The sequence below is a fragment of the Rhinoraja longicauda genome, chromosome 9, assembly GCF_053455715.1.
Source record: "Rhinoraja longicauda isolate Sanriku21f chromosome 9, sRhiLon1.1, whole genome shotgun sequence".
In the NCBI taxonomy this organism is placed as follows: domain Eukaryota; kingdom Metazoa; phylum Chordata; class Chondrichthyes; order Rajiformes; family Arhynchobatidae; genus Rhinoraja; species Rhinoraja longicauda.
Window position 1 is genome coordinate 21618451 of NC_135961.1, and position 144179 is coordinate 21762629.

At 41.8% G+C, this 144179-nt stretch overlaps 3 protein-coding genes across 5 annotated transcripts; all 3 read right to left on the reverse strand.

Moving 5' to 3' along the window:
• Nucleotides 1-46123: 46123 nt before the first annotated feature.
• On the reverse strand, nt 46124-59403 carry slc30a10 (solute carrier family 30 member 10). Its single transcript, XM_078405743.1, has 4 exons — nt 59004-59403; nt 57015-57077; nt 53802-54041; nt 46124-46352 (listed from the first exon to the last, which is right to left on the reverse strand). Exons 1-4 carry the CDS (start codon nt 59401-59403, stop codon nt 46138-46140), a joined length of 918 nt encoding a protein of 305 aa, XP_078261869.1. The 3' UTR covers nt 46124-46137.
• Nucleotides 59404-67250: 7847 nt separating this feature from the next.
• On the reverse strand, nt 67251-120714 carry eprs1 (glutamyl-prolyl-tRNA synthetase 1). Of its 2 annotated transcripts, XM_078404924.1 has the most exons (33): nt 120592-120714; nt 117062-117146; nt 110931-111030; nt 103040-103196; nt 101642-101781; nt 99704-99798; nt 97189-97315; nt 96221-96413; nt 95026-95197; nt 93845-94078; nt 93623-93707; nt 93420-93479; nt 93052-93072; nt 92044-92154; nt 91055-91191; nt 90725-90932; nt 90001-90113; nt 88387-88501; nt 86188-86544; nt 84880-85089; nt 84054-84307; nt 82730-82781; nt 79597-79806; nt 79309-79381; nt 78266-78345; nt 76056-76157; nt 74441-74596; nt 73822-74019; nt 73173-73346; nt 71545-71705; nt 69326-69404; nt 68547-68611; nt 67251-67594 (listed from the first exon to the last, which is right to left on the reverse strand). In XM_078404924.1, exons 1-33 carry the CDS (start codon nt 120632-120634, stop codon nt 67444-67446), a joined length of 4518 nt encoding a protein of 1505 aa, XP_078261050.1. In that variant the 5' UTR covers nt 120635-120714; the 3' UTR covers nt 67251-67443. The 2 variants fall into 2 exon arrangements, with proteins under 2 accessions (XP_078261050.1, XP_078261051.1); XM_078404925.1 differs by lacking the exon at nt 93052-93072.
• Nucleotides 120715-124211: 3497 nt separating this feature from the next.
• Nucleotides 124212-138259, reverse strand: bpnt1 (bisphosphate nucleotidase 1). 2 transcript variants are annotated; one of them, XM_078405808.1, is made up of 9 exons: nt 137640-137773; nt 133915-134003; nt 132335-132439; nt 131803-131910; nt 129193-129241; nt 128572-128663; nt 127626-127823; nt 126514-126619; nt 124212-124425 (listed from the first exon to the last, which is right to left on the reverse strand). In XM_078405808.1, the coding sequence occupies exons 2-9, from the start codon at nt 133972-133974 to the stop codon at nt 124277-124279; spliced, it is 867 nt and encodes a 288-aa protein (XP_078261934.1). In that variant the 5' UTR covers nt 133975-134003; nt 137640-137773; the 3' UTR covers nt 124212-124276. The 2 variants fall into 2 exon arrangements, with proteins under 2 accessions (XP_078261934.1, XP_078261933.1); XM_078405807.1 differs by lacking the exon at nt 133915-134003 and having other exon boundaries at nt 137640-138259.
• Nucleotides 138260-144179: the final 5920 nt, after the last annotated feature.

Genomic DNA, 144179 nt, shown 5'->3' on the forward strand with positions numbered 1-144179 from the left:
TCTGTGGTGAAATCCTGCTTTCCTTCCATTTAGGGCATCCCTTACTATACTGAAATGGGTTAAGTTTCTTGGAGGAAACACTGCCAAAGCCCTTTGACACCTTCTTCACTAAAATACGGTGTTTGTGCCTTGTAGTGTTGCAGCTATGATCCCATTACAACACCCTTCACCTCTTCATCTCAGTGGAAGGGAGACTTGGCCACACAGCTGAGTCAGAGCAATGACTGGAAGTCAGTGCTAGAACGAGATGGCAATAGGGCTCACCATCTTGAAGCCAGCAGTTGACAGGGAACAGTTTGCAGAAAGTCCCTCCAACATCATGGTCAGAGCTATGAAATGAGGTGCGACCTTGGTAGTAATATCTTGTCAGTGAGGGCAATGAGGGCCAAACTGAGGCAAAGCTGGCCCAGAAGCAATCAATCTCTCATTAGTGGACTGCTGCTTCTTGTTCTCCCTTTGAGCTAACTCCCAAATATTCATTTTGGGTTAGTTACCAGCACTTTGCTTTTTGTGGATCTTAAGACTTTGCCAAAACAGTTGTACCAACACCTGTTCAAGTGAAGGGCTAGGCCTCCATAGAGAAATCACTATGATTTCTCCTGCTCTAAAATGGTGGCCCCCAACTTCCAGGACATACCAGATCCGTTCAGGAAAGAGGCATGGATGAATTTCATCAGCTCAATCCACTGACAGCACCAAATATTTTAAATATCAATTGTAGAACACATGAAACAAAAAACTATGCTGGTCCATTAAAAAGTTGCACTCCGAAGTAATATGCGGTAATTTGTTCAACTACTTAATTCTTGAATTTATTAATAAAGATCAAATATAAACAAACAAGAACATTCTTCTATGGAACATTGAGATTAAATTGAGTTCCACGTCGTAATGGATCGAGCATGGTTTATGCCATAAGTAATCGACTCCATCAGGGATAGGTCCAACTGTTTACAAAAACTGCTCATTGGTGCTAATCCTCAGGGCCAGATAAATTCTAGTAGTCCCTTGTTCGTGCAATTTTAAAAGGACTCAATCATCTGGCAATATGTCTTACAAGATATTTTATTGGTTTTATAAAAGGAGGAATGTGCGATAATATAATCGACATGCTAAAAAACATTGCATCACTATTTGCTTCTGCAGCTAAATCATTTTTGTGAAATTCAGTTTGCAGCAACAGCTGGAGCACTATGAAAGTTGATATTACTGTGAGCACAGTGCCCCCTGCAGGTTGGCAGCCCAATCAATACAGTGAATTCAATGTTCATGGCATGTGAACATCCATATATCACGACATCCCAATGCACTCTACAGCCAGTGAGGTACCCTTGATATGCAGTCAATTCTTTAACGTGGAGAAACTGGCAGCAAACATACGCATTGAAAAATCTGACAAGCAATACTGTGAGAACAACCTTGTAAAATCATTCACCGATGCATGAACTAAAACACATTTGGAACGCAGCACGCACTTCACACACAGGGCCACGTTGCAAATTTCTGCCCCAAAATTCTTTGGGTGATGTTTAACAGGAAAATATTAGTCAAGACTGCAAGGAGAAATCCCTGGCTCTTCTTTGAATTGATGTGAACAGAGCATTTATTTGCATGCCAGTGAGGGAGGCCTCTGTTTAAACATCTCACTAAACTCAGTTTATAAACCCAGCGTGCTGGGATTTGAATTATCAGCCCTCTAATTCAGCAGCAAGAAGACTAGCAACCACAAAGTATGTTAAATAAAAATTATGTTTAACTACCTAATGATTTGTGCAGGGCAGGTCCTCTGTGACAGTGATGTCTCTTTATTACATGGAGTAATAGTCATAGAATTATATAGCAGAAAAACAGGGCCAGCTCGTTCATGCCAACCAAGGTCCTTCCTGAAATGGTCCCATTTGCCTGCATTTGACCCATATTCCTCTCAATCATTCCTATCCATGTACCTGCCCAAATGTTTTTTAACCATTACAATTGTACCTGTCTCTATCACTTCCTCTGGCAGTTTGTCCCATATATCCACCACCCTCCCTAGTTCACCATACTGAGTCAGTGAAAAGTGTCATCTGCAAACTTAGTAATCACGCCACTTACATTCTCACCCAAACCTTTAGTATCTATGACCAAAAACAGGTGTCCCAACACTGATCCCTGGAGCACACTACAGACCTCCAATATAAAAAAACAACCCTCTACTACCACTCTCAGACTAAGCCAATTTTGTATCCAATTGCCTAGCTCATCCTGGATTTCATGTGATCTAACCTGCTTTAGCAATGCCTTTGTCAATCTTCTTGACCACCTCCTCAATAAACTCAGTTAAATTAGTGAGACTTGATTTTTCATGCACAACCCTATGCTGACTATCCCTAATCCCTTGTTCACAAGTTCACAAGTTATGGGAATAGAATTAGGCCATTCGGCCCATCGAGTCTACACTTCCATTCAATCATGGCTGATCCCTGCCTCCTAATCCCATTCTCCTGCCTTCTCCCCATAACCTTTAACACCCGTTCTACTCAAGAACGTGGTGCTGAGGCTTTATCAGGTGCTGGTGACTTCACATTTGGAGTATTGTGAGCGTGTTTTGGGCCCCATATCCAAGGAAGGATGTGTTGGCATTGGAGAGGGCCCAAAACAGGTTACAAAAATGACTTTGAGAATCATTGGGTTAATGTGTGGGGAGCTTTTGAAGGCTCGGGGCACATACTCGCTGGAGTTTAGAAGGATGAGGGGGATGTAATTGAAACCTACCAGATAATGAAAAGCCTGGATAGAGTGGACATGGAAAGGATGTTTCTGGGAATGGGAGAGTCTAGAACCAGAGGGTACAGTCTCAGAATAAAAGGACATAACTTCCAAATGAAGATGAGGAGCAAATTCTTTAGCCAGACGATGGTGAGTCTATGGAATCCATTGCCACAGATGTCTGTGGAGGCCAAGGCATTGGATGTTTTTAAAGCAGAGATTGATAGATTCTTAATTAGTACGGATGTCAGAGGTAACGGGGAGAAGGCAGGAGAGGGGAAAATCGATCGGCCATGATTAAATGGCAGAGTAGCCTTGATGGGCTGAATGGCCAAATTCTGCTCCTATGACTTATGGTCTTATTGTCTTTCCAAATGTAGATAGATCCAGTCACTCAGAAGCCCCACCAGCAACTTTCCCACCACTGATGTTAGGCTCACCAGTCTGTCGTTCCCTGTTTTGTCCTTGCAGTCCTTCTTAAATAAAGACACAAACTGACCCATCGTCCTACCTTCCGGTACCACACCCTTGACTAAGGAAGGTACAAAAATCCCTGCTAGCGCCCCACCAATTTTTTGCTATGTTTCCCACATCGTCCTAGGATACACCTGGTAAGGATTCAGGGATTTATCCACATTTATGCACCACAAGACTGGCAACACCTCCTCTTTTGCAATATTGATGCATTTCAGGGCATTGTTGTTCTCCTTCCTTCTTGCTTCCGTAATCATCTCCATGGTAAGTATATACAAAAAGTATTCATTCAATACCTAGTCCATCTCCCATAGCTCCACACATCGACAACCCACACTGATACTTTCGGGAACATCTTTCTTTTATTACCTTTTTGATCTTAATATCGAAACTGTTCGCATTCCCATTCACGTTATCTGTCAAGGATATCTCATGTCTCCTTTTTGCCCTCTTGATTTCTTTCTTAAGTCTACTCCTACATTCCTCTAGGGACTCTTTCATAAATACCATATATGAGAGAAATGTTTTGGGGGTATATTTAGTTAAAATTTTGCTCCATAGGTTTATGTTCACGGTGATCATTCCTTTAAAACAGTAGAAATTGTGGCGTTGCCTATTTAGCTGTGACTTTGTAATATAAGAGGGCTATTGTGTTTTGTGTAAAATTGTGGGCATATTGTTTAGCTGTATAATGTCATCTCATTTCACCGCACACTCTCCCACTCTTCACCACGTTTATCCTTACTTCCGTGTTCCACCATGTACACAGCATGAAACACTGTATAACTCAGGGCTGGTTTTCTGAAGTGATTAAGTTATTTTAAAAAGCACCATGACTGAATTTCTCCCACTCCATCTGCTGTATCAAATCGCTACCAACGTCCCCAGTTACTTGCCTGGCTGTTTCTAATTACGACAATGTCATTGCACACACTGTTGGCAGCCATGCAGGGCAGTTACTTGAAGCTTGCAAATTGCAGGTTTCATTTCCGTTGTTAGATGGGTGTTTACACCTCTATAGTGCCTCCAGCTTTTTCTTCTAATGCTACTACTTAATTTGGGACCATCATTAAGGAAAGTGCAGCAAGTTTAGTTTAGTTTAGTTTAGTTTAGTTTAGTTTAGTTTAGTTTAGTTTAGTTTAGTTTAGTTTAGTTTAGTTTAGTTTAGTTTAGTTTAGTTTAGTTTAGTTTAGTTTAGTTTAGTTTAGTTTAGTTTAGTTTAGTTTAGTTTAGAGATAATAGTGTGGAAACAGGCCCTTCAGCACACCGAGTCTGCACCGAACAACGATCACCCATACAGTAGTCTTATCCTACACACTCGGGACAATTTAAGGCCCTGTCCCAGTTCAACGATTTTTTTAGGCTGTCGCCGCACGGTCGCCGGGGTGTCACGTGCATGGTCATGAGTAGTCTCCAAAGGGTCGTAGCGTTTTTCTGGTCGTTTTTGGGAAGGCTTGAATTTTTCTGGGATTTTGTGAAGGCTTGAATTTTTTCGGCGACTGTTGGTTTGACGCCAATGAGCGTAGCTTGACGTCTCCTGACATGGGCGCTGTCGTAGGTTGTCGCCAGGTGAAGTAGGTTGTCACCAGGTGATTAAGGTTGTTGCCGGTGCTGACTTCGGCGAATTCTAAGTGTGGACTTAATCTGATCATCCATCAGTGTAATGTGTCCATAAATGATGTTAAGTTTTGTATTTTTTTGCACTTGTATTCTGTTTCAAGTTTGAATTTTAAAGTTTGAAGTTTGAAGTTTATTGAAATTTATTGAAGTTTATTATAATTTTTTTGTATGCCCTTTTGTATGTTCTTATCAACCTTTTTAAAAAAAACTGTTTGTATATCAATAGGGCGGCACGGTAGCGCAGCGGTAGAGTTGCTGCTTTACAGCGAATGCAGCGCCGGAGACTCAGGTTCGATCCTGACTACGGGTGCTGCACTGTAAGGAGTTTGTACGTTCTCCCCGTGACCTGCGTGGGTTTTCTCCGAGACCTTCGGTTTCCTCCCACACTCCAAAGACGTACAGGTATGTAGGTTAATTGGCTGGGTAAATGTAAAAAATAAATAAAAAATTGTCCCTAGTGGGTGTAGGATAGTGTTAATGTACGGGGATCGCTGGGCGGCACGGACTTGGAGGGCCGAAAAGGCCTGTTTCCGGCTGTATATATATGATATGATATGATATGAAATAATGGAAATTCTTGACATTTTGATGGAAAATTGATGTATGAAGTTATTGTATTTCAGAGTAGTTTCTCATGGCATCACTTTCAAATAGTCATGATGCAGAATGATTGGAAACCCTACCATACACCCCCTTTTATAGGGAAAGTGGGTAAAATGTGAATTGTCTTCAGTTGTCTTCAGTCTTCAGGGTCACAGCTTGTCGTAGCTTGTCGCGGGTGGATGTAGGTTGACTTTCGTTGTCGTAGCTTGTCGCCTCTGTGGTGGTAGGTTGTCGTAGGTGCGGTCGTAGGTGGACGTTCTACTTGCGACGATGGGGTCGCCGGTTTTCGGTAGCTTGACATCAACTAGGTGGTAGGTTGTTGTAGCTTGTCATAGGGAGGGGCGTCCAGTCACCGGTTTTTTGGCGACCTGCTACGACTATGACAGTCGCCAACAGTCGCCTTAAGAAATGCCTAACTGGGACAGGGCCTTTACAGAAGCCACTTAACCTACAAACCTGCGCATCTTTGGAATGTGGGAGGAAACCGGAGCACCCACAGGGAGAACGTACAAACTCCATACAGGCAGTACAAGTAGTCAGGATCGAACCCTGGTCTTTGGCGCTGTAAGGCAGCAACACTACCACTGCGCTATTGTGCTACCCCAAAGGTTAATCGGTAGTCTAATTGTTTCACTGATCAAAAGCCATCCTTTAACTGCACCTTTGATGTCTTGATTGCAGATAATGTTGTTCCTCATTCAGCACATAGGATGCACTAATAATAGGGGGAGGTGGCAAGCTGATTCATTTAATTTGCATGACCTGGTAACTCCACTGAGGTTTTGCCCTATTAGCAACGGAGTGTTATAATTCCCATTCCACCAGCAGCACAACAGGATGGCAGTTATTTGAGGTGTAGTGAGACTCATCCCACAGTTAAATGAGTGAATCAAAATTGTTTATTGTTGTAATTGTCTCTCAGTAGTGAGTGTCTTCTGGTGAAAAGGTATCACCTTTTCAAATCAGACTTACATAATCTGTCATCCAAAGTTTTGGAAAGAAAATAAATAACTGCTCACAATCACACTCTGGTTGAAATATTTTTCATATTATTTTCATATTTCAGATACAGCGCGGAAACAGGCCTTTTCGGCCCACCAAGTCCGCACCGCCCAGTGATCCCCGCACACTAACACTATCCTACCTACACACACTAGGGACAACTTACATTTACCCAGTCAATTAACCTACATATCTGTACGTCTTTGGAGTGTGGGAGGAAACCGATACAGTTTAATATTATATGGTATTATATTAATATTATAAAATGATACGGTTAAATATTATTACAGATCAGAAACAGGTTCTTCAGCCCACCAAGAAGTATGTACTGACCATAAAGCATGCATTTTATCCTCCACACATTCTTGAGAATCCATAGAGAATTTTATAAATGCATGAAGGGAAAGATAGGAGCCAGAGAGAGAATAGGGCATCTCGGAAACTAAAGCAGTCATCTATGTGTGGAGGTGCAGGAAATGGGAAAAGTCCTCAATGAGTATTTAACTTCTGTTTATGCCATGGAGAAAGACATGGAAACTTGGGAACTTGGGACAGTTAATGGAGATGTCTTGAGGACAATCTGTATCATGATCAAGGGGATGATAAATGGCCTAAGGCGTATGATGGTAGATAAATCTCCCGGGCCTGATAAGATATATCCAAGCACACTGTGGGAAGCTAGAGAAGAAATTGTAGGACCCCTAGCTAAGATATATAAATCATCCTTGGACAGAGGTGAGGTGCCAGATGGTTGCAGGGTGGCTAATGTTGGGCCTCTGCTTAAGAGCAAGGAAAAGTGTGGGAACAATAGACCAATGAACTTAACATCTGCCGAACAGCCTAATGTATAAGTTACTGGAGAGGATTCTGAGGGATAAAATGCATATGCATTTGAATAAATAGGGCTGATTAGGAATAGTCGGCATGGGTGAAGTAAATGGGTTGAGGACAGAGTTTTATTCTACAGATCTGTGGGAGAATGAGAGAATAACCTTATACTGGAAGTAGTGATTGTGCTTATTCTCACTTTTTTCTCACTCTCGATCTGGTTATATTTCAACATAGAAGCCATCTTCTTGATCAAGGCCAAGTTTGTCAACATTATATTTCATGACACCAACTAGTCCAAAATAAGACCAAATGTTATTTGGTGCCTTCTGACTAACAGGGGGAGTCTCTGGGCAGAAGACCAAGATTTTGCAGCACACGTAATCTTGTCAGGACTGAGAAGGGAATATGAACATTTACAATCTAACAATACAGAAGGGAAAGGAATATTCAACCAAATTTTCCTCTTCTTAAGACACAGGCGAGGTCCCGAAGGACTCGGGAGTAGCGAACATAGTTCCTTTATACCTATTATTACTGTTATAACTATTATTCACTATTAACCACTATTATTTTTATTTATTAGTGAGAATCCAAGGAATCAAAGGCTGGTTTTAGGCTGGTGAGCCTCACTTCAGTGGTAGGGAAGCTATTGGAGAAGATTCTTCGGGGTAGGATTTCATTCCATTTGGAAGTGAAAGGGCTAATTGTGAAAGTCGTCATGGCTTTGTACACAGCAGGTTGTCTTACTAACTTGATTGAGTTTTCAAGGAGGTGATGAAGGTGAACAATGAGAGTAGGGTGGTGAATGTTGTCTACATGGATTTTAGTAAGGCAGTTGATAAAGTCCCCCATGGTAGGCTGATCCGGAGGATTAAGACACACAGGTTTAACAATGACTTGGTTGCATGGATTCAGAATTGGCGTACTGATAGAAGACAGAGGGTTGTGTTGGAAGGACAATATACAGGCTGGAGGTCCGTGGCCAATGGAGTGCCGCAGGGATCAGTGCATGGACCACTGTTGTTTGTGATATATATAAATGATTTGGATGTAAACGTAGATGGGTTGGTTTATAGGTTTGCAGAAGACACCAAGATTTCTCAGATCATGGACTGTGAAGAAGGATGACAGAGATATAGCAGTTTGAGTTTAATCTGGCAAAATGTGTGGTGTTACACTTTGGAAGGTCAAATGAAAGGGGAAAATATACAATTACTAGTATGACCCTAAACAGCATTGATGTACAGAGGGATCTTGAGGTCCAAGTCCATAATTCCCTGTAGATGGCAGCACAATAGATAGAATGGTAAATATGGTATATGGTATGCTTGCTTTCATAGATTGGGGCATTGATTATGTATCAGGAACTCATAATGCAACTCTACAGACCTTTGGTTCAGCTGCATACAATTCATTACATTGCGCACTCCATTAAAGGAAGGGTGTGGAGGCTTTGGAAAAGGTGCAAAGGAAGTTTACCAGAATGATACCTCCATTTGAAGGCCTTAGCTACAGGGAGAGAGACAGACTTGGATTGTTGTCTCTGGATTGCCAGAGGTTGCAGGAAGACCTGATAGAAGTGCTGTATATAAAATTATGAGGTGTAAATAGGGTAGATAGTCGGAACCTTTTTCCCAGGATGGAAAAATTAAATACTAGACGGCATAGCTTTAAGGTGCGAGGGGAAATGTTTAAAGGAGATGTGCAGGGCAACTTTTTTACACAGAGGTTGCTGGGTGCCGAGAACACGTTGCCAGGATTGGTGGTTGAGGCAGATATGATAGTGGCATTTACGAGACTTTTGGATAGGCATATGGATATGCTGGAAATAGAGGGATATGGACTATGCGCAGGTGGATAAGAGATGGTTCTTGGTTCTTGGTCCTCCAAAATATTCCAAATGGAATTTAAACTGGAGGTGGCGATGGACTTAAGCGAGAAGGGCTTCTTGGAGAAGAGCTGCCTTAAATTTAGTTGCGTCTGGTTGAATAACTATAGTAGGGTGAAGACTATTCCATGCTTTAATTGTGCGAGGGAAGAATGAATTGCTATACACATCTGTCTTGATAGCCGGTATCTCAAATTGAATCGAATGCCCCCGTCTACTCCTGATAGGTTTGGCTTTGGTGTAGATGTGGTCATCTATGTCGAGTTGACCATTTAACATTTTGTAAAAACAGGTCAAACAGTGGGCTTTACGTCTGTCGTGGAGAGTGTTCCACCCCAAGAAGTTCGGTAACATTCGCTTCTCTCTCATAGGTATTTGTAACAAAACGAGCTGCCTGTCTTTGGACACGTTCGATGGAAGAAATGTTTTTAATTGTGTATGGGTCCCATGCTGCAACTGCGTAGTCCAAATGTGGTCTAACAAGGGTGAAGTATAACTTTTTCTTGATAGAAGTTGAACAATGATAAAAGTTGCATCTCAAAAAATTTAGGATACCTGTTGCTTTCACTGTTGCATGATGAGTCTGACCATTCCAACGTAGATCGTTCTGTAATTTGATGCCAAGATACTTGGTCTGTTTGGATTCTTCAATGGTGGCACCAAGGATATTATATGATGTTTTGCCTGGTTTTCTCCTCCTGGTGACATGCATGCTTTCACATTTGGAAGGATTGAACTGCATCCCCCATTGTTGTGACCACTCAACCATAGTATTGAGATCTTTTTGGAGAGCATCTTTATCATCAGCTGACTTAATTTGACGGTACAGCAAACAATCATCAGCGAATAGTCTGGTCGTGCTTGTGACTTTTTCATGGATGTCATTAATGTAAAGCAAAAACAGATGAGGGCTCAGTACTGTGCCCTGAGGTGTACCACTTAACACTGGATGCCAATCAGAGCTTTTTCCTTTCACACACACACGCTGAAGACGTTTTGTCAGAAAACTGGAAATCCATTGTTTCGTGTTGGAACGAACACTGTAGAAGTCAAGCTTCCGAAGGGAGACATCAAATGCTTTAGAAAAGTCTAGTACTACTAAATCCGTGACGACATTGCTCTCAAGGTTCCTGGCCAGGTCATTTGTTGTCAGGATAAGCTGAGACTCGCATGATCTATGCCTCCTAAATGCATGTTGGTTGTCAGCAAGTATGCTATGTTTGCTAAGGTGTCTCATCAGATTACTATCGATTATATGCTCCAGTAGTTTGCAGCAAGTGCTTGTTAATGAAACAGGACGATAATTAGCCAGGTTGGTGGTTGAACCCTTCTTAAAGAGAGGAGTGATGTTAGCCTTCCTCCAATCCAGCGGAACGTCACCTGAGTCAAGCGACTGTTGGAAAATGAACTGCAAACAGGAGCCAGTTCTTCGGCCGTAATCTTAAGGGCTTGATTCTGTATTTGGTCAGGTCCAATAGCTTTTGTTGTATTGATTTTGAACAGTAACTTCTTTACACCTTTTAGCTCAATTTTAATAGCAGGCATATCAGCATATGGGCTAGGCGGTAGATCTGGGAATGATGAAGGCTCCGTATCTTCCGGGTGAAAACGTGTTGAAATTGGTTTGCTAGAGCTTCTGCCTTCGCCTGGTCCTCAGTGATCAGACAGTTGTTCACTTTAAGCATCTGGTGTTGTCTGTCCGTCTAGATTTCACATATCTCCAAAACGCCTTGGGTTGCTCCCCCACAAGAATGGAAGAAACATGCTGTCTATGAGTACTCCTAATAACGCGATCAACTTGCTTTCGTACTCTAGTAAAATTGTCCCAATCCAGTTTTGTACCCCTTTTTTGAGCACAGATATAAAACTTCTCTTTCTTACTGCAGAGACGTTTCAGTTTTGCCGAAAACCAAGGAGGGCCCTTAAAGAGCTTTTGAGGAACATGATTTACAACAATGTCATTTAAAGAGTCTCTCAGCCACACCCAGTTGTCTTTTGCGGTTCTTTTATCTGGATGCAGGTTAAAGAAATCTTTCCTCAGTTTTTCTGCCAAGTCTTTAAATTCCTCGCTGTTCACTTTTCTCCAGAGGGAAAGTTTACGCAGTGGTTTTGAAGGAACTTTAATCTTTGTGTGTAGTTTTGCTTGAATAATAAAATGATCACTGATTCCAGCAAACCTCCGAAGTTAAGTCTGGATGCGAAGTCAGCAATAAATCTAAAGTGTTTTCAGTGCCACTTGCATCATCACGTCTGGTAGGGAAAGTGGCTTTTTGGGACAGGTGATTTTCCAGAATAAGGTCAGCCAGGGCTTCCTGAAGAGCCCCTTTTGGTTCCCTTTATGTGCCGTCAGACCAATCTACACCTGGGACATTGAAATCCCCCCCCCGGATGATAAGTGAAGAGCGTGTCGAGGCGCTAATTTTGGAGATGTTTGATTTAAGATCTAAAAGAGGCACAGATTTCGTGACAGGCGGTCGGTAAAAGCTTCTGATCTGTAAGACTGACCCTGGAGCGTAGCTTGACACCAGATTTGCTCAGAGTCGTTGTCTAAGTCGGTTCTTTCAAAACAAGGAATGGTATTGTTTACTTCGATTAATACACCACCTCCATGCGAGTTTCTGTCCTTTCTAAAAATTTAGAGATAAGGAGGGAAAATCTCAGCAGATTTGATTGTTGGGTCTAGCCAAGATTCAGACCCGATAAGGATATCAGGTTTTTCAATTTCAATAAATGAATTTATAGCAGCAGAATTTCCTTTTATAGTATGGCAATTTATAACAGCGATTTTGATACCATATTTATTGCTGATAGTTTTGCAACCCATTTCCACGAAACACATTGATTTATGTTTTCTGGGCACTGAGTTTTGGGAAAATTTTCAAGGTTAAAAACAGCTAAAGAGCTTTAAAAAAGTCCCAATAAAAGATAAAACTAAATAAGACTCAGAAGAGAAACAACCACCGCCACCAGTCCATTTCCTTGCCTTGTGGTCTTGAAGACAGCTGAATACAGCTAAAAACAGCTAAAAACAGCTAAAAACAGCTAAAAACAGCTAAAAACAGCTAATATTTTTAGTGAAAGGAAGGGAAGGGGTGTGAAGGCCAGGCCAGGCGAGGCTGCTGCCGCGGGCCTTGAAAAGCCTCAGCCTTGAAAAGACTCGGCCTCGAAAAGACTGCCTCGAAAAGCCGTGGACCGGTAACCGGAGTCCAACGCCCGCTGGTGTCGGGGCCTTGGGCTGGGTTGTACATTCTCGTGGCTCACCTGGAGGCATTGGCTGGAAGCCTGGGGCTCGCCTGGAGGCATCGGCTGGAAGCCTAGAGCTCACCTGGATGCATCAGCTGAAAGCCTGGGGCTCGTAGAGCAGCAAGCTGGGTGGTGTGAGGAAAGACTGCCCCGGTGAGAGGCTGTCGGCGCGGCCACTGATCACGGAAGAATGAGACAGCTCCTGTCCCGATCTGCTGTTCGTCGGGAGTGTCCCGGCCTGCTGTTCACTGGGAGTGCCCCGACCTGCTGTTCGTCTAAGCATCCTGTTTGACACAGACATTGCGGGCCAAAGGGCCCGTTCTTGTGTTGTACTGTTCTATGCTCTATATTCAATGCTCTGTCCTACCTATTGCTCAATGTTGTAGGGTACAGGCAAAAGATTTCAACAACTGCAATGCCTCCCACGCACATCCAACCTGCCCCTATCCTTCAGTGGAGTAGACTAGAACCATCATTGCCAAAACATCTATATGCAAAATGGCATTGAGAGATTCAGTTGAACAGTGTCCACCATCCATTGAACTATCTCTAGGCAAGAGTTAACACCTTCAAAAAACAGCGTGAAGTATGCCAAAGTACACTTATCTGATGACTAACCGGCACAGCTGCAAGAAAGTTTCGAAGTCTACAATTATTCAGAAAAGTTTGAAAGGGCAAAGTAAACCAATAGTGGGCTATAAAACTAATAAAACTTTTCAACACACTGAACTTGATATTAAATGTACTGCTCTCACATACATGAGCTTGGGTAGACATATATTCAAACCCCTGGTGGCTATGATTGCAGTATAAAAGCCAAAATATAGAAAAGGAAAAAGTGGCACTGAGGATAGATGGTCAATAAAGCCTGATTATTGATGATATTATATTAGGGAAACTAAGACCTGATTTTTCAGGTGATACAGATAGTTTTAAGTAAGAAAAAATGTTCGTAATAGTCAGAGATTGGGTGACAAAGAATTGCATTCCTAAAGTTAGATACAGGCGCATGTCTTTGTGACAAACATGCAGTAATTAAATCTCAGTTGTATCTTAACTGTCGGTTTCACGTTAACAATGCTAACTTATTGAGCCAAAAAAGAACATCAATATAATTAAAGAGATTATCTATTAATGAGATCAACTGTATGATTGGAATTGCTTCATTACGTCGAGCAGTAGTAATTTTTTCCTTATGTTTGTGCAACGGTGAGTGTTGTAAATGTTTAATGTTCAAATAAAATTCCTTTGTAAAAACCCACCCAGAGTTATTCTTGCTGTTCCATTGAATTTGTAAAGTGGAAAAAGAAGAGCAAGCAAAAGCTTTGACACAACTGTTGCTCCTCAATTACTGATTCATTCCCCAAAAAGTCAAGAGGACTCCAAGGCAATAAAATTGCTAAAACTGTAATAATAGTTTCAGCTTATTTATGGACTTACCTTTGTACTAAGTCCCCAGCCAGAATCATTAGTGCTTGCCAACAAATCCATGTTATGAAGGAAACTAGCAACAGAAGAGTTAAGGTGAACTATGAGCAAAGGGCAGTACCTCTACATCTGCAGAAAATCTCGTTATTGCTCAGCTTCGACCAAATGCTTCTTTTTCCCAATTGGAAATGAAGTTTGTCCATTTTCAAATAAATGTAAAACATTCAAATGTGGAAAATTTGTAATGTGTGTAGTTCATGTTGAGTTTGCTCTTTAACCTTCATCCTGCAGCAGTTTTACACAATGCTTGCAGCTTCCGTACTGCTGGAAAGCTGGTGGAGTAAACAAGCCTGAAGAGCTGTAAATAATTTGATTCATTTATTGTGTAAAACTGAAACCTCTGTTTATGAACAGTGCCACACTGTCTACAGCATCAGGAACCCATTAAGAACACAACAAACGCCGGCAACTCACAGTTTTCTGGCACATCTTGAGTGCATGGAGGCTTCTCTAAGGACATTCCACTGAGAAAGAAAACTCAGATGAGATGGGGAAATGGGTAGGTTAAATCTGCAGGGCTGAAGTCAAATTGAAGAGATTTATGGAATTTTTATCGACAAGAGTTGTGGGCTTCAAGGGGATCTCCAAGGAACAGGAGTAAAATAGCTGATCACATTAAGGCGGGGTGCAGCAGAATCAGAGAGGGATGTGTGACTATTGAGTGGGGATTCTAAACTCAATTGACAAGGAGCCAGTTGAGCAAACCTCATGAGGTTTGACACTGTAGATGGAAAACTGACGTCTCTCCTGATTATGGCATCTAGAACTACAAGTCACAGTCTCAAAATAAGGATACAGTCATTTAGGGCATAGATGGGAATAAATTTCTTCACATCGAGGAGAGTGAATCTTTGGAATTCTCAGCGTAAGCGGGCTGTCACGCTCTGTCATGCTCAGTCAAGACAGCGATTAATACTTTTTCTAGAATTTAAGGGAATCAAGAGATATGGGGAAGGTACAAGAAAGTGGTGCAGAGGTTTAGGTTTAGTTTAGGTAAAGAATCAATCATGATATTAATTGGTAGACCATGCACTGTGGGCTATAAGGCTTATGTACTATCTCAAGGAGAATATACAATTGAAATGTAGGGTATTTCTGTAAGCCAGTGAGTGGGGAGATGTAATTTTGCATCAAATTTATGGCAAATAAGATAGGTGTTAAAAAAGAGTGCCTACGTTTAAGGTGAGATGGAATGGTTTTATAGGGAATCTGAGGGGAACATTTTTTGCACAGAGAATGGTTGGCATGTGGAACACCGCCAGAGGAGGCTGGGGAGGCAGATACATTCATTGCATTTTAGAGGCAGGCAGTAGAATAGGCAATACATAGAAGGGTAGAGCAATGGAACAGCAATGGCACAACAGGTGCTTCTGCCTCGGAGCTCCAACAACCCAGGCTTGATCTTGACTTCTATCTGTGTGGTGTTTGCATGTTCTCCCTCTGACTACATGTGATTCTCCTGAGTGCTCTGGTTTCCTCCCACACATCCCAAAGACTTGGCAAACCTATAAATTGCTGCTCATGTGTAGGCGAGCAGTAGAATCAGGGGTTCATTGATAGGAAAGTGGGGGGAAAAAAATGGGATCAGCGAGGGATGAGTAGAAATATGTGGTTGATGGTTGACACAGATCTGGCGAGCTGTGAGGGGAGATTCAGAAGGTATGAGTAGCACAACAGCAGTAATAGTTGAGAGAAGTTTCTGTGCCATATCTCTGCATGACTATCTCTCTTTGGCTCTGAAAGATGGGAAGCTCAACCAAGGGCTCGTGGAAGAAATAGCCGTGGGGGAAAAAGGGAGGAATAGGAAAGGACATTGACAACAGCAACGGAGAAGTAGGAAGGTATGGGATGGGACAACAGGAGCAGTGAGGGGAGATTCAGAAGGTATGGGATGGGACATCAGGAGCAGTGAGGGGAGACAGAAGGTATGAATAGCACGACAGCTGCAATAATTGAGATAAGACACCCACATAAGTAGTGGAGGAGGACGACTATAGAGGGTACGATGCCACCAACAATGTATGTATACTCACAGTGGAGAAGGAGTATTTGGGAATGTAATGATGACTTTAAGTCCATGTAAGTAAATGGCAGAAGGAATGCTATCCTCTTGTTTGCCGAAAGAAAGATCTTATGATGATGTCAAAAAGAACAGTAAACCTGGAGTTTGGATTTTTTTTAAAATCATAATTCAGGGCGGCATGGTGCGCAGCGGTAGAGTTGCTGCCTTGCAGTGCTTGCAGCGCCGGAGACCCGGGTTCGATTCAGACTACCCATGCTGTCTGTCCAGAGTTTGTACGTTCTCCCCGTGATTGCGTGGATTTTCTCTGAGATCTTCGGTTTCCTCCCACACTCCAAAGAAGTACAGGTTTGTAGGTTACTTGGCTTGGTAAATGTAAAAATTGTTGCGCGAGAGTGTATGTTAGTGTTAATATGCAGGGAACGCTGGTCGGCGCGGACCTGGTGGGCCAAAGGGCCTGTTTCCGCGCTGTATCTCTAAACTAAACTAAACCCAGTAAGACCAAGATTTTGACAAGGAAAGGAAAAGTAGAAGTTGAGAATGACCAAGCAGGAAACATAAACACAGATTGTAAAAGATTCTGTCGAAAGATAAACTCACCCACTGAAGACAGGTAGGTGTGGGCAAGAAACCATCCAGCACCTCAGCGATTAAAAACGGCCCTTATATTTTGAATAAAAATTCACGTTACACAGACTGTAAAAGATTCTAGTAAAAGATTAAAAGGAAAAGATAACTAAAGGTTACTGAGGGAATCTTTCAGACCAAGGCACAAGATATTATATTGTGGAATAAAGAAGTAACAGATAAATGAAGTAAATATTATGTGCCTGTCTTCTTGAAGAAGATGCGAGAAACATGCCAGGAAAATAGATAGAGAACAACATATCTGCTATGAATGAGAAACCAAAATAATTTTGTACTAGTGAAAAGAAGAATTGAAAAATGAATGGGATTGAAAGCTGATCAACCCCTGGGAGTGCTCATGGTTTTGACAGAGATGGTTACGGAGACAGTGCATGAGGACAGTAGAGATCCCAGGTGCAAGGTTCTGAAACAACAACCGAACACTGATAAAGGTCCATGCATCACGCAGCATCTGTGAAGGCAAAAAGTGTATGTTGATGTTTTGGGTCAAGACCCCACTTAATAGATTGAGCGGAGAGAGGAAAGATTGCCGATATACAGAAGTACAAGGGAAGGGGTGGGATAGAGGCAGGTAGTTGGCATGTAGAACCAGATGAGTTTGGGGGGTGCAGCGTAGAATTTATGGGTGAGTAGAGCCAAGTGGGGGAGGGTCAAAGGTATGGGGAGGATAACAAGTGGAGAAGAAGCCTGTGTGTGTAGGTGCCCGTATGAGAGAGAACACCAGGGATACAGGATATGGGGAAATTGATCATTCAAACTATGGAATTGTAAACTACCCAAGCAGAACACCAGACATTATTCTTCCCTCCTGTGCTTCGCCCACCAGGGAAAAGTCCGAGGTCAGATAGACCAGTGTGGGAGAGGGAAGGAGAGTTTAAATGACTTTTATTCAGAATCTCAAGACAGAGATGGAATGGACAGAGCACATGTATTCTGTAAAACTAATTGTATTGTTCCAAAACCCCAAGTTGGGTGGTGGCAAATATTTTATCCAATTGTACCATGGATTTTTCTGTCAGTATTTCACTGACTAAGGCTGCTCAAGGGGAGATTTATTTATTTGTTTCAGCCATGGAAGCTTAAGAAGGACAGATTCTACCTGTTCAGCAGTCCAAACAGATCAGATCTCAGATATCCAATTCATATTATATTCACACACATGTCATGCTCCATTGAGTTTATGTCACCTCTTCTGCAAATCACATCATCATTTTTTTAAAAATCTGTTCCGTCCTTTGGTGATTGGGGAAAAGGCTAGTAATATTTATTGCATAAACCTATAGTTGTTGAAACATATTGGATGTCTCTGAGTCCCTCTGCAACAATAGGAAAAGCATGCTGGTCCCTAATGCCCTGGAAATGAAGCAATCCTATTCAAAAATAACAGGGCAGATTGCACTGGTTCTGTGGTGGGACAACTATCCTTTCTCCACCACATTCACTCCATCCACCATCCCACCCACTCATCCCCAACTCCCTGGGCCCACCCCAAGACAGCGGCAGACCTAGAATGTTGTTACACCTAAGTGTGCACTGGAATATCTAGGCACATTTGCTGGAAAAACACTGCATATACCGGATATCTTGAGCAAAGAACTGGACATTGTGAATGCTATGCATAGGCAGGGACGTTTTTACAGCATTATGGGCCCCCGGGCAAAGCAGTGTACTGGGGCCCCTACCGTTACTCTCCCCCACCCCCCTTTCCCTAACAGCCCCCCCCCCCCGTCGTGCCGGCGAAAAGCACTTACCGAAAAGCACTTAGCGATGGACTTAGGGTGCTACATTGTTGCGAAAAGCACTTACCGATCGCTGTGAGAAGCACTTAGGGACCGAAAATGTTGCGAAAAAAGCACTTATTGAACCTACATTTTTAAAGTAGTATTTATTTATTGCAAGTCACTTAACATACACAGATCAGCATGGGGCCCCTATGCTCGTGGGGCCCCGGGCAAGTGCCCATCAGGCCCATGCGTTAAGACAGCCCTGTGCATAGGTGCTAGCTGTTACAGCCCATTTCAAACATTCCACCAGGATTCACACACCCTAGCATCATAGGTATTTGCAGCTCATCCATTGTAGACAGGTGTGTGCAAGAAAGTATCCTGCACTATTTAGGGCAGCTCGGCAGCACAGCGTCAGAGAACTGGTTTGATCCTGATCTCGGGTGCTGTCTGTATGGAGTTTGTTCATTCTCCCTGTCACTGCGTGAGTTTCCTCTGGATGCTCCGGTTTCCTCCCACATCCCAAAGATGTGTAGGTTTGTAGGCCTATCTAGAAAAAATGCCTTTAGTGAGTAAGGAGTGGATGAGAAAGTGGGATAACATAGACAGGTGTGAATGGGTGATTGATGGTCGACATGGACTTGGTGGGCCGGAGGGTCTGTTTCCATTCTGTGTATCTAAACTAAACTAAGCTTAACCTCGATGATCAAAAACATCCCTTACATTTGGAATAAAAATTCACATTACAAAGAAAAATTGGTATCATTGAAACAGGGCCAACGATGTTATGCTGATGTACATTTTTCCTTGAATTCCTCCCAGCTTAAGAGAAAGGTTGAAGACTAAATCTATCAGCGCTGACATAATCGTGTATGTGAAGTAAACTTTAGTTGATGGGATGGTTGTCATCTCCATGACAATGCAGCTCCAAAACAATCCAGCAAGGCCAAGCTCCTGATTCCACATCTAAACTAGTCCCATTTGCCCGTGTTTGGCCTATATCCCTCTAATCTTTTCCTATCCTTGTATCTGTCCAAACGTCTTTTAAATCCTGTTACAGTGCCTGACTCAATGACCTCCTCTGACAGCTCGTTCCATATACCTACCACCTCTGAGTGAAAAAGTTGCCTCTCAGGTTCTTATTAAAACTTGGCCCTTCGTTTAGTTTTTTGTTTACTGACTGCATTTTCTTTGAGAAATTACCCAGTTTTATTGAGAGTAGCTGCTGTGTTTTTTTTCTGTTTCCACTTCTCTTTAAATAAACTGGTCTCTGACTGAATCGATGTTGTTTGCCTCGCAGAAAGACTGCTGTGAGTCATTCACTCTATTCAGTCTCCGAGTCACTGCAGTGTTGTCAATAAATACTCTGTTATTTTATATTAAGTTGCAGCAACTATAAATGGAGCAGTAGAACTCTGAACTAACAATCCCTGAAACACCCCAATGAGAATGTTCTTTCACATACATCATAATTAAGCATACAATTGGGTATAAAAACAGGAACCCGCACACAGCCTCAACACGCAGTTATTGGCATCAAATGATGCTCTTGTGTATTCTGTGTAAAAGTGGCTACAGGTAATCAGGTGTGAAGTGCCTCATGGGGAGGGAAGCTGGTAAATTTACAAACTCAATTTCCTGACCTCCCACTCTTCTACTTTCTGCCAATCCTCTCTGAATATTCACAAATAGAGCCTCCTGGCTTGAATATCAAATGCGATATTCAGAAAAACATTCCTTCCTAGATAATTTACTAATACTAAAGAGATGAATCGAACATTATTTGAAAACAGTTTACCCATATAAATATCATAATTTTAAAATTTTATTTTAGAACATAGAACATAGACCGATGCAGCAGAGGACCAGTCGTTTCAGTCCACAATGTCTGTTCTTAACATGCTGCCAAGATAAGCTAATCTCATCTGCCTGCACATGATCAATATCCCTCCATTCCCTGTATATCAACCTGCCTATCAAAAATACTTTAAATGCCACTATCATATCTACCTCCACCACTACCACTGACAACTTGTTCCAGACACCCACCATCCTCTGTGTAAAAGACTCGCCCCACATATCTTCTTTAAAGGTTGCCTCTCTCACCTTAAAGCTATAGCCTCCAGTCTTTGATAGTTCCACCCTAGGTAAAAGGCTCTGACTGTCCACCCTATCTATGACTCTCATAATTTTATTTACTTCTATCAGATCTCCCCTCAACTTCCAAATTTGTTCATCCTCCCCTTGTTGTGAGTCTGTGGAATTCTCTGCCACAGAAGGCAGCGGAGGCCAATTCACTGGGTGTTTTCAAGAGATAGTTAGATTTAGCTCTGAGGGTGGAGGGGCTGTCAATGGAAGTGTCTTGAGATCAGTCAGTGTTACCGTCGAAGTACTGAAGGTACTATCGTGCATGAAGGTAAGCAAATCTCCAGAGCCTGATCAGACATATCCGAGGACATTGTGGGAAACTAAAGAGCAAATTGGAGGAGCCCTGGTTGAAATTTACGAGTCATCCTTAAATACAGGCGAGGTGCCGGAAGACTGGAGGGTGGCAAATATTTGTGCCTCTTTTCAAGAAGGGCTGCAGGGAAAATGCTGGGAACTAAAGGCCGATGAGCTTAACATCTACTGTATAGTTGGAAGGTTACTAGAGAGTATTCTGAGGGATCGGTTATACAGGCATTTGGAGGGGCAAGGGCTGATTAGGGACAGTCAGCATGGTTTTGTACGTGGGAGGTCATGTCTCACAAATATGATTGAGTTTTTTGGAAAGGTCGATGAGGGCAGAGCTGTAGATGTTGCATACATGGATTGCAGTAAGGCATTCGACAAGGTTCCTCATGGGTGGGTGCTCTGGAAAGTTAGATCTCATGGGATCTAAGGAGAGAGAACTGAATGGATAGCAAATTGGCTTCATGGAAGGAAGTAGAGGGTGATGGTGGAAGGTTGTTTCTCGGCCTGGATGCCTGTGACTAGTGGTGTGTCTCAGGGTTCAGTGCTGGGCCCGTTATTGTTTATCATCTACATCAATGATTTGGATGAGAACATACAGGGCAAGATTAGCAAGTTTGCTGATGATACAAAAGGGGTCATTTTGCAGATAGTGAAGACGGTTGTGAAAGATTGCAGCAGGCTCTTGTTTGATTGGCCAGGTGTGCTGAGGAATGGTTGATGGAATTTAATACAGAGAAATCTAAGGTGTTGCATTTTGGGACGTCTAACAAGGGCAGGACCTACATAGTGAATGGTAGGCCTCTGGGGAGTGTTGTAGAGCAGAGGGATCTAGGAGTGCAGGTGCATGGTTCCTTGAAGGTCGAGTCATAGGTATATAAGGTGGTCAAAAAGACTTCTGGCACTTTGGAGTATAGAAGTTGGGAGGTCATGTTGCAGCTGTATTTGACGTTGGTGAGACAGAATTTAGAGTATTCTGTTCAGTTCTGGGAATCATGTTATAGGAAAGATATTGTCAAACTTGAAAGGGTTCAGAGAAGATTTACGATGATGTTGCCAGGACTAGAGGGTGTGAGCTATAGGGAGAGGTTGAGTAGGCTGGGTCTCTATTCCTTGGAGCGCAGGAGGATGAAGGGTGATCTTATAGAGGTGCCTAAAATCATGGGAGGAAGAGATCGGGTAGATGCACAGAATCTCTTACCCAGAGTGGGGGAATCGAGGACCAGAGGACATAGGTTCAAGGTGAAGGGGAAAAGATTTAATAGGAATCTGAGGGGTAACTTTTTCACACAAAGGGTGGGAGGTGTATGGAACAAGCTGCCAGAGGAGGTAGTTGAGGCTGGGACTATCCCAACGTTTAAGAAACGTTTAAGGTACATGGATAGGACTCGTTTGGAGGGATATGGACAAAACGCAGGCAGGTGGAACTAATGTAGCTGGGACATGTTGACCAGTGTAGGCAAGTTGGTCCAAAGGGCCAGTTTCCACACTGTGTCACTCTACGACTCTATGAATGGAACGGACGGCTTAAGATGTCTCATCTGTGAAATTTACAAGTGGGAGTCAATGGATCAGTGAGAACTGTGAAGCAGCAGAACTTGTTAATACAGATAATTTTCTATTTTTCATAAGTGGGTCTCCAAAATGTAAGGTCCTTTCCAAGATAATATCTGAATGAAATTCAACATAGTATATTCCACTTTAATAGCTTCATGCCATTTTGCAAAAGACCTAATTTGTTAACAAAAAACATCCACTTCATTTCCGATTGTCAATTCATAACATTTCTGCTTTCTATTAAACTTTTTGCATTATTTCATCAGCATTAATTTATCATTTGAAAACAAGTAAATATTTATACTTGGGCTATCAAATTAGATAATGCATGTTTCTCTTCCTCTTTCTGTGTCCAACAGTCTTTTTTTTTGTATTATGGTCTTATCATAGATTGGCCAACTAGGAAATGGGAGCCATATGTTGACATGGATTGGCAATTGGTTTCATAAAACTGAAAGCAAAGAGTGGGAATAAACTGGTAACTCTCATGTTGGCAGGCCATGACTTGTGGGAAATGGCGGGGATTAGTGCTTGGCTGCAGCTATTCACGATTTACTGTATAAGGATCCAAATGACACATTTATAGGCTATCTGATGATACAGAACTAGGTAGGATTATGAACAGGGAACAGATTGTAAACCAAGATTCTAGGAAGCTGCTGCCTCACAGTGCCAGAGACCTGCGTTCAATAGACAATAGACAATAGACAATAGACAATAGACAATAGGTGCAGGAGTAGGCCATTCAGCCCTTCGAGCCAGCACCGCCATTCAATGCGATCATGGCTGATCACTCTCAATCAGTACCCCGTTCCTGCCTTCTCCCCATACCCCCTCACTCCGCTATCCTTAAGAGCTCTATCCAGCTCTCTCTTGAAAGCATCCAACGAACTGGCCTCCACTGCCTCCTGACCTGGGGTGCTGTCTGTGTGGAGTTTGTATGCTCTCCCTGTGACCATGTGGGATTTCTCCGGGTGCTCCGGTTTCCTTCCACATCCCAAAGACGTACGAGCTTGTAGCATACCCACTCTGTAAATTGCTCCTAGTGTGTAGGGATTGGATGTAAAGGTGAGATAACATAGAACTGGTGCGAACGAGCGATTTACGATCAGCATTGGCTCAGTGACCTGTTTCCATGCTGTATTTTTAAACTGAACTAAATGAACTCAGTGAATGGATAAAAAAAATAACAGATGGAATATAATGTGGTAAAATATGAGGTCACTGTTTCCGTTCCCAAAACAGAAACGCAAGGTTTTTGTAAAATTGTGACAGAATAGCATTGTTCAAGGGGAACTGGGTGTGCTTATCTGCAGATACAATATACTCCTACAATGGGACATTTTATGTTAGCCTTTTGTTACAATAAAGATTGAGTCTGAAGAACGGTCTTGAGCCGAAACGTCACCCATTCCTTCTCTCCAGAGATGCTGCCTGTCCCGCTGAGTTACTCCAGCTTTTTGTGTCTATCTTTGGTTTAAACCAGCATCTGCAGTTCCTTCCTACACATTGAGTACAGGAGGCAATTATGTAAGTTCTTGGTGAGACCACACCTAGAGTATTGAGTGTAGTTTTGGTGTCTGAAAAAGGGATATTATTGCCACAGAAGGACAGCAATAAAGATTCATTGGTTCCAGTGATAGCAGGTTTTGTTGTATGAAGGGAGATTGAGAAGGTTATACCAATATTCTCTAGAGTTTAACAAAATTAGACCATGAGTGTTTAGTTGTCATTTGCACCCGAGATGAACTGGGACAATGAAATTTTAGCTAGCTGCAGCTTTACAGCCACATTCTATGCAGCAACAACACCAATAAACATAGAATAAATTGTCAGTTATTGTAAGCAAGCTAGACCATGACAATGCAACAAAAACAAGTAGGTAGATCAACTGTGGTAGTGCAAAATCTATAGTGGTTTGATACGGAGGTCGGGTTGTAGTTAGGGTGGGCAAGGTAGTTCCAGATCCAGATAATGGAAGAAGGGAACTGTTTTTAAATCCTGAGATATTGGTTCCTAGGCTTCTGTACCTTCTTCCTAATGATAGCAGTGAGAAGAGAGCTTTGTGTGGGGTTTTGAGAGTGTAGGTGTGATATCTTGAGCTCAGGCACAGAGTAACAAGTTAACTCACTGCTGACTGGAACATGATTGCACAGCTGTACTGTAGTTTATTCAATCATTTACAATCCTCCAAGCAAAGGTGGCGCTATTACAACTCCACCCTAATTAAAAAATATATTTCCTGGTGGACATTTTGTTTTGAATATAACCAACGGTATGAAATTATTACAATCTTGTCTGATAGTTTACTTTTATATAACCTGAATAAAATGAGGGCATCATGCCTATATGTTGCATATACAATGATATGTGCATTTCAGGAAATAATTTCACAAATTTAACCTAACCACTGGGTTTCTCCTTCTTTCTGGATATCTTCCCTGACCAAAGGTTTCTGACTGTTTAGAACCACTTGGACTCATTTTTAATCGAGTCAAGCTTTCCTTTTGACCTACATTCATAGATTCCACTTGTGACACGAGTAACACTCTGCCTTGAAGAACGGACAAGACTAATCTAGATGTGAGCCCAAACAGCTATAGCATACTTTGCCGTCATCTTGCTGCCCTTCCATGGATAACGATTCTCTGACGTCTTTGCCGACTTATCCGTCTTTAGTTTGCTGGACTGCAGCTTGTTCAACTCTTCCGCTGGTTGTCTAGAAGTTGTCCTGACTTCTCTAGAACCCCTTTCTGCCATATCCATTGACAAAGCAATTTTACAAGCTATTTCAAAAGTCAGGTCATACACCGTCATCAGCTTACTTCGGATCCGCTCACTTCTCAGTCAACACACGAAACGGTCTCTTAACGCACGGTCTTGGAAATTTCTAAAATTACAATGAATTGATAACCTCTTGAGTGTCATGATAAAATTACTAATATCCTCCTCTGGAAGTTGGCATCTCGTTCCAAAACAATAGCTTTCAGCTATTTCTAAGGGCTTAGGGTCATAATGTTTTGTTAACTTCTTTAGAATATCCTTCAAAGGCGTGTCCTTTGGTTTGGCTGGAGCTAATAAATTCTTTACTGTATCATAAGCATCAGGACCCATTTCAGTGAGAAAAATTGCTCTTTTCCTAGTTTTTGCTTCATTCAACCGTCATGATTCTGCATCAGAAACTTCTACTTCAGTGATGCTATTTGCAGCAAAAAAATCTCTAAACGTTCGATGTACGCACTGAAATCACCGGGATAGCATTTCTTTTAATTCAGTTATAAGCTGCCCATTACTTTCCTTACCTAAGTTACTTTGTTACTTGCTTATTTTATTTCTCAGTCTCTATCTCATTCTCAGCATCTCCTGCCTTTTTTCCACTCTCTCATCTGCCTGTAAGCTCCATAATAATCTAGCCACTTCCCGCAATTCATTTTTGCACTTTTGCAAAATCTGACGCCTATGTATTGAATACTCGCAAGTGTGACAATTTAAACATAATGGAGGGTGAGAGGAACAAATAATTAAGTTTTCACGTCCACTATCAGTCATTTTCTTCTGCAGACTATCCTTCCACTCTTCCCACACGCCACCTTCCACACGTCAACACTGAACAACATCTGAACTGCAGCAGTGTTAAGCACTGGTGAATGGATCAATAGAAACAGGCCAAGATTCATTAGAAACCAACTGGTGCAAAGAAAAACTGTGAGGTCACTGCAGTGGCATGTATGTAAGAAGTCTTATTCACAATGTTACCATGCTGCATTCATGCTCCAGCAGATTTGAATGCCTGCCCAGTTCACCTTTGACTTTTATTCTCTTCCAGAACTGGATAATTAACTTGAGCCCCGCTCGAGCCCTGCTGGCCCTGCACCAAACCATGGACATTTTATGCTCTAATTACAGACACTCAGCAATACAGGCTCTCTTAACTGATGCGTATTGTACTTAACAGAAACCTACTATTCGTCAGAAATAGAAAGAGCAACAAATAGCCACTATTAAATATAAAGGCCCCAGGCCAAGGTACAGCAACCAACCACAGCAGCCATATAAATCAAGAGACTGCAGACAAAGATTAGATTATCATTCTGCTGCCATATTTTTTATATATATATATAAAACATTCATAGCTTTCTGCTTTACTGTTTAGTAGTTCCTGCATAATGTCATCACTTCCATTGGTAGCAGCAGATTACTTTTTGCTTCAGTACTCCAGAGTGATGTACAGATTAAATTATCACCTGGGAAATAACATTATGTGAAGCCTTTTCTGCCATTTTAGCCATTTCTCCGCACAACTGTATTCGTGCCTTGGAGAAGGTGTGGTGCTAATGCATTTTTACCATTTATCAGATTTCATTTGGAAAATATAAAGCCACACTTTGATATCATGGCCCCTTCAAATGGAAGATTATCAAATTCGTCACTTGCCAGACTTTGTCCCACATTCACCTCTTTTCTAGGTTTCTCCTCTCCTACTATGATCAGTCTGAAGAAAGAGCCTGACCCAAAATATCAAATATACATGCCCTCCTGACCCATTGAGTTACTCCAGCACTTTGTGTACTTTTGTGTATTAACCAGCATCTGCTGTTCTTTGTTTCTACTACTCAAACAATGATACTCTCTTACTTAGTAATCCTTTAATTCCTTGAGTCTGGAACTAGGCCTGGAGTCCAGGTGAGTTGACAGCCCCATCCTACTGACAGCTGGGGGAGAGGCGAGGATCGGCAGTCATAGGTCATGGCCGCAGTGCAGGTAGGGGTCAGCGATGCCGGTGGTGGCAGTAGGTCTGGCCTGGAAGCAGCCGGGGTGGCGGTGTGGGCCTGTGTTAGCAGCCCAGCCTGGCAGTGAAGATAGGTCAGTAGGACTGGTCGGGAAGCGGCAACTTCGGTGGTCTACTGTGGGGACTCTCCATCTGCTATAACCAAATTCAATTACAAAGAGGTCCGTATGGCGGCAGGCAGTATATAGGAATGTTCAGTGAATTTTTGTAACTTTCTCAGCTCCAGCCACATGGTTACACGTGAGCTGCCCAGGTGAGGTTTGCTACATGGTTTGCTACCAGTTGTGTACAAAACAAAGCACTGCATCGTACATGTGACAATAAAGTGTCATTGATAAAGTATCATTGAATCATTGTAATACCGATAGTTTACTGTATGTTATTTTGAGAAGACACAAAGTGCTGTAGCAACTCAGCGGATCAGGCAGCATTTGTGGAGAACATGGATAGGTGACATTTTGGAAGGGTCCCAACCTCAGAGATGCTACGGTCCACTGAGTTACTGCAGCAATTAGTGCCTTTTTTGGTAAACAAGCATCCTTGTATTTGTATGTTATTTTGAGTCTAACCAACGTGTATACATATAATTGAGACAATCAACAAATTAATCAGAACATGACTGGTATAGGTTCTGTCAAGCACTACCAAGCAGAAAGAAACAAGGATAATTTCAGAGAAACTGTAACGATTCCACATTTTACAACATTATCCATCTCCATCACAACTTTCTGCTATTGTTCACAAGCCAAACCATGACCACATACCAAAGCCCAGTAGTTTTTCCAACTTGTATGTTGCCAGCATGCTACTCTGAATTAATGAAAATAAATGTGATCTGACAGTAAAATTACACCAGATGATTATGGATGAGTCTGTGGAGATATGCATTAGATAATATTCCACAATCAGAGTGTTGGTTGACATGTGTGTAGGAAGGTATTGCAGATGCTGGTTTAAACGAAGATAGACACAAAATACTGGAGTAACTCAGCGGGACAGGCAGCATCTCTGGAAAGAAGGAATGGGTGACGTTTCGGGTCGAGACTGAAGAAGGGTCTTGACCCGGAACATCACCCATTCCTTCTCTCCAGAGATGCTGCCTGACCCTGACCCGCTGAGTTACTTCAGCATTTTGTGTCTATCTTTTGTTGGTTGACATCCCTTGTCTTAAAAGGTACAAATAAAAAATACATTTGCAAATCTTTTTTCTAAGCTAGCACATATGGACACAACTGGGAAACTGTCTAACTTTCCTAATATTAACCAGCCGTAAATGACTATTCATTTAGATTCAACACAGTGGCACAACTGGTAAAGCTACTGCCTCACAGCGCCAGAGCTCCGTCCAATGTTGACCTGGGATTCTGTTAGTGTGGGGTTTGCACGTTCTCCCTGTGACTGCATGGTTTACCTCTGGGTGCTTCGTTTCCTCCCACATATCGAAGATATGTGAATTTGTAGTTAATTGGCCTCTGTAAATTGCCTCTTGCATGTAGGGAGTGGATGCAAAAGTGGAATAACATAGAACTAGTGTGAATGGGTCGACGTGGGCTCGATGTGCTGAAGGGCCTGTTTCCCTGCTGTGTCTCTAAACAATTGCTCCCATTGTTGAAGGAATAATCACTATCAACTGTTTGTGCTTTCATTAGTTCACAATGCTACAATGTTAACAAAGTTGAAAGCTTCGGTTAGATTGGGGGAATGTTTGTTGATTTTATCTAGATGGGAATTGATAGTGTGAATGTACAGTGTCTTTTACCCAGGCTAGGGGAACCGTACAAGAACCAGAGGACAAAGCTTTAACATAAGAGAGGAAAGTCTTATTAGGTTTCCAAATACACAGGACAAGATGTTAGAAATCCAAAGTGCCAAATGTCAATTTGCTCCCGGTGGCAATGGGAGGCTTATGCACTCACCTATGCTCCTCCGATGTTGAGAAAGGCTAGGCAGACACGTCATTGGGGTTATCAAGTGGGCACCTACTTTCATCGACGTTTCGCTGATTGGACCCACGACGTCTCCAGTAGGCTCAGCAGTGCATTCTGGCGTCCCAGAACCACCCCCCTCTACATCTGCCTAGCCGGCTTATTTGGGAGACCAGATTGGGTCTTTCCTCTTCAGCCAGAGCCACTGGCTACTCCGCTCTGCCACCTGTGATGTTTCCTTGATAGCCTGGCGTAGGGCTTGTCCGCTGATCCCCAGGTCCTTCATCAATCTTACGGTAGATGTTGCCACAAATCCTCGACATCCAACTTCTACCGGGCAGATCTTTGCTCTCCAGCCCCGCTGTTCTGCCTCCGCTGCAAGGTCTGTGTAGCGCAGTTTCTTTCTTTCAAAGGCTTCCTGCACAGCATCCTCCCAAGGGACTGTGAGCTCCACAAAATACACCATGCACTGAGAGTTGGACCAGAGGACAAGATCAGGCCTCAAGTTGGTGATGGCTATCTCTGGTGGAACTGTAAGCCGCTGGTCCACATCCACCAGCATCTGCCAGTCCCGGGCTGCCTCCAGCTGTCCAAACCTTGTCCTTGGTAGAATTTTCCGTTGCTTTTGTTCCCCCTCCCGAACAAAGGCAATTGGCATAACTGGGTTGGTTGTTCTGGGCGGCAGGGCATTGTTGGTTTTCTTTTGCTTTCCAGAGTCGCTGCCAGGCATTTGAGCACTTGATTATGTCTCCAGGTGTACCGTCCTTGGGAGAGGCTTACTTTACACCCAGTGAGGATGTGCTTAAGCGTGGCTGGTGTTGAACACAGGGGGCATGATGGATCTTCGCCCAGCCATTGGTTGAGATTTTTTTGGCTAGGAAGGACATCATAGGTTGCCCGAATGAGGAAGCTTATCCTGCTCGCCTCCATCTCCCACATGTCCTTCCAGCTGATCTTCCGCTTTTCCACACTCTCCCATCTCATCCACTGGCCCTGTTTAATTGGATTGGTGACTTTTCGGGTTGAGACCCAAATAAAGGGTCTGAAGAAGCTTCCCAATCTGAAATGTCAACTATCCATGTTTTCCAGAGATGCTGTTTAACCCGCTGAGTTACTCCAGCACTTTATGTCTTTTTTTGTAAACCAGTATTTGCAGTTTCTTGTTTCTAAAGTTTAGTGGGATATGGGCCAAATGTGGGCAAATGGGACTAGCTTAGATGGGGTCATCTTGGTGGGCAAGGACGTGTTGAGCCAATGGCCTATTTCCATGCTGTATGACACTATGATTCTATAAGTAAGGAAATGGCTAGAGGTCATGGTCCCAAAAAAAACATTTGCTGTGACCATGGAATGGGAAATGAAAAAAGTGTTGTACTCTTCTATAATTCTATAAGAACTATGATTGAATCATAATCACTGCTAATCATTAGCAGTATTTCAGGAAATCATGGTGATTCCATCACAAACATAAAGACACAAGTGTGACTTTTGCAGCTATAAAACCCTGGTTCAAGCCACACAATTACCTCAACTCATATTTACAAAAAGTATTGTAACATTATTATGTTTAATTTAGTATATCCTGTCTTTTCAATTAGTTTAGTTTCTACTTGGATGGTAATGCCAAACATCTGTTATTCGTGTTTAGAGCAAAATGCAGCAGAGCGTAACAATGCCGAGTGTAGATGAACTTATGGAAGTCATATCCCATTGAGTGAAGCATTACACAGACACTGCAGAATTTAATTCTGCTACATAGAACAAAACCATTTTGTCAGCTCTCCTCATTTTGTTATGACTCTGTCTATTTGCTGCGGTACAACTCCATGATGTTAGCAGAACGGGTTTAAGACCAAAGTTACCATTATACTTTGCTGAGCAGATGGCCAACATAGAGAAGCAGTTTCTCATTTAAGAACCCACAAATGAAAACTACAAATAAATCTTTACAGGTAGCGGTTCCTGAAGGACATTGGGTTCACATTAGAAACCAGACCTTTCTCTTAAGGCCTAAGTAGCATCTGCCAACATTTATGTATTTGTTTTTTTCAATCTTCCCGTGTTCACAAACACAATAGAAGATTTATCTGGCAATCTTAGTGCCTGGAACCCACTAACAATTGTACTCAATGCTTTTATGGACATCTTAGAAGTTAAAAACTAGATATTCTAATTTTTAGAATTTCTAATATTACAAAAGGATTGCTCAAGTTAAAAAAATAAAATATATTAATTAAATTAAGCGGTCGGGCCCTAAAAAAGATGAAGTAGTTTATAGGTTGACAATCCATTATGGATACCAATAACAAGGATCAATATACGTACTGATTATACTAACAATGAGCTAACAACTTAAAATTGATCACAGTACCAGATAATCCACACCAGGAATCACGGTTGTGTTAATTAATCATTGCAGAGTAAAAGCTCATTTGTATATTAAAAGAGGTCCGATATTTTCTATGATGTTTACAGCTCATTTCTGGATAGGATAATTAACTAATGTTAGTATTTCCCAAAGCATCTATTTTATGAACAGGCATATATACACACATATTTACAACATCCTTGTCTGGTCAAAACTCAGATAATTAAAGTACATCAAAATTCCTTAAAATATCTGTAATAAGGTTGAAAGTGAAAACGTGTAATTGTAATTGTAATTAATTTATTAGTCAAGTATGTAAACAAACAAGGAATTTGATTTGCCAACAGTAATTTAAAAAAGCAACAAATATATAGCCACATAAAAATTAAACATAGACTTAAGCAGCCACCACAACGCCGTGTGAGAATCCCCAGGGCACACAGCATAAGTGGAGACCCACAGCCATCAGTTCAATGTCCAGGCCACACACACGCTCCTTCACCGTGGTGTAGAGTTGCACCGACCGCTGTCAATCTCTCTGCAGTCCTTGTCCACCCGAACAGTCAGAAAGCCGTCCACACTCACACTGGACTCTGGGATGTCCTCATGGAGCCGTGTCCCCGCAAAACACCGAGATCACTGCACTCACGGTACTCCCTCCAAGTCCTCACCAGCGCAGGCAGCACGACCATCTTGTATTTTTGGTGATCTCACATTCCCCACTGTGATGGAAAGCAAATAACTTAAACCGTTTTTCCTCCTTTTCTCCCGTGGTCGGGGCAATCGAAACTTCCACAGTCGGCAATCGAAGCTCCCGCAATCGGGGAGGTCGAAGCTCCTGCAGTTGGAGCTCCTGCAATCTATCCCTAACAAAGGGACCACCAGCTCCACGTGTTAAAGCCGCAGTGCAGACGGAGATACGATGAAAAAGTCGTATCTCCGTTGAAGAAAGAGATAAAAAAGGTTCCCCTCAAACCCCCCTCCTCCCATCCCCACATAATACAAAAACTAAAAGTACACTAAAAACATACAAGTAAACACAGACCAGGACACTAACGTTTTAAGGCACATTGAAGGAATCACCAAGTCTTGGACAATTTGTTCATAAGGACTGGAGTTTAGAAGGATGAGAGGGGATCTTATAGAAACATATAAAATTATAAAAGGACTGGACAAGTTAGATGCAGGAAAAATGTTCCCAACATTGGGCAAGTCCAAAACCAGGGGCCATAGTCTTAGAATAAAGGGGAGGCCATTTAAAACTGAGGTGAGAAAAAACTTTTTCACCCAGAGAGTTATGAATTTGTGGAATTCTCTGCCACAGAGGGCAGTGGAAGCCAAATCACTGGATGGATTTAAGAGAGAGTTAGATAGAGTTCTAGGGGCTAGTGAAATCAAGGGATATGGGGAGAAGGCAGGCATGGGGTATTGATTGGGGACGATTAGCCATGATCACAATGAATGGCGGTGCTGGCTCAAAGGGCCGAATGGCCTCCTTCTGCACCTATTTTCTATGTTTCTATGACATCTGAGTTAGAAAAGAGTAGACTTGGTTTGGTATATCCAGCTGGAACATTCGAAATGGAGAATATCTGTTAAGACTGACCTGCTGAGTTACTCCAGCATTTTGTGTCTACCTTCGATTTAAACCAGCATCTGCAGTTTATTTCCTACACATCTGTTAAGACTGTGGAAGTGCTTGATAGTTATTAACGTGTGTTTCAATTAAACCATTTCAAAACCAATATAATTGTATTCTCCAACCACATTTCACATGCTAACCGTACAACTTACAGTTGTACAACTGTACAACCCTATCCCTATCCCTGAACTCTATCTCTGCCCCCTATCCCCGAACACCATCTCCTCATCCCTGTTCCAGGCGTACACTTCCCCATCCCGAACAACGATCTCCGCCACGTCGAACAATCCCTGTTCCAGGCCATCACTGGCCCGAACCCCAAACTCTATCTCTGCTTTGACCCGAAACGTCCCCATTCCCTCTATCCAGAGATGCCGCCTGCCCTGCTGAGTTACTCCAGAATTTTGTGTCTATGTTCAATTTAAAAGTAGTTAGTTACAGTGAAACTTTTGTTACACAGTTAATCATTTTCAGCATATAATATAGTTTTAATATTCATATCCATAAGCTAAGAGTTTATTTTCTTAGCTCTCCCTTTTATTCTTGGAGATGCAGACATTTATTCAGAGACATTTTCATAGCACAGTCCAGGTAACGATACAAAATTGATTGGCAATGGATTTTTCGATCATGGATAATCCTGATCACACGGTGGATAAGTTTCCATTGTTTTCTGGTGTAACTTGAATATTCAAAATTAAAATTCTGTTTCTCAGCCACCCAATTTCTTAATATTTTAAAATATTGATTCACTAAATGTTAAGAAGCTGTCTTTGGAATTAACATATACCCTAGGTTCAGAGATATAAGAAAATAACTGCAGATGCTGGTACAAATCGAAGGTATTTATTCACAAAATGCTGGAGTAACTCAGCAGGTCAGGCAGCATCTCGGGAGAGAAGGAATGGGTGACGTTTCGGGTTGAGACCCTTCTTCAGACTGATGTCAGGGGAGCGGGACAAAGGAAGGATATAGGTGGAGACAGGAAGATAGAGGGAGATCTGGGAAGGAGGAGGGGAAGAGAGGGACAGAGGAACTATCTAAAGTTGGAGAAGTCGATGTTCATACCACTGGGCTGCAAGCTGCCCAGGCGAAATATGAGGTGCTGTTCCTCCAATTTCCGGTGGGCCTCACTATAGCACTGGAGGAGGCCCATGACAGAAAGGTCAGACTGGGAATGGGAGGGGGAGTTGAAGTGCTCGGCCACCGGGAGATCAGGTTGGTCAATGCGGATCGAGCAAACCTAGGTTCAGAGATAATCTACTTGAGCACACCATGCATTTGCATCAAATATATCCCACTGTTTGGTGTACATGTCAATTTGGTCTTCAATTAGGAACACTGTTAATAGTTTAGATATATTTTGGTATCCAGATAGAATATACCAAAGCTCAATTACAAAAATATTTCATTAAAAATTGGACATTACCTCCAAAGGATAATAGTAGAGGCACTAAATTACTTTTCAAGTACTATCACGTTTATTAGTTAGGTAAACATGCACTCAATTTGTATACCACAGACATTAAATTGGTGAAATAGAAACACTGAATAGCACTTGAAAATAACATTGCTCTTGAAATAGTAGTGTGGTTTTGTTTTTTAAATCCACCTATGCATAGAGTCTCCATTTAGCAGCTTTTCTAGTAAAGACAACTTTAAGAATGCATTGCATTTACAGCTCTGTACCAAAGTGATACACAAGTTCAGCTCTTTAAAGGAAAAAGTCCTTTAATTGAGTGAACTGCTACTGGAAAAATGTAAGCGAGAAAAAAAGAAAGCATTTTTTCATCATAAAAAAAAATCATAGATGAATAAATAATGTATTTGCCCCATTTATTCTCATCCAGACTGCTTTCTGGGTTTGTAATTCCCATTCAGAAACTGCACTGGGACATTTCTTACCAGTGATTCTGTAATCCTTTAAATGTATGCTGGTGACTTACATTTTTAGTTTTAGTTCAGTTTACTTTAGAGATTTTTAGTTTAGTTTAGTTTAGTTTAGAGATAAATCGTGGAAACAGGCCCCTTCGGCCCACCAGGTCAGCGCCGACCAGCGATCCCTGCACATTAACACGATCTTACACCCATTAGATTCTGAGGATTAAAGAAGAGGAGGTAAGGACACTTTTGAAAAATATAAAAGTGGATAAGTCTCCAGGTCCTGATAGGATATTCCCTAGGACATTGAGGGAAGTTAGTGCAGAAATAGCAGGGGCTATGACGGAAATATTTCAAACGTCATTAGAAACGGGGATGGTGCCGGAAGATTGGCGCATTGCGCATGTTGTGCCTTTGTTTAAAAAAGGTTCTAAAAGTAAACCTAGCAATTATAGACCTGTTAGTTTGACGTCTGTGGTGGGAAAATTAATGGAAAAGATACTTAGGGACAATATATATAATTATTTGGATAAACAAGGCCTGATTAGAAACAGTCAACATGGATTTGTGCCTGGAAGGTCATGTTTGACTAATCTTCTTGAATTTTTTGAAGAGGTTACCAGGGAAATTGATAAGGGCAAGGATGTGGATGTTGTCTATATGGACTTCAGTAAGGCATTTGACAAGGTTCCACATGGAAGGTTGATTAAGAAGGTTAAATTGTTGGGTATTAATAGTGAGGTTGCAAGATGGATTCAACAATGGCTGAATGGGAGATACCAGAGGGTAATGGTTGACAATTGTATGTCAGGTTGGAGGCCAGTGTCTAGTGGAGTACCCCAAGGATCTGTGTTGGGTCCACTGTTGTTTGTCATTTACATAAATGATCTGGATGATGGTGTGGCAAATTGGATTAGTAAATATGCAGATGATACTAAGATAGGTGGTGTAGTTAATAATGAAGTAGAGTGTCAAAGTCTACAGAGAGACTTGGGCCTTTTGGAAGGGTGGGCTGAAAGATGGCAGATGGAGTTTAATGCTGATAAGTGTGAGGTGCTGCATTTTGGTAGGACAAATCAAAATAGGACGTACAGGGTAAATGGTAGGGAATTGAGGAATGCAGTGGAACAGAGGGATCTGGGAATAACTGTGCATTGTTCCCTGAAGGTGGAATCTCATGTGGATAGGGTGGTGAAGAAGGCGTTTGGTATGCTTGCCTTTATAAATCAGAGCATCGAGTATAGAAGTTGGGATGTAATGTTAAAATTATACAGGGCATTGGTGAGGCCGAATCTGGAGTATGGTGTGCAGTTCTGGTCGCCAAATTATAGGAAGGATGTCGACAAAATGGAGAGGGTACAGAGGAGATTTACTAGAATGTTGCCTGGGTTTCAGCACTTAAGCTACAGAGAGAGGTTGAACAGGTTGGGTCTTTATTCTTTGGAGCGTAGAAGGTTGAGGGGGGACTTGATAGAGGTTTTTAAAATTTTGAGAGGGACGGACAGAGTTGACGTGGGTAGGCTTTTCCCTTTGAGAGTGGGGAAGATTCCAACAAGGGGACATAGCTTCAGAATTGAGGGACAAAAGTTTAGGGGTAACATCAGGGGTAACTTCTTTACTCAGAGGGTGGTGGCTGTATGGAATGGGCTTCCGGTGGAAGTGGTGGAGGCTGGCTCGATTTTATTATTTAAGAGTAAATTGGATAGGTATATGGATAAGAGGGGATTAGAGGGTTATGGTCTGAGTGCAGGTAGATGAGACTAGGTCAGGGAGAGTGGTCGGCGTGGACTGGTAGGGCCGAACAGGCCTGTTTCCGTGCTGTAGTTGTTATATGGTTATATGGTTATATTAGGGACAATTTTTACATTTACCAAGCCAATTAACCTACATACCTGTACATCTTTAGAGTGTGGGAGGAAACCGAAGATTTTGGAGAAAACCCACGCAGATCACGGGGAGAACGTACAAACTCCACACAGACAGCACCCATAGTCGGGTTCGAACCCGGGCGTCCGGCGCTGCATTCGCTGTAAGGCAGCAACTCTACCGCTGCGCCAGCTAATGCAGCATGGAAACAGGCCCTTTGCCCACTGAGTCCACACCGACCATCAATCACACTAGTTCCATGTTATCATACTTTCTCATCCAATCCCAATACACTAGGGACAATTTACACAGGCCAATTAACCTGCAAACCCGCACAATCTTTTGGATGTGGGAGAAAACTGGAGCACCTGGAAGAAATCCATGTCATCACAGGGAGAACATGCAAACTTCACACACACAGTACCAAGGTCAGGATCAAACCCAATACTCTGATACAGTGAGGCAGCAGCTCTACCAGCTGTGCCACTGGGTTATTAAATTCCTGACCACAGAGTACGGGAGAATTCTCTATATATACAAAAAGTGAATGATTTACTCTGTACTAATCAGAATACTAATGAAATTGAAATTGTTTCACTTAAAGTCCCAATTTCCAATTACATTTTTCAATTGCAAAAATAAAACATCCCATTTTAAAATAAAATATCAGCCCTAATATGTTAACATACACTTCTTATAGGTATGTCCTGCTCTAACATTAGATGACTGTTTGCTTGATGAATTTATCTTTGCCGAGCAAATATACCTGGAGTTCTTCACCTATAGTATAGTCTGAATGTGAATAAGAAGTACTTTCAATGTATCAATTTTGTGTCAATGCATTAATCAGGAAAATGCTACCAACACGCCTGCCCTCTTCTGGAGTTCCGATGTATAAGCCACCGTCAACATGATGCTCAGAGAGATCAGGTCAGGCAGCATGCTGAAGGAGTCTGAGATCAGAGCGATGGCCTTGCTCATGTATCCTTTCGCCAACTCCACAAGGAAGAAGCCGGCTGTTAACACCAGATTGAGATGTTATAGCCATAACAGAAGCACTATTGGGAGAAAGTCAGGACTGGCAGCTCAACGTTCCAGGGTGCAGATGCTACAGGTGTGATAGAAGTGCAGGTTGGAAAAGAGGGGGCTTTCCTTTTTGATGAGAGAAGATATATCTACCGTGAGTAGAGAGAGAGTAGACACAAAATGCTGGAGTAACAGCGGGTCAGGCAGCATCTCAGGAGAGAATGGCTGACGTTTCGGGTCGAGACCCTTCTTCAGTGCGTGGAGAGAGTATACTTGGAAAAAACAAGAAGGGAATGATCACTCTGACTGGGACCAGAGCAGATGGAGGAGCTCTGCTTACGGAGCAAACAGATGTGTGGGGAACATAGTCCTTTCCTCATTTATCCTGGGCTCACTACAAATGGACTTGAGGTTCTCAATGCTCCTTCATCACATTGAGAAGTCATTCATGAAGCATTCCCAGGAGTCCTTATTACACATTTTATTACACAGATATTACACATTTTCAGGGAAATACTGAGAACTTCCAAGCATTTTTTGCTTCAGTATGAGTAATGTTTTGCTGTGAGCAAGGTTGAAAAAGAATGATTTCCAGATTGCAGGTGCTGGAATCTGGAATAGAAAACAAACTGCAGTAAGCTCTCGGTTTGTGAAGCGGGTCTGTGGAGGGGAATTGACAGTCAACTTTTCAGATCGAGACCCTTCTTCCGGACTGCTCTGAACTGAACTCCTTTGGAGTTGTGTGGGAACAGTTTTGGTGTAAGAACTAATAGGCTTGGCTCTGCAACGTCTAAACAGAATTCTAAACTCTCCTCCACTTTCAGGCTTTTGATCATCTGTGATTTTAACTATTACATGAATTGTAGACAATTCTCCTACTTTCATGACCCTAAACTTTAGATTCCACTTCTTCTTTACCCATCCTCCTTGAAGGCAATCATTGTGTCTTTGACCAAGCTTTTGGTTACTTGTTCCAATATTTCTTTGAGCCCTGCTTCATAAATCTTGCTTGTGGTCCTTTGAATCCCTCAATTGCTTTGTTTTGTTTACAACATTGGGAAAAACAAAAGTTTGTATGTGTGGACAGTTAGAGGGGCTATTGGAATGTTGGCCTTTATTCAAAGGGGTTATACGGCATAAAAAGGTAGGGAAATTTTAATGCAATTTTACAAAAACCTGGATAGTTTTGCTTTCCATATTTAAGAATGGATGTGCTTGGGGTTGGCATATCTAGAAAGGCTAAGCAGGTTGGTTCCACCCAAAGTGTAGAGGAATGGGATGTGACGTACTGAAATGTGGAAGATTGTGAAGGGAATTGAAAGGATGGATGCTGAGAGGATGTTTCTTTTAGTTGGATTATCTCAAACTAGGGGACACTATTTCAAAATAATGCATCTCCTATTTCAGATGGCGAAGAGGAGAAATTTATTCTTGGAGACTTGTAATCTTTGAAATTTTCCAGTCTGGAGAGCTGAAAGGCTTGAGTGATTAAATATATTCAAGGCAGAAATTTACTGATATGAAAACTACAATGGGGTTGGTTTTGAGAGTGTGCAGGAAAGTCGTGTTGAACCCAACCATGGATTAGCCATGATCTTACAGAATGGCAAAAGAGGGTTGAGGAACTGCCTGACCTATGCCAGCTTCTGTTCCTTATGGTATTGTGTCATTTGTTGATAGAAAAACAGTGTGATAACAATTCCTCAAAACCACTCACAATTGAACACAAAAATTAAGGGTTCCAAACTTCTGTCACAATAATGTAACTTTAATCAAGCTTTTTCTTTTTCTTGTTTTTCATAACTACTTTGGAACTTTGGGAAACATTGTTCTTCAATGTCCCTCCATTGTGGGAAATGCCCCCCTGGCTTCCATGTTGCTACCTTTATAATCTAATCTTAAATTCATCTACCTTGGTACTTTATCTTTTAAGAACTTGCTGCCTTCTACCCTGGTTTTGTAGCTAGGGAAAATATGTCGTATTTTCAGCTGTTTCAGTGATTTATTATTGATCATAATTATAATTGTGTGATTACATTTGCTCCGCAGCACTGGGAATTTAAGCACCCACAACCATTTCTACGCACTCGTGAGTTCTTATGGCAGGAAGGGCATACAGCTTTTGCTACTCATGAGGAGGCCACAGAAGAGATAAGCCATCGAGAGGGTTGGAGTTTGCCAAACCTAAACAATGTAATCTTGAATGACTTATTAATAACTATGAATGTGAGAGCATTCTTTTAAAAAGTAGTCATAGTTGAGCATTAATCAGTACTGAATTGTTGGTCTACACTACAACAGCTTATGGTAACACTGTACTGGTTGTATCAAGTTTACAACTTGGGATTTTGTTTGTGCATGAAGTTTAAGAAAAAGCAAAATAGTTGCTACTGAGGGCCAAATTTCAGTTTTGGACTGCCATTGTAGGAATCCAAAAGTTGAATATTTACCAATTGCCCTTTAGACCAGTCATGTTAAGCTGTCAATTTAATAATCACATGCCCCTGTTTATAGCAATTCTGATGCATTTGTTTGTTATGGTTAAAAAATGAGTTAGTTGGGAAAAAACATTGCTCAACTAGAAGATAATAAAAACTAAAAGACTAATTTGTCTTTTTTTCATGTGTTAACTGATTTGAAAGTTTCTGAGAATACCACCCACTTGGAGGGTCATAAACATTAGGTGGTCTTAAATACCAATTTCATACCATCTGTTGTATTATTGCAAAGAAGTTTATCCTGTCTCTGGACACTGTGGACGGCTTGATTGTAATCATGTATAGACTTTCTGCTGACTGGATAGCATGCGCCAAAAAAGCTTTTCACTGTACCTCGGTACACGTGACAATAAACTAAACTAAACTTTTCAACATTAAAACATGTGTTTCAAGCAATTCTGGTGTGTTAAGGTACTTAATTTATTTGAGTTTGGACCAAACAAGGATGTTGTAAATATGCACATAGATGTTTTGGGAAATATTAACATTAGATAATAAACCAGAAATTAGTTGTAACACCATATAAATTATTGGACTCCTTTAATGAACAAAGGTGCTTTGACTCTACAATAATTAATCAACACACCGTGATGTTTGGAGTGGATTATCTGGTACTGTGATCATTTTTAACCATCTCCTATTAATATCACCCCCACAATGACATAATGTTGTGCCCCCCACAGCTCTTGGTTTAGAATCTTATTTATGTACAATGAACTAGCAGAGTTTGTACATGTATTGCTCTAATATTGATGAAAATTGAACATTTTTTAAATCAAAACATTCTGAAAATATCAGATAAAAACGCATTGGATCTAAATATTCTATCATTGTAACAAAACTGACTTCAATCAGTAACTTCTGACTTATTTTTACCATATATTATAAACTAATACCAGAAGCACATTTACTAGAAATGCATTGGTTATGAATCCATTTTGTATTGTGACCTTAATTGTTTTGTCACAGGAAGATTTTCCTAACACGTGATCGTGGAGTGAAATTCCATGTCAAGAGCAGATGATTGGGAAATTATCTCTTTAAGCCATATAGATTCAATTCTGCTACTGGAGTAAAATAAGCCAACTAAAGGCAATATGGGAGGCAATAGAGAGATTTTCTCCTCAAATGTTACCTGATACAATGCAAAAAAACAAATGTGGTGGGACCAAGTCTCTTTCTTTCCAGAGCTGAAATTGAAAACTTAAGTTTTGTCCTTTGCTTTTTTAACTAACATCGAACAGGAGAGATTCTGGCATAATATCCAGTGCCCAGTCATATAGATCGACTCAGTCAACTTGATTGATATATCAATCTCTCCTCCAGTATACAGTCACATATACAGTTCACTTAATTTATTGCTGATTTGGAAATGGTCAGAAGGGCACAGCTCCTATAAATGGCCAAAGCCTCAAATTAATTTTCAACAAGTGATGTAAGCTATTGCTATCCTCAAAGTTAATGCTGAAGTGGAGACTGATAGCCATTCTGTTTCTTATGATTAAATACTACAGTAAAACATGGTGCTGTTTTAAATGAAAATGGTTACTGTCCATAATTGCCAATAGTGACAACATGATCCTGTTGCTATGTGCTGCTGTTGTAAAATGATTTTCAAAAATATAACCTTGTGATACTGTTTAATAGCGATTATTGGAAATGTATGCTTGTTTACTTGGATACATTTGGTTTGAAAGAATAAAACATATTGCCGCAAGTCCTTTTATCTATTTAAAAAAAACTAAAACAAAGAGGTTTGTTAGAGACAATGTTATTGCTGAAATAATTTAATAATGCACATGAAAATGCTAAATTGGAAACAGCTTATGAGTTACAACAAAGCACCGGGGAAGGTGAAATATAGATCTATTTCTTGCAAAGGTAGGCAGGGAACAAATATTTTAACATGTCGGTCGGCATTACAGTCAAACTCAAGACTTTGGTGCTGAACTGGCATATATTCTGGACAATTAGATGTTATTAACACACCAACATGTGTTTGGTTAACTATTCTCAGATGCCACACTGTGTTATAATACATTTTTCAGTGAACCCAATAAATTAAAAAAGATTGGGGGATCTCAGGCCATGGTGAGTTGAATTGGAGTGTGGGAACTAGGGCCCAGGTGAGTTGAGAGTGCTGATAAACACCAGCTACTGGGCCATGTGCTGAACAGTCAGGATTTCTTAAACATCATAGTGGATTATCGGAATTCAACTGCATGCGGCTGGACTTTCCGAACAATTTGTTGTTTCAATATGTCTCTGACACTTTCTTTCAGCTGTAGGTTTATAAACAGATTGTTCCCTTGACAGTTTTGATGAGCTCTCATCTCCCTCCCAACACAAAGGCAAAGGAAGCATGATGAAAAAGTACTGGACTGGCTAATGTCACATCCTTGACAAACTAATGACAGATTTCTCATTGCAACTTGTTTAAATACAGGGCAAATCAATCATTATTTTGAAACATGCCACTGCTTCCTCTTTAATTTCCACGTTCCCCACATTTTCACCATGGATCGTTTCACAGGAAGTAACTGTGAATTTTTTTTTAAATCTGAAGAAGGGTCCGTTTCCTTCCAGAGATGCTGTTGACCCACTGAGTTCCTCCAGCCCTTCAAGGTTCCATCATTTGCAGTTTCATGTGCCTCCAAGTAACTGGGAAATGTTCGCTCACTGCCGCTAATAATAAACTGACACATCTTCTCGAGCAGGAGTCAGCCATGCCTTCAGGAAAAACAATATAGAGCGAATCAAAAGGATTTGTTTAGATACACAGTAAAAGTGCCTTGGTCTTTTTAGCCATTAGAGGAGTGATTTAAACATCCTGATCTTTTTCACCACCATTTGCAATGTGCACACACAAGCATTGATGCACCTGCCCTGTCCAACATAAATATCATGTGGAAGGGTTCCATCAGAGAGCACATCCCCAAAACGTGTTCTGCTGCTTCTCCCTCCGTCTTGAGCAAGTCGTATGTTGCATGATTGTGCATTAGTGCATGGAGTGTGCAGTGGGTCATCACAGACTTGTAATTTGAGTGGAAGCCTTTGCTGTTTATAGGTGTGGCATGCCTAACATATGGTGCCTTAAATGGGACACGTATCTCATCAATGTCCTCCCTCAGCAAAGAAGGGAAGGGAGGGCTTTCCTTCTTTGTTCAGGGCATTGAGCATGAAAGTGAGGAAGTCGTGTTGCAGCTGTTTAAACTTTAATTCATCCACATTTGAAGTACTGTAGGCAATTCTAGTCACTACCTTATAGGAATGACATGGAAGCTATGGGTCGGGTGCAGAAGAGGTTGAATTGGAGTTCCATAGGTAAAAGGAGAGGTTGGATAAACATGGACTGTCCACTCTGCAGCGTTAGAGGCTGAGGGGCAACCCAAGAGAAGCATACAGAAGTATGAGAAGCAAAGATAGATCATCAAGGGTATTTTTCCCAGGATGGAAATATCCTGGGAAAGTATCACAGGACATAGATTTAAAGTGAGAGAAGTTTAGTTAAATGGAAATATGTTTCAGTTGTGGAGCAAACATTTACACAGGGAGTGGCGGGTGCGGGGCTGCGAGTGGCCGGGGAGGCAGTGTGGGCTAGGAGCAGTGTGGGCTAGGGGCAATGTGGGCTAGGGGCAGTGTGGGCTAGGGGCAGTGTGGGCTAGGGGCAGTGTGGGCTAGGGGCAGTGTGGGCTAGGGGTAGGGTGGGCTAGGGCAGTGTGGGCTCGGGGCAGTGTGGGTTAGGGGCAGTGTGGGCTCGGGGCAGTGTGGGCTAGGGACAGTGTGGGCTAGGGGCAGTGTGGGCAGTGTGGGCTAGGGGCAGTGTGGGCTAGGGGCAGTGTGGGCTAGGGGTAGGGTGGGCTAGGGCAGTGTGGGCTCGGGGCAGTGTGGGCTAGGGGCAGTGTGGGCAGTGTGGGCTAGGGGCAGTGTGGGCTAGGGGTAGTGTGGGCTAGGGGGCAGTGTGGGCTAGGAGCAGTGTGGGCTAGGAGCAGTGTGGGCTAGGGGCAATGTGGGCTAGGGGCAGTGTGGGCTAGGGGCAGTGTGGGGAGTGTGGGCAGTGTGGGCTAGGGGCAGTGTGGGCTAGGGGCAGTGTGGGCTAGGAGCAGTGTGGGCTAGGGGCAGTGTGGGCTAGGGGCAGTGTGGGCTAGGGGCAATGTGGGCTAGGGGCAGTGTGGGCTAGGGGCAGTGTGGGCTAGGGGCAATGTGGGCTAGGGGCAGTGTGGGCTAGGGGCAGTGTGGGGAGTGTGGGCAGTGTGGGCTAGGGGCAGTGTGGGCTAGGGGCAGTGTGGGCTAGGGGCAGTGTGGGCTAGGGGCAGTGTGGGCTAGGGGCAGTGTGGGCTAGGGGCAGTGTGGGCTAGGGGCAGTGTGGCCAGTGTGGGCTAGGGGTAGTGTGGGTAGTGTGGGCCAGGGGCCGTCTGGGCATTGTGGGCAGTGTGGGCTTGGGACAGTGTGGCCAGTGTGGGCTAGGGGCAGTGTGGGCTAGGGGCAGTGTGGCCAGTGTGGGCTAGGGGCAGTGTGGGCTTGGGACAGTGTGGCCAGTGTGGGCTATGGACAGTGTGGGCAGCCAGGGCTGTGGGCTGCCAGGGAGGCAGCATTGGCAGCCAACAGTAGATCCATCCACTATAACCGCAATCCATTAAAACAAGGATTTACCATAGTATGTTCGATTATTTTTTCCCATTCTACTGTTAGCAGGTTACCTAAAATTGGAGAATTCAATGATCATGCTGTTACATTGTAAGCTACCCAAGCAGGATACGAGATGCTGTTCCTCCAGTTTGCGTGAGTCCTCACTCTGGCAATAGAGGCCCAGGTCAGAAAGGTCAGAATAGGAATGGGAAAGTGTTAAAATGGTTATCAATCAGGAGATCTAGCAGGCCTTTGTGGACCAAGCGCTTGTGTTCAATGAAACAGTCGCCTGGTCTACGCTCGGTCTTGCAGATGTAAAAGATGCCACATTAGGAATACCGAACACAGCATGTGGTTAGAGGAGATGCATGTGAACAACTGTCTCACCTGGAAAGACTGCTAAGGTCCCTGGATGGCTCTGAGGAACAAGGTATAGGGGCAGGCGTAACATTTCCTATGGATGGATGGGAAAGGGGGTAGTTTGGGTGAGAAGGGATGAGTGCACCAATGTGTGGAGGGAGCAGTCTCTGTGGAAGGCGAAAAGGGGTGGAGATGAGAAGATGTGACTAGTGGTGGGATCAAGTAGGTGGTGACGGAAACATTCGAGAATGATGTGTTGGAATCAGAGGCTGGTGGGGTGAATGGGAAGGATCAGGGGAACTCTATCTTTGTTCCGTCTGGAAGGGGGGCAGTGGGAGGGAAGCAAGAATAGAACTATAGGACATAGTATGTTTGATCACCCCCTTACACAATGTTGTGTAAAATGGCAATTTGCATTACCTGGAAAATTGTAGGGGAGCTTTTTTTACCCTGTTTTGAAACCTAACATTAAAGCGCAGGCTGGGCATTTCATTCAACTGGAATTCATTATCATTTTAAGATTTCATTCAGATCCAATGTGCAGATTAAATGGTTTGAAAAAGGTAAAAACGTAGCTTCACATCCTTCATAAATTTAGCAATCAAATGGAAAGTTGCCTCTTTATTGAAAAGGATAGCATTTAAAGGGATGTAAGTAACTTCATTTTCAATAAACTCCATTTTATTTCCAAGCTTATTTCAGACTGGTTATAATGAGGAAGTTAAGTCTTAGTTAAGCAAACCTCAAACCTTACTGAAATTTGCTCTTATTTTGCCCATATAAACAAAAAATAAGTTTAGCCCCAGATTCAGTCTTACTTTGAAATGGGATTATATTGTCAGATAAAATAGACTTACTACATTGAAACAGTAGGCATATCTAATATTACATTTGTCTCTTTCTTTTCTTCTGTGCCCGAAGTGTTCTCTGCATTGCTTTCTCCGGTCATAGTGCTCACTTGGTCACTGGCGGGGGTTTCTGGAGTATTTCCACCCGTCCTTGTGTTCCCCGCAATAGCAAGTTTGGAGACTTGGAGGTCATGAACTTCACCATCTCTATGGACTTTATCATCTGCAAAACATTGAAAACAGAACTTAAGATTTTATTCACAAAATGCTGGAGTAACTCAGCAGGTCAGGCAGCATCTCAGGAAAGAAGGAATAAGTGACGTTTCGGGTCAAGACCCTTCTTCAGTCTGAAGAAGGGTCTCGACCCGAAACATCACCCATTCCTTCTCTCCTGAGATGCTGCCTGACCTGCTGAGTTACTCCAGCATTTTGTGAATACATACTTTTGATTTGTACCAGCATCTGCAGTTATTTTCTTACACTTAAGATTTTATTCGATACAATTAAAAATAGTTGTGATTTATGTTTATCAGAACTTTACATTCTTATATTTAATTCATTGTTGATGCATTTACTGACTTTGAGTAAGCAAGGTAAGTCTGATCATTGACTGGACTGGAAGAATCCAGATATTGATATTGAATAGAGAGAGAAAAACAAACCAAATTAAATATTCAGGACACTAGTATTTTAATGTACATGTCTCCATTGGAGGATTCACCAAGTCTTGGAAAGTTTGTTCGCAAGGACATCTGAGTGAGAAAAGACTAAACCTGGTTTGGTATAAAGAGCTAGAACATTTGAAAGAGAGAATAAAAATAAACGCTATGGAAGGACTCAACCTGTTGAAGCCCTCATGTAACTACATGTATACATTGAGGATCAGCAAAGGAGGAACCTCAAACAGACATGTAACGTTTACCTCATGGGATACACCTGAGGAAATTGATGTCTCTGATAACAGATTTTCAATGTCACCATTTTTTTTTCATATGCTTTAAGCAGGATTTAATCAGAACCGTCCTGTATCTACACTGAATAAAACTTGCCCAATGAAATATTAAACTGTTATTATTATATTATCTGTTCTACTAGAAATGATTATTAAATTGTGCTTCAATTACTCCATTTAAAGCTAGTATAATTATATTCTCCCACCACATTTCACATGTGACCTTTACAACTTAAATGTTGTTACCGTGAAACTTTTTTGTAATATAAACATAGCACAAAAAGTAAGGAAATTTGTGTTTGGTAGATTATTTCTTTGTTGTAACAATGCTTCTTGGCAATAAATCTTATACCGTTGGAAAGCCTGTTTATTTCCCTTTTAAATGGTGCCACATTTGTAAGGAACATGCATTTGTGGGATGAGCAGCAGAGCTGAGTATGTGGGTTGCGCCCATGAAAAATCTGCCAAATCTTCTCTGCCAATGCCAAACAGCCAATCAGGCACCTGATTGTCAGCACCTGGGGGTACCAGAAGCTCAAAACAAGAGTCAATAGCAACAGCAGAATAAGCTGTTTGGCATTGGCAGAGAAGATTTGGCAAATTTTTCATGGGCGCAACCCATATACTCAGCTCTGCTGCTCATCCCACAAATGCATGTTCCTTACAAATGTGGCACCATTTAAAAGAGAAATAAACAGGCTTTCCAACGGTATAAGATTTATTGCCAAGAAGCATTGTTACAACAAAGAAATAATCTACCAAACACAAATTTCCTTACTTTTTGTGCTATGTTTTAGTTAATTATTTTCAGCATAAATATAGTTTTAATATTTATATCCATTAGCTAAGAGTTCATTTTCTTTCCTCTCCCTTCTATTTCTGGAGTGTTCTTAACACAAAATTTAACACAAAGCTCACAGTTGACTAGTTGGATCAGAGGTTAAGGGGCGAAGGCAGGAGAATGAGGTTAGGAGGGAGAGATAGATCAGCCAGGATTGAATGGCGACGTAGACGATGGGCCTAATTCTACTCCTATCACTTATGACCTTATGATCAATGCCCTCTTGTCTATATAAAAAGATGGCCGCGCCGTTGTGTTTGGCTGCCTGTCGTCGCTCACCTGGAGATCGTAGTGTTCTTCGAGCCACTTTGGTTTACGACCGCCGAACCCTCCTGTTGATCCGACCCTCCGTCGTCGACTTCTTCAGTCCAGGTCCCGGACAAAGTTTCTTCCAGCTCCTCGATCAACTCCCGGTAGATGTGCGGGCCCAGCCTTACATCCACCGCCGCACGCACCGCGCCAGGAGGCGGGGTAAACGCGCGGGAACATTCGAAAATTTAAAAAACCTCGCCCGCGCTCATCCAACAGCGGCCTACCTCGCCCAGCGCTGCGAAGTCGGACCTGGTCGACCTTACAGCTCCTTCCACCGGCGCTCCCTCGAGCTCAGGTATGCCGCTCTTCGACCGATCATCCCGGTCCCTGGACTGCCTGCCCGTGGGCTCCCAGCAAGGCCATCTGTGAAGCGCAGCGGCGTGGTCTCCCTGAACCTCCGTCCGCTGGCGTGGGAGCCGCTACCAGACCGAAGCTCACCTGTTGTCCCTGCTGTCCCTGCTAAAGTGGCCCTGATCAACGCAAGATCCCTACAGAACAAGACCTTCATCCTCAACGACTTCTTCATCACCCGTGGATTGGACTTCTTACTGCTCACAGAATCCTGGCTTAACCCTGGTGAGCTTGCTCCACTCGTGGAACTCTGTCCTGATAACTGTCACTTCTTCACCTCGCCTAGGCTCTCCGGACGCGGTGGGGGCTTAGCCACTGTGTTTAAGAAACATTTCAACTGCCGCCTCCTGAACGCTGATCATTTCTCCAGTTTCGAGGTGCAACTAATTAAAGTAGACCTAGCCTATCCCCTCTTAATTGTTCTTGTGTATCGCCCACCAAAAATGCATAAGGACTTCATCACCCAATTTGCTGATCTGATTTCTAGCATTTTGCCCAAATTTGACCGGATCATGATTCTTGGTGACTTTAATATTCATGTTTGCTGTCCCACTAAGCCTCTTGTGAGTGAATTTATGCACCTGGTTGAGTCCTTCAATCTGACTCTTCACACCACGGGACCCACTCACAAGTTAGGCCATACTCTCGACCTAGTGTTATCGTCCGGATTCCCAATCAACAACATTGAAACTACTGAAGCCTGTCTATCGGACCACAGCGCTATCATTTTTGACGCATCTCTGCCTTTATCTCCCGCAAAATCTCATCTCCCTGTTCGCTACTCCCGCGACATAAATTCATTGACTGCCAGTAAATTCTCCGAGGCTCTCACAGCTGCCCCCAACATCTGCACTATTGAGGCCTCTCCCCCCCATCTCAGCACTGAGGATCTCGCCTCTTTATTTAATATCACTTGCTCTTCCATCCTGGATTCTATCGCTCCCCTTAAAATGAAAAAGCCTAAGCCCAAAGGTCGGCCGTGGCTCAATGACTCCACCAAAGCCCTAAGAAGGGAGTGCAGAAAATCAGAAAGGATGTGGAAATGTGACAAGATTCAAATTTCCTTCAAAATTCTGAGAAACAATCTTCTCAAATACCAGGAAGCAGTAAAGTCTGCTAGAGCACAATACTTCTCCGACCTTATTTCCAAAAACTCTCATAACTCCAAGGTCCTATTTAGAACAATTACCTCTGTCATATGTCCCGCCCCCAGTACCAGCTTAGTTGGGTCCCCTGCTAAGTGCGAAGAATTCGCTATATTTTTCACCAACAAAGTTGAGAACATTAGAATGAACATTTCCCCTCCCACCCATGACCTAGCTGTCTCACTAGTCTGTTCATCTAAATTGGACTGCTTCCAACCCGTCACTCTATCCTCCCTTGCAAAGCTTGTCTCCGCTATGAAACCTGCAACCTGCCCCCTTGATCCTGCCCCCACTGCCTTTCTGAAGGATGTCATTGCAATAGCCGGTCCCAGCATCCTCTCTATTATCAACAGTTCTCTGGCCACTGGCACTGTTCCAACCAGTTTCAAGCACGCGGTGGTCCAGCCCCTACTGAAAAAACCTAACCTAGACCCCACCTTGCCTAGCAACTACAGATCCATTTCCAAACTGCCATTCCTGTCAAAAGTCCTTGAAAAGGCAATTCTAAACCAATTAGTGCCCTACCTGCACCAAAACACCATCCTGGAAAGTTTCCAGTCAGGTTTCAGAGCCCACCACAGCACAGAGTCTGCCTTGTTGAAGGTACACAACGACCTGCTTCTCGCCATCGACACCGGCGACTGTGCAATCCTGCTCCTTCTCGACCTCAGCGCAGCGTTCGATACAGTGGACCACATCATCCTTATTGACCGTCTCCGGTACGCGGTTGGCATTGATGGCACTGCCCTGAGCTGGTTCGCTTCGTACCTCAAAGATAGGAGTTTCGCCATCAACATAGGCAGTTATTCCTCTGCTCCAGCTAACCTCTCCTGCGGAGTTCCACAAGGCTCCATCCTAGGCCCCATTCTCTTCTCTCTATACATGCTCCCCCTTGGCCAAATCATTCAAAGGCACGGCATTTCTTTCCACTGCTATGCCGATGACACTCAGCTTTACCTCCCCCTGAAACCCAACAACCAGTCAAATTTAAACAGCCTCTCACACTGCCTTGAGGACATAAAATGTTGGATGGCACAGAACTTCCTCCAATTAAATGAGAGCAAGTCTGAGGTCATCCTATTCGCCCCCCCCCCCCCCCCCCCCCCCCTCCCCGACTCCATCAAATTGATAACAGGCAGTCTTGGAAGTCTATCCTGCCTAATCAAACCGCATGTCAAAAACCTCGGCATGATATTTGACTCTGCATTAAAATTTGATAAGCAAGGCAACGCTGTGGTAAAAGCCAGCTTCTTCCAACTTCGAACCATAGCTAAAATCAAACCTTTCCTCCAATTCGACGACACAGAAAAAATCATTCACGCTTTCATTTCCTCCCGCCTAGACTACTGCAACTCCCTATACACTGGGATCAGCCAATCTTCCCTGTCCCGCCTGCAACTGGTCCAAAACGCCGCAGCGAGACTCCTGACGGGTACCCGTAAAAGGGACCACATCACCCCGATTCTGGCCTCTCTCCACTGGCTTCCTGTACGGTACAGAATCAACTTCAAGCTCCTCCTATTCACGTATAAAGCCCTAAATGGACACTCCCCCCCCTACATCAAAAATCTTCTAACCCCCCTCTCTAACTCCAGGTCCCTCAGGTCAGCCGACTTGGGGCTACTCACTATCCAGCGGTCTAGGCTTAAGCTCAGGGGTGACCGTGCTTTTGTGGTTGCAGCTCCTAGACTGTGGAACAGCATCCCTCTCCCCATCAGAACTGCCCCCTCCATCGACTCCTTTAAGTCCAGGCTCAAAACCTATTTCTACTCCCTAGCGTTTAAGGCTCATTGAGGAGGCGCTGTGAACTGTTTGCGTGCTACTGTATGTTTCTTTTTTTTTTCCATTGGAACCTAATCAGATGTACAGCACTTTGGTCAACGTGGGTTGTTTTTAAATGTGCTATACAAATAAAATTGACTTGACTTGACTTGACTTGACTATTTCTGAGACATGAAGAAGCCACTTTCAAGCATCAGAGAGACATCATCACATCGTCTCTGTACAAAACCTCCATTAACAAGGTAAGTGAACCAATATCTGTGTCATCTCCCAGGCCAACATCCCATGCCCTGAGGCCCTAATTACATTCAATCTGCTCCACTGGACAAGGTACATTGCTTGCATCTCTGAAACTAGTTTCGGAAACAAACACCATTCCGCCCTCTATCATGGCAAAAAAATGGACATAAGCAGCAATTTATGTAAGTTCTTAGAAACTCTTTGTACTAATATGACTACCCAATGACTCGTTTGAATGACTGGCCCATGATCACTTCCATTGTTTGACAAGCATGCAGAATGGCATTAAGAACCTTGGACCAATGAATAGAAGGCTCACAGCTCACACGGTGGAAGGCATGCATCATCTACCAAACTACCTGTACCTGCACCTGATCAGGCACCTCTTGCCCCACCTATGGCAAACCCTGGAGTTACCTCGGATTCCAGAGAACTGGAATGGAAGCAAGCCATCCTTGATTCTAAGAGACTGCCTTCGGAGAAAGGAAATGGAGACAGTACAATTACAATGGATCTGGCTTCTATGCAAACAATGAATAGTTAAACATCATGAAATCCACTGAAATTATTTCTTAATTAAAAGATGTTATATTATTTTGATAGCAACTAAGACTGCATCGCTGTAATTCTTCAATGAATTGCATTATATCACAGCAACTTGAAACGACCCAAGACGGCAACATTCATTTCATGTGCATGGAAGCAGGATAATGAAATTGTGTCAGGTGTACAACAACATCTTCCTGTTCATTTAATTATCACCAGGGGGCGCCGCACGATGGCTGCCTTGCCTACAGTCTGTCTGTGCTTTTCAAACTCTTTTTGTTATTTTTGGTAAGTTTTAAAAGTTTGTGTAAATGTTCTCTGGTTTGTTTTATGTGGGGGGTGGGAAAGGGGGTCGGGGGAAACTTTTTTCCAATCTCTTACCTTGCGGGAGATGTGATTGTTTTCCGGATCATATCTCTGGTCGCTCTGCGGCCTAACATTACGGAGCTGGAGGTCTTGCCTGGGACTGACCTTGAGTCCCCACTGGGGCGTGGACTTATCATCTGAGCCTGCGATCCCTTGCCTGGGATCGACGCTCCAATGTAGCCTGCGGACTTTAACATCAGGAGCTCGCAGTCTCGGGTTGAGACCGGTCGGAAGCTCCAAAAGCTGCACGAGGTTCGACTGGTCCCGACCCAGGGTAGATCGCCAGCGAGGGGGAGCTAAGTTCCCCCCCCGATGCAGGAGCTTGATCGCCCCGATGAGGAAGGCTCGCCACCAGCTACTGGAGTCAAAATCATCCCGTCAACGGAAGGTTAGAGCCCCCGACTGCTGGAGGACAAAGAAGGGAGAGATTGAACTTTTTTTTCACCTTCTATCACAGTGAGGAATGTGGAGGAGTCACTGTGGTGGATGTTCATGTTAAAATGTATTTTGTTTTTCCTGTTGCTTTTTATTGTTATGACTGTATGGCAAATGAAGTTCCTCGTATGTTGCAAAACATACTTGGCTAATAAAGTTTTATTGTGATTGTGATTGTGATCTCTGGTGTTAAGAGCATCAAACAGTTTTAAAAATTCTAGTCTAGGACTAGAAGTCATAGCCTCAGAATTAAAGGATGTTCCTTTAGGAAGGAGATGAGAAGGAATTCCATTAGTCAGAGGGTGGTGAATCTGTGGAATTCTTTGCCACAGAAGGCTGTGGAGGTCAAGTCAGTGGATATATTTAAGGCAGAGTTAGATCCATTCTTGATTAGTACGGGTGTCAGAGGTTATAGGGAGGAGAATGGAGTTAGGAGGGAGAGATAGATCAGCCATGATCGAATGGCGGAGTAGACTTGATGGGCCAAATGACCTAATTCTGCTCTATTACTTATGACCTTAATGTGGCAGTTTATCAAGATTATGACTACATTATTTTCTTGAATTAATATCAGAGAATTTAAGCACCCAAAAATAACATCAAATACTAAACATAATATCAGAAGATAAATTCCAAAGATGTATTTTTGGGATATATTTCCAAACTTAACATGACCTTCTTACATAATAAGCATTAACTTACTCATTTCCTGCTCGTTCAATTCTTTGGGTTCATTCTCAATTAAAATCCGAACTGTTTCTTTTAAAAGTGGGTAAACGGAGATATAAATGATCATGACCATAATGATGGTCAGGCTTGGATCGACATAGCATTCCCAGTTACAGGGTTCATCCGCTCCAAGTGGAAACACATAGAAGATGGTAGCAGTGATTACCACCACAACGGATCCCAGAGCATCACCCAGTAATTGAAGGAAGACACCTGGAAAATAAATAATTGATTTTGTTTTAACTCTTACAAACCAGGAAAAGTCACACAAAAACAAAACTCTTCCAGAGCATGGTGGCACGTACTTTTATAAGTCTGTTAAGCTGCCACATGTAAATTCTTCACTTTTTCATGGTTGGCACAAATGACATATAATAATGTCTTCGCCTGCCCAAATGTCTTTTGAATGTTGTTATTGTACCTGCCTCTGCCACTTCCTCTGGCATCTCGTTCCATATACCCACCACCCTCTGTGTGAAAATGTTGCCCCTTAATATGCAATAACAGTTGAATATTATTATATTATACATTATGCTTCAAATTATACAATAATGTTGCATCATACATTAGTGTATGTTCTCTTTAAAACATACAATGATAGTGTTTAAGAAGCTTTTGGATAGGTACATGGATATGCAGGGAATGGAGGGATACTAATCATGTGCAGGCAGTGGAGATTAGTTTAACTTGCATCATGTTTGGCATGGCAAAACACTGGGTGGCGCCGTCAGCGATGGCAGCCTCGCCAACAGTCTGTCTGGTTTTGTTATTTTTAGTGTGTTTTAAAAGTATGTGTTAATGTTCTCTGGTTTGTTTTATATGGGGGGGGGGGGGGGTGGGGGAGGGGGGGTCGGGGGAAACTTTTTTCAATCTCTTACCGGAGATGCAATTGTTTTCCGGATCGTATCTCCGGTCGCTCTGCGGCCTAACATCATGGAGCTGGAGGCCTTGTTCAAGACTGACCTTGAGCCCCACCGTGGGGCCGTGGACTTACCATCGGAGCTTGCGATCCCTTGCCTGGAATCGACGCTCCTGCGAATTTAAACATTGAAGAGCTCGAAGTCTCGGGTTGAGACTGATGTCGGAAAGCTCCAAAGTTGCAGAAGGTTTGACCAGCCCTGACCCGGGGTCCGATCGCCTGAGCTGAGATCCCCCCGATGTGGGAGCTTGATCGTCCTCACACGGAGTTCCCGACCACTGGCTCTGGGAGCCAAGATCGTCCCGTCAACAGAACGTTCGAAGCCCCCGACCGCATGACAAAGAAAGGTTGAACTTTTTTTTGCCTTCCATCACAGTGAGGAATGTGGGGGAGTCACTGTGGTGGATGTTCATGCTAAAAATGTATTTGTTGCTCTTTATTGGTATGACTGTATGGCAAATCAATTTCCTCGTATGTTGCAAAACATACTTGCCTAATAAAGTACTATTATGATTATTATGATTATGACTTTGTGGCCAAAGGGACTGTTCTTCTACTGCACTTTTCTATGTTCTACGACCAAATCAGTGATGGTTATTAATTTAAGCTGACGTGCCTTCCTTATAAATAATGTAATAGGAGCTGGGAACATTTTTACATGAAACTCATAGAGACAAAAAAATCAAAGAAAAGGGAAATCCATTTGTAGTTGTTTCTTCAACATTCCAAATCACCCAGTTTCATTTGGACTCACTCCAAAGCTTTGATTGATACATTTCACCTTATAATTCATTGATATATGAAGTAATTACGTTTAAAACAACTTTTAAACCCACCTTTCCGTCAGTTAAACTGAAATTCTCTTACCCTATGCATATCTGTGATTGAAATAATATCATATAAGAAAATAACTGCAGATGCTGGTACAAATCGAAGGTATTTATTCACAAAATGCTGGAATAACTCAGCAGGTCGGGCAGCATCTCAGGAGAGAAGGAATGGGTGACGTTTCGGGTCGATACCCTTCTTCAGACTGATCAGTCTGAAGGGTCTCGAGCCGAAATGTCACCCATTCCTTCTCTCCTGAGATGCTGCCTGACCTGCTGGGTTACTCCAGCATTTTGTGAAGAAGTACCTTCGAAGTAATATCATAGATCCACATTGCTCTCTCAATAAATATTTTCCATGGCATTGAGACGCTCTGTTTTGTTCACATATATTCAATGTTATATGGTTGATCCTTTTTTTATTCTTGTTGCTCCTCAGTGTGCTCTCTCAAATCCCCAAATGTCAAATTTAAAGCATACCATTGCTGTCCTCTTGTTCTATTGTTCACTTATCTTTAAAGAAACCATCCTTGCACTCATGTGGCACCCTAGGATGATAGGCCTTCCCCTATTTGATGGGAGTCCCTCAAATAAGGGAAGGCATATCACCCTGGGGTGATATGCCTCAATGACCATGAGTTGAAAGACCCTAGCCTGTGGTCCTGCCCCACACATGTTTTCGCATTAGTCCCTCAGCACTTTCTCCTGCAATCTGAAATGGGCCAGTCTGTGGAGAGTCCACTGTTATGGACCTGTTTGGCATGAACCATTACAAGGACCTTTGCATTCATCTCCAGACCCTCTTTGCAAATCGTTCTCCAAAACAATTTTGCAACTCCACACTCTGCAAAGAGGTGGGCAACTGTCTCCTCTCCAAAGCAGCCATCCAGGTGGCAGCATGCCAGATGGCAGAGTAATAAGACTCCGATAGTGTAGGGAGTATCTGACTAGATGAGCCCTTCTCATCGCCAGTCAAGCGAGGTCTTGGTTCTTGTTGGTGAGTTCTGGTGATGAAGCATTTTGCCAGACAATGTGGGCAGTCTGCTCGGAGAAGCACTCCACAGGATCCACCCATTCCATGTCCTGCAGCATCTATAGGATGTTCCATGCTAACCACTGCCCGATGGACTTGTGGTTAAAGGTATTGGTCTGGAAGAACCGAGACAGAGAGACAGAGACAAAGAGAGACAAAGGGAGACAAAGAAAGACAGAGAGAGACAGAGAGAGACAGAGAGAGACAGAGAGAGACAGAGAGTGACAGAGAGAGACAGAGAGAGACAGAGAAAGACAGAGAGAGACAGAGTGACCATAGGTTCATTTGTTTCCTTAAACTTTGTACTGATAAATACTTGTAAAGATACAAGATGGTATGTTTACTGACAAATGCAGTCACCATCAGTGATTATGAAGTTATAATATATTTTTATTCCATGGTATTACCTTGAATATTTAATTTAGAATCATTCGAATTCTTGATCGCTCCTTGATCACTTCTTAAGCTATCTAAAATTTAAAAAAAACAGAAACTGATATTTGGATGTCTTCTTTGGAAATACGATGAAACTAAATGCAAATTGGTCGACAGTAGTAAAAAAAAAGCACCATAAGACACATTATACATACAAAATAAAGCAGGTGCCATCCTATCATAGATGTGTTCAAGTACAATTAACATTAAACATTAAGAAATGCAAACATTCCAATTGGTGATGATTTACACATGTAAGTACAAATTGTGTTTTAAAATGCCAAGGGCTTTAATGCTTATACTTTGATTCACTCGGAATATGAGCTGTTGTTTCTCCAGATCTGGAATTGGAGAATTCAGTGTTTACTTTTAGGCTGTAAGCTATCTGTAGGAACAGATGTTCCTATGTTTCTAACAGCACCTCATATTCCATTTGTCAAGTCTATAGAACAGGACAAGTTGGAGGATTCAGATCCCCCAGATAACAAACGGTATGAACATTGAATGCTCCAATTTTAGGTAACTAACCTACAAACAACCCCTCACCCCAATTTATTTTCCCATTTTGCACCTCTTCAATCCTTTTCTCACATCTTCTGCCTTTTCATCCCTAGCCTTTGTCCAACCATCTGCCAATTAACCCTCCCTTCCGCTTTATCCACCTATCACTCACCAGGTTTTGTCTCCCCCCCCCCCGCCCGCTCTTCCAGCTTTCTCTCCCCTACTAAAGTACATCTGATGCAGGATCTCATCCCAATCAGAAAGATGTAGAAAGAAACTGCAGATGCTGATATATAACCGAAGATAGAGACAAAGTGCTGGAGTAAATTAATGGGTCAGGCCACGTCTCTGGAGAAAGGAACAGGTGATGTTTCAGGTCAAGACCCTTCTTCAGACTGAGTCAGAGGAGGAGGAAACTAGAGGTATGGAAAGATACAGAACAAATCAAAGCACGCACCAATGACATGAAAGGTAGAGCCCACAACGGTTCTTTGTTGACTGTGGAAGAGGTGATAACAAAGGGATACAAACAGTGGAATTAGCAAGGCACTAGGGTGGGGGAGGGGTGGAGAGAGAGAGGGGATGCAAGGGTTAATATAAACTAGAGAAATTAATATTCATACTGCTGGGTTGTAAGGTGCCCAAGTAAAATATGAGGCGCGGTTCCTCCAATTTGTGAGCAGTCTCACTTTGACAGTGGAGGATGAGTTAAAATGTTTGGCGATCAGGAGATTGAGTAGGCCAAGGCGGACTCAGCGAAACGATCACCTTGTCTGTGCTTGGTCCCGCCGCTATACAGGAGCCCATACCGAGAATAGCAGATACAGTAGATGAGATTGGAGGAGGTGCACCGTGAACCTCTGCCTCACCTGAAAGGACCGTCGGAGTCCTTGGATGGAGTCAAGGGAGAGGGTACAGGGACATGTGTTGCATCTCTTGCGGTTGCAGGGAAATAGACAATAGGTGCAGGAGGAGGCCATTCGGCCCTTCGAGCCAGCACCACCATTCAATGTGATCATGGCTGATCATTCTCAATCAGTACCCTGTTCCTGCCTTCTCCCCATACCCCCTGACTCTGCTATCCTTAAGAGCTCTATCCAGCTCTCTCTTGAGAGGAGGTGGTTTCGGTGGGGAGGGATGAGTGAACCAGGGATTTGTGGAAGGAATGGTCTCTGTGGAAAGGGGTGGAGATGGGAAGATGTGACTAGTGGTGGGATCCGGTTGAAGGTGGCTATAATGTCGGAGGTGACGATCCTTTTCCCCCCCCCCACAGATGCTGCCTGACCAGCTGGGTTTACTCCAGCACCTTGTGTCTATCTTCCTGACCAGAAATGTCTCCAGTCGTGTTCCCCAGCGATGCTACCTGACCCGCTGTTGTCAACTCCAGCACTCGCGGTCTTTGTTTCCTTATTTATTACTATCTACTCTTTGAGCCCTCCTGCAAGAAGCCAGTCAGTCACCTGCTCGCATGCGTCTGCCTCTCTTGGAGCAGCAGTCCTGGAAGAGGATCAGACCAAGGACGTTGACGCCCAGCCCGAGGGCTCCGACCACCAGCACCAGGAGAACATCCTGCAACTTGTTCAACTCCAAAAGGCGAGATATCGCCTGGATGAAGACGCCGAACGTTAGCGCGCAGAGGATGACGGCGTTGAGCAGAGCTCCCAGAACCTCTGCCCTCCTCTGGAGCTTGGACACGCAGGCCGCCGCCAGCGCGATGCTCAGAGAGATCTGGTCAGACATCATGCTGAAGGAGTCCGAGATGAGAGTGATGGACTTGCTCATGTATCCTGTCACTAACTCCACAAGGAAGAAGCCACCTGTTAACACCAGCATGAAGATCAAGCGGCAGTTCTTACACATGGCGGTGATTACATGGAGGTGTCACAGCACCAGGCACGATCGGTGAGTCCAATGTGTCTTGGCCATTGCTTGTGTTCTATCAGCTACTTTGTGTTTCAGTACGTCCAGTCGTAAGTCAAAGCTACTTGAGATTGTGAAGTGTGGGGGGGTGGGGGGGGGGGGGGGGGAGAGATCTACCTGAAATATTACTCCTCCAAACCAGAAGACATGGTATTACATTACATTACATCTACAATTACTCCTCCAAACCAGAAGACATGGTATTACAATACATCTACAATTACTCCTCCAAACCAGAAGACATGGTATTACAATACATTACATCTACACCGATCCATTGATGCGTCACAGGTCAAACCCCCTGGCTGAAATTGTGGCGTGTGGCGAAATCCAACTGAAACATTCCAAGGGACGCCACTAAATATTATCAAACAAACCTCTCAAAGCCAGGACACGCTTCCTGATAGATAGCACGCGTGTGACTTGTTCTGGAGGGGATGGCCTTTTCTCAAACTGTTGTTTCACTTTTTCCTCCGAATTTTTATTTTGGCAAGACACATTTTTTAAAGTTCTGCTACGATCCCAAGTTATTTATCCCCAAAATAAAAATGTGTTTGATAACATTCAGTAAAGTACCCACTGGAATGTTTTGCTACGTTAACGTAACTCCACGTCTGTTGGCTGTGGCTGTACGTGATTCTACGGAAAACAAATATTCCATAATCTACAACCTGCGCCTTCGTTTTCACCCATTCCTTCTCTCCAGAGATGCTGCCTGTCCCGCTGAGTTGCTCCAGCATTTTGTCTAGCTTCGGTGTCAACCAGCATCTGCAGTTCCTTCCGACACCAGATTAACAAATACCAGATTACACCAGATTAACAAATACCACCTGGTAACATTTTGGAAATTGCATGAGATGTCCAGCACTTTAAACGGAATCTTGACCGAATATCTAGTAGGATGACTACCCTTTTAAAATAATAATACAGGATACCTCTCTGCGATGGGCTGATTATCGACTGATTATCAGACTGAAGAAGGGTCACGACCGATACTTCACCTATTCCTTTTTTCCAGAGATGCTGTCTGACCCTCTGAGTTACCAGTTTTTTGTGTCTATCTTCAGTTTAAACCAGTATCTGTAGTTCCTTCCTACACATGTTATTTCCTGGTTTTCATTTAGCCCATACAGTTGCAAAGAATCTCCTTGTGTTCTGATCAACATCCCTGATGGACATGCCAAGGAAATGCCTACTTTTGTTTCCAGAAAGAGTAAAGCTGATGCAATTAAAGCAGCAAGAATGATTAAAGATGAATTTCTAACGTATAGACTATTAACATTTTTTTAAAAATCCCAATTGATGTTCTAGTGTAGAAATTTGTAATTTGTCCACATCTCGGCCTCCTCCAGTGGTATTCAGCACGGTACATGGCAGTTTTTACCAATTGCACTCACCCCATGTGACAGCAGAAACACCAAAAGCACTGTTTACAGCAAAGGTTAAGTGGCCAGACAACTTTCTGGCAATAGGATTGATTTTTTTTGCCCCAGTACTTTCCACACCCAGCTGTTCCAGTGCAGCTACAACACTGACAATGGGGAAGATTGCTCGGGTATGTCGTGTCCACAAGAAGCAGGACAAATTTCAACCCTTCCAATTACTGTCCTATTAGTCGAATTTTTAGTTTTGAGATACAGTGCAGAAACAGGCTCTTCAGTCCACCGAATCCACCCCAACCAGCAATCCCCGCACACTAACACTATCCGACACACACACACAATGGACAATTTACAATTTTACCGAAATCAATCAACCTACAAACCTGTATGTCTTTGGAATGTGGTAGGAAACTGGAGCACCCACAGAAAACCCACACAGGTCACGGGTAGAATGTACAAACTCCATCCAGACAGCACTGTGGTCCGGATCGAACCCGGGTCTCTGGCACTGTAAAGGCAGCAACTCCACTGCTGCACCACTAGTTTCGTTTAGAGATGCTGTGCGGAAACAAGCCCTTCAGCCCACCGAGTCCATGCCAACCAGCGATCCCCCGTATACCAGCACTATCCTATTCACGGAATAATGCACAATCTTTAATCTTGCACTCTCGATCATCATCAGTGATGGAAAAGATTATCAATAATCTTATCAAGCAGCATCTGCTTACGAACAGCATTCTGGGTTCTGCCAAAGTTACTCAGCCTCTGAGCTCATTATGACCTTTTCCCAAACGTGGACAAAAGAGCTGAACTTCAGAGTTCCCTTGATATTGTGGCAGTATTTGATCATGTATGGCATCAAGGAGTCCTGGCTAAACTGGAGTCAGTTGGTGGGCAAATGGTTGAATTAAAGGGCAGACATAAAAGCAAACACAGACTGATGAAAGAGTTGCAAATTGTAAAGTCAGAAAAAAGAATATAGGAGGAAGGGGGAGAGGGGGAGGGGTGTGAGGGGAAAATGTGTCAGTTTCTGATTAGCAGCAGTGTGCAAACATTTCACTTTTACTTGGAGACACAAAAAACTGCAGATGCCAGAACCTTGAGCAAAACAAAGAGCTGGAGCAACTCAACAAGGCTGGTAGCATTTGTGGAGGGAAATGGACAGATGCATTTCTAGTTGGGACCCTTCTTCAGACTTTTTATCTCACGATTATTTCCTGTGAAAAGATCAATGATGATAATGTGGGAAATGTGGAAATTAATTAAAAATAATGGTGTGTTTCAAAATAATGGCTGATTTGCGTTGTTTTTAAATGAGTTAAAATGAAAAAAAAGCTGTCATTAGTTTGTAAAGGATGTGAGCATCGTTAGCCAGCCCAGTATTTTTTCCTCATGTTTCCTTGCCTTTGTGGTGTGAGAAACTGTCAAGGGAACAATTACTTTAATAACCAGCAGCTGAAACAAAGTGACTGAGACATATTGAAACAACAAATTGTTCAGAAAATCTAGCCACATGCAGTTAAATTCCGATAATCCACTATCTGATGTTTAAGAAATACTGATGTTTCAGCACATGGCCCAGTAGCTGATGTTTACAGCACTCTTTTTCAACTCACCTGAGCACTGGTTCCCACATGTCAATTCACCTCACCAGGGCATCTGTTCCTGTACTCTCTTAACTTAATGGGTTGCCCCGAAAAATGTTACAATGCTGTGCGGTATCTAAGAATAGTTAATTAAAACCATGTTAGTGTGTTAATAGGAATAACATCCAATTGTCTAGAATATCTGTCAGTCCAGCACCATCAAAGTGCCGAGCGTGTTGGATTATGTATTTTACTATCTATGGAGTAAAGGCAGCTACCTGAAATGGTTAAATTCAATATCAAACCCTGACGTTCGCAATGAGCCCTGCTGGAAATTGATTTCCTTCTCAAGCATATAATATTGGAGTAATCTAAGAGACTGAAGATAGGGAGTGGGAGTGGGTGGCAGAATTGAAGCGATGGGTGACTGGAAGCTCAGGATTTCCCCTGTAGTCCAACATAGAGGTGATCTGCAAAGCAATCACCCATCCACATTTGACAAAGGGATTAAAAGAGAAATTAGAGTTCGTTCATCTGAGATGATGTGGACGTCAAGAATTCTGCCTGAAAGAAAGATGGAGGTAAAAATCCACATATGTCAGCCAGGGCCGTTTTTACAGCATTATGGGCCCCCGGGCAAAGCAGTGTACTGGGGCCCCTACCGTTACTCTCCCCCACCCCCCTTTCCCTACCAGCCCCCCCCCCTGTCGTGCCGGCGAAAAGCACTTACCGAAAAGCACTTAGCGATGGACTTAGGGTGCTACATTGTTGCGAAAAGCACTTACAGATCGCTGTGAGAAGCACTTAGTGACCGAAAATATTGCGAAAAAAGCACTTATTGAACCTACATTTTTAAAGTAGTATTTATTTATTGCAAGTCACTTAACATACACAGATCAGCATGGGGCCCCTATGCTCGTGGCCCCCCGGGCAAGTGCCCATCAGGCCCATGCGTTAAGACGGCCCTGATGTCAGCATAGACATCAAAACCAGAAAATCAATTACATTTACTTGACCGTAATGTTGAACCAAGTGCTAAATTATTTGTTCCCTCGCTATGTTTGCAAGCAATAGAGCTACTATTCCTCTTTCTCATGTAGTTTTCCACAACCCATCAACTGCTTCCCATTTTTTATTTGCATATGTATTGTTAAATTCTTTCAGCAAGAACATTGCCTTCAACAAACCTTTGATTTTGTTTTTTATTAAATAGATAAAAGAACGTGCAGAATATTAAAGCAAGTAGCTTAATTCTTCCAATGAGTGTAATATTATAGCATAAATGGAGATGCGATCCTGAATAGTTATTTTTAACTCGCTTATTGTAACGTACTTGTAAGTCTGTACGCTTTTCCACAATGTTTACTCCAAATGTTTATCTGTTCATTCCACCCATTGACGGCTCCAGTATTTTTAAAAAAGACATAAAACAACCAGATTCTCTGATTGGAGCTTTGACTCTGGGAGACTGCAGCTGCAAGGTTGGATTGAACTTTTGCTTTGTCTTGTTTGTAGTGCAAACGAGGGAGAGAAGGGAGGGAGTCCACCGGATCCAAGGATGATTTCCAAAGATGAGATGGTCTTCCTCTGGCTCCTTGCACTTCTCATTAGATGAATGGAGAAAATGTCCTCTAGATCAACTGTGCCCCTGGCCAACAAGCCATTCGTGCCTTTTAGTGTAAAGGGTATACACAACAAACCATCAGTGCAGAGAGATTTTGCTCTGTGTGGGATGAACCATCTCCTGACAATGGCTGACAAGTGCACCCATTTGGCCCCTGCCCGGCTCGGCCTGGCATCCTGTCCCAAACCTTGCCTGTGTGCACCTGGGAAAAACTCACCAGCAAGACTTTTAAAGAGCTGGAAGTTAGTGTTGCAAGCGACAGAGGGTAGGTCTATGGCAAAACCTTCACATTTGACACCCTTACTAATCAAATTTACCAGTGAATCACTTTATGTTATTGCATTCTGCAGTCTCTTTATTATTTAGTTTTGGAAAAACAAGACTCCAAAATGAAAGAACGCTATAAAGAAGCAGCACTCTGTGGGGGTAGTGCTACGCCAAGGTATACCTATATTTATAAATTTCCATTATCACTTTTACACTGTACCATATGAGGCTATATTTTTGAAGATCATTTTACAGAACATAGGATCCTATTGTTACTATTGCCAATCATGGACAATTGCCATTTTCACTTTAAACCGTAGACACAAAATGCTTGAGTAACTGAGCGCGACGGGCAGCATCTCTGGAGAAGGAATGGGTGACGTTTTTGGTGTTGAGACCCTTCTTCAGATTAGGTAGGGAACAGGGAAGATATAGAGATGATATAGAGAGATAAAGAACAATGAATGAAAGATATGCAAAAAAGTAACGATGATAAAGGAAACAGGCCATTGTTAGCTGTTCGTTGAGTGACGAGAAGCTGATGCGACTTGGGTGGGGGAGAGATAGAGAGGGAAAGCCGGAGTTAGTTGAAGTTAGATAAATCAATATTCATACCACTGGGCTGTAAGCTGTACAAGTGAAATATGAGAGGTGGGGGGGGGGGGGTGGAGGAGGGGAGGGTGGGGAGGGAGGAGGAGGGGAGGGGGGAGGGGAGGGGGGAAGGAGAGGGTGTTGCACCAATGCAGGAGAGGAAACCCTAGGGGGGAGGGGAGAGACGGAGAGGGGGGAGGGGGAGAGACGGAGAGGGTGTAGGAGGGAGAGGAGGGAGGGAGGGAGGGGGAGTGGGGGAAGGTGGAGGAGGTGGAGAGGGGCGGGGGGAGGAACCAATGCAGGAGTGGTTTGAGCCCAACGGGTCCACTTGGTCTAGTTATAACTAAAAGTCTCTAATTCATTAAAAGTAACTCAAACAGTAATTTGAATTAAGCCTTTGTCTGATTACAGCAACCGAATCCTTGTGAACATTTGCAAATCACAAGTAAATTAAGAGACTGTATATCCAACTGTATATTGGGAGGACAGTCAGATTGATCTATCAATCAATTTGACCGAGTCAATCTGTATGACTGGACACTGGATATTATGCCATCGATGAGGTATTATTGACAGTGAAACTGGTTAGTAAGGGATCTTGATTAACAAGGGTGTCAAGTGATATGGACAGAAAGCAGGAGAATCTGGTTGAGAGGGAGAGATAGATCAGCCATGATTGAATGGCAGAGTAGACTCGATGGACCGTGCAGCCTACTTCTGCTTCTATGACTGATTAACTTATGGTTATCAAAAATTGCAGTGGGTAATTGGACTAAGGAATGGCTAAAGGCATTCTATTTAGGTCGACTGCCAGGTATTGCATTTTTGGAAGTCAAACTAGTTTAGGACATTCAGTGAATGGTAGGGTTCTGGGGAATGATATAGAACAGAGGGACCTAAAAATAGAAGTACATAGTTCATAGTTCCCTGAAATTGGTAATACTGGTAGATGGGTGGCAAAGGTGGTGTTTGGCATGCCGCCTTCATCAGTCAGGGTATTGGGTATAGGAACTGGAATGTCATGTTGCAGTTGTACAAGATGTTTCTAAGGCTGCATAAGATCATAAGATATAGCAGAATTAAGCAATTTGACTAATCGATCGTTCTGCTATTAGATTATGGCTGATCTATTTTTCCCTCTCAACCTCACTCTCCTGCTTTCTCTCTTATAACCTTTGACACCCTTACTCATCAAGAACTGCACTTTATTTTGCATTCACCTTTGGTTATCTTGCTTGGAGAAGGATGTCATTAAGCTGGAAAGACTTTAAACTTGAATTATGAAAATGTTGTCAGGACTCAATGGCCTGTTTAGGGTGAAGGTGGGACTTTATTCCTTGGAGTTTAGGTGTTTAAGAGGTGTAGACAATCACGAGAAGCATAGACAAGGTGAATACAGCCTTTTTCCCAGGGACGTGCAATCAAAAACTAGATTAAATAGGTTTAAGGTGAGAGGGTCAAGATAAGAACCTGAGTGTCAACTTTTTTTAAGAGTAGTTATAAGTCTCACGCTGCCAGAGGAGGTAGTTGAGGCAGTTACTACAATAGCATTTAAAAGGCACTTGGACGGGAACATGGACAGGAAAGGGTTAGAGCGATATGGACAAATGAGACAGCTAATGTGCAGAATCTTGATCAGGATAAACGAGTTGGGCTGAAGGGCCTGTTTCTGTGTTGTATGACTCTTTGACTATCAGAGAATAGAAGAGAATCAGCTGAGAGCATTCTCATTTAACTAAGCAGTGGTGTATTCTTGTAAGAGTATTTGAGAAGGAACGGATGGGATTGTTTTCCCTTTATTTAAATCACACTGTATGGGTCTTTGATAATTGTTTCAGTACAAAAGTATTAATTGAACCTTAATTTTGAAGTTTCAATATTTCAGGAAAAATAAACACAAATATAAATACAATGGCAGATTCAAGAATTCTGATAGAAAGAGATTAGAAATACACATGGCAATTCCCAAGCATTTGAAATTCAAGATTTGTTCTTATTTAGATTTGAAAAATATTTGGACGATAACCAAGGAGAAAGAACTGTTCACATTGTCAATTTACAACCAAGAAGGAAACATGTCATGTGTTAGAACTTTAAGGGGCTGAGCCACTTACAATACTTTTTTAAACTTGAACATCAAAACCAATTATAAGGAAAAAGCCTAATTTTGTATTGTCATTGATATCAATGGGAAATTAATCATATTTAGAAATGTACTTTTCTCCATTTGTTTTTTGACAAGCAAAAGATTTGGAAATATTTTTTCTATTTTGATACCAAAACACTACACTATTTAAATCAAACAAAAACACAAATGTATTCATTAAATGTTTATTAATGTTAAGTAGGGTATCTGTTCTAGATTTATTTTCGGCAATCAATAAGCTCTCAAGGTTTTGTCCTTGTTATTCATAGTTAATTTCTTATAACTGGATAAAAATACACAAAGATGAAAGCAACCGGTATATTCATTAGTCTTATAAAAACATTTATAGACAAAGACATGATTTTCCCACTATTCACATCTTCATTAGTAACTACGCCCAAAAAGTACATAATGTTGAGCAGGTTCCTTGCCACTGATGCACATGGCTCCATGCTGTAATTCACGAAGAGGTTTGAAAGGGACACACAGGCTCTTGGCTCCCATGGATGGTGCTCCAGGCTCAATATCCTGATCCCTACAACACAAACAAACAAAAACAAATTTTCTTTCAAGAATGGCGTAGTGGCAAGGAAACAATAGACAAATAATTTGAAATAATAAATTACCCTTTTGTTAGACACAATGGATATTTGTAAAAAAGAGGCTGACAAAATTACTCTGATTTTACTTGCAAGAAGTTAACAAAAGGTTGATGAAGGCAAGGATATAGACAATGTATATACGGACGCAAGGCCTTTGACAATGTTCCGCATGTTAGGCTTATCTGGTAGGTTAGCTTGCATGGTGAGCCAGTTGCCTGGAAACAGAGTTGGCTTCAGGAATGACAGAGGATGGTGGTAAAAGGTTGGTTTTTTTAGACTGGAGTTCCCTGAAAGTGGTGTCCTGGGTAGATTGGGTGGTAAAGGCTGCTTTTGGTACATTGGCCTTAATCAGTCAAGTGTATTGAGCACCTTTGTTATAGTTGTACAAAACGTTGGTGAGACCGCATTTGGAGTATTACGTTCAGTTTTAGTCAACCTCCTTTGAGGGATGTCAGTCATAGCCCTTCAGCCCAACTTGCCATGCTAACCAAGATGCCCCATTGACACTAGTCCCACCTGCTTGCATTTGCTCCATATCCTTCAAACATTTCCTATCCATGTACAAGTATGTTACATGACAATACAAAGGCATGACAGCTAACATGCATAAAGCAAATGGCATAATGTTTTTTTTAAATAACATTGAGGCATAAGGTTTGGCTTTGACTGCTGGAAGACCACTTTCTTTTTAAATGCCACAGATTATTTTGTCTTCAGCCAGTTTATCAGATTTTTAACAATTCAAAGTCCACGTATATAAAAAATGTATTTAAGAATAAATTCTACATCTTTGACAATTATGTAAAATTTTATTCATGGTGCAAATATATTCAGACAACAGCAATACAAACACTTAATACATAGATGATCAATGTTTGCTATTACCTAGTTGTTGTTTTCTTGATCCAGTCTTCACATTCTATGCTACCACAAAAAGGAATCTGCACAATCTGAAAGAGAAACAATGATATCGAATAACAATACGACAATCAATGGGAATACTCGAGATGGAAAAATAAAACACTACAGCTTTTTTAATAAAGATGAAATGCAACACTTGTGAACTTGGTGCTTTTAATCAATACCACGTCAACTGCACATTGGCCTGTGATTGCAATTGGCATTCATTCAATTCAATGAGCTGTTTTGCTAATTACATTAAAAAAATACACCATGGAAACAAGCACTAGGGTCAATCGAAATTCCATGGTGACCATTGATCACCCGCTCACACTAATTTTAATTTTACCTCACCTTCATATGCATTCCCTACATATAAGGGCAATTTTGAGGTGGCCAATTAACCTACAAACCCACACACCGTTGGGATGTAGGTGGAAACTGGAGCACCTGGAGGAAACCCAGGTGGACGGAGGAGAACATGCCAACTTCACAGACAACACCCGAGGTCAGGATCAAACCCGGGTCTCTGGCTGCACCACAGTGCCGCCCCTGGACTTACATTTTACAAGACCATGTTGAGACTCCCCTAACACAATGCCCATATGTCTGACAATGAATAGGAATAACACAAGACTTTTGAGCAATTTGTCTTACTTGCATTTGAATAAACCCCAATTAGGTACTAACCTACTGGATCACATATTCCACACAAATACCTCAGTCATGAAAAGTAGGCAGCAATTAAGTGAGATCATTCATACCTTTCTTGAATCTAACTCCTGCTGAAATTGTTCCATTGTGTCAGCCAAAACCATATGGTCCTTTAAATCCTGTGTAGCCCTTATAGTAATGCAGGAAGAAAAAGAAATCCTAAATATTACAAGCTCCAACAAAGAAAACAACCGAATAGAAATTAGACTCTTTTGAATTGACTTTGCCTTTGATGCAGTCAATTTGCTGTGAACGAATAAACAATACCATCATCCTGGTAAAAAGGCAATAGTAATCAACTATTAATACAGAGTAATACTATTATGCACAGAATCACAAGTTAGGAGTAATGTTTAATAATTTTAATGTTAACATTTTTTTAAACAGTAGCCAAAAAGAAAGTAATTTCGGTATTTGATTAAAAGTATTGCTTTAAAAAATTACATCATATTGTCATATTTTAACAAGGAAATAAGATTTTGATAAATTGTCAACGTAAGGAGTAGGTACATTATTTATTGCTAAACTACTAGGAAGAACTGCAATATTAACGGAAGTAGTAATCCCAGTTAAGATAGTCACACGTGGACTTGGAGATTCCAGTGTTCGAGCACTGTATTTTACACTACACCTTTATTTGAAATGTCTTTATTTATTCCATGAATTTCAACTACTGCAAGCTGAACAAAGAGAAGACAATCATATCCATAAAGTTGTAGCCTTGTAACATCACAGCACAAAAACAGGTCTATCATCCTACTATATTCATTACAGCCATTATAGAGTCATAGAGTGATACAGTGTGGAGGCAGGCACTGTGGCCCAATGCGCACACCAGCCAACGTGTCATAGTGACATTAGTCCCATCTGCCTGAGTTTGGTCCATATCCCTCCTATCCATGTAACCGTCTAACTGTTTCTTAAACTATTTCATTATATTAATCCCATTTAACAACATTTGGCCCATCATTTTCTGTGCCTGGGATATTCACTGTAAGGAAGTTTGACATGCTATATATAGGAAATTAACAATTTAATTCAGAGCTGGTTAAATAACCTCAACTGTTAAAAGCATCCAAGAGAATAGTCAGCAGTTAGAGAAAGACATTTCCCTCTACTGGGGAACTCAGAGTAGTGATGCATAATTTCATTTTCTAAAATCAAGGCAATGAAAGTCAAATTTACATTCCCAATTGTTTAAACAAGTTAAATTTTATTAATGTACAAATAGAAAGGGCAAGGAATTAGAGCAAAGCCCAATCTATTTTTTTAAATTTAAAAAGCATTTTCAGTAAGGCTAACATTTACGGCACATTTTTAATTGCCCGAGTAGGTGGCAGTAAGCTGCCTCTGGAAAAATTGCATTTCTTCTGGTGATACTCTGGCGATACAGTGCTGAATGGGCCACAAATTCCCAGATTTAAACCCAGCAACATAAATAAAGCCTTTCATGACGCATATGTTCCAGAAATGGCTGTGAATCCCCAAAATCCTGAATGCCGTTTATTTTTCAAATACCAAAGATTAAAGGTGGGGTTTTAAAGAGCTGAATAAGACATATTTGTTCTGAATCCTTTCAAGGAGCAAGATGGAAAGCACCAACTCTAGTTGTGAGTGGGGCACTTTATCAGTCGAAGATTACCTGGGAGGTTTTCATTCAAAACTTTCAGAGTTTAAAACAAAGGTGAAACTCCCCCGGGATTATCTGGAGCCACATTTGTTCTGTTAAATGATTTCCTCATTAGTAAAACAACAGAAAGCTTAAAAGTCTCACTGGGTGTTGATGAAGGAGTAATTTGCGAATGATGGGTTTTGACAACAAATTTGCAAATTTATAGAGCATTTCAAGTCACATCTTAAAGGGGGTGTGGTGGTGGCGGTGTTCTGTGCATTTGCACCCTTGTACTTTTTGGTGGCTGAGGTGCTGCCCAAATAGCATGGGTAACTAACTTTATTGATAGGTATACACTTTAGCCACTTGACACCTGTGGTGGAGGATTAGTAAATTACCTGATTGACCTTTCCCTGTTCCCAGGGTCAGCTCTGATGGCATTTAAAAGAAAAGGCATGATATCTTTCACATAGGCAGGAAGCAAAAAATGGTAATGTGTGTGCTCTCCTCTTTTCACACTTACGAGCTATCCAAGATAAACATTACCAGAAGGATGTCTGAGAAAGAGGGTACCTCAATAAAATGGTCAAAATCCAATACTTGCCAAGGTAGGGTGAATTCTTCAGATTTGTACTATTATTTTCTTAGAATGTGTACCTGTTATAAAGATTGGTTTGGATTTCCTCCAATAAAATCTTCAACTTTGTCTCAGCAATACCCTCAGGAACCGTGAGTTTAGTGGCAGTATCTCTTCTGACAGCTACAAATTGTTGATTTTTCATGTCTCGTGGTCCAACCTCGAGCCTGATGGGGACACCCTGAAATTAGAAATGAAAATATCCTAGTACCACTACTTCATCGAAAATAAAACCATTTTGTTCTAGTGTGTAGGAAAGATCTGCAGATGCTGGTTTAAAACAAAGGTAGAGACAAAATGCTGGAGTATTCTAGTGTTGGGTACGATGCTGCATGAGTAGCTCACGAGACAATAAAATGGATGAAACTGGAGTGTTAACTAAACTGAGCAATGTCCATCAAGCTTGCATTGCATTTGTCAGATGTGCACCATATTAAAAAAATTCTCAGCAGTAATTCCATTTACTGAAATAGAAAAAGCAAAATATTGCAGTGGAGGATTAATCTGAAACAAAAATAGGAACGGCAGAAAACAAAAGTCAGGCAATACCTTTGGAGAAAGAATACAGTTAAGATAAATATATCATGTATTATATTTACTGGGATTGATAAAAATGTCCAACTTTGACTAGAAGCATTTTCTGACTTTCTTATTTCAGGTTAATTGAACTAGACGAGTTACTAGTCACATTGAAGCTGTGGGACATTGAAACCCATTGTGCTGAATTCAGCCCACTTGATGGTGTCATTAATCTCCCACTGAGCAGCAAACTGCTTGTACTGGCCATTCCAGGGTAAAGCAAAGGTCAGAAATTCAGATTAAAAGATGAATTCTGACACAAACAGAAACACAAGAGACATTAATACAAAAATCACATTCGCCCTCCTTGTGGCAACTTTGTCACCAAAAGCACCTTTCAATGAACAATCAATAATAATGACCCATAGTCAACAGGCTGTCTAATGTTTGGATGTATGAATATACTCAAATATTCACAGCCATTTTGGATGTATGAATATACTCAAATATTCACAGCCATTTTGGGTTCTAGGAAATAAACAGAGTAGCATGTTTAGCAGGTAGAATGGCAAATGTGGGATGTTGACAATCCTGCTAGATTCCAAAAGGAGACTAACAGAGGGATGTGGGGCAGCTGGAACATTTTGGCTGCTGTGGGCAAGATGGCCCAAAGGGCCCTATTCCACACTGTAAGATTCTATAGCACAGTACAACCAAATTGGCAGGGCAAAGACATCTCAGTTAAGTCAAGGTCTTCTCATTCAGGTTCCACAACCTTCATAAGCAGTTCAGATTACCAATCCTGCCATTCCCAAATAAAAAAATGACTTCAATGCATGAAGATCCTAAGTGCAAAAACTCTGAGGGCAATATAAAACTAAAACGTGTTCAGTTCCCAGGATGACGGCTAATTCCCATACCTTGCTCTTGACAATGCTCTCTATGCTTTTCTGCACAGCGGAAGCTAGGAGGATACGATAGCAAATTATTGGAGTTTTGAAAAAGTCTCTTTCATGTGTTATCTCGTCATCAATAACTAACTTATTGAGGCGAAATCAGAGTGCACTTTGGAAACAAAACTAACCCAAGAAATTTCTTAAATTTGAATTTAAACAACTTATCCACTCACTTTCAACTCCCAATGGTTGAACTTCCAGCCAGGCGAATAATTATCCCTCAAGTCAGCTCGAGCACGGATTCCAGCATTAATCAACCGGTCAAGATATTGATTGCACTTCTTTATTAAAGATTCTTTGTCCTCTTCTGAGAGGTTGTTAGTGATACCACAAGGTATTATTATAACCTGCAAAAAAAATAGTAATTAATCATGAAACAAAACAGATGCATGCTTGTAGATTTGCTTAGTAAATGGAAATTCTGATAAATTTGCACTTTGCTCAAGTGTGAATATATTATCTATTCATTATTATTAAAAATGATATCCTTAGCTTTCAGAACTCATCTCACAAAGTCAGTGTTCTAATCTCTGGTCCGAATAATTATCTGAAAAATAATTAATCTTTGAATGCAATCACAGAATAGGACATTCTACCCTACCAAAAAACTGCTTTACTCATATATCTACATTATCCAATATGCCACGAGAACTGTTATGAGAGATTTGATATCATAATATTTGCAAAATGAGAACCTTTATTATTGCAATACCATGTGTTACTTGACTTCCCACAAACTATAGTTCACATCTAACTTCTGATTGAACATGCAATAAACATAAGCCCATTCATCAGCCACCCAGTCACAAACAAAATACATACCTGCACACAAGCAACTCGTGGAGGTAATACTAATCCCTGGTTATCACCATGGATCATGGTCATGACGCCAATTGTACGGGTTGTAATTCCCCAGGAGTTTTGATATACAAATTGTTTCTCTCCAGGTTTCATTGGATCCTCAAAAACGATCTCAAACATCTTTGAAAAATTCTGTCCCAAGTGGTGTGAAGTGGCACCCTACAATTTTAAAACTATACATCAAATGCTTTTCAATACCAGAGAAATTCATCTCCTACAAACGCACTATAGGAATTAATTCAATCTATCTAGCTGAAAGAAAAAAAAACTATGATTGGATCGATCCAAAAATCATTGAACTTGAGACCCTAAGTAAAGATTAATTGTATTTATGTTCAATAGAATATAACAATCATGCAATTTTAACTTTAAAATACATTTGAAAGATTTTTTTCAAAATGGTTAAAAATCCAGGCTCCACAGAATGCTGACGTTTACTGAATTTTAACTGTAGCAAACTCACAGCCAGTTTTGTCAGGGTTATTTTGCAGAACACTTGGAATAATATACTTAATTATTTTGCTGGTTCAATGAAAATTTCAGATTCCTATACACCATATAGATTCCTGCATATACATACCTGGATAGCTCTTCCATTGGCAGAAACAAAGGTCTCCACTGTAGTTGTATAGTCACCACCTGCAAACTTTTCTTTCTCAGTTTTTCTTCCTTTCACCACAGGGATTGCAAGCAATTCCTCATATACTCGTGCATAGAGTTCCAGAATTTGCAAGACCTACATCAGACAATAAATGTAAAATTTGCAATAATGACCAGTTCATAATGCAGGAATACTCACATTTTGAAAGCATGTAACATTTGAAATGAAAGACAAATTGGTCTTTTAGCTTCCATTATATTTTAGTTGAGCAATCTTTTTTGCAACAATTTTTTTTTGTAACAAAAACAAGTGAATGCATCAAAATTGCGATTAACAGCAGCAGATAAATGTCAAATTGACAGGCTAATATGACTGCTTATGGTTGGTCTAAAGGGCAATTTGTAAGTACATTAATCCTTTGTTTTAACAGACCCTTTCATAACGGATTTTGATTATAGCAGATGGACCAACCGATGCTACCCAACTTGTAAGGCCATCACTTTGTCCACTCGGCCTCTTCCCTCCCATCCCCTTCTTCTCCCCCAGTCGCCAACATACTCCACCTTGGAAGATGTCGGTAACTGTGAGGTAGAAGGAGGAAAGGGGAGTGGCAGAGTGGAAAGCAATGGGAGGAGGCGGTGGTGGAGGGGGAGTGGCGGAGTGGACAAAGCAGTGGAAGGAGGAGGAAGTGTTGATGGAGGGGGAACGGACAATGCGACGGCCAACAGAAAGAAGCGGCAGCTGGTGAGAGGGGAGGGAGCCCCATGGTAACAGAGCACGTCCTGTCATTGGCAGCAGCCTGAAGAAAGCACCTCCGGCCAGGGGCTACAATAGCTGCGATAGCTGGTGAAGAAGGGCTAGCTAGTGCAGACCGCAGCATCAACACCGTTTTAAGGTGAAACGACACAAAGTACTAGAGTAACTCAGCAGACTGAGTTAATCTGAAGGGTCCCACCTGTAATATCACCTATCCATGTTCTGCAGAGATGATACCTGACCTACTGTGTCATTCCAGCACCTTGTGTCCTTTGGTGTATTAACCAGCATCTGCAGTATTTTGTTTCCAATACATAAAATAATAATACCTTAATCGGTTATAGTGGACAATCGGCAATAACGGAAACCATTCCCCTCTCCATGGTCCATTATAATGAGGGTTTACTGTATTCAACATTTGGATTCCTCCAATGTCAGACTAAAACTGAAATTTGGCTCCACCCAGTGGCTCCTAGTAGCAGCTAATTTGCTTTCTCTTTAACATCATGCACCAAACAAAATCCCAAGCTGTAAACTTGATACATCCAGTAAAGTGTTAGCATAAACCATGCCCATGTAAACAATGTAGGAAAATAACTGCAGATGCTGGTACAAATCGAAGGTATCACAAAATGCTGGAGTAACTCAGCAGGTCAGGCAGCATCTAGGAGAGAGGGAATGGGTGATGTTTATGTAAACAATAGTAGGACAACAATTTAGTACAGATGAATGGTTCACTGTGACTAAGTTTTTAATTAATGTTTACACATGCACAAGGATACAAGTTATTCAAAACAATGTTGTTTAGGGATGGTGAACAACTTTCTCGATGCCTTACCTCTTCTGTGGCCTCCTCACGAGTAGCAAAAGCTGTATGCCCTTCCTGCCATAAGAACTCACGAGTGCGTAGAAATGGTTGTGGATGCTTAAATTCCCAGCGCTGAGGAGCAAATGCAAAACAAAACTTTTCACTGTACCTCGGTACATGTGACAATAATAAACAAACCAAATGTCATCACACAATTATAACTATTACGAACAATAATAAACTACTGTAAAAGAAAAAACTGAAGGTTTACTTCTTCACTGCAGAAAATAACAAAAAGTAGAGAGGAAATTGAAAAGCTGCCAAGACAGCAAGTTTTTAAAAGATAAAGTATCAAGATGGAAGAATTTAAGATTGAAATGCAAGGGTAGTGACAAGGAAGCTCCAGACCTTCTCCCCAATGGAGGGACATGAAGGAAAAATATTTTCCTATAATTCATTAGTATTTATGAAGAACAAGAAAAAGCTTGACTAAAGTTGCATTGTTGTTAGAAGGTTGAAACCCCTAATTTTATTGTTCAATTCTGACTGTTTTTTTAAGTATGGTTATCACACTTGTTTTCCTTTCAGCAGCTGGGGAACATAAGGAACAGGAGCTAACATAGGTCAGGCAGTTTCTCAACCTTCTCGCCATTACATAAGGTTACGGTCAATTGATTCTTGGACTTTATAGTTTAAATGTCAGTAATTTTCTGCCTTGAATATATCTTTCAACTTTAAAAGGCTGGTGAATTCCAAAGAATACAAGCTTCCAAGAACAAATTCTTCATGTTGATCTGAAATGCATTATTCTGAAATGGTGTCCCCAAGTTCTAGACAACTCTCCTGAAGGAAACATCCTCTCAGCAGCCAGGCTTCCAATCTCCTTCACAATCTTACATATTTCAGTAAGTCACATCCCATTCTTCTATACTTTATAATAATAATAATAATACATTTTATTTATATAGCGCTTTTCATATACTCAAAGACGCTTTACAGAGATTTTGAGAACATAGGGAAATTAATAAATAGATAAATAAGTAAATAAATAAATGAACAGAGAAAGGAGACAGTAGGTGAGGTGACCTTCAGTGGTTGAAGGCAGTACTGAACAGGTGAGACTTCAGCGATGTTTTGAATGTGGTGAGTGTGGGGGAGTCTCTAACGGTTTGGGGTAGTGAGTTCCATAGGGTGGGAGCAGCGATGGAGAAAGCCCTGTCCCCCCAGGATCTGAGTTTAGTCCGGATGTGGGGGGATAGGAGATTGGCAGCGGCAGAGCGGAGGGTGCAGGTGGGAGTGTGCCTGTGGAGGAGGTCGGTCAGGTAGGATGGGGCCAGGTTATGGAGGGCTTTGTAGGTTATGAGGAGGATTTTGTACTGGATTCTCTGGGGGATGGGGAGCCAGTGGAGTTTACAAAGGACGGGGGTGATATGGTCACGGATCGAGGTGTGTGTGAGTAGACGGGCAGCGGAGTTTTGAATGTATTGAAGTTTATTGATGATTTTTGAGGGTGCGCCATAGAGGAGGCTGTTGCAGTAGTCCAGACGGGAGGTGATGAAGGCGTGGATGAGGGTTTCTGCAGCTGTGGAGGAGAGGGATGGACGGAGACGGGCAATGTTTTTGAGGTGGAAGAAGGCTGTCTTTGTGATGTGTTTGATGTGTTTGTCGAAGGAGAGGGTTTGATCAAGGATGATTCCAAGATTCCGGATGTGAGGTGAGGTGGATACTGGGAGACCATCAATGTTGAGGATGAAGTTTTGGGTGGATTTGGTGAGCATTTTTGGACCAATGATGATGATTTCAGATTTGTTGCAATTGAGTTTGAGGAAGTTTGATTGAAGCCAAGATTTTATTTCAGTAATGCAGTTTGTCAGTGTAGAGTGTGTGGTGGAGGAGATTGACTTGGTGGAGATGAGGAGCTGGATATCATCGGCGAAGCAGTGGAAGTTGAGACCATGACGGCGGATTAATTGACCAAGGTAGTTTATGTAGCACTACCCTGCTTAGCCTTCCTTCCAATGACATTTATTTAATACCATAAGCATTCTGAAGTTCCTTAAAATGAAATATCTGAATTAGCCACAGTAAAGTGCCAGTCAGTACAATTTTGCTAACAATTTTTCCTTTCCTTTATAATGTCACCTCATTTCCATTGACCTTACTAGCTTTTGTATAATCAAACTTGGAATTAAACAAATACACAATAAAACATATTAATGCAAGCAAACTTCAAAACGTACCACTACGTTGCACCATTGATTGAGCTTGATTGGTAAATCACGATGTGATTGGACCCACTTGGCATAAGCTGGATACATAACTAACAAAATGAACACAAGAGAAAATTAGCCCTTGTCATTGAAACGAATAGCTCTTCGTCACAAGAAGATCATTTTTAAACATTTCCTTCTGACGAATAGCCAAACAAACATATCGATCTTTCCATGACCCTGTATAACCTGATAAGTATTTCCAGCACTTTTGTTTTACTAGTTTCACTATGATGATGGCAAGGATGAGAGTTTTTCATGCTGTGTTAGAGCAAAAATGATTGTGACATCCTACAAGTGCCACCAGAATTATGAGTAGGCTTCATTAGGGTAGTTCAGGAAAACACCATTTCCACTATTTTGGCAAATTTGTAATTGGAGGCGCAAGTGAAAGAATTTTGTTAAAGAAAAAGGGAAGAGGTTAGAAGCTTTAATTTAAAAAGTAGATGACTATCAAGATAATGGAATGTCCTACCAAAAAGGTGCCGTGGACATTAAAAAAAAAAAGTGGCTATATATTTGAAGGTGGATTTTAAAAAAATAGAAAATGAATTCAATTGGAGGCTTATTCCAGAGCCATCAAAGACCTATGGATCTGAATGGTCTCTGCAATAATTAAACAGATTGCAAATTCAATCACTCAAGTAGGTCCTGTGCTTCGTGTAGGTCGGTAAAAGTACTCCAGGTCTGCCGAGTTAGATGAACATTAGCAAACTTGTAACATTTCCCAGAGAGCAAGGAATGCACTAAGGGGTTCTGATGTCCAGAATTACAAGATATCATCAGCGTTTAAGAGTAAAATAACAGGGCATTTTTCTTATTGGCAATTTGAGGCATCTTACTTTGCTTAAATTGGCTTCTCTGCTCAGCAGCTACACAATTAGATGTTAATCACTTAGAGGTGTCTCAAAGGCGTTTCAAGATATTCTGTAATTCATGTTTAATTAATTATGGCCATACTGTAGCAATTAGTAATAAAAGACAATAAAAGATTTGATGAAGTTATTTCATACCAGTTTCACTTGTTGGTCGAACAGCAATTGGTTCTGCCAGCTCTGTTTTTCCTGATCTCGTAACCCAAGCAACCTAATTTAAATAAAATAATAATTAATTACTTCAAGGGACAAAGTAGTCTACATCATTAGAATACAATGTTTTAAATACTATTTCAAATGAAAGAAGATTGTCGATTTTGTGGATCAAGTGAATGAAAATCTGGTGCATACCACTGTGAACAAATTCAAGGCTGATAGGCCAGTCAATTAGATTTCACATGGATTTTCAAGTACATTTATTCTTACCTCCGGGGCAAAATCTGCTATATGAGATTTCTCCTTCTCGAGGGCTGCCTGTGACACAAACATGGGGAAGTAACAGTTTTCCACACCCATTTTTTTAATCTCTCGGTCGAAGAACTCTTTGATGGCCTCCCAGATAGCATATGACCATGGACGGAGAATATAGCAGCCGCTAACATCATAATATTCAATCAATTCGGATTTTGTAATGACCTGGATACAGCCAAGGAAAACAACATGAGGTTAAAAAAACCACTATACAATAAGAACAAATATTGCACATATCATAAGGACTGTTCAGGCAAAAGGACAGCTATAATCTTGCAATGTTATTATAACATTTGAGTTTAATGAAATTTATATCCAATGCTTTATTAGTACGTTTTCAGTCTTCATTTGTACATCGTACATGGCAGCCGCGCCATCAGCCTGTCTCATCTTTTTCTTCTTTTGCTGTTTTGGTCTGTGTTTACTTGTATCTTTTTAGTGTACCTTTTTTAATTTTTTGTATTATGTGGGGGTGGGTTTGGGGAAAACCTTTTTTATCTCTTTCTTCGACTGAGATGCGACTCTTTCATCGTATCTCCGTCTGCACTGTGGCTTTAACATCGTGGAGCTGGCGGTCCCTTTGTTAGGGGTCGACTGCGGGAGCTCCAACTGCAGGAGCTTCGACTGCCCCGATTGCGGGAGTTTCGATCGCCCTGATGCGGGGGCTTCGATCGCTCCGATGCGGGAGCTTCGATTGTCGATGGCGGGAGCTTCGATTGCCAACTGCGGGAGCTTCGATCGCTCCGATGCGGGAACTTCGATTGCCGACTGCGGGAACTTTGATCGCCCCGACCGTAGAAGTTTCGATTGCCCCGACCGCGGGAGAAAAGAAGGAAAGAAGGTACAAGTTATTTGCCTTCCAACACAGTGGGGAATGTGAGGTCACCACATAAACAAGTGTTGCCTGCACTGGCGAGGACTCGAAGGGAGTGCCGTGAGTGCAGTGCTCTTGGTGTTTTGCGGGGACACGGCTCCATGAGGACATCCCGGAGTCTAGTGCGAGTGTGGGCGGCTTTTTGACTGTTCAGGCGGACAGGGACTGCAGAGAGAGTGATAGCGGTCGGTACAACTCTGGTCACATCATGGTGGTGAAGGAGCGTGTGTGTGGCCTGGACATTGAACTGATGGCAGTGGGTCTCCACTTGTGCTGTGTGTCCTGGGGATTCTCACACGCCGTTGTGGTGGCTGTTTAAGTCTATGTTTAATATTTATGTGGTTACGTATTTGTCGCTTTTTCATAGGACTGTTGGCCAATCAAATTCCTTGTATGTTTACATACTTGGCTAATAAATTAATTACAAATTAATTACAATTACAATCAGGAAGACATCTTACTCTGGTGTAATAATGTGAAGAGGCCGAAAACAACTTCATAATCAAGGCAGGAATTGATCAATGCGGTGCAGATTAAAACTAACCTCATGCATCTTAGATATTTCAATTTAAAATTAAAACGTTTAAAGTTGGATTTAAATTTATTTTTAAACTCAGTTTACTTAAAGAAATTTGTACCTTGTATCTTTGCACTTTATTTAATTAAACAAGTTGAATCATTCCACAAATAAACATTTAGAACGATAATAAATTGGAATGTATTTCTACAGCATTGTTAAACATCCAAGTGATTTTTTGTCAAACAACAATATTGATACACCGATCAGCCAAAACATTATGACCACCTGCCCAATATGCTGTTGGTCCTCCGCGTGCAGCCCCATATGCAGCAGGGTGTGATGCACTGTGTAATGCGACACATTCCTCCCGTGACCACCATTAACATTTTCTGTGACTTGTGCCACAGTAGACCTTCTGTCGGTTCGGACCAGACAGGATAGCTTTCGTTGCCCTCACGCATCGATGAGCCTTGGGCGCACAACACCCTGTCACCGGTTTGTGGTTTGTCTCTCCTCGGACCACTGTCGGTAGGTACTCACCACTGCTGACCGGGAGCGCCCCACAAGCCTTGCCGTTTCAGAAATGCTCTGACCCTAACAATTTGACCCTTGTCAAAGTCAATCAGGTCTTTACTCCTGCCCATTTCTCCTGCATTCAACACATCAACTTCAAGAACTGACTGTTCACTTGCTGCCTAATATATCCCACCCCTTGACAGGTGCCATTGTAACAAGATAATCAATGTTATTCACTTCGCCTGTCAGTGGTCATAATATTTTGGCTGATCGGTGTATATATTTGTATATTAACGACATGCAACAAAAGCACATTAAAAAATAAGTAACAATATCGGACTATACTACAAAAATGGCGGGTGCTTTCAAACCATCACAATTAATCTATCAAGACAGCTCATATGATTGATGAACAATGTTATCTAGTGTAAGAAACTAACTGCAGATGCTGGTACAAATCGAAGGTATTTATTTCACAAAATGCTGGAGGCACGGTAGCGCAGCGGTAGAGTTGCTGCTTTACAGCGAATGCAGCACCGGAGACTCGGGTTCGATCCTGACTACGGGTGCTGCACTGTAAGGAGTTTCTACGTTCTCCCCGTGACCTGTGTGGGTTTTCTCCGAGATCTTCGGTTTCCTCCCACACTCCAAAGACGTACAGGTATGTAGGTTAATTGGCTGGGTTAATGTAAAAAATTGTCCCTAGTGGGTGTAGGATAGTGTTAATGTACGGGGATCGTTGGGCGGCACGGACTTGGAGGGCCGAAAAGGCCTGTTTCCGGCTGTATATATATGATATGATATATATAACTCAGCAGGTCAGGCAGCATCTCAGGACAGAAGGAATGGGTGACGTTTTGGGTCGAGACCCTTCTTCAGTCTGAAGAAGGGTCTCGACCCGAAATGTCACACATTCCTTCTCTCCTGAGATGCTGCCTGCCCTGCGGAGTTACTCCAGCATTTTGTGAAACAATGTTACCTATGTTAACCCCAAATGTAATTTCTGTTTGCAGGAATGCACTACTGAGCAAACCAAAACACTTTTGCTAATTGCACTGAATGGGCACAAAAACATTTGGATTGGTTTCAGGGCAACTCAAAAGCATGAAAATGCCATTCACACAACTATAATACTACTTCCCAGCCGGCTTATAAAGAAAAGAAAATCACAGACTTACTTGTGAATACCAATCTGCCAGATTCTCCTCTTTTTTAGCTTCTAGGCCCAATCTATAAAACGAGCATCATATTACTCAGACCCAATAGTAACTAATAATTAGTAATAGGAATACCTCCATCTTACATGCTTAACATTTCTAGTTTCACATTCCTAGAAGCATAACAAAATTAACCTGATTATTTAATAAATGCTACATTTAAAATCATTAAATTCTTGCAGAATCTAAATTTTATAATAAAAAGTTATTGTGCCCATTTTCAAAAATGTGCCATATTTCCAGACTCCAAGACAAAGCAAAAGTCCACAAGCAATGCATTAATAAAAAATTTCTCTTCTTGCATCTTTATAAACTCTATGTAGCATTATGGAGAGCATCTTAATGTTATTTGAGGAATCATACATCATAGAAAGATAGCATTCAACCCACTGTATGTGTGCTTATTCTTTTAATGAATTAATTACTTAGGCCTGCTCCTCTTGGATTTTCCCCAGTGCTGTACAAACAATTACCATCAATAATTCCATGAGGTTGATCACAATATCAACGTTAAGGTCTACAAAAATGCTCAGTATAGTAAGTGTGCCGACACCGATGCTCAGAAGGTATTCTCAGACCATGGGTGTCAACGGTATCCTAAACTTGAACTTCCCAGTTCCTGCTTTTGCCCAGGAAATCCAAGGTAGTCTCAAAGATATATGCAGGTGTGCCCACACATGTATATGTGTGTCATTATTTGGCATTTAACAACTTCTATAAAGAGAAACACTTATTTAAAAACCTAAACAAATGTAGACAGATTAAATGAGGTTGTGTTCCTGACTTGACCATTTTTGTGCTACCAGAGTGAACTTCCCATTTGGTGGGATTTTCAGATTGGGGCCAAATGGGAACTCAAAATATGGGCGCAGCAATAGAGCCCAGCGCAGCGGTCGAGTTGCTGCCTTACAGCTCTTGCAGCGCTGGAGACCCGGGTTCAATCCCGACTACGGGTGCTGTCTCTACCGAGTTTGTACATTCTCCTCGTGACCGCATGGGGTTTCTCCGAGATCTTCGGTTTCCTCCCACACTCCAAAGACGTGCAGGTTTGTAGGTTAATTGGCTTGGTGTATGTGTAAATTGTCCCTAGTGTGTGTAGGATAATGTTAGTGTGCGGGGATCATTGGTCGGTGCAGACTTGGTGGGCCAAAGGGCCTGTTTCCGCGCTGTGTCTCTAAACTAAACTCTGATCACAATATCCACTCGATTTACAAATAATGATCTTATTTATTGTCTCTACTCTTAGAAGCACCATTTTATTAAGTTTGTCTGGAAGTTTACTCACCGGGTCTGCTTCTTTGCCGCTTGACCTTCACCAGCGCCTCCACTGCTTGAACCTTGCTCCTGCTCTTTTGATGTGTTTTTCTTGTGTTCCTCTTGTTTATCAGATTTATTCTGCTTCTCAGATTTATTTTGTTTCTCTTTCTTATTTTTGTTCCTGTCATCACCACCAGCAGCTGGTTTATAGTCTGATCCTATTAAAGCTTTGTACTGGGACTTCAAATCAAGGAGCAAGGCAATAGCAGCATCTATCAACGCCTGGAAAAATTAAGGGAGAGACATGAAAAAAGTGATGAAACCAAATTTAGATTGCATAACAAGTCACTTCAGATCATGTTATATTAAACTACAATATACACTAAACTTGTAGAACCAAAAATGGAAAATCTAATCCATCAGGAATGCCTTCCTGCCCTGGGGAGAATAGTATTGACCCAATGCAGGACAACCCAAGTTGTGTGTTTAAGATATGTGGGCAGTGCACTTCTAGTTTTTCTGACTGAGATTGGTGCCAATTTAACGAGTTCTTTGGACTCCAATACATGACGAACAAGGCTAATGAATATAGTGAGTATAGAAATAATTCTCAGCAATATGAGATTGGTTCCAGCTTCTAATGGAAGTTAGCATCCTGAATTTCAGTGATATTATCTTCATTTATAATTCATACCTTGTTCAATGCCTTCCTTCAACTTAAATTATCCACCTCCGTTTGAGCAGAGAGAAGCATATTTCTTTGGAATTACAAACTCTGATCTGAGAGCATGGCTACTTTTTACTCTTTTCTATGATTCACAATGGGTTCAATAATTGAAAAATTCTACTGCTACCTTTGAAGCTTTCTCTACTTTAAGTTTGCGTACAACCTCTCCTTGTTCTGCCACCTTGCTATGCAGTGTTTTCTCTTCAAGTACTGATGCTTCTGGAGAGCAGACGACCCTGGCTGGAGTTACTGCTTCTGCCACTGCAACAGGTGACTTTCCTGGTTTATATTCCTCACCAGTCTTCTGAAGTATTTTCACTGCTTCATCCACCTGACCCTGAACCATAAAAGTAATAATTGAACAAAAAGAAAAAGTAAATAAAATGGAAATACATAGAAATCTAGAAACTGTTAGACAGAAACACAAAAATAGATGATTTCTGAATCTGCATGCTTTTTGTCTTCAGATTTTTCTTACATTTCAAGTAAAATAACTGCAATTTTGTTTTCAAATTACACACAAATAGACCACCTTAAATTGATGTGAAATCACTAAAACGGTTATAGATTTTTTTTACAAAGAGCGGAAACAAGGATGTACTGATATATTTGTGCTAAATAGGTGACAAGTATAACAACATGAAAATAAAATCCTCATCTCCCCTCAATTTTCCATAGTGCCACTTCTGACCAAGCCAAGAGAATATATATCAATCCAAGGCCTGAACTACCAGGCAGAAGACTTCACTATTCCAATATTTCAACATGCATTTCTGAATGCTTGGCTAGTAAGAATATATGCAGAATAAAACAATAGTTAGTGCAGCTAGATTAGGATAGAAAATACCCACCTCCCCACACCTTAAAAATACGGCTGCTTCATTGTCCCATGCTTGCATCAATTAAAAAGTTATTGCACATTGTGGAACTGGCTTAGCTCAAAGTTTTAACAATTCAATTCCAAGTTGCAATATCAGTGATTGCATCATTACAGACTTTATGTAGGAAGCAAGTGGAGAGCTAGTTTCATCTGAAATAAAGAAAGAAAATGCTACAAAAACACAGGTCAGGCAGCATCTGTGAAAAGACAAATGGTCATGGTTTCAGGTCCAAGGTGTTACAGGACCAGTCTGATGAAGGGTCTTCGACCAGAAACCTTTCCCATTTCATGCCACAGATACCATTTGACCTTCTGAGTTTTTCCAGCATTTTTTTTCTTTATTTTACATTTCCAGCACCTATAGTTTTTTTTCCAGTTGCTTTTATCTGCTGGATTTACATTTACCAATATTTTGGCAGTGAGGAACCAGTTAAATAACAAAAGTTCAATCAAAGCTAATAAAAAACCTGCAATTGTATTGTCAGTGAAAAGGGAATTATACTTGTTTACATATTCTAAAGAGGAAGAAAAGGCCTTTAAGTGGAAACAATATACCTTGGGTGCTTTTTCAGCTTTGAGTTTTCGAACCACCTCTCCTTGGTGAGCCACCTTATCATAGAGAACTTTGCTAATATTTGTGTCTGCGGTCTTGGGTGCAGGGAGAGGACTGTCATTTGATGCTGGTGGCTTGCCAGGCTTATATTCAGTACCACTCTTTTGCTTATATTCAGCCTTTAAAGTTAACAATCCTTTAATTGCAATATCCACCTCTTCTTTTGATGCTTTCTTTGCTTTTAGTTCACGCACCACCTCACCTTGTTGAACTACTTTATTGTAAAGTGCAATAAGGGTTATTGTATCATTTGTTGAGGCAGGTGATGAAACATTTGTAGCTGCAGAATCAGTTTTAACCTAAAGGAATAAAAATGGTTACAAAATCAGAAACTAGATCTTCGAAAATAAATAATTTACTATTTGAATGGATTATCTGTTTCTCGGTTAAACATTTGGCTTGTGTGTTTGTCAACATGTAGATAGCTTATTACTGAATATGAAGTTAGTTATTGTCCATAGTATGTATAAGTAGTTTAGATACTACTTTGGAATTGGGCTTGGCTTTCTTGGTTGAGCGCTTATCCAGGTGTTATAGCACAAGTACTTTGTGTTTTAATGGCAATTGAAAAGAAAGTGCTCATATGACTGTTTTAATTTTAATTGAAAGTAGATTCGATGTCATAGTTCGTCTTAAACATGCAGGTAATTTAGAGACATATTTGCTGTGTTTCATTCAAAGTTTATGGAAGGTGAGAGATGGTGGAACATGAACTGATTCAAGAAATGGAGATCATGTTTATGTTTTCGCGTGTGTGTGTGTGTGTGTGTGTGTTTGAGATTTGTTGCTGAAGTGTTGATTATTTGTCAGTCATAGGTAGTACCTTGGAGTCAAACATTATTTGTTTCCAGTTCTTTGAGTTCCAAGGTAGTTGAGGAGGTCAGTGCAAGATCTGTGTACTCTACTGCAGATGTGACAGGAAGTGCTTGACAAGTAGATGGGTTGAATGTGGAACATGCTCCATTCTTTCACCATTTATGCTGGGCTCACTGCAAATGGGCGTGGTCCTCAATGCTTCTTCATCACATTGGAAAGTCATGCATAAAGCTTTCCCGGGACTCGGTGGGGAAATTACACATTTTCAAGGATGCAGAGAACTTACATGAATTTTTTTGCCACTGTTCTCCTGGTAATCTTTTGCTGTGACAGAGATCGAAATGTTTTGGCATCAGGCATGTGAATGGCATAGCCCATTAGTGCTGACTGGGTGTAATTAGAGCCTTGGTGCTTATGATGTTGGCCTGCAGAAAAATGGTAATGGTATCCTGGTAATAGATTTAGAGGATTTTGTGGTGACACTGTTGACACTCCCCAATGTCTAGTAGTGAGAGGTAGAGAAGAATTGTAAAGTGAAAACAACATGGTGTATTGTCATTTCTTGTTTTGCACTCCATTTTCTATTGGTTGCCTGTATTCCAAGTTGTTGGCATATCTTTAATATATGGCTGGCATTTAGCGGGGAATTGTCAACAATTGTGGTATTCTTCACTGGGTGCTGTCAAATATGTGATTTTTGTGCATGTGTGTATGAATGAGAGATGTTTGCCAGCATTGCTTTGGGTATGTTCAGGTGCTGTACTCCATGTATCTATGGAGGGAAATTGACTGTCGACATTTCGGATCAACGCTCTTTTTCCTGAACTGAACTCCTCCGGATATAACTGAGAACAGTTTTTGTGCAAGACACTAATAGCCCACACTGATGAGAAATTCTGGGTGCTACTTGATGGCACTAACAATTATCTCCTCCATGATGAAGAGTAGACTAATGGGACAGTAATTGGTCGGATTACATTTTTGCTTCTTATTGTGGACTGGATATACCCGGGTAATTTTTTACTTTGTTGCATGTGTGTCAGTGTTGTAGGTGTACTGGAACAGCTGGGCCAAGGGTGTGGAAAGTCTGGAGAAAAGGTCTTCCGAATAATTGCCAGAATGTTCTTATGGCACATAACCTTTGCCGTCTCCTGTGCCTTTAATGTTTCTTGCTATCACATGGAGTTTATGGAATTGTCTGAAGCCTGGCATCTATAATGCCAAGGACCACTAGAGGAGTCTAAGATGTGACTAAATGATGAATTTCCACAAGAGAACATTAATTGAGATTAAAGAAAAATGTTAACCTTAATAGTCATTCTTACCACTTTGACTGTATCAGATTTACTCTTCTCCTTGGAACCAGAAGTAGGCATTTCCTTGCTATGTCCGTCAGGGATGTAGATCAAAACACAAGGAGATTCTTTGCAACTGTATGGACTAAATTAAACCCAGCAAATCACACAGCTGATTTCAATCAAATTATTAACAGGGCTTTTTTTAAAGCTTTTTTTTGTGGTATTATGTAGCTCTTTGAATATGGAAACAGTACAAACAAGCTTTTATATATGTGTTAGTCTGGAGTATAGAAATTAAATTACAGGATTCCCCCAGTTTATGAATGCCAAACTTGTGCCCTCCCCTGGTTACAGCCAAATTCCGCTCATGCGAATTATTCTTAACATAAGAATGTACATAGATTAGGTACTCATAAGGTGGGGGGAACTTGCATCTCCACACATTTGTCTTAAGGCAAATATTACAAAAGACTATAATTTCAATGAATGATCTGACATACTTTAGTGGCTTTTATTGCATTAAATGAAAAATGTTGAAAATGACAGCGAGCTTAAAGTTAGCAATCTAATGATAGTTAAATTTTTGTTACCGCTTAAACACAAATCTCCTACCATCAGATCATTAAACCCAAGTTTCAGTTTAAACCAGCATCTGCAGTTCCTTCCTACACATACACCAATCAGCCAAAACATTATGACCATTGACAGGTGAACTGAATAACATTGGTTATCTTGTTACAATGGCACCTGTCAAGGGGTGGGATATATTAGGCAGCGAGTGAACAGTCAGTTCTTGAAGTTGATGTGTTGGATGCAGGAGAAATGGGCAGGAGTAAAGACCTGAGCGACTTTGACAAGGGCCAAATTGTTATGGCCAGACGACTGGGTCAGAGCATCTCTGAAACGGCAAGGCTTGTGGGGTGCTCCCGGTCTGCAGTGGTACCTACGACAATGGTCCGAGGAGGGACAAATTACAAACCGGCAACAGGGTGTTGGGCACCCAAGGCTCATCAATGCGCGAGGGCAACGAAGGCTATCCCATCTGGTCCGAACCGACTGTGGGAAAACGACAAGCCAGTGGAGGGAGTGTGATGCTCTGGGCAATGTTCTGCTGTGAAACCCTGGGTCGGGCCATTCATGTGGACGTCAATTTTTTCACGTGTCACCTACCGAAACATCGTTGCAGACCAGGCACACCGCTTTATGGCAATGGTATTCCCTGATGGCAGTAGCCTCTTTCAGCAGGATAATGCGCCCTGCCACACTGTTCGGGAATGGTTTGAGGAACATGATGAAATGTTCACGGTGTTGCCCTGGCTTCTAAATTCTCCAGATCTCAATCCGATTGAGCATCTGTGGGGTGTGCTGGATTGACAAGTCCAATCCACGGTGACTCCACCTCGCAACTTACAGGACTTGAAAGAACTGCTGCTAATATTTTAGTGCCAGATACCACATGACACCTTCAGGGGTCTTGTAGAGTCCATGCCTCGGCGGGTCGGCTCTGTTTTGGTGGCACACGGAGGACCAACAGCATATTAGGCAGGTGTTCATAATGTTTTGGCTGATCAGTGTATTGATATTTTTTCTTCAGTTGGATATTCTTCCCATGTAACAAGTCATATTACTACAACTACTCACCTAACTGGTTCATATGTCTGGTCACAGATAAAAAATCCTCTTCTTTGCAGCTGAATTATATCTCCTTTTTTCAAATCTCTCAGACAGGGTTCACCCAACATCAGTTCTTCTTTCTAAAAAAAATATATTCTTTTCAATTAATCCATTCACTCAAAAGGCAGACAATATCATCAGAGACCCATGCCATCCTGGCTACACTCATTTCACTCCTGCCATCAGGAAGAAGGTATAGGAGCCTACAAACTATAACATCCAGGTTCAGGAGCAGCTTCTTCCCAACAACCATCAGACTATTAAACACAGCAATCTCCAACTAAGCTCCAAACTAAATAGACTTAGGGGACATTGTTTTTGGCTTTGCACTATTATTGTTTGTTGGGTTTTTATATATGTACCAATCTTCTTTTTTGTTATCGATTATCATGTTGCAGAATCCCATGTTTACATATCTGTTGTGCTTCTGTAAGAAAGAAATTCATTGTTCCGTTTTGGGACATATGATTATTAAACACTCTTGAATATTGACCTCTTGGCCTTCTTTGTGTCAGAGCAAACATGAAACTGAATGTTGGAGAGGATACATAGGTTATATGTATCCTCTCCAAATGCAGCCTAACCCATGTTATGAACACGAATAACATGTTATGCACAAGAATAATCCATTCATATTACTGAATTTCTAACTGGTACCTAATAGTAACAGGAAAGCATTATAAATAATTACCTTGCTGTTTCGGTTAACATATTCTTTGAAATCTTCATCCTTGCCAATGACAGGTTTACTTATTAGATGCTCATAGTGGACACATACTGTGGGAATCAATGGAGCTTGCGTAGTCTCAGTTAACCATGTAATCTTTGTTGTTTTCTTGTAATCCTTGTTCTCTAGATTTAACTTTGCTTCAAGCGATGCAACATTTCCTCGGGAATCTCTAAAACAGAAAGTTTCATTGAAGCAAATATATATTCTGAATTCTTGTAAAGAGCCTAAAAGAATCAAAGAAAGTGTAGGTCTTCTCAATACAATAGCAACTTCCATACTTTTATTTCCTACCTGTTAATTTTAGTGATGTAAATGTTACCCCAATTGATGAAAGTAACCATTTCTCCCTCAGCGAATGTTTCTGCATCTGCTCCCTCAATAAGCACCTTGGTTCCATACCATACAGGCTTCAGCCCTACATCTAGATTCTGACAAAAAAAGCACGGAACAAAACAGGCGTAGGTTTATTATTGTCACGTGTACTGTGAAAAGCTTTTTTTTTGCACGCCATCCAATCAGACTGTGCCCTTGCTTATGGTAGTACCATTTAGAGGCCCGAAGACAGAGGGGAATAAGCTGTTCCCGAGTCTGGTGTTGCACACTTCCAAACTTCTGTATCTTCTGCCTGATGGGAGTGGGGAGAAGGAGAAATGACCGGGGTGGGTCAAATCTCTGATTATGTTTGCTGCTTTTCTGAGGCATCGTGAAGTGTAGATGGAGTCTGATCTGTACGACTTCTGGGCTACATCCTCAACTCTGCAAATTCTTGCAGTTTTGGGCAGAGCTGTTCCTAAAACAAGCTGTGATACAACCTGATAGGTCACTTTCCATTGCGTTACTACATACATTAACAATGAATTAAGGGATTATTTTGCAATAAAATAAGAATCAAGTAGACTCATGATACTATTACTGGTGCTAGACATTTAATCTAAATTTGATCTAGATTATTAGTCAATTCCATAGCCACTGTGGTGCAGTTTGAACATATCTTCAGAATTTACTTTAGTTCATTTAATCATTTTTTTTAAGTCTCTGAATAGCAGAGATATTTAAAGTATATATATTTAAAGATCACTGGGAAAGGGACATTTATGGGGAGGAGCATCCTCAGAACATCTTTGGGGGCCTCACTATCACAGACCACGGCACCAGAACTTTTGATTTTATGGACCAGCAAGATAGACTGTTCACATCAGAACTAGGTTAACATGTGGGTAGTTTGTGTCAGTAAGACTTCATTCAACACGGTCTCTATCCCGTGATTTTTAAACTCTTACCTTGGGATGCTTGGCCACAGCCTTCACTTCTTCCTTGGCCCCGAGCACATGCACAGGCACTACCTCATCTTGCAATAATGCAGTGTAACGAGGTGCAACTGGATCGATAACCTGAAAAACAGGTTTGCTCTTTTTATCCGCACAGTCTAAAATAATATTCTATTTTCAATTACATGCAATTTGCAAAATAAGGACACGTGGAATTGTTTGGCTTGATGCATTCAACTAACAATTGAAGTACTGGTGAAAAAGAATTATTTGAAAAGTGAGAGACTGCTTCAACGAGTGTATTGCTGCTTGTGCACTTAGTGCTATTTTCTGGGGGAAATACTTGAAGTGCTTTTATAATTTTTTTTAAATTGCTCAAATCAATTATAAATAAAAATTGGCTATAATAATATAACCTTGATTTTCAGTTAAGTGCAGTAACAAACAATCCACAATACGAGCTAAATGAACATTAAAAGCCATTCCCTCATAATTGTAGACAAGAGGAAATAAATGCTAAGGCAGAAAGAATGATATTGAAGTGCAAGCAAAATGGTTGTGTTCGCAAGAAATCAGTTCAACAAATCAAATACAAATGGCTTAGATTAAGACATTGTCCAAGCTAACCAAAGTCCTGGAATGGTATTTCTGCACTCAATTAATTGTCATTTTATGTTATTGGTCATCTATGCTAGCAGTAATTTAAAGGTTTGTAAACTATGCCATGTCCTCTTCCAAAGAGAAAGTTACAAATTCAGGGACGTACATTGGGCATCATCTAGTGCTATACAAGATATTTCATATTATATAATGTACAGTGTTATTATAGTACATTATGCTCAAGCTCAAAGTATGCGTAGATAATAATTTTCCTCAAAATATGCAGAAAACCGTACCATAACTACAATAGCTCAAAAGATGGCCAACTTTGCACACACTTTGAACTTTAAAGCATTCTTGCCATGCTTTTCAAGCTGTGTAGTAAACCTAACACTAATTAGAGCAGAAAATAAGTAATACCTTGTTACAGTTAACTTGCAGCTTGAAAGCAGAAAATGCAATGCATAGTTTGTGTTTAATTGACAGAAAATTTGTACATTTTGGGTTACAGAATAGTGAGAATGGTTTTCTTTTTCATACTCTTATTCAAACACAAAAATAAACAATTTGCACCAAAATTAGATCTTTAGTACTTTTTAAAAAGCAATAGAGCAACAGTTTTCACCATGTAACCATTCACAAGAACATTCCATTTTCCTCACAAAAGCTGTCATTTTTACACACTAAATTCACACCAGAAAAAGAACACAGAATTCAACAAAAAGTGCAATCAAAATCAGATGTTATTCAGCAAGGTGCAGAGAAGCTGATCATATCACACATTTTACCTTTTTGTTGAAAGCCCAGATTTTGTCCCACTCCATATTTACAACTGATCTTGAGCCACCCTGCATCAGAAAATGTATTCTATGTTTAGACATTTGTTCATGAAACAATACTACAAGTTTTTACCGTAAATCGTCAAAAGTAATAAAATTAGTAAGCTGATACAAATCTATGCTGGAAGCCATTCGGCTAACTTTCAACTCACTTGAGCAGCAATAAACTGCTTCAATCCCTCAACGGTCATTCCTCTCCGCAGGACACCACGCACTGTTGGAAACCGAGGATCATCCCTAATAATAGAAGTTGTGGATGAGAGATGGTATTCCCAACAAACCATTATGATGAGAAAAATCTCAGTGTATTTCAATTTAAAATTTTAAAAGAGTAAAACATTTGTCAAGCTTAATTATAGCACAAACATCCATACCATCCATCCACCAATCCCTCGTTGACAAACCACGTGAGCTTCCTTTTTGATAGTACAGTGTTATTTAGGCTAAGGCGGCTGTACTCCCATATGTAAGGTTTTCGAATTTCCAGAGCATCTATTATCCAGTAATACTGATCATCCCGGTCATGATACTCAGTTGTCCTTAATGCATGTGTGACATCTTCAATGCTGTCCACTATTGGGCAGGCAAAATCATATGTTGGGTAAATTCTGCAAGCAGAGAGATAGAAATTCAACATGACTAATAAACCACAGCATTTTATTACTGTACCTCAATTAACCCTCAGTGTTTTTAAGAATAACATTCTGTAATCTTCCAAACCACTTTGTTCAATACTTCTAAGCTGTTTATTAAGCATTCCCTAAAAAACGTCCTAATAATTTATTTTCTGTTCAAAATTTCTACAATGTTTTCAGTTTGTTAAATATTTATTTCTACAGTATCATTTGGGAATGATGAGTTACATTTTATTAAATAGCTCTTTCTGCACCTTCCTTTCGACATAATTAACTATTCCCTGAAGGCCCTCAATGCCATCCAGCACAAAGTATAGAATAGCCTAATTGGGCAGTAGTAAAGTACACCAACATTTGAGGATTTATATCCTACCTGTTCCTGGTTTCTGATGTTCTAAGGCATGATTCCAGTTCATTGAATGTACAGGCACTCCCGACCTACGTAATAGGCGACTTGCGTAAACTTCTATTTGCGTAAACAATGCACAATAATGAACCCATTTCCTAAATGACCCATGTTATTGCAACAGGAGAATGGCGAGTGTCTCCCATCCACTGCATTAATTCATCAGCCTTGCCCGGGCCCAGTACAATACTGGGAAGGTGAGCGAGAATGAGGGAGGCAGCAGAGCCGGCGGTGGCATTTGTATACTCAGCAACCTGTCTGATTGATAAGCATGCTAATTGCCATCTTTACCATCCTGGGGTAACACAGTGGGTCAGGAAGCATCCATGGAGTAATTTAATAGGTGACGTTTCGATTCACGATTCTTCTTCAATCCAAAAGGTCATCTATCCTTGTTCTCCTGGGATGCTGCCTGAACCCCTGAGTTACCCCAGCACTTTGTGTCCTTTAAGATAATAAAGTCTATGCTCTGGCAATTTATGTGCAAAACCTAAATACGGCTGATATATTGCACCTGTATTTGCGTCCCGTACGGGGATGTGGAGCATTTTTGCATCGGTAGATTGTGGGGTCCCTGAGGCAACCATTGTTGGAGGCCATGTCAATCTTTACTCGTAAACAGCAGGTTTGCCCATATTTTGATCCATTCTTCATCTCTTCCCACATGCGAATGTTCTGTTCCACAGCTACAAAAAAAAGTGGGGAACAGTGGCAGTTAAATCTAAACAAATGTTATATTAATGAACACCTTCCCAATAAATAATAATAATCACAATTGACTATAACTCCAGAGTGGTATTTTTGTGTCACTTTAATTAAAAACTGTGAACCACAAAGTATAGCAGTCCAGTTGGAATATCAAGTCTGCAGTGCACTGATATTCTGGTCTGAACTTTCATCACCAGGCAAATGACTTTGCAAGCACCCCCACCCAAAAACTGTACTTTGCTTTCAAAGGAGATCATTTGCTTGAGGTTATAATTAGTACAGTCACCACCCCTTAACGGCCCAGTGGCGCGGCGGTAGAGTTAATACTTTACAGCACCAGAGACAAGTTCGATCCGGACTACGGATGCTTGTCTGTATGGAGTTTGTACGTTCTCCCCATGACCTGCATGGGTTTTCTCCAGGATCTCCGGTTTCCTCCCACACTCCAAAGACATATAGGTGTGTAGGTTAATTGGCTTGGTATAATTGTAAATTGTCACTAGTATGTGTAGGATAGCATTGGTGTGCCGGGATTGCAGGTCAGCGCGGACTCTGTGTGCCCAAGGGCCCGTTTCCGTGCTGTATCTCTTAAACTAAACTCAAACTAAATAGCCTATTGGAACTCTTTCAAAAGACCCATTCAGATTGTCAGATCTCTGTAGTATTTTCTTCAAATACTGATCCAAATGTCCTTTGAAGGTTGCTATCGAATCATCGCTCACTATTCAATTGGAAAGGTTTAGAAATTGAAACGACCTGTTGTGCAACAATGTTTTTTTAATGCATCTCTCCATGAATCATTAAATCTATGCCCTTCATGGTTGTTAGGAAATCAAGGACATTGGTTTAAATATATATTTTTTATTGCAGTCAAGAAGCTAGCTACTAAGTCCCATTGCAAAATTGCGACACCATATCTCTATGGTCTTTTAAATAGAGAATAGACAACAAATAAACATTTGATAACCTAGACCGACAGCATGCAGAATTTTAATACTTACAATTCTGCCTATGTTTAGACTCAGTTCTTTGCTCACGTTCTTGTTTCATTTGTTCTGCAGGAGTGTCATCCGCATAAGCTTTCCCATCTCTAATCATTTTCTCTGCGTACTGCATTATAATGTCAAAATGATCTGAAGTATATGTAAATCGGTCAGGTTTTATCTGTAGCATTTTTACGTCTTCCAAGATAACCTAAAAAAGTAAGTTAGTATGCAAACAGTTCAACTGCCTGGAATAGTAAGGCAATATCTTCATTTTATTCCACGTTATAGGTTCCAAATAAAATCTAAAATATACAAAAGTGTTTAACAAAGTAAGTTGCTCCTAATGTTTCTCAGTTACATGATGCAAATTCAAGCTGGAGTAAGCAACATTGAAAGTTTCTACAACAATACTATAGTACTTTGGAAACTCAAAGGGCACAATCTATTTTAGGTTTAGTGCCACTGTCTTCCATAAAATATTCACACCTGCAAGTTCTTATTCTTGGAAGGTCATCTAGGGGAAAACCCCCAAGAAATGAGGAACTACAACAAAAAAAATTAAGTTTGAATACCATAATTAACTGATTTTCATAATTATTTTTTTAAGTTGTTTGCTCAGATTTTAATTTAGTGTCGGGGTAAATGTAGCTCAAATAGCAATATAACAAATGTTATGCTGATTAAAAAGGAACTTGGCAGCAGTATGTTTCCAATGTACTGAAATAATCATGCCTTTTTTTAAATATGTACTAAGTGAACATTTTCTTTTGTAATCAAATCAATGGTCACTGTAGTTCTAGAGAAACCCAAGGACAGCAGATGCTGGAATCTTGAACAAAACAAAGTGGTGAAGGAGCTCAGCAGATTAGACATCAGTGGACAAATGCTGCCTGACCCACTGAGTTACTCCAACCTTTTGTGTTTTGGTCACTGTAGTTCTAAGTATATCAAGATGGATTTAATAAATACAGTTTAATAACCACCTTCTCAAAGTCTTCTTTCTCCTTTTCAGGATTGGTGTCATCAAATCTCATGATGAGTTTCCCCTTAAAGCTCACTTGGTAATGCTGATTCAGGAGTGCAGCTTTCGCGTGACCAATATGTAAATAACTGCACTTGACAAATAAATGATTTGGAAACAATGAATGATACACTTCAGTAGCAATACTTACTGCAAACAATCAGATATTACATTTTCCTGCAACATTAATTGCAAAACCTTATGCAGAATTTGAAGAATAGGATTTGAAATTGAAAAAGGCATATTTAAATTACAGTATTGTGTTAAGGGTCTTCATCAATACTTAATTCAGACAGGAATTAAAACTGTACGAACGAGTCCCAAAGAGGTGGGTTTTAATTTGCATAATTAAAGTAGGTTTGAGAAAGAGTCGTGTTGTTTTGATGGCTAAAGAAGTGGTCAGTAACAGTGGAATGGCAAGATAAGGTGGAAGTCGAGGGAAGAAACAAGGAGATTAAAGTCAAGAGAGGAACAAGTTCAAGTAGTGAACTTGTAGGTCTGAAACAGGTTAGAGGGACAATGTAAGGATTTAATAAAAAATAATGAGAAATATAAGTCACTGCATCCAGATGCCATACGTTTCTTAATGCACTAAATAGTTTGGTCCAACCAATTCATCTCATCATTGGACATCCAATTTTGACGTTTAAATCTACCATGGGGTATAAGTTGTGTAGAAAATAACTGCAGATGCTGGTACAAATCGAAGATATTTCGATGGGGTATAAGTTCATTATTACCCCGTGCACCAAGGGACAGTGAAAACCTTTGTTTTGCATGCTGTCCAAACAGATCAGATATGCTCTACATAAATCAAACTCGAGTTATAATGTAGGGTAGAGGTGAATCGGACAGTATCCTAGGTTATGGAAAGACTGTTCAGAAGCCTGGTACAAGAAGGGAAGAAGCGGTTCCCGAGTGTTGCCGTGTGTGCTTTCAAGCTTCAGTACCTTCTATCGGAGAGGAGCTTGGAGAAGGAATAACTTGGATGGGCCAAGTCTTTCATTATAGTGACTGCTTTCTCGAGGCAGTGTGAATTGTAGATGGAGTCAATGGTGGAAAGTCTGGTCTGTGTGATGATCTGGACTATATGCACACCATATCTGGTGAAAAGTCTTTGTCCCAAAATAATACCATTTCCCCTCTCCCCCCCCTCTAGTCGCTTTAGAACCTGTTGAGCAATTCCAACATTTTGTCTGCATTTCAGTATTCTAGCACTTTGAGCATTCGTACAATTCCTCAGACGATTTTACTCAGACTGCAAATCAATGGAAAGACGTTGGCAAACCTCAGCTTTCTGTTCATTTTTTAAATTACTACGCTACACTTTTGACCAACTTTCTACCGCCAGACTCACAAAAGTGTCCAGAGGCTAAACAAAATTTGAATTTGAATAACTTGAATACCCACAAAATCATGCTGTAGAGCCTGGTCAGGTGCAAAGAGCATTCTGCCCGTCAGCTTTGTGCCAGCATTGTGAAAAATGAGTAATTGTTAACAAGTTTTTTTCTTTAAAATACCTTCTTATAGTTTGGAGACAAAATTATCAACTTCAATTAGAAATACTTAAATGTTAGAGTTTTCAATCATTTAATTTGGACAGTTTAATCTCTGACAATCAGAGATAATTCAAAGTCCTTTAACAGTGGCCAGCTGTTAAGGTCAACAGATGTTCAGGATGGAGCTTCTAGATTAGCCATTCAAAACCTACCCTAGTTTGCAGGACACAATTGGGTACAGCGGATCTACTAGATCCTTTAAAGGTTACTGAGCACTGCCAGATGATGTCTTTGGGTAGTGTGTAAGAATCAGTCTGATCCACTCCTGTTCCGATCAGGTATTTGTCAAATTTTCCCTTCCTAAGAGATACAATTCCCATCTCTTAATGATCTAGGTCTCAAACACAACAGGTTTTCACTGCCATTTAAAATATTAATATCTCCCGGGAATGAACGTTTAATCATTTGGGATATTGTGCATATATCTTATTAACAATAATTTTAAAAACTGCAAATGTCGGAATTCTGAAATATAAACCAAAATTGCTGAAAATATTCAACAAGGTTGGGCAGTATCTGTGGAAAGATGAACAGAGTTAATATTCCAGGTTGAAAACTTAGAAGTGATAAAGGGTTCAACCTGAAACATAAACGTTGCTTCTCTTTCTATAATGCTGCCTCACCTGCTGAGCGTTTCCATGCATATCTGCTTCCTTCTATAAGATCACTATTCTTTCCCCATCTTCCAGTCATACCCACAAATTAAAATCCCCAGTTCTCGTCACATTCATCTTAAGACTTTTGCTCTCTTATCACAATCTTAAATCTCCCTGTTCAACACATATTAAAATAATGAATATGTTCAGTTGAAACTGAATAACTTGAGTCAAATGCTCTTCATATCCATTCAGTACAAACTGATTTGAAGCTATATAGTTCCTAGAAATTTAAAGCTAGAAATTGTGATTCAGAACTCACCCACTGGCTTCAGGTGGAAACCTTACTACTACTTTCCCAATTTCAGCACCAGGCAGCTCAGCAAATTTTCCACGATCCTCTTTCTTCTCCATTGTCTGCAAAGGTTTTGAAGCACACGAGGATTAAGCACAGCTGTTAGTTATATGGACTTCAACAAAGCATGTGCTAAAGATAAAATTCATAGAATGGCTTTAAGGCCATCTCCAATTAATGGTTGTTGAGTGATCGGAAGAGAACAATTTCAGCTATTAGCTCATGCCAAGTAGTAACGGATTGATCAGCAGGAGAAAGGCACAAGATTGGTTGTAATTAAAGTCACATTCTGGTCATAACCGCATTGACCATTCTGCTGGTGTCCAAGAATATGAGTTTTGTTGGATTATGATCATTTTAAGTTGTGCATGCAATGCAATTTACAGAATATGGGCGAGAAACAATCATATTCACAGATTCTTACTTAGACGTTTGTGCTGATTTAAGTGAGAAACTCTGATGCAATCTGTAATTCCATAGATGTATATAATCGTACAATGATCTTAGGTAAAACAACATTTTACACTCAAAAGTCTTCACCTTGAATTGTGCAGCCAATACAGTGTATCCTAAAGGGCCCTTGTGCATAATCAAAATGACCTTTCATCTGAAGACTTAAGTACCAAAAGAATACAAGAGCTACTACTGCTAGAGTAATTTGATTGCAGCTTTTAAAACAAAATAGCAACCAATAGCTATTGATCTTTTTTTATTTACATTGAGAGGATTATTTCACAGATGAAGTTAGGGAGTAGCTACACATAGAGAATGATAGAAATTAAGAACTTCTTAAAATGGCAATTGATCTCAAGTTAGTTGTTAATATATATTTTTTAAATTCTAAACTCTAGAGAATATCAGCAGTATGCTTAAATCTCTTCTCACTCAACAAGCTACCACACCAGGAATCAATATGGCAAAAACTGTTGAGTCCCTTTATAGAATAACACTAAGGATTTCCTTAAAATATAATCAGTAGTAGTTAAACATGTTCCTAAAAGGGAAAAGCAATACGATTCTAAGAAAGGGAATTGAGTGACTGAGCAAAGCGCTCATTTTGTCAGATTTGTCAGGTTATTCTTAAGTAACTTAATTTATCAATTTACTAAGAACAAAAACACAAGACTATATAAAATTGTCAAAATTACTTCTATGATTAAATTTCCTTACCATCACATGTCCCAGTGACATCTGATTAAAAGAGAAACAGATTACCTTGTGACAAGTTGATCGATAGCTATAGATTTGGAGATGTGAATAATCATGTTTACCCAATTTACCATATTTTTTGTCCTACACTGAAAAAGCATTTCATTCAACGATGCTGATATTGACAATTGTGTTTTGCAGGTGAACTTTCATTCTCCACAGACAGACAAAGTAACGCCAGAACACACCGTCTACAATATGCACTGGATTTAGCATAAAAGGCTTTTCAAAACCACCTTCCAAATTGCTGCTATCATCTGGAAGGAAAAAAGGTGGCACGTGCATGGATGTCCCCCACCACTCACCATCCTAATTTGCAAATTAGTCAATATTGTTTCATTGTTGCAGGGTTCACACTTTGGAAATTCTTACCCGAACATTCCCAGGACTACAGCGGTTGATTCACTTCAAAGCCAAGGACGGGCATTGAATACAGACCTATATAATTGCAATTACACTGCTAAATTAATATTGAATGATGCTAGAATGAAGCCCAAGGTCCAAGAGACAATTAAATGGGAATCAGAAAAGCAAGTAATCCTGGGGCAGAGATGTGCTAGCAGAGATCATGACTTGAGACTGCACAATCAGCCAATGTGACAGTTTTACAATATTACAATTTGAATACAACTCTTTGCAAAGTTGCTAATGCATGCTGTTACTAATCAACTAAATTTTCGAAATCTGCATATTTACCATTTTACTCTGTGGTGTTAACACTGTCCATTTTTTATCAATTGACTGAAATGCATCCTGGGAACCAAGGAAGTTATACCATCGTTTAACGTGAGTTGGTATCTTGTTCTGGTTTAGCTGCTTCTGACAAAGGTTACTTCCTGTTGATAAAAATATCTTCTTAATAATAAAATTTAAAAAGTGACTGCAATTTAAAACATGGTAATTTCACAATTTTAATCCCACATCAATGATTCATTATTATCTTCTGACCCCAATATTATTCACTATTGTACAATATGCCAGTGATAAAAGGTTTCCCTCTAAGAGAGCTAGAAAAATGTTTGTGCTAAATTATCTGAATGGTGGCCGATTAGGAGAAGGTGAGATGCAACGAGACCCGGGTGTCGTGGTACACCAGTCATTGAAAGTAGGCATGCAGGTGCAGTAGGCAGTGAAGAAAGCGAATGGTATGTTGGCATTCATAGCGAGGGGATTTGAGTATAGGAGCAGGGAGGTTCTGCTGCAGTTGTACAGGGCATTGGTGAGACCACACCTGGAGTATTGCGTACAGTTTTGGTCTCCTAATCTGAGGAAAGACATTCTTGCCATAGAGGGAGTACAGAGAAGGTTCACCAGATTGATTCCTGGGATGGCAGGACTTTCATTTGAAGAAAGACTGGATAGACTCGGCTTGTACTCGCTGGAATTTAGAAGATTAAGGGGGGATCTTATAGAAACTTACAAAATTCTTAAGGGGTTGGACAGGCTAGATGCAGGAAGATTGTTCCCGATGTTGGGGAAGTCCAGAACAAGGGGTCACAGTTTAAGGATAAGGGGGAAGTCTTTTAGGACCGAGATGAGAAAGTTTTTTTTCACACAGAGTGGTGAATCTGTGGAATTCTCTGCCACAGAAGGTAGTTGAGGCCAGTTCATTGGCTATATTTAAGAGGAAGTTAGATGTGGCCCTTGTGGCTAAAGGGATCAAGGGGTATGGAGAGAAGGCAGGTACGGGATACTGAGTTGGATTATCAGCCATGATCATATTGAATGGCGGTGCAGGCTCGAAGGGCCGAATGGCCTACTCCTGCACCTATTTTCTGTTTCTATGTTTGGAAGATACTGTTTATGGCATATTCATATTCATGAAATTCAAAAACAGATTGAGAAATATTAAAAAATCAATCTTCTATTCTCAAAACCATTCGACATCTGTTGCCAGACTTGTAAACATCTTTATCCACTTGCTTCTAGATTCAAGAAATGGCTTTGCAGTTTGCTTAATCCCTCTTCCCATCACAGGCATGCTCAATTTGTGTGAACAAACTATTTAAGTGGCAATTTCAAAATTATTAAATTACAAATGACCTTCAAAAGAACACAATTTTAAAAATGTTATAATGGATTTCTTTTACCAACCTTTCAATGCTGCCCATACACAAAGATCAGCTATGGTCAATTCATGGCCAACCAGGTATGTCCTGAGAGAGAGTGCACAGTCAAGCTCTCGTATTGCTGCAGGAACCAAAGCAGAGCTCACCAGTCTTGTGCTGCTGAATTCCAACCAGTGATCAACCTGCCAACAAAAGGATTATACGTGGGATCAGTTTTAAAGTTCAACATTTAACTCAGAAGTGTCCAGATTGATTCAAATGTGATCAAAATTACTCAATGAAAGTTATGAGACCAGGAAAATAACAATCTTAATAAATGCCTTGTTGGAATTAATGACATTTGTCCTGTGATTTAATCATAATTGACTCTTGGAATTTAGCTCAGTAAAATAATATTATCTTTCAGCATGCTCCAACAAAATCTATATTTATGTGTAGGTCAGTTTGTTTCAACATTATGCAATTCTATATCTTCAGAAACAGTTCTATATTTTTTCATATCGCAGAGGCCCAGGACCATATTTCTCTAATGTTACATGGCCAGTCGCATCCCTCATCTTAAGGGTTTAAAGCCAATAATGGGAGTTGACTTATTTTCCCAGGATCTGGGCATCGCATGCATGCAGGCATTTATTGTCCATTCCTGCAAGGCTTTGTTGGAGGGGTGTGTCAATTTACCAAAATGCTGTAGTAGTTATGGTGAAAGTATTCCTACAGTGTGTTAGGATGAAAAATTCCAGGATTAGACCTGGTGATGATGCAGAAACCAGTAATATACATCTCCAAAAAGGCAAATTGTTGGAGTAACTCAGCGGGTCAGGCAGCATCTCTGGAGAACATGGATAGGTGACACTTCTGGTCGGGATTCTTCTTCAGACTGATTTTGATGGGAAGGGGGGCAAGTGGGGGAATATTCTGGAAGAGGTGGGTGCAGGACGTTTTAGGTGAATACAATAGACAATAGGTGCAGGAGGAGGCCATTCGGCCCTTCGAGCCAGCACTGCCATTCAATGTGATCATGGCTGATCATTCTCAATCAGTACCCCGTTCCTGCCTTCTCCCCATACCCCCCGACTCCGCTATCCTTAAGAGCTCTATCCAGCTCACTCTTGAATGCATTCAGAGAATTGGCCTCCACTGCCTTCTGAGGCAGAGAATTTCACAGATTCACAACTCTCTGACTGAAAAAGTTTTTCCTCATCTCAGTTCTAAATGGCCTACCCCTTAATCTTAAACTGTGGCCCCTTGTTCTGGACTCCCCCAACATTAGGAACATGTTTCCTGCCTCTAATGTGTCCAACCCCTTAATAATCTTATACGTTTCGATAAGATCTCCTCTCATCCTTCTAAATTCCAGTGTATACAAGCCTAGTCGCTCCAGTCTTTCAACATATGATAGTCCCACCATTCCGGGAATTAACCTAGTAAACCTACGCGGCACGCCCTCAATAGCAAGAATATCCTTCCTCAAATTTAGAGACCAAAACTGCACACAGTACTCCAGGTGCGGTCTCACTAGGGCCCTGTACAACTGCAGAAGGACCTCTTTGCTCCTATACTCAACTCCTCTTGTTATGAAGGCCAGGTGTGGTTGGGAGGTGGTTTGATTAGCAGATGATTGGATAAAGGCCCGAGGTGAAAGACAAGAAGAATTTTCTAAAGCATTATTATTGCTCATGCAAATGAGTTAATGTTGGCAAATCTATCCCTTCAATTCAATATTGGTTTTCTCTGGAGGCCATGGCTGTTATCCTCTTCCTCTATTGCAAAAAAAAAGAATGGGCATTATCCAATATGCCCATCATTTTCTTAAATTTATAAAACGGTGTCACCGGCACAATGGCATAGTTGGTAGCAGTACTGCCTGTCAGGGCCAGAGACCCCGGGTGCTGTCTACCTGCAGTTTGGATATTCTCCCAGGTACCTCGGTTTCCCCCCACATCCCAAAGACGTGCGTGTTTGTAGATGAGTTGGCCTCCGTAAATTGTCCCGAGTATGTAAGGAGTGAATTCAAAAGTGGGATAACAGAACTAATATGACCGAATGATATTATTGTCAGAGTGGACACAGTAGACTGAAATTTCCATGCTATATCTATAAACTAAACTCTAAACCTGCTTATTAAAAATCAGTCACATTGCTTCCAACCATCATCTTTTTTTAAAAAGACAAGCTGTAAAAAATGTTGGCATTCCTAGCGTTTCCTCACGTTTTGTATTTACTGGTTTATTACCTTTTGTAGTTTTTGATTCCCTTTCAAATCTACTGTCTGGGGCAGGAGCGAGACACCTTCCTGCCCACTTTGCTCTGGAAGAAGATCATTAGAACATCTCCTCAGCAGCTGCCCAATGTCCCTTGGGGAAGGTCACTTTTGGTGGCGCCATGACCAGGTGCTCAAGGTGGTTGCTGAGAACATAGCCACTGCCATCAGTAACAGCAAACACCAACACACCCCAAAGAAATCAATCACTTTTGTCAAAGCTGGAGAGAAGCCTCGACCACAACCAAAACAAGGGCGGGCCTCCTCTACACGGCCACTGACTGGCAGCTGCACGTCGATCTGGGGAAAGAGCTGAAATTTCCACAGCACATCACAGCAGCATCACTCCGGCCAGACACGATCATCACCTCCGAAGTGACAAAACAGCTGATCATTCTGGAGTTGACAGTGCCCTGGGAAGAGCGTATTGAAGAAGCTAATGAGAGGAAACGTGCAAAGTACCAGGAACTGGTGGAGATGTGCCAGGACAGAGGCTGGAAGACAGACAATGAACCCATAGAGGTGGGCTGTAGAGGGTTTGCAGGATGCTCACTCTGCAAAGTCCTCAACCAATTGGGCATTACGGGGCTGGCAAAGAAGACGGCCATTCAATCCGGAAGCGAAGCCGCAGAGAAAGCCACTAGGTAGCTTTGGATTAAGAGGGCTGATCTGTGGGTGGTTGCTGCTGGGACGCAAGTCGGGGCCCAAAATATTCCAAATGGAATTTAAACTGGACGTGGCGATGTTGTGAGACCCAAAACACCCGAATAACCCCAGGTCACATCACTGAGGATGCATCCCAGCGCATCCAGAAGATGTATCTTTCACGCTTTGTATTTACATATGGGCATTCTTGGCCATTGTTTTGAGGCATATAGAACTCCTGCCCTTGGGGAAATAGAACTGGTGCCGAATCGCATTGTTATTTTTCAAATACTGTTCCACCATTCTATTAAAATTTCCCCATATATCAAAGGAAGTCTTGCCCCATTGCCTCAAAGTCAGGCTTACACAAATAGAATTTTAGTAACCTCTTTCCCGTTCTCCTCGTCAAACATCAAAATTAATCACTTTATGAATTTGATAAACGTAAGATAAATCAACATGGGCCATGCCACATGAGAATGTTATACAGATGATCGAGTGGAACGGTTCTCCAAAAAAGTCAAAAGCTTCAAGAAAAGGAATGAAGTGGTAAGACAGCAACTGACAGCAAAGAAAACAAAACCAGAATGCTGGAAATAATTAGGTCAGCAGCATCTGTGGAGAGGGGAAGACACAGACCAAGGACCTTTCACCAGCTCAAATGAAAGGACATCAAGCCTCTCTCCGGTAATATCAATGGATTTGCTGAATCACTCCAGCATTTTCAGTTTCAATTTCGAGCATCTATACTAGTTTGGTTTTGTTTTCTCATAATAAATTTAAGATTTTATGTTCCTAAGAATATAAAAAGATGCACCCTTAAGCATTGTGCATTACTTTTTTTGAAGATACATCTTTGTAAAATAGCTTTCTAACATAGTATTTTATCAAACATGCAGTGGAGATAGAAAGCTAAGTCACATACAAAAATTGTTTCCATCTGTCCCAATTGGCACAGGCTTGCAGAAATTCACAACTGGTCAGGTTGACGTGGCAGTGGGGCCCTAGTTTCACAGTACATGCCAAATGTTGCAGATTCACAGGCATCTCTATACAATATTGCTTACTGGGAATAATAAACAAATTTATATAGATTGGTCAATATATGAAATATCTTCAATAAAACAAAAGAAACAAAAGACAATATTTGAAGATAACTGAAATCTTAAGAATCTATTCAATATTTAACTATCAGCTTTCTTAAAAGCTAAATGTTAATTAAAACATGGATTTGTAGAACATATTTAATTGTTCACTGCATTGCTGATAAATTTTCAAATCGGAATGGCCAATAAAAATTAATCGTCTAACACAGCACAGATGCAGTTTACATTGCTTAAAATTAATTTGAGCTCTATTAAGTCAAACAGTCAAATATTTATCCTGTGCTGATTACTAAAATTAAGTTAACAATGTGAAATTATCTAGAGTATTAAATTAGGGTCCTTAAAAAAACAGATTTGATTGTTCAATAGGACTTTGTACTTAGATGTTTGGTGTCTTCAGCAATAAAAGCAGCAACATGGTCGTTTTCAATAACATTAAACCATGAAACAACAACTTAATGGAAAAATGCTGGTGTGTAAACCTCAAGCTTGGCTTTGCAGTTGAAAAGTTACTTAAAAATCATAAATAAAACACTTAATGTTAGAAATACTTAACAGATCAAAGATAATTCTTACAAAGGGCTGCAGTCTTGGAATATTAATTCTTACATTCTCCATAGATGCCTGACCTGTTGAATATTTCTAACATTTACTATTTTGTTTGAGATGCCCAGTATCTGCCGAATCAGAATTCCTCAACGGGCCGATGGTACTGAAAATGAGCTAGCAGTTCAGTAAAGACTGAATGCTTACTCGTGGCATGTACTGTGAAAGGTACCTCTGTAGAAAACTGCTGCAACTTATGCATCAGTGCCTTCCAGACATCCACAGCGGTGCACTGCAGCGGGAGTATTCTAGCAGTCTGGTGAAAGTGGGGAATAGATAATGGTAAATGCATAGAATCTTTTACTGCAAGGTAGGGGAATCAAAAACAAGTGGACATATGATTAAGGCGAGAGAGGCAAAATTTTATACAAACCTGAAAGCCAACCTTTTCACTGAGGGTGGTGAGAATATGGAATGAGATACCGGAGGAGATAGTTGAAGCAGATACTATGACTGCGTTTAAAGGACATGTGGATAGGTACATGGATAGGAATGCTTCAAAGGGATATGGGCCAAATGCAAGCAAATGAGACTAGCTCAGATGGGGCACCTCGGTTTGCATTGACGGGTTGGGCCGAAGGGCCTGTTTCCGTGCACTATTATTCTATGGCTGTCTAAGTGCATCGAACGTCTCTTTTCCATCACAGGGTTCACCAGCTAAGCCAAGCATGTTCCTAAATGTTCAGCTCAGAAGGGACAGATACTTTATATCTGGCCCTTCAGCTTGAAGCCATGGTTGGAATACCTGGGGAATAACAATTCTTTGAATGGGAGCACTGATCTTTACTATAAATTATTTTAATTTCCATTAATATTCTTTTTTGTAATTAACTCATGCAAATGCACTTTTTAAAGTTAATTTAATTTTCATGAATATATATTTTAGATTATGTAAATGTTCTGAACTGATCCAAAAGTTCTCTAATCAGAGCATTTGGAAACAGAATAAGACCTTTAGCCATAGTATATCATCAGGGTGTGTTTTAGGCTGGCCCTTATTTTCCACCAACTATTGCCTGGTTACATTCATAGGCTTGTCCACTTTGTGAAGAGCCATGGTAGTGACACCAGAATAATGTCGGGAGCTGTGGAGCTGCAAACGGCAAGTGCAATCACAACAGGGGAGTGTGCAAGTACTGTTCAGGCATAGCTTGCTTGATGGCATTATTGTTGGAGACTGAATATCATCCCAGAACCAACAGTAACCTAATGCAGGAGGGAGAAAAGTCATGCTCTGTGCCAATGAGTATTTGCAGTCAGTCCTCTTTTCTTTCAACTCCACCGATAACACCCCAGACTTTAGGATTAAACATGTGTTACTCGAGCCGAGCTAAGATGTATTTAAGTGCTTCTGTATGGTAATACCTGTACTGAACTGTATGCAAAGATGATTTTCACTGTATCTCGGTACATGTGACAAATAAAGTACCATTGAACCATAAAGTGTAGCAGCAATCCTATTACGTGTGCCATTGTGTTGTTCTACAAATATTCACACTTTATTACTTAAAATACAAAATTCTAAACCAATATAGGAGGAAAATTTAATGTCAGATTTAATCACAACATGATTTCCTAGACTGCTTCACCAATTCCTCATGATCATTCTGAGGTATGTGAAGTAGTTGTATTCTGTTGTACTGCTATTCTATTATATTGTGCATTCAATATGAAGGAAAACCTAAGATACAAAATGCTGGTGTCAAACTTCAGTATGCGTAAAGGCAATAGAAAGAGACACTAGAAGTATTCAGCTTTGCAGCCTGCATCCTCATGTCAACTTCTCTTTAATTTGTCCCATTACCCATAATATTCACGATTGATACCTAACAACTCACCTCATACCTTGAAAGATGCACATAAAGTTAAGGAAAAATAACACTAGCACAGAAATTGCACAAAACCTCCCAAACTAATCCAGTTAACAATTACTGTAGATTCCTAATATTCAACTACATCTTGGGCACGAACAAATGTCATTCATTAAACACATTTTGGTTATGCGGAGAAAACCTTTATGCATCTCCTTTGAAAACAATTCATTTTTAACTATGTATGATGAACCCACACCCAGAAGAAATTTTGGACATTCTACATTCGTTTAAACAGATGTTTTCATTGACCTAAAGGATGCAGAGGAAAACAAGATGCAGACGCTCAATTACCGGCCAATGTGAAGATTGTGTAAACTGAGAACGTTAAGTATTTATCTTGCACCACGAATGGATTCTTCATGAGCAATTACAAACATAATTTGGCAAGAGAACCAAGAAGATGTTAGTGCAAGTAACCAAAGGCCCACGTGGATGGAGGTGGTAGGTTTTACAATATGCCTCAAAAGGGGGAAGCTGAAGATTGCGAGAGAATTTCAGAAATAAATCAGGGCAGATGAAGTCGTAGTTGCCAAAAAAGAATGAAGAAAACAGATTGAAAAGAACCTCAAGACTTTTTTAGGGCTGGGGAAAATTAGAGATAAAAGGGGATTATGTCATGGAGGATGCCAAATAGTAGTTTATGAGGACTTACAAGCCAAGAAGGTGCACAGAAACATGCGCAACTTCATCAGATGGTCTCCAGCACATTGATGAAGATGTAGGTAATCAGCAATAGATCTTTCTGCTTTACTTCAACAATATGCCATAGGAACAAACTCATTCCACATATTTTCTGATCAACCATCCAATTTACAGGTTTTAAATGACAGCTATGGCGGATTAAACTTTAGCTTAAGATATTGCGACTCAAAACCAGATTCTGCTGATGCAAGCGTCTTTCCACGGCATCACATAACCTAACAAGTTGAACATCAGCCAACAGTAAACAGTAATAAGGCAGACAAGTACAAGGTCACAGAATACCATTAAGATGTATCAAAATATGTTACCGGAAATGTGGAAGACCAACATAAAGGAAAATTTCCTTTCACCGCAATGGATAATTTTTTTTTTTAAACTGCTTAAGTGCTCATCTGAAAATGCTGTCAGCAATTAGCCAGACATTAGTTGCTTGGATGCAAGACAAATGTATCCCTCCCAACCTTATTTCTAAGCAGAGAAAATATTACTGATGAATCACTTTTTATTCCTAACAATAGATCCAAATATTGTAAAATTCACAAATGTTTGAGAACTTGTTGTTTACAATTATAGCATCTACACACTCAAATGTCCATCTTTAAGGCTAAAATGTATTCTAACTGACAAGAAAGAGCTACTTTCATGCTGCTCCGATTACATGTAGATGATATACAAGGCGTTAAATTAATTATCTTGTCAGCAGCCTAAACATCAATTTCTTACCTCAGAGTGTTCCAGCAGATTTAAGCCATAAAGTTTGCTTTCAGTGGCCACTCGAGCCAGATAGCGGACGATGGAATTCACATCATTAAACTCCACATTTCTATAACATTGAAAATAGATAGTTTAGTGGTAACACAGTAACCAACAATCGTTTACCACTAGCCGCTCTCAATAAATAATATTTTTAATTCATTGTTTACTAGCATACACAAACACTGATTTAGGATGAATTAAGTAAAGAGGTCGTCAAATGACGGGACTGTACAAAATAATGATTATACAGAATTTCTAATATTTGCCAAGTCAAATCAAAGGACATTTTAAAATTCAACATTTCTTATAGGCAATTATAATGCGTCTTCTGGCCATTTGGCTGTGTAACACTCGTGAATCCCATTTACACATGAAATTCACACCTCCGTAGCTTATACATGTTGCAAACTGTACATATCCACAAAGTTTGATATTCTAATTGAGGATTACCATCCAGATACTTTTCCAACACAATCATCTTAAGATTCAAACAAGGCAAAACCAAAAATTAACTCAGTAAATACCGAATCAAGAGCTTTTCGGGGAGAGAAAGTTGATCTTTCAAATATCTTGAAAAAAAACGTTTTGATGTCTGTCTGGAATGCCCAGGCTCTTGGACAGATACGTGGATAGGAAAGGTTTAGAGGAAATATGGGCCGAACTCGGGCAAATGGTACTAGCTTAGATTAGATTTATTATTGTCAAGTGTACTGGGGTATAGAGATAAGATTTGTTTTGCTTGCTATCCAAACAGATCAGATGATACTACAATTAAAAACAATCAGGTCAATTTCAAGTACAATGGGTAAAGGGGAAGGTATCGAATGCAGAATATTGTGTTCAGCATGGTAACATACTAGTTCCATACACAAACTCCAATGTCCACAATGGGGTAGAGATGAATCAGACAGTACCCTGGCTTATGGAAGTACCACTCAGAAGCCTGATAACAGAGAGGAAAAAGTTATTCCTGAATTTGGTAGCACGTGCTTTCAAGCTTCTGTACCTTCTGCCGGAAATGAGCAGGGGGAAGGAGGAATGACCTGGATCGGACAAGTCTTTGATTAAGTAGGTTGCTTTTCTGAAACAGCATAATGTGCTGATAGAATTAATGGTGCAGGGTCTATTCTGTGTAATGGACTGGGCTACATGTATAATTTGAAATTCCTTGCAGTCTTGGGCAGAGCTTTTCCCAAACCAAGCTGTGATGCATCCCACAGTATGCTTTCTATGTTGCATCTGTAGAAGTTTGTAAGAGTTACTGGAGACATGCCAAATATCCTCTGTCTCCTCAGGAAGCAGAAGAGCTGGTGTGCCTCCTAGGCTGTCGCATCCATGTGGTTGGTCCACGACCGATCACTTGTAACATTAACGGCAAGGAACTTGAAGCTCTCAATGATTTCCACTTCAGTACCATTGATGCTGATCAGAGAATGTACTCCAATATGCTTCCACCATGAAATCAATAACTAACTCTTGCTTGCTGACATTGAGCAAGAGGCTATTGTCCAGACACCATGTTACTAAGTTCTCTACCTCTATCCTGTAATCCATCTCGTCATTTGGAGCCAAATTTGGAGTGTTTTGGGAGTATAGTAGGAGACTGCAAACACATCCTTGTGGAGCACCGGTATTGAGAATTATTGTGGAGGGACTGCGATGGTGGTGGATCAGGGTTGACTTGGAGGCTGGAGTTACCATGCGCCATCACCAATCCGATAAAAACACCATGATGGTGGATGTCAGAGCCACTGGCTGATCGTCATTAATGCACGCTACCTTACTTTTCGTTGGCACCAGGATGATAATGGCATCAAAGGTTATGGGCAGAAAGTAGAATAGAGTTGAGAGGGGAAAAATAGATCATTCATGCTGACTCGATGGACTGATTGGCCTAATTCTGCAACTAAAACATTGATGGTTACTGCAGTACAAAAGAGAATGAGTTAATATCAATCTCTGAATGAAATGCAGAAAATAGAAAGTTAGGATAAGTGGTCAGAAGATTAGACAAGGACTGGAGACACAAGGAACTGCAGATGCTGCCTGGCCCACTGGATTAAAGGTTCAAAGGTATTTTATTGTCACGTGTACCAATTAAGGTACAGTGAAACTCGATTTACCATTCACTCCAGCACGCAATTTACTTCAGCACTTTGTATTTTGCTATAAATTGGGAGCAATCTTTTAAAGGAGTTTAAATGGGTACTGAATCAAAGAGCCACAAAAATATTCGGCACAGTTTTAAAGTCCTCACAAGCAATATGAGCAAACTGGAAAGGGTTATAGGGAAAAGTAGAGAAATGAAATTTATAAAATAAATGCACTGAATGAGATTACTTCCAATGCTCCAGTCTATTTCTGTCCATCTGCCTATTTGAAACAGTGCATGTCAATTAATGGAAGTGGGTACACTGATCAATTGAAAATGCTGGCGTTAATCAATCAAGAGTTCATCTGTAAATACCACAACCCAACTGCTACTTCATGTAATTCAACCACTGAGTTCCTATCCCACAGAAATGCTATTAATTCATTAACACAAGATAGTCAAAATGTATATATAATTTGTTCATAGAAAATTTGAATAAGACTATACTAAAGTCAATACATACAGAAATGATTCCGACTGAGCAAGTTATGCATTTAATACAATGCGAGCCATTGTTACGTACCTCCCAGCATTTATTACAGAGCAGAACAGACAAAGGCGGAAGAATACTCTAACATCAATATTTTATGAACGCAGCATTTGCAAGTAGCAATCCATAATATCCAGGGTTAAATATTAATAGTTCAAACTTAAGTTGAAAATGACGTGCAGGTGGTCGAAACGACGGCAGGGTAGACCGATCTCCTGGAGTGGCGCCCGGACGTGGCGTTGAATCTTCGCCGTCTGGCACGGAATGCAGGTGCGGGCCCAGTGGCCAACCTGCTTGCGCAGACCGTGCCACATGAACCGCGCAGCTACCAGTGCGGTCGACGCCCGGATGGATGGGTAAGCCAGCCCGTGGACCACGTCGAACACCCTCCGGCACCACGCGGCCGGGACGATGGGGCACGGCTGACCGGCCGACACATCGCACAGTATCGTCGCTCCTCCGGGGCCGAGGGGGACATCCTCAAGGCGGAGGCCAGAGGTGGCAGTCCGGTAGGCTGGCATCTCCCCGTCCGTTAGCTGGGCCTCCGCCAGGGCAGAATAATCAATGCCGGGCGCCACTTCTAAAACGGCATTGATGGCGGGGCGAGACAACGCGTCGGCCACCCAGTTTTCCTTCCCCTCGATGAAGCGGATGGAGGTGGTGAATTCCGAGATGTACGCCAACTGGCGCTGCTGTCGGGCGGACCACGGGTCGGAGACCTTTGCCAGGGCGAACGTGAGCGGCTTGTGGTCCGTCTATGCGGTGAATGGGCGGCCCTCCAGGAAATAGCGGAAGTGGCGCATGGCCAGGTACAGAGCTAGGAGCTCACGGTCAAATGCGCTGTACTTCCTCTGGGCGTTGTTGAGGTGCCGGCTGAAGAAGGCCAGGGGGCGCCAACCCCCGTCCGTCAGTTGCTCCAGTACTTCACCAATCGCCGACTCTGAGGCGTCCACCGTAAGGGCTGTCGGGGCATCCTCCCGTGGGTGAACCAGCAGCACAGCCCGAGGCAGGGCCTCCTTCGCGCCGTCGAAAGCTGTTACCGCCTCGTCGGTCCACACGACGTTTTTACGCTTCCCTGCCAGCAGCTCCTATAGCGGCCGCATTATGCGGGCCGCGGATGGCAGGAACCGGTGATAAAACACCACCATGCCGACGAACTCCTGCAGACCGCGCACCGAGGACGAACGGGGAAACCGGCAGATGGCGTCGACTTTGTCCGGCAGGGAAACCGCGCCTTGCGAAGACACACGGTGGCCGAGAAAGTCAATTGTGGCCACGCCAAAGCGGCACTTGGCGAGGTTGATAGCCAACCCGTGCTCGCTGAGCCGCTGAAAGAGCTGCCGGAGGTGGGCACAGTGCTCCTGCCGCGAGCGGTTGGCTACCAAGATGTCGTCGAGGTAGACGAACAGGAAATCCAGCCCGCGACACACGCCGTCCATTAACCGTTGGAATGCCTGCGCAGCGTTCTTGAGGCCGAACGGCATACGTATGAACTCGTACAGTCCGAACGGCGTGATGATTGCCGTCTTGGGCACATCCTCCGGGTGGACCGGGATCTGGTTGTAGCCTCGCACCAGATCCACCTTCGAGAATATCGTGGCCCCGGCCAAATGGGCGTTCAAGTCCTGGATGTGGGGCATGGGGTATCGGTCCTCGGCGGTAGCGACGTTCAGCCGCCGATAATCCCCGCAAGGTCTCCAGCCCCCGTTTGCCTTGGGGACCATGTGGAGTGGGGACGCCCATGGGCTGTTGGAAGGGCGGACGATCCCCAAGGACTCCATCGTGCGGAACTCCTGCCGTGCCAGGCGTAGCTTCTCAGGCGGCGTGCTCGTGCGTGGAGGGGTGGGCCGGTAGTTATTATATAATGGACCACCCCGTGCTTGGGGGTCAACGACCGGAATTGCGGGGCCATAATATCTGGGAATTCCACCAGAACCCGAGCGAAATGGGAGTCCACGGACGACAGCGGGCGTACAACGGGCTCATTCAGATGCAACGCAATGGGCTCCATCGTGGCAGCGTGGACCAAGCGCTGCTGCCTGGCTTCCACCAGGAGAGAATGAGCCCGCAGAAAGTCAGCCCCGAGCAACGGCTGGGAGACGTCGCCGATGGTAAACTGCCACGTGAAATGACTGGCGCCGAAAACGATGTGGACCGTGCGGACGCCATAAGTCCGAATGTGGCTCCCGGTAAGGATGGGCCCCCGCTTCCCAGAACGAATGTCCAGCAGCGAAGGGAGCAGGACGCTCAGCTCCGCCCCGGTATCCACGAGGAAGCGGCCCCCGGAGAGCCGATCCCAGGCGAAGAGGCGGTGAATCTGGCCGGCCGCCGCGGGGACTATTGGCAGCCGGCCCCGGCGTTTCCCGGGAACGTGCACGGCTGGCGGCATTGTTGGGCTGCAGCACCCCAGCGCTGATGGTAATAACACCAGTGCCTCCTGTTGGTGCTGGCTGGAGCCTGCTGGTGTGGGACTGCAGGTGCATGTGCAGGTGCAGGACCCGCAATGGCCACCGGGGGCGATCTCGCAGGCCTCCGGGGCGTAGCTGTCACTCCTTCCACAGCTCCCCCGCCCGACCGGAAAAAATCGGGTGCTGCTCGAGTGACGTTTAGCGCGCTGACGTCATCACGGCGCGCCGCCCACAGCGCGTCCGCGCGCCTGCCGAGGGCCCGGGTGTCATCAAAGGAGGCGTCGGTGAGCTGCAGGCAAATGTCGGCCGGCAGCAGGTGCAGGTAAGTGTACTCGAACATTAGGCACGGTCTGTGCCCGTCGAGCAACGCGACCATCTCCTTCAGGAGGCTAGATGGGCGCCGGTCACCGAGGCCTGGCATGTGGAGGAGCCTTTCGGCCCGCTCCATTCTGGATAGCCCGTAGGTTTGGAGCAACAGCTCCTTAAGGGCTTTATACTTATCGTGGGCCGGAGGGTCCTGGAGGAACTCCGTGACCTCTTCGGCCGTGTCCTGGTCAAGGGCTCCCACCAGGTGAAAAAAACGGGTGTCATCCGTTGTGTTGCCCCGCAGCTGGAACTGGGCCTCCGCTTGGTAAAACCAAACGCGAGCCCGGGTGGTCCAGAAGGTCGGGAGCTTGATGCCTACCGCGTCGACAGCTGCGGCCTGGTCAGCCTGCGAGCTGGACGGACGGTCGGCTTTCGATCGTATGTCCATCCTACTATGAATGGACTGTCGGGGTCACCAATGTGGCGCGTCGAGAGAGGCCCGAAATAAAGGCGAGGAGCCGGGTATTTCGGGACGTTCGGTTTATTTCAGTTATCAGACTGGTCGAGTCTGCTGGAATAGCTTCGCGCCCAAAACCTTGTCCTTAAATACCTAGTACAGGACCGCCCCCCTGGACTGGTCCATTCCCGTGCCGAGGGGTCGGTAGTGGTATGGCCCGACCCTTGGGAGCCGCCACAATGTGAGCAATAACCCCACCAAATCTCCACCTTCAAGACCACTTACTCAGAAATCCGCAGAATGTTTTCCTTGCCCTCTTCAACCAAAATGTTGACATAATCTTTGATGTGTTCTACAGTTAGCAAAGCACCTGCAAAAGAGAACAATTTCATTTTAAACTCGTATTTGGAGTTTGATATCAAATATCCAATTTAAGTGAACAATAGAGATAGAGACATCAGTATATAATTATCATGGTCTATGACAGCATATTTCATGATTTGAATGCTAAACTTAAAGCTACATCAAATAAATCTACATATGCAATTAAAAACTGTCACATCTCTACATTTGCAAACATAATTTCTTCACTAGTTGAATGGTTTCTTCCATAAAGCTTGCTGCAATGAATTGCCTACTTCAACCAAAGATCAGGTTTTTTTCTCTTTAAATATGCATAATTTCGTGTTGTACATAAAGTTTGCTGAGTTTACAATAATATGACACTCCAGTTGAGCAATGGCTTCAACTGATTTTACATACAAATCTGTATTTGCAATTCAAAGTAATAATCAATTCTTTCCAAAAACATCCTGTTTTTCTTGCTATAAAACAAAATCTTATATTATTTAGCTGTAATGCCCATCTAAAACAGTGACAGGGGAAAATAATTTTCCATATAACACCACATTTAAAGATGGCAAGGTAAATCAAAGTCTAAGTGATTTAAGTGCATACCAAACAAAATACATAAAAGCTTAACTAACAAGTTTTCTATTTTTGAAATCCAAATAATCAATAATAATCAGCTGTGTTCTACTGGCTTGACCAATTGCTGCATTGCAGATTGAAACATTGAATGCAAGGTGAAATGTCAAAGTAAACCAAGAGCATCTGACATAACCCTCAATCATCAAAGCAATAGGTGACGTTTCAGGTCGGGTACATGCTAGTTCAGACGCACCCATCTTGCCGTCTCATCTTCACTGTAGCAAGTCACTCATCAGGGTCTCGACCCGAAACGTCGCCCATTCCTTCTCTCCTGAGATGCTGCCTGACCAGCTGAGTTACTCCAGCATTTTGTGAATAAATACCTTCGATTTGTACCAGCATCTGCAGTTATTTTGTTACACATCAGAACAGCAAGGCTTGCTGCTCTCATAATCAATGCTGACAGACTCTTACTATGTTAAGAACAATCCATTTTAGTTGTAAAAGGGTTGGAAAATATTCCCTTCATCTTATTAAAATTGTTTAAGTATTGTTCAAGAGGCAATCAAACCAGAATCTTCCTTTGACACCAACTTCGGACGGAGAAGCCTTTGGCCTATATAGTGTTGCTTTTTTCCTCAGCTGAGGGAAAAGCCATAATGCAGAGGGCACTGATATTTCTCGACAAACTAAAATAATTAAATTAGTAATCTTGATCTATAAAAATGCTTGGGAGCTTTGGACACTTCCAAACAATCCTAATTATTGCATACCGTTTAAATTATTGTGCATATTTTGGACTAAAATAATGCAAATGCCACAAATAAATATTTGGGACAGCAGTTTGCATTGCTGCTACATGGCTCCATTGACGCAGGTTCAATCCTCCATTTGGGTGATGACCGTGTGGCTTGCACCGTCTCCCTGCGACCAAGTGTTTTTTCCCCTCACATCCCCAAGACATGTTGGTAGGATATCTGGCTCCTATAAATTGTCCCAAGTGTCAGCAAGAGAACTGGGAGGGGGGCTGTTGGGAGTTGATGGGCGTGAGAGACAGATGTCACAGGGAAGTAACACACAATAAATTGTACTCAAAGCAATCCCAGAAGGAGCCACTTCATTGCCTTAAGAAAATATGAGATATGACGGTGCAGCAAGAAAGACTAAGGCACACCATTTTTTTTGTCACCAAGATGACCTTCAAAATCCAAATTGAAATATTTATACAAATCAGATACAGACACAACCAGTTTAAAGAGACAATGTTTCAACTGCATTAATATCTCAAAGTTCAAAATTAAATGTAAAATAAGACAATTTTCAGGAAATGTTTGAAGATCTAAATTTTGACAATGATGCCATCTTTGGGCTTCTTTCAATAATCAATACCACCCAACAGATAGTTAAATACTTATCTGCTTGCTTTGGTGCATTAAAAACATTTAAAAACCAAGATGCCCGAAATTTGTTTGAATCTCGCAGGTCAAATAATTTAGTTTACCGACTACTATGGAGCTGCTCCAGGAATAAACTTCAATATTTCATAAGTATTTCTCGTAAGTATTATTGATGCCACAAAGCAACACATGTAAATCGTTTAAAGCACAAGGAATGTGTACTGGATTTCTATTTACATATTTGATAGCTAAGACTAATATCATCTCAGCACAAAGCAAGACACAGTCCAACAGGTGTGCTTAAAGTCTAATGCTATTAAATCTGATAAAATTAGCTGATTTCAAAAGAGATTGGCAGTCATTTTAACATCCTTTTTGAATGAAATGAAAATTGACAGTAATCTGGTAGCATTTCTCATTCAGGATTGCAGAACAGGTAAACCTACTCAACATAAAATTATACTGCACTGATTAAATTAATGAACACATAAAGTAGAATATTTGCTTGCTTATTATCAAAATGTGCTCCCACATTACAATGTAATCTCTCATGTTATACATATTATTTGGGTCCATCAAGCAAAAGACAAGGCTCTTCCATCCCCAGCCACCGCCCCTAAAGTCTGCAGAGACTATGCATTTGAACAGGTAAATGTTTAATGGAGTGTTCACAAGTTTCTGCTTTGGGGTATAACTGTCATTTAAGATGCTGGGGTAGTAACATTAACTGCAAGCAATTCAGAAACATCTGACATAGCAGCAGATCCATATGTCCAAGAATGGCGAGCAAACCCTGTCATCACCCTTCAATGGTGCAGATTTATTTGACCCAAGCAGATCCTGTCTACCTCCTCCCCACCCACTCTCTGCAGAAGTATGAAAATAATTGAACTAAATCTTTTCTCAATATAACAACATTACCTGGAAAAGAAAAAGTATTAAAGGAGCATGAATAAATCGGTATCACACCACTGTTTCAGAATAGTCTTTATAATTATGGCCAGTATACCAGAAGTCAGAAGTTGTTTTAAAAATCGAGAACCACACCCATTCATCATTCAGCCTGCAGAGCATGTACGTGGTTGAAAATTGTACACACTCACTCACCTTAACCTTTAATGACAACTGCAATGCATGTTCAATGAAATATGAACTTACAAACTAAAGCGGATCCAAATAGTTTAAAATCCACAATAAATACAAAGTTTTCAGAAAAGACAAATGCTGTCTGCACGCCGTGCTTTTTCGGTCAATCGTTAGAAAATGAGGATTGTTCGCGAATGGCCATTGAGCATGAAGTGTGCTCAATGCTGCCTTCACACTGAAGCGCAGAGCCTCCTGCTGCCGCTCGCAGGCTCTGGGGCCAGACTGGAGCGGGGCGCATGATGCAATACCGTGTGCTGTGCTGTGTGTGGAGCACCGAGCGGGGGCAGGTGTGTGGACCGACTCCCCCAGCTCTCGGACGGTGCCCCAGCAATTGACACTCACCTAGCGGAGGGCTGGAGACGTCCACGGATAGACTCAGAGCCATCTGCTGCCGCTTGTTCGGTCGGTCTCGGTCGCCGCAGCCACAGTGACAGCTGCCGCCAGCTGCTCCTCTCCCAAAGGCGCTGTTTCCGGGCGCTGCAGCGTAAACCTTCCCCCCCGGCACCCACATCCGGCAGCCGGCAGGCGGCGGCCCCCACACGCAGCAAGGACGGCATCACGCCATTCCCCTCCTCAACGCTTCACTTTTATCTGCTGGAATTAGCATTAACCGATTTTGGTTTAAACTAAATATCACAGCGAGGGCTTAATTGCAACCGTGGGTTTACGTGCAGATGGAAATAGTAGTTGTTGGTTTTTTTTTGCTTTTGAACCATTTCCAGTATTCTGCCACGTATTAGTCAAAACACAGCTGGAGCTGGGAGGTGGAGAGAGGAGGGGTTTGGATAATATGTCGTTGGAATGTTTCACAAGCATATACTTAAATATCATAAATTACAGAAGCTTGGGAATGAGACTCCAGTTTCGAAATGTAGAATCAGAGTAATGCAGCATAGAAGGCCCTTCAGTCCACGACAACCATTCCGACCATCTATGACAACCCCATTTGTCTGCATTAATTCCAGGATCCTCCATACCTTGGAGACCTGGCCATTCCCCCCCCCCCCCCCCCCCATAAATGTTATTACAGTTCCTGCCTCCACCACCTCATCTGGTAACTTATACCAGATACGATCTATTCAATGTAACAAACCTATCCATTAGATAGACATAAAAAGCTGGAGTAACTCAGCCGGTCAGTCAATGGTCTAACCTACTGACCCCCACAGCTATTTAGACTACCCTTCTTTCCACCCTGCCTCCTGCAAAGACTATACCCAACATTCAATTTCTCCATCTCCTCTGCGCCCAAGATGAGGTGTTCCATACCAGGACATGAGATGTCCTCATTCTTAAGGGAACGGGGGTTCCCCTCTTCTATCATAGATGAGGTCCTCACTCGTGTCTCCTCAATATCCAATTGCTCCGATCTTGTTCCCCTTCTCCAGTCGCAACAGGGACAGTCTCCCTAGTTCTCACCTTTCACCCCATCAGCAGTTGCATACAGAACATAATCCTCTGACTCCTATGGGATCCTACTACTAGTCACATCTCCCATCTCCGCCCCTTTCCGCAGAGTCCATTCCCTCTGCAATTCCCTGGTTCCCTCATTCCTTCCCACCTAAACCACCCCTTCCTCAGGTACTGCCTCCTGCAACCACAGGAGATACAAAACCTGTCCCAATACCTCCTTCATCGAAAGACGTTAACCGTCCTTTCAGGTGAGACAGAGGTTCACTTACACCTCCTCCAACCTAATCTACTCTATCCACTGTATCTAGGTGTGGACTCTTATACATCAGTGAGACCAAGCACTGACTGGGTGATCTTCTCATTGAACACCTACACTCCGTCCGCCTTGGCCTATGCGATCTCCTGGTTGCCAAACATTTTAACTCCCCTTCCCAATCTGATCAGAGTGGGCCCACACGCAAATTGGAGGAACAGCACTTCATATTTTGCTTGGGCAGCTTACAACCCAGCGGTATATTGATGTCTGTAATTTCAAGTAACCCTTGCATTCCCTCTCCCCCGCCCTAGATATCACCTTTTCCACAGCCAACAATGGACCATTGTGGGCTCCTCTTTCCTGGGTTATCAGTGACAGCTCTAATTTGCTCTACCTTTTCATATCTCGTTTCCCTCTCCCCTTACTCAGTCTGAAGAAGGGTTTTGACCCAAAACGTCACCTATTCCTTTTCTCAAAGGATGTTGCCTAACCTGCTGAGATACCCCAGCGTTTTGTGTCTATCTTCCGTGCAAACCAGCATCTGCAGTACCTTCGTCGACATTTATGGTTGGCAGGTAAATCAAATATGCCAAAAATTATTCCCTCTTTTGTTTAAACATTATCATAATTGAGAATAGCAGGAAAAATGAAGCTGAAATTTGAGTTTTCCCTTTTCAAAATTAAAAAGTGTAACTTTTTATTTAAATAGCGAGATCTTCATATAAAATTAATACAAAATGTTTAAAAACTGACACTGCAGAATTTGGTGGTTACGTATACAGCTCTTAGTTCTACCGTTATTACATTAGCTCTTCCATTCTTCAACTCTTTCCTTTATGATTTTCCTGAAAATTAATTTCTTAAAAATAAACATTTTATTGGCCATCTATTTGTGGCTCAGAGCAAATTCTGTTAAACAGCTCCACTCTTAAGATGCCTTAGGATGTTCTGGTGTATTAGAACTAAAACATCCAAGGTGTCCTTATTCCTTAGGAAACGGGGGTTCCCCTCTCCCATCATAGATGAGGCCCTCACTCGTGTCTCCTCGGTACCCCGCAGCTCCGCCCTTGCTCCCCCTCCTAGTCGCAACAGAGACCCCCGAGCCCTTACCTTCCACCCCAACAGCCATCGCATACAACACATAATCCTCCAAAATTTCTGCCACCTCCAACGGGATCCCACCACTAGCCACATTTTCCCATCTCTGCCTTTCGCAGAGACCGTTCCCTCTGTAACTCCCTTGTTAACTCATCCCTTCCCACCCAAACACCCCCCAAGCATCTTCCCCTGCAACTGCAGAAGGTGCAACACCTGTCACTATACCTCCTCCCCCCAGGGACCCCAAGTCCTTTCAGGTCAGGCAGAGGTTCACTTGCACCTCCTCCAACATCATCTACTGTGTCCGTTGTTCAAGATGTGGACTCTTATACATTGGCGAGACCAAATGCAGACTGGGTGATCATTTCGTGGAATATCTTCACTCAGCCCGCGTGAACCAACCTGATCTCCCGGTTGCTGGACACTAATTCTCCTTTCCATTCCTGCACAGACCTTTCTGTCCTCGGTCTCCTCCGTTGTCAGAGTGAGGCTAAATGTAAATTGGAGGAACAGCAGCTCATGTTTCGCTTGGGCAGCTTACAGCCCAGTGGTATATTGATTTCTCACTTCAGGTAGCCCCGGCATTACCATTATCCCTCCCTCACCCAAGTCGCACTTGCTTCTCATTTTCACCCTACAGCTTACAATGGCCCGTTTCCTTTATCATCGTTACTATTTTGCATATCTTTCATTCATTGTTCTTTATCTCTCCACATCACCGTCTATAGCTCCCGTTTTCCTTATCCCTAACCAGTCTGAAAAAGGGTCTCGACCCGAAATGTCATCCATTCCTTCTCTCCGGAGATGCTGCCTGTCCCGTTGAGTTACTCCAGCTTTTTGTGTCTATTTTCTGGTATATTAAAGTAGCTTTACAATTTTTAAAATATCCAAACTGCTTAACGGAAGTGTAAATAGAGTTATGGAGACAGTCTGCAACATGGAGTAATAGATTTTAAGAATTACTTAAAATATTAAAGTGGGTGGTTTGCCTACGGCATAAAAGCGGTAGCCTTAATTTCCAAAGGCCATTGGCACTAATGCCAGCAAACAGAGGTTTAAGGCTAAAATAGACCTTGTAGGAGTTTAAACAATAGCAGCAATTTTGCTTCTTGTTCTCAGTGCTACCGTAGAAGTATCAGAAAGCGTCTCTGAAGATCAATTGCCTTGTTACAGAGTAAAAAGAACAATGTCCAGGCAGTAATAATTTTATTTGAAAAATATACACAAAATTAAATGGAGATTATTCTGATTATGACATTTTTACGGGATAAGGGCCATTTTAACAGACTCAGGAACACGACTTGCATAATAATCAAAATTCTTCAACGTTGCAAGGACTCCAGCCGAGTTTACATGCTTCACATCTTTATGATATTGGAAAGAATTCCCATGAATGTCTGTCAATTTACCTGAAAAGGGTAAAGAATTATGATGAAAAGATGGCAAAGCTTTAATTTATTAATGGTGCAATATTTGAAGTAGCTGACCTAGGCAGTATCTTGTTATTGGAACCCTTATTGGATTCAAATATTAACAGGTGGATTTTAAATGCTGGCTTACTTACAGCTTGTCACCAGGGCATTACATTACACAGGTTTCGGACATTTTGAAAAAGAAAATCCCCAAGAAAACTCCTTTGCAGAGTTGATATCACACTGTATTACACTGCCCTTTATCACACGCATTGGGGACACGATTTATAAATGGAATCTCAAAATGCTACCTTCTAGAGTCTTGTCATCAGTCAACTCTGAAGTTAAAATGGCAGTTATGTTGCTAAGTAGCGGAATCCAAGCTAAGTAGTAGATAGTTGCATAGTAGATAGATAACTAGTAGATAACTAGTTTCACTTTGACTTTCTGTATGCAAACTTTCACTCAATTAGCACATAATCAATGACTGACAAGGGGTTAGGAAAATTTATTTTCAAATTGTTCATCTAGTACATCAAACAAATAGAATAACAGAATAATATGCTTCATTGTGTTTGGACTGAGAGTTGGAAATATTCATATACTTAGAAAGGAGAGTAACGGGGAGGTGTGGAGATGAGGAACGCAGAGCCCTGATTCTGGCTTGCTTCCTTCGTCTGTCAACTTAATGCCCAATTTTACGGCGTTGTCCTGCCAACTAGATAAAATCTCCTTATCCCTCTTTTCTTGGCAAAACTCCCGCCACTTCTGGATCAGAAGTTTTGCTTCCTTACTGCGGTTTCGGGTCCAGATAAGCTCCTGGGCTTTTTTGACAGTCTCCAGGTCATCTGACCCCCCTAATGGCCGCACAGTAGGTCCTAGTTTCTTATTAAGGGCCCCCGATAATAGTCGGAATTGTTTAGCATATTCCGGGAGCTTATCACATAAAAGGTTAAGAGGGGACCTGTCGTCCGAGGTGGTGTCTATTACGTTCCCCATTTGTATTTTATATATGTTTTTCTTATCAACAAAAGGAGTTGTATATTCCCTGAGTTTCCTCTCGTGCCTTGGCAGCCCACTTCAGGGTCCTGACCTTCGCGTGGGGGATTTCCCCTCTTAACAACCGGTCTAAGGCTGGGTGTTAGACAGAGAAGTACTCCCTTGTCCGATATACAACTCTTTAACTTTAAATCTTTACATGCAACACACTTATGCTCTATAGTTTACCCGAGGATCATTATTGGTTGAGTCTTATTATACCTTTGTTCTATGTCCCCTAGTGAGACACGGTTCACCTTATTAGCTGCTAACGCGTTAGACCTTTTAAATCTTTAGAGGATTGAAACCTCAGGGCCTTTAACCCTCGTTTACCATTTAGACTCAACGATCCTTCCTAAAAACCCTTACACACCTGTCCGTCCAACTGACCGAGGCACTGGTTTTATTGCATCAGGAGAATTTATTCCTTATGTTATGTGCAGAATCAGATGGGTGTGACTGTCTGATTATACACAGAATAGGGGGAATTCCAATGTGATGTAAAACAAATATCTAGAACCACCGAGGTAGACACAAAATCCTCAAGTAACTCAACAGGTCAGGCAGCATCTCTGGAGAGAAGGAATGGGTGACGTTTCGGGTCGAGACCCTACTTCTAGAACCGCCTTGGAGCATAAATATTGTTTGAGTTGGAAGGACAACTGGAATTTTAGTCATGGCACAAGAGGCTGGCCAGAGTTGGTGGGGCATGAGCGGACAAATAAGCACAGTGTCATTCTTTTAAAACAGTGACAATTATTTTGAAATCAATAATGATGAGAAAAGAGGGTACCCTTTGCAAAAATGGCATGCTGCTGTTCTGAAAGTTAAGGATGCATCAAAGGTAAGGAATGTATTGAACCTGTTTGGAAGAATAATTGGTACAGGTGGATGGAAGGATCAAATCATTTTGTCTCACTTTAGGATCAAAAATATAGGAAAGATTTTACAGATTACCTCGTGATAGGGGATAGATTTATAATCTTTGCATAGCTCCAAAACAAACCTGAGACTGGTTCTGATGAACTAATTCATAGAACTACCTACCTGAAACAGCATGAAGGATAGCTTCAGGGGCACAAGTGTCCCATTTCTGACAGCCTGGACTAGCAAATATATAAGCTGAAGCCTTCCCTTCTAAAAGTTGTAAAACCTGCACAAATAAAAACAAAATACCATAGATTAAGAAAGGCACAATATATAAACTTCAAAATAAACTTGTCAATTAATGTTATTTTGTACAGTGTGTCAGTGGCAGTGTGATTGTAGACTGAAGAGTCCAACAAATATTTCAGCTACAAGAACATCTATAACATAGAAAAATGTGCTAAACTAGAATAATAATTATAAAAATAATTTCAAGGAGGCATAACAATAAGGATGCCAAACCAAAGTGAAGAATAGGAGGGCTGATCGAAGATGTAGTGATCTTTAAGTGGACAGGAAGATTAACAGCTCGCAATATTTGAAAGAACTCCAGAGGATATGGCGATGGCGTAGCAAACATGAAATTGAAAAAAACAGATGCAGGATAGGAAACTGTCAGCAAAGTTTTAGAAATAGCAGGTGGTAGAACAATAATAGGCAGTAATGAAAAACTACCAACAGTAGAGTCTGAAATGGGTAAATATTTGAATGAGAGTTTCAAGAGTATATACTAGCAGTATTAAAGGAGAGAGGATACATTATAAACTGAAATCAGTATTGTGCAATCAAGAAAGTAGTCATGGAGAATTCTGGAATTTGTTTCAAGGATTGAAATTTTTCACTTTTTACCATTTTCTAGAAGAATATATCTCATTCAAAGCACAGGCAGTCTTAAAGCAAATAAGAGCTCAAGAGAGGCATTGAGATGTAAACACATAGAGAGTAACATTAGAGAGCGTTGCCACGGGTAGTCGAAAAGAAAGAGAAAATAATCCCAAAAGAGTTTGGTGAGAGGAAAGGAAATGCTCCCCAACTTTGCCACAAAACTAAAGTTCTGCATTCCTAATAACATTCTCATAAATCTTCTCTGCAATATCTCCAAAACCTTGAGATAACATGAAGTAGGACACCCAGAAGAGAATTTTTAGAAAACTAAAACAAGGCTGATACTGGTTTTGAACATAATTAAATTTTCAAAACCACATCCACAATTTTTTTTTTACATCACATACCTTATTGCCTGCTCCTCCAACTCTTATTACTTCATCAACATTCATTGCACTGATACAGTCATTGACTAGCTTGTTGCTGTGGGAACGGGATGTAGTGATAATATGTTTTCCTGCTGGTACTTCTTTCACCTCAATTCCAAAGACTCCAAGATTCAAAACCCCCCAAATGGTCCGACCAACCCCAACATCAGCTCCAGCCTGAAAAAAATATATATATATACATGCAATTTTCTGACATCAATAATTCAATACTTTATTGTCTCAAATTTATCAAAATTTATCCTAGCAAAGGTTGTTCTATTCAAGTTTAAAATCCATCAATTGGGAGCCACTTATGTACAAAAAAATAATTCTTAAAATTACAATATAGCCAAAGATATTTTCGTAATGTCATACCACATTTCCCTCTATTTCAAAAAACTGATTTTGTGGAAATGGTGGGTGAAGGGTCGGTTTTGATCAGTTTTCTAAAACTGAAAATACAACATTGAGTTGTAAGTTACTCAAGCAGAATACGAGGTGCTGTTCCTGTAGTTTTCCTGTGGCCACACTCTGGCAATGGAGGCCCAGAGCAAAAAGGTTAGTCTGGGAATGGGAAGAAGAGCTCTAAACGACTCTTTTAAAAACAGTGTTTAAAATACTCAAGTCAAGCAACAGCTAATAAATGGCACCAAATGCATTGCGTCACCTGTAAACAGAATCCACCCAATCACAGACATCCCTTTATTGTTTACTCCTTACCCTCCCTTCAAGTAAAAAAAAAACATTTCCAGTTCAAATAAAGAATCATCAATCTGGAACATTGAACTATATTTTTCTTTCAGACATGCTGCCTGACCTGTTGACACTTTCTAGTACATTGATTTTATTTCCAGATTTCCATGATCCACGTTGCCTCAGATTTCTGCTTTTCCACTGCACAATCTTTTGAAGAAAATAATCATACCTGATAATTGTAATATGGCTGATTGATCACGCCGGCTATTGCTTTACCTCCACAAGCAATTCCAATAAGCACAGTCACATGATCTAAAAAACCTGCAGATAAAAACATTAAAATTACCTTAAGCATAAAATCAACTTCATATCTGGCCATCCGATGAAAGGCAAAAACATCTTGTTATATTAGCCAAAAGCTAAGTTAACTTCATTGTGGCACTATATAGTAGATTTTCTTTTAAATATAGAACAAAAATCTTGTAAGATCTAGAAAAAAATTAAAATCTCAAAATGTGGTTTACCACAACTTATTTATGGATGCAAGAAAGAGAGATGTCTTGATCAGTAAGATTTCTAGCCTGCTTTCATTCCCAATCTGGAAAATACTGGTAGGTGTATTCAGCAATAGAAGCAAAATTGTGGTCTTTCATGGCATCTGATGTCAAAGTTTCCTTTGGTATTTTGCCTGGAAAACAATTTATCTCCAGGTTTAATAGGAGACTACCTATTTTACCTCAATAAAAGTCAATATTTTCTCTAAATGCTCCATTTTTCTTACCTGTTGGTTTCACAAACTTAAAACATTGGTTTCAAATCTCTAAATGATACTAAAAAAGCACAACCTTACCTTCAGTGAATTCCTTTGTACCATCAAGAGGATCGACCCAAACCACTATCTGAAATTTATTAGATTATATTATGTTTCATTCTTCTAAAATACATCCTTACCTAGCCTAAAAAAAACTTGGCTACCGTATCTAGTTTTCTTTCAGTATTTTAATATATATATATATATGTTTCCCCAGTATGACTTCCAGTTATGTTACATCTTGGTTATATGAATGGCCAGCTAGACCCCATATGGAGTACTATAAGCAGTCTGGGCATCACACTTTAGGAAAGCCACAGTGCAATGTCAACAAAATTATACCTGGAGTCTGAGAACTAAACGTAGGATTATATTCCATGGAATTTAAATGGTTTAAAAGTCATTTGATCAAAGTTCAAATCATTAGGACAACCAGGTAGAGTATTTCTGCTGGTTAGAAGTCCACATATTAAAAGGTAAATTAAGTTGAGAAACAGAATTTTCAAGACTGAAGTTAATGGACTTTTTACACACAGATTAGTAGATGTTTGAAACTCCATTTGCCTAGTAGCAATAGAGGAAAGGTACATTTTTAATGCTTAATTCTGATATTTACAGAATTTTGTTAACAAAAAATATTTTTTTAAATTGAGGGAATGGGCAATTGTGTGAATTTAAGCAGTTGCTCAGCCCTCTCACTGCACAGTAAATGTGCTGAAGGCGGTAAATTATCTCCTTTTTCTAAGTTTTATCATATTTCCTATTGATGTAAAAGGCCATTCAACCCACAAAATCTATTTTGGTTTGTCCTGTCGATTTATTATTGTAACATGTAAAGAGATACATTGAAAAACTGTTTGTGTGCAATTTAATTAAATCATACTACACTTGATTACAATTAAGCTATACTCATGTACAAATGCAAAGAGAAAAATACCAGGGTCCAGAATATAGCGTTACAGCATTATAGCATTACAGCTACAAAGAAAGTCCAGATCAAAAAAGAAGTCAACAGGCTGCAATGAGATACGCTGGGAAATCAGAACTACACGCTTAACATATGAGAGAACCGTGGACTAGCCTGATGGAATAGCAAGAGGAGCTGTTCCTGAATCTGGCTGAAATGTCAGCTAATTCTCCAAGCAATCTCAGCAATCCAATTCACCTGCAACATATTCTCACACACACATCCATTGTCACTACTAATTCTCCCAACAAACTTAAACCAGAAGTAATTTACAGAGGTCAAGTAACCCAATGGAAACTCACACGGTTACAAGGAGCAAACTCCACACACCACCACTGTCTCTCCTAGAAACGGATGGATCAAAAGAAACAAGTGGAAGCAGAGATTCTTATTCTATCGCCACAATTTATACATATTTATATGCAAGCTCATGCAGTCTTCTTTCTTCAAAGCTACTTACAGAGTCATAGAATCATGCAGTATGGAAACAGACCTTTATTACTGTTTATCTAAGCTGGTCCCATTTGCCCACATTTGGCCCATATCCCACTAAACGTTTCCTATCCATGTAGCTATCCAAAAGTATGTTAAATGGTGTTCGTGTACCTGCCTCAACAATTTCCTCTGGCAGCTTTTCCACATACCCACCACACTCTGTGTGAGAAAGCTTTCATTGAGGTTACTATTAAATATTTCCCATCTTACCTTACGGCAATGTCCTCGTGTTCTTGATTGGCCTACTTTGGGGAAAAGACTCTGTACATTGATCCTATTTATTCCCCTCATTATTTCATACATCTCTGAAAGATCACCCCTGAGCTTCCTACACTCAGAGGAATAAAGTCCTAGCCTCCCCAACCACCCCCAATAGTCCTGGCAACATGCTCGGAAGTCTACTCTGCAGTCTTTCCAGTTCAATGTCATCTTTCCAATAACAGGGTAACCAAAACTGAGCACAATATTCCAAGTGCATCCTCCTCAGCATATTGTAGAACTGTAATATACAATGTCCCAACTTCTATACTTAATTCCTTGACTGGTCAAAAGTCTTGGCACGTAATCCAACTGAGAATGCCAAATACATTTGACGCAAAATTCCAAAATCACTCCACAGCTAACCGTCAGAAGAATGTATAAAATGGGAAGGGAAAGAGCCAGTTCCTGCAAATTCTCACTACATCTTAGTGCTTTTCTCAAATTAGGTTCACCTGCCACAATTAAAAATCAATGGCAAATCATAAATAAGAAATCAAGCAACAAGTTGATGTCAAATGTATGCAAACCTGCGCAGATTCAATGAATTGCAGATGCTAGTTTGTAAAAAAAGGCACAAAGTGCTGGAGTAACCCAGCAGGTCAGGCAACATCTCCGTAGAACATGGATAGTTGACGTTTCGGGTTGGGACCCTTCTTCAGACAGATTGTGGTGAGGGTGGGGAGAAAGTTGGAAGAGACGATGGGCAGCACAAGGCCTGGCAAGTGATAGGTGGATACAGGTGAGGGGCAGTTTTCATAGGCAGATGGTCAGACATTGTCCAGAAATAAAAAGACAAAACGATACAAGGGATATCTTGAGGAGATTTCAGTAGATATAAGGAACTGCAGATACTGGTTCTGTGAAACTCTGGAAAAGATTTCCCTTCACCTTGCAGATGAAGCACCCTTAATCTCATCACATCTCACCTCTTCTTCCGTGAAATGGCTGTACTGAACTGGACAGGGGTGCTCCAACACTTCTTCATATTGGCCACTTTCAATTAAATCTTCATCAATTTCTTGGAAAGGCAAATCCTACAAACAGGAATGTTGCCATTATTAAATAGATGTTTTCAATGACTTTACATCATCATATTTTCACCATATAATGGCACAGTGGTTATTCTAGTTGAGTAGTAAGGTGATCCCGAGGCCTGAAACGATCATTCAAACAGTCCAACACAATTTACAATAATTACATGCATTTTCACCATTGATCTTGTAGGTGGATATTTTGCTGGCAAAAGAGAACTGTAATGAACTAAATACGCTTCTTCAACATAATCAACAACTTATTAAGGAACAGTTGGGAAATTGAGATATAATTAATATGGCAGCAGTTCTCTGCTAAATATAAATCCAACATTGATAGAAGTAAGGGGCAAGAAACTCAAGAGTAAGAAAATCTAAGGAAAATTCAAGTGGAAATACAACTTTAACAATGTGTTAATGCCCTTACCTCCTCCCCTATTATAGTTAATTTGGGGAATTTACGTGCCAGTGATGAGCAGATGCTTCGTTGCACCAATCGATCGGCTTTTGTTTGTAGGTCATTGGCTCCAGTCTATATTGGAAATATTAATAATACAAACCATTGATACATGTTTGTTCTTGTTTAGTACAAATGGATAGTTGACGTTTCGGTATAACAAAGAATACCACAGATCTTATCTGAGCCATAACTGGACCCAGGTGAAGCCAGATTCAGGCTACAGGTTAAACAAAAATTCCCTCCTACAATGGGAAGGCCCATTGTTAATAAAAAATGTGAAACTGATGAGATTCGTTGAACTAGTCAAACTCATATATCCCAGCAAACTTATGGAACAGGAGAGGCAAAACAACAGGATTGATGGAATAATAATTGTTTGGTCTTTCCCAATCCAACGTAATCTGAGGCAATGGAAAGCAAAGAGAGATTTAAAAATATGTCTAAGATTTTGTAAGGATTAGGTAGGCAAAAGACAGCTGTTTGTATTAACCGATAGTATAAGGTTGTGGAAATACAGATTTATGTTTTGGCCAAGAGATACAGGCGGATGCGAAGAACAACTTTACAGCAAGTTGAAAGGATCAGAATCTCACTGCCTGAGATGGTGTTTATTGTTACACAACACAAGGAACTGATAAATACCTAAAAACAAATTGACAGTTGTAGCTTAGTTATGTGAATCTTTGCTGAACTGTACCTTAACCTGAGGAATGATAATTTATTATTTCTTACGGGGTTTATACCCAGCCCGTTTGGGGGAGTGGTTCATCCCTGCGGTGGACTTCGTTGTGAGTGGAGGCTCACAACCAAATAAAGAACTTTCTAAACCTGCCTGGCGTCCAGCCTTTTTCTGTGCAGGGACGCTCATCAGTCACCTCTCCAGCGGCCGTACGAGGGCCCTTCCGGGTCCTGCAACACGGCTCGGCCACATTAGTCCTGGACATGGGGGGTCGCAGTGAGACCGTTTTGGTTGCACGGCTGAAGCCGGCACACATGGACATTGATTGGCCGGTGCCAGTTGCGCAGCCCCACCCGCGAGGTCGCCCTCCGTCCACGTTACCCCCGCCAGTGTCTGCTATGTCCCCTCCACCTGTCGGTCGGTCGCCGGTCCCTGCGCCGGGCGTGGTGCGCACCCGGGCTGGTCGCTTCGTGCGCCCTCCTGTCCGCTTCGTACCTCCGGTTCTTGGGGGGGTCCTGTGGCGGTCCCTGGGTATCAGGCCACTCCTAGGGTCAGCCCCCTCGGCACTTAAATGACAGGCTTACGGGGTTTATACCCAGCCCGTTTGGGGGAGTGGTTCATCCCTGCGGTGGACTTCGTTGTGAGTGGAGGTTCACAACCAAATAAAGAACTTTCTAAACCTGCCTGGCGTCCAGCCTTTTTCTGGCCTCAGCCAGGCCACTACAATAGCAAGCTTTCATAATGAGATAATAAGTTCCTAGTGATAGTGGTTGAGGAATAAATACTGGCTGAGAATAACTTCCTTGTTTTAATTAGGACCAGAAAGTAGATTAGACCTTAACACTTGGTTTAGAAGATGTACACTTACAATAATGCAGCCCTCTCTCAACCCTGCAGTGGACAGCCTGTCTGGATTTCCTGTGCTCATCTTTGGAATGGGATCCACAACCTTCTGATCTGGAGGTAAAAATGCTACCATTTAAACCTCTGCTGACACCCACAAAATCTTGAGCAATTAACCTGTATTGGAATCTCTTCTGGGGAAAGGTGACCTGTGCAAGAGGGATGGGTTGCACCTAAAATGGAGGGGGACTAATATCTTATCAAGAAAATATGTCAGAACTACCCGAGAGGATTTAAAATAGGTTGGCAGGGGTGGGGCGCAAAGCAGTAGTAAGGCAGATGAGAAGAGTGAGGCAAATGCAGCAGTTAAAGAGGGCATGTTCAGTAGACAGGACAGGGTGGAGCATGGCTGGGAGTGAGGAAAGACCGATTATTCAAATTGTATTTATTTCAATACAAGAAGCCTAACAGGTAAGACATGAACTCACGGCATGAATAGTTTCATGGGTACTGAGATATTAACAGAAATATGGCTGAGGAAGGGCCAGGTCTGTGTTCTGGGGCAGCTCAATGTTCTGGGGTATGAATGCTACAGGAAGGAAATTGGTAAAGGTATGAATAGAGAGGAAGTGCATTTTTGATTGGGGGGAACATCACAGCAGCAATTAGAGAGGATATTCCTTGGGAATATAGAACGAGAATTGAAAAATAAGAAGGGAGTGATTACTTTGATCGGAATTGAATGAGAGCCCTGGTTAAGAAAAATGAGGCCTATGTAAAGGTATAGGTAGCTAGGATCAAGCTGCAATATCTTGAGGAGAATAGATATAGGCATATACTTAAGAGGGACATCGGGAGGGCAAAAAGAAAACATGGGATAGCTTCAGCAGATAAGCTAAAGGAGAATCCAAAGAGATTCTACGTATATTAAGGGCAAATGAGAAAATAGGACCCCTAAAAATCAACAAGGCATTTATTTGTGGAGCGCAGGAGATGTGCGAGGTGTTAAATGAATATTTCTTGTTTGCATATATCTTGCAGAGATCTTGGATGGGAAGGGACTTTGCAAAGTTAATAGTGATGTCTTCTATTACAGAAGAGAGATGCTGGAGATCTTTAAAGGTATCAAGGTAGATAAATCTCCAGGACCTGATCAAGTATAAAGATTGACACAAAATGCTGGAGTGACTCAGCAGGTTAGGCAGCATATCTGGAGAAAATAGACAAGTGGTGTTATGGGTTGGGTCTTCAGACCCTTCTTCCTGACCCGAAACTGTCACTTGTCCATTTTCTCCAGAGATGCTCAATGTTCTGGGCATAAATGCTACAAGGGGGAAATAGGTGAAGATGAGAATTTTGATTGGGGAGAACATCACAGCAGCAATTAGAGAGGATATTCCTTTGGAATAGAGAATGAGAATATAGGCGGACTGATCGGAGGTGTTCAGCTAAACTATCGCCGAGTCTGCGCTTGGTCTCGATGATATATACGTGCCCACACCTGGAAAGCGAATAAAGTAGATGAGGTTAGAGGAGGTGCAACCTCCGCCCACTCAGTCCGCCTAAACCTACTTTATCTCGTGGTTGCTAAACACTTTAACTCCCCCTCCCATTCCCACACTGACCTTTCTGTCCTGGGCTTCCTCCATTGTCAGAGTGAGGCCCAATGCAAATTGGAGGATCAGCACATATTTCACTTGGGCAACATATACCCCAGCGGTACAAATATTGACTTGGATTCATAGAATCATAGAGTGATAGAGTGTGGAAACAGGCCCTTTGGCCCAACTTGCCCACACCGGCCAACATGTCCCAACTACACTAGACCCACCCGCCTGTGTTTGGTCTATCCCTCCAAACTTGTCCTATCCATGTACCTGTCCAACTGTTCCTTAAACGTTGGGATAGTCCCAGCCTCAACTACCTCCTCTGGCAGTTTGTTCCATACACCCACTACCCTTTGTGTGAAAATGTTACCCCTCAAATTCCTATTAAATCTTTTCCTCTTCACTTTGAACCTATGTCCTCTGGTCCTCGATTCCCCTCCTCTGGGCAAGAGATTCTGTGCATCTACCCGATTTATTCCTCTCATGTTATACACCTCTATTAGATTACCCCTCATCCTCCTGCGCTCCAAGGAATACAGACCCAGCCTACCCAACCTCTCCCTATAGCTCAGACCCTCTAGTCCTGGCAACATCCTCGTAAATCTTCTCTGAACCCTTTCAAGCTTGACAATATCTTTCCGTTAACATGGTGCCCAGAACTGAATACAATACTCTAAATGCAGTCTCACCAACGTCTTTTCAACTGCAACATGACCTCCCAATTTCTATACTCAATACTCTGACTGATGAAAGCCAATGTGCCAAAAGCCTTTTTGACCACCTTATCTACCTGCGACTCGACCTTCAAGGAACCATGCACTTGCACTCCTAGATCTTCCTGCTCTACAACACTCCCCAGAGGCCTACCATTCACTGTGTAGGTCCTGCCCTTGTTAGATGTCCCAAAATCCAATACCTCACATTTCTCTGTATTAAATTCCATCAACCATTCCTCAGCCCACCTGGCCAAACAATCAAGATCCTGCTGCAACTGCAATCTTTCAGAACCATCTTCACTATCTGCAAAACCACCCACTTTTGTATCATCAGCAAACTTGCTAATCTTGCCTTGTATGTTCTCATCCAAATTATTGTTGTAGGTGACAAACTGTAACGGGCCCAGCACCGAACCCTGATCAGTCTTACTGTCTCCGACTACATTTTATCTCTGTTTGCTTTGTTGTTGCCTTCTCCCAGCTCACAATGATCTGTTCTACATTTTCCTTGCTCTTCATTCCCTTTGTCCTATTCTCACACTTCACACGTCCTTATCTATGTATCTCCCTCTCACCAGTCTGAAGAAGGGTATCGGCCTGAAACGTCTCCAATTCCTTCTCTCCAGAGATGCTGCCTGTCCCGCTGAGTTACTCGAGCATTTTGTGTCTATTTTCAGTTGACATTGGGTATCAACCAGCAATTAATTTAACAATGTATAAATTAAATTCTTGCAATCTGATATATTCATATTCCACTTGGATGGCTGATAACCCAATAGTAAGAACACTGAATTCTCAAACTTCAAGAAATCCCCCCCCCCCACTCCATGCACTACCAGTTTCTCCCACTTTCTCCTTACCCACCAGTTCCTTTTCCCTCCATTGTACACTCACCACCCATTTGAGTCTCCTACTTCCCATTTAACTCCAACTCCCCTCCTGTCGTCCCCTTCCACCACATTCCCTCCCTCCCTCCGACTTTACATTTAATTCCTCTCCTTAGCCCTTCTATCCTTTGTCACTTACTCCATCCATCCGCCAAAGTACACCCCACCCCACCCCACCTGTATTCACCTATCCCATGCCAGGCTTTGTCTCGCCCCCACCTCTATTGTATGTGTCTCCCTCAAACGCCAATCAGTCTGAACAAAGATCTCGACCAGAAACGTCGTCTGTCCACCGATGCTACTGACCCTCGGAGCTCCTCCATCACTCAAGAGTCCAGCAGCTGTAGTTTCTTAAGTCTGGCATGGAAGGTGGTGCTTAAAGCTGTATTTATCAATCAGGAATTATTGGGCAGCTGACCCTTGGACTTGTTTTCTTCTCCCAACAGTCGGGGCAATGATCCCACCGCAGAGCCCGTCGATGAGGCCTTGCCAGGGCCCACCCGACCCGACCCGACCCGACCCCAGGCAGCATCAACCCACCTTCTCCACGATGCTCAAATTCCCTCCACTCATTACTTGGTGAACGATCATCTGCGCCTTCTCGGCAATCGCGAAGGACGATGCCAGGAGCCTCATAAGTAAAGCCGGCTTCGTAGACATTATGAAAGGCAAGAGAACAACAGTAAAATGACCAACCAGCCGCCCGCCTCTCGCTCGGGGATTTGCAAAACACACATCCGTCCTCAGCCTCTTTCCACACTGTAATTGACAGGTCCCAGGGCCACTGTGAACCTATTGCACAACGAGGGGATTCAAGAACCAAATCACCGCCCCCTGGCTACAGCATTTACAAATTGACAACGGCAATGGCATGCACTTCAGGCGATGCGAAATTAATTCAAACTGGCAATTGAGAAATAACATGACTTCTGAATGTTTTTTTTGGAAAAAAAACTGCAAATAAGTGATCTACAACATCTAGCTGTTCTTGCGTAATGATCACACAATATTAGCAGGCAAGTGGTTTAGAGGACAAATAGTAAATGGGTCTTCATTGTGAAGAGGTTGGAGTTCAGAAATAGAGAAATGGTGTTGCAATTGTACAGGTCATTGGCGAAGCACGGCTCACAGTTCTGGTCCCGTGGTAGTTTTAGAGGCAGTGCAAAACAGGTTTGCAGAGCTAATAAGCAAAGGTACTAGAGGAGCAAGATAGACCACTCGTCCCTAAAAACCGTAGTAGGTCATGGCTAAATTTCAGCGCCATTTTAGTAAGCAGATTCTGTGTGGTGGACTGGGCAGTGTTCACAACTCTGCGATTTCTTCGTATATAAAATGATTGCAAACAATTATTTTTGTTCAACTTCTTGGATAAGTTGACATTTATAATTATTTCTTGAGGAGTTGCTGCTTCGAGATCTTTAAACTTTGGATGTTACTGATTGAATATTTGCACGAGAGATCCACTCTGTACCAAGCCAGTTGATCATGTTTGAGATGCTGCCTGACCTGCTGAGTTACTCCAGCATTTTGTGAATAAATACCTTCGATTTGTACCAGCATCTGCAGTTATTTTCTTATACTATATATTTAATGAACCGTTCTTTGCTTTCTCTGTTAATTTTAATTTCACCTCCACGAGCTTTATCTCTTTTTGTTTTATTTTAAAAAGTCATGGAAGCAGAGATTAGGCATTTGCAAACAATAGAACTCCACTGTATCCACAATATAATTGAAAAGACATTTAACTTTACTAGGTGATTGCACGTAAGGTCAAAGTGCGTGACGCACGGAGTCGCTCAAGCCACCTGGAGGACATGGCAGTTTAAGGCATACACGAGTAACACATGCAACAGGTACATTCTTATCTTTAAAAAGCCGCCCAAAGGCCAATTTTTGTGCTGTAAAAAATGAGCAAGAAGCTGGAGGATCTGGCGGAGGAAGAGAAACCAGGAGAAGGGCTGCCAAGCCCGCAGACGCAAGAAGCAGCTGGGAAGACGTCTGGCCAGCCGGCGGGAGAAGGGGAAACGCGGCCGGGAAGGGAGGGAGGAGAGCAAGGCCAAGTCAATGGATATTTTTAAGGCGGAGATAGATAGATTCTTAACTAGTATGGGTGCCAGGGGTTATGGGAAGAAGGCAGGAGAATGAGGTTGAGAGGGAAAGATAGATCAGCCATGATTGAATGACAGAGTAGACTTGATGGTCCAAATGGCCTAATTCTGCTCCTATCACTTATGAATTTAAGTGTGCAAGTATAACATTCAAAATCTTGTCATGACATTTTCACTTAATTTTCCAGTATTTCATCTAACACAATATCGGGATTGTGAAGAACTTTACTTAAACAATAGATGGACACAAACAGCTGGAGTAACTCAGCGGGACAGGCAGCATCTCTGGATAGAAGGAATGGGTGATGTTTCGAGTCGAGACCCTTCTTCAGACTAGTCAAGGGAAAGGGAAACAAAAGACGTACAGGTATGTAGGTTAATTGGCTGGGTAAATGTAAAAATTGTCCCTAGTGGGTGTAGGATAGTGTTAATGTACGGGGATCGCTGGGCGGCACGGACTTGGTGGGCCGAAAAGGCCTGTTTCCGGCTGTATATATATGATATGATATGATAAGCAGGGGGCCACCGACCGGCCAGTGGGGGGGAGATGAGGAAGAGGAGGAGGAGGAGGAAAGGATGGGGCGGGGGACCAGGCCACGGCTCTGCTCGGCGGCCCCAGCCATGAGGTGTTGAGCGCCGGCCAAGTGGAAGCGGACCCCGGCTGACGGAGATGACGAGCGGGCAGAAGGGCCAGCAGGAACGGCGATGGGCCAAAGAGCCGCAGGAAGCGAGGCGCGGAGCAGGGCCACCGAGCCTGGAGGAGGGAGGAGCGCAGGAAGGGGGAGAGATGTCGCGACACTCGGAGCGCCGGGAGGGAACCGGAGACGCGCTGATGGGAGAAGACCAGCCGGGCCCGCTGCACTGAAAACCCTATTGTTATTTGAACTTAAAATAATAATGTTAAAAACAATATTTTTAAATCTCCCCATTGTCGGTTGCTTTATTATGGTAGAAATGTAAACTCAATTTCCAGACATCCACATCTGCGCCAGGTGCGACGAGATGGGGCTCCTAAGGGACCGTATTAGGAACCTGGAGCGGCAGATTGATGACCTCCGTCTGGTCAGGGAGAGTGAGGAGGTTATAGAGAGGAGTTACAGAGAGGTGGTCACTCCAAGACCACGGGAGGTAGACAAGTGGGTCACGGTTAGGGGGGGCAAGGAGCAGAGGCAGGGTCTAGAGAGTACCCCGGTGGCTGTACCCCTTGGAAATAAGTACTCCTGTTTAAGTACTGTTGGGGGGAACAGCCTACCTGGGGGCAGCGACGGTGCCTGGGCCTCTGGTACGGAGTCCGGCCCTGTTGCTCAGAAGGGTAGGGAAAGGAAGAGGAGAGCGATAGTAATAGGGGACTCTATAGTGAGGGGGTCAGATAGGCGATTCTGTGGACGCAGTCGGGAGACCCAAATGGTGGTTTGCCTCCCTGGTGTCCGGGATGTGTCTTGAGCGTGTCCAGGATATCCTGAAAGGGGAGGGAGAGGAGCCAGAGGTCGTGGTACATATAGGTACCAACAATATAGGTAGGATAAGGGAAGAGGTCCTGAAAGGAGAATTTAGGGGGCTATGAAGAGAGTTAAAAAAAAAAGGACTTCCAAAGCAATAATCTCAGGCTTACTGCCTGTGCTACGCGATAGTGAGAATAGGAATGGAGTGAGGTGGAGGATAAATACGTGGCTGAGGAACTGGTGCAGGGAGCAGGGATTCAAGTTTCTGGATCATTGGGACCTCTTCTGGGGGAAGTATGACCTGTACAAAAAGGACGGGTTGCATCTGAACCTGAGAGGAACCAATATCCTGGCGGGGAGATTTGCTAAGGTAATTGCGGAGACTTTAAACTAGTACGGTTGGGGGGAGGGACTCAAACACAGATAGCTAATAGGCAGTGTGTGAGGCAGGAGGCAGAAAAGGGAAACACTCAGACCCAATATGTAGGAGAGAAAGAAGTGAAAAGAAATAAACTGAGAATAAGAAATGATGGGTCCCTTAAATGTGTATATTTTAATGCTAGGAGCATTGTAAGAAAGGTGGATGAGCTTAGAGCCTGGATTGACATCTGGAAGTATGATGTTGTGGCGATCAGTGAAACATGGTTGCAGGAGGGTTGCGATTGGCAATTAAATATTCCAGGATTTCATTGTTTCAGATGTGATAGAATCGGAGGGGCAAGAGGTGGGGGTGTTGCATTGCTTGTCAGGGAGGATATCACAGCAGTGCTTTGGCAGGACAGACTAGAAGGCTCGATTAGGGAGGCTGTTTGGGTGGAACTCAGAAATGAGAAAGGTTTAGCAACACTTATAGGGGTGTATTATAGACCGCCAAATAGGGAACGAGAATTGGAAGAGCAAATATGTAAGGAGATAGCAGATATTAGTAGTAAGCACAGAGTAGTGATCGTGGGTGATTTCAATTTTCCGTACATAGACTGGGAATCACATTCTGTTAAAGGACTGGATGGTTTGGAGTTTGTAAAATGTGTGCAGGATAGTTTTCTGCACCAATACGTAGAGGTACCTACCAGAGAAGGGGCAGTGTTGGACCTCCTGTTGGGAAATGAGACGGTCAGGTGACGGAGGTATGTGTTGAGGAGCATTTTGGGTCTAGTGATCACAATGCCATTAGTTTCAATATAATTATGGAGAAGGTCAAATCTGGACCAAGGGTTGAGATTTTGGATTGGAGAAAGGCTAATTTTGAGGAGATAAGAAAGGATTTAAAAGGAGTGAAATGGAACTTTTTGTTTTATGAAAAGGATATAATAGAGAAATGGAGGATATTTAAAGGTGAAATTTTGAGAGTACAGAGTCTTTATGTCCCTGTTCGGTGGAAAGGAAAGAATAATAATTTGAAAGAGCCGTGGTTTCCAGGGAAATTGGACACTTGGTTCGGAAAAAGAGGGAGATATACAATAAATATAAGCGGCAGGGAGTAAATGAGGTTCTTGAGGAATATAAAGAATGTAAAAGGAATCTTAAGAAGGAAATTAGAAAAGCGAAAAAAAGATATGAGGCTGCTTTGGCAAGTAATGTAAAAATAAACCCCAAGGGGTTCTACAGATATGTCAATAGCAAAAGGATAGCGAGGGATAAAATTGGTCCATTAGAGAGTCAGAGTGGACAGCTATGTGCTGAGCCGGATGAAATGGGGGAGATATTAAACAATTTCTTTTCTTCGGTATTCACCGAGGAGAAGGATATTGAATTATGTGAGGTAAGCGAAACAAGTAGAGTAGTGATGGAAATTATGAGGATTAAAGAAGAGGAGGTACGGACACTTTTGAAAAATATAAAAGTGGATAAGTCTCCTGGTCCTGATAGGATATTCCCTAGGACATTGAGGGAAGTTAGTGCAGAAATAGCAGGGGCTATGACGGAAATATTTCAAACGTCATTAGAAACGGGGATGGTGCCGGAAGATTGGCGCATTGCGCATGTTGTGCCTTTGTTTAAAAAAGGTTCTAAAAGTAAACCTAGCAATTATAGACCTGTTAGTTTGACGTCTGTGGTGGGAAAATTAATGGAAAAGATACTTAGGGACAATATATATAATTATTTGGATAAACAAGGCCTGATTAGAAACAGTCAACATGGATTTGTGCCTGGAAGGTCATGTTTGACTAATCTTCTTGAATTTTTTGAAGAAGTTACCAGGGAAATTGATAAGGGCAAGGCTGTGGATGTTGTCCAGATGGACTTCAGTAAGGCATTTGACAAGGTTCCACATGGAAGGTTGATTAAGAAGGTTAAATCGTTGGGTATTAATAGTGAGCTTGCAAGATGGATTCAACAATGGCTGAATGGGAGAGACCAGAGGGTAATGGTTGACAATTGTATGTCAGGTTGGAGGCCAGTGTCTAGTGGAGTACCCCAAGGATCTGTGTTGGGTCCACTGTTGTTTGTCATTTACATTAATGATCTGGATGATGGTGTGGCAAATTGGATTAGTAAATATGCAGATGATACTAAGATAGGTGGTGTAGTTAATAATGAAGTAGAGTTTCAAAGTCTACAGAGAGACTTGGGCCTTTTGGAAGGGTGGGCTGAAAGATGGCAGATGGAGTTTAATGCTGATAAGTGTGAGGTGCTGCATTTTGGTAGGACAAATCGTACAGGGTAAATGGTAGGGAATTGAGGAATGCAGTGGAACAGAGGGATCTGGGAATAACTGTGCATTGTTCCCTGAAGGTGGAATCTCATGTGGATAGGGTGGTGAAGAAGGCGTTTGGTATGCTTGCCTTTATAAATCAGAGCATCGAATATAGAAGTTGGGATGTAATGTTAAAATTGTACAGGGCATTGGTGAGGCCGAATCTGGAGTATGGTGTGCAGTTCTGGTCGCCAAATTATAGGAAGGATGTCGACAAAATGGAGAGGGTACAGAGGAGATTTACTAGAATGTTGCCTGGGTTTCAGCACTTAAGCTACAGAGAGAGGTTGAACAGGTTGGGTCTTTATTCTTTGGAGCGTAGAAGGTTGAGGGGGGACTTGATAGAGGTTTTTAAAATTTTAAGAGGGACGGACAGAGTTGACGTGGGTAGGCTTTTCCCTTTGAGAGTGGGGAAGATTCCAACAAGGGGACAAAGCTTCAGAATTGAGGGACAAAAGTTTAGGGGTAACATGAGGGGTAACTTCTTTACTCAGAGGGTGGTGGCTGTATGGAATGGGCTTCCGGTGGAAGCAGGCTCGATTTTATTATTTAAGAGTAAATTGGATAGGTATATGGATAAGAGGGGATTAGAGGGTTATGGTCTGAGAGCAGGTAAATGAGACTAGGTCAGAGAGAGTGGTCAGCGTGGACTGGTAGGGCCGAACGGGCCTGTTTCCGTGCTGTAGTTGTGATATGGTTATATGGTTATATGAACAGAACAGGGTGGGGGTAAACTTACTTTTGAAAAGTTGGCAGGGGTAAACGGGACCAAGAAGTTTGGGAACCCTTGCCCTAGTGAGTGCTTGTTTGCAGTACCAGGCGTGCCCTCCAG

Excerpts from the sequence above, each read along its gene's own strand:
- bpnt1 (XM_078405807.1), bottom strand. The coding sequence starts at position 137,759 with ATGTCTACGAAGCCGGCTTTACTTATGAGGCTCCTGGCATCGTCCTTC. Across the intron at positions 131,911-132,334 it reads TAACTATAATAGGGGAGGAG|GATTTGCCTTTCCAAGAAAT; the intron begins GTAAGGGCATTA and ends TCCTGTTTGTAG. Across the intron at positions 126,620-127,625 it reads TTGGAGGAGCAGGCAATAAG|GTTTTACAACTTTTAGAAGG; the intron begins GTATGTGATGTA and ends TTATTTGTGCAG.
- slc30a10 (XM_078405743.1), bottom strand. The coding sequence starts at position 59,403 with ATGTGTAAGAACTGCCGCTTGATCTTCATGCTGGTGTTAACAGGTGGC. Across the intron at positions 57,078-59,003 it reads AGGCAGACGCATGCGAGCAG|ATAGCTTAAGAAGTGATCAA; the intron begins GTGACTGACTGG and ends TTTAAATTTTAG. Across the intron at positions 46,353-53,801 it reads ATTGAACGAGCAGGAAATGA|ATGATAAAGTCCATAGAGAT; the intron begins GTAAGTTAATGC and ends AATGTTTTGCAG.
- eprs1 (XM_078404924.1), bottom strand. The coding sequence starts at position 120,634 with ATGGCTCTGAGTCTATCCGTGGACGTCTCCAGCCCTCCGCTAG. Across the intron at positions 95,198-96,220 it reads GTCTAAACATAGGCAGAATT|CTGTGGAACAGAACATTCGC; the intron begins GTAAGTATTAAA and ends TTTTTTTTGTAG. Across the intron at positions 93,708-93,844 it reads GAGGGATTGGTGGATGGATG|GGATGATCCTCGGTTTCCAA; the intron begins GTATGGATGTTT and ends TTCTATTATTAG.